We start from the raw sequence: 140,283 nt of genomic DNA, 5'->3' as shown, positions 1-140,283 counted from the left end.
ATTAAATGTGCATCTCAGAGAAGTGTCCAGTCTAGAATTATTCCAGTGCTCATCCACAAGTACTCCAGCTTGAAATACCCATCTATTTAAAACTGCCAGACTTGTTTTCCACAAAACTAGCTTCTACTTCCTTCCATCTTCACCATCAACACATCATCTACTGAATTTGAAATTCCAGCTTCAACTACTAGCACAAAGGAGGGATTTAAAAGGGACATCATCGTCACACTACGGTCTAGAAAGCCAACAGACTCTGAATTATTTAAAGAAATGTTTGAACAGATACCAAGCAAGAAAAAATTTCAGCTTTAAAGAACTAAAACAAGCTATCAGTTACTGAAACACTGAAAGACATTAAACCAATCATTCTTTTATATTGACTCCTGAAAGATCATTCATGTATTAAACCAAGAAATAATGGCTTTTTCTTGGAAAGTCACATTACTATAACACACATGGGCTTCAGAAGTGTGAGAGATTTCTGTAGGTGTGTTTTTGTAGAAGGGATTAACTAAAGATCAGCTTCTGGTTCAAACCTCTATTTTGCTTGTGTTGCACTGAGCACAGCCACATCTGAATGATTTGTGTTCTTTAGTCTGAGCCAAACCCTGGGACTGCAGAGGGGGAGGTGGCTCAGCTCCAGCAGCCACGGTCACCCTGCCATCCCCTGTCACCCTGCCATCCCCCAGCAAAGCCTGGGAAAGAGCCGATGCCCAGGGCACTGCCAGCAGGAGTGGGTCACTGCCTGGGATTTAATACACGAGTCTTGCAGAAACACCTCCAGGTGCCTCTGTCCCAGCTGGGGTGGACACACATCACTTCGGGCTTAAGGCTGAAAATAACATGGGGGATATGGAGTATTTCCACCCAAATGGCTTCTGAAAGACCATAAGGGAAGGTGTAAGTAAAAGGAAACGTCTGTCACTCATCCCAGACTTCAATCAAATGAGAAGGATAAACCATGTTTCGACAACCCTGCATGCAGTACACAATGCACTATGCTACCAGAAAGGTCTCCACACACAATGAGAACCTGTTTTCTGAAGTTGAGAAGGAGCCACTTGCAGTTATCCTTTTAGCTTACTCATGGATTATGGGCTCAATAGGTTAGTCTTTGGTTTTAGTACGTTATTGTCAATTAGATATGGCACGGCCAGAGGGAGAGACCAAAGCTCCAACCTCAACATACCCCAGTCCACAGCTCTCTGCCCAGTGCCCGGAGCTTCGCTGCCCTTGGTGGCCCACAAGATGCTTTTGGTCTCTGTTTCTCCTGTATCACCTGCACTGGAGTCCACACGCCAATGATACAGGCACGACGGGGAGAGGAGCAGGGGGGACCTCCCTCCACCAGCCTCCCTCCGCTCTGGTGGACAGCTCCATGCCCAACTGGCCACGCAGCCCCCGAGCTACCTGCGCCGGGCTGGCCACAACACACAGCACCGGGCGGTTTTCGCCCACTTCTACAAATCTCAAACATGAAATATATCTGATTTCTAACTAAATCTGAGTATTTTGCAGTTAGGATAAACAATTTGGGCAATTGTGTTTTGCCTCATTAGTGGGACATACAGATGACACGCTAATTTTCTTAAGATCTTCCAAAGACCAAGGATTTACTGATGAGAGCTTGATGTAGAGGTTGAAATATTAACATAATTCAGTTTTATTTCCCTAAAAATCACATTTACTCCTGCAATAGAACGTACTTACAATTGTAATTTTAAATCAAATGCAATTTGAACTAATTGAAGCCTGTTTACATATAATACTTAAGTTTACAAGTAGCCAGCAGCTTTCTCAAAGGTCACTGTTGGAAGGCAAACCCATCCCACGTAACTCACCTGCTTGATGAAGCTCTTCAAAGCTCTCCCTGTGAGCTGCTGGCAGGGTGACAAAGTGCCTGAGCTGAGACGGTCCGAGGGCTGTCAGGTACCACCAACAGCACAGTGGCAAAATAAAACATCCCTGTTTGCTACTGGAAATGTCTACTGGCATTTAATTGTGTTCTTGCAAAAATACCTATCTGAATAAGCACCCCAATGTGTTCTGAAAAGGCATTTGCATAAAACTTACTCCTGGGTGAAAAGGACTCTTGTCTCTCACCATACAGAGATGCTCTTCAGTGCTACCCTAAGGCAGATTTTAGTCTTAAAACGAGATAAAACTGTAACAATGCCAAACAAACAAGAAAACTTAAACACCTATAAACTATGAAAAATTAAATGCTTTAAAAAAGTACAAAGATTGTGCAAACCTTGGGCCAGAACCTCGGTGGCTGTAATGTCAGTGTGATCAATCTCTCTGCTCGGAAGGGACCTGTGACAACGGCTGCAGCCTCCATCCTTCCGCAGCGGCAGTTTTCACCTGCGCATCCAAACCCTTGTACAGGTGACGGGCGGGCTGCCAGCTATCTCATCTCACAGGGTCAGGGCACAAGCTGGGATAACCTTTAAACATTCAAAAATGGGGAAAATAAGTAAATAGTAAAGAACCAACACAGGCTCTTCTCTCCCTGGCTCCAGCACAGCTGGGCATGAGCAGCATCCCAGCCCCGATGTGCAGTGTGAGTGATGCTCAGCCACAGCCCGTGTTTGGGGCAGGAATGTGCCTGGGTTTGCAGCCTGCTGCTCCCCCAGGCAGAGAAGAGCCATCCCCAGGCTCTGGACATCCCACCTGTGGCCAGTGCTGGGAGGGATCACAGTACAAGCAGTAAGCATTGACATGCCATGATCACCATCCTGAGACCCTAAGCTGCTTTTAGTGGTTGGGTGGTTCCCAGCCAGACTGCTGTGTTGAGGACCAGCAGACAAAGCTTTCAGCTTCACAGGCAAGAGAAAAGCTACACAAATAACTGCAATACACTTCTTCAAGCACGTTCTGAATTATCAGAGCATCGATTTATAATCCTATCTAAAACACATGATATCAGGCTGCTGAGGGAAGCTTTTGTCAGCACGTTACAAAACCAGTTGCACAGGAGAGGCTTCCCCATGGGCGATGGCCAGGCACACAGCACCCCGCTTTGGTGCAGCCCTGTGCCCACCAGCCCATCATGGGGCACACCGGGTACCAGCACAGGACATCACAGGGGTGATGCCAGTGGCAGCCAGTCCCTCCATGGCATGGCACAGCCCACAGCACACCAACCCACCTGGCACAGCAATGGCAGCATCCTCCTTAGCACTCTGCAATCAGCTTGAGTCAGCTGAAAGGGCACTTTTGCTCAGCCATCCTACATCTGTGTTTGCCCTGAAGTCTTGACTTCCTGGTTTACTGCTCAAACGCTGAGATTCAGCTCTCCTCCCATAAAGTATTTTAATCTAAAAGTAATATGAAACATGTTTATTTTTAAAAACGTTTACCCTCCCAAAAATAATGTTTTAAAGAAAGGAACCTTAAGCATTAATATAGAGCAAGTAATTGCTGTTGCTTTCGTTGCAGATAAATCACTTTTAATCTATTAAAAAAAAAAAGATCAAAAGTAATATTAATCACACTGGCCAGGGAGCAAAAGGACATTCCCAGACATTAACCGCTTTCCAAATATGAAAAACATATTAAATATCTCTCCTAAAACAAGATGTTTTCCTCATGTTTCCTTCGGGGGAAATCTGCATTCCTCCCAAGGCAAGGCTGGGGTTTCACCAGCAGGTTCTGCTGGGAGGAGCACCCGCAGCATGTCGGTACCCCTGGCACACCAGCACCCTGGTGACATCCCTCACCACCAGCTGAGGCGCTGGGTGGGATCCAGCATTGGGACATCCCTGTCCAGAACAGGACAGGACAGGATGATGATGCCCCAGAGGCACAGCCACATGGGCCTGTGCCACCTCGCCTGCCCCTCCCCATTACCAGCCCTGCACCCACTAACTGCAGCACCAGGCCTGGTTCACACGTCAGTTCTGCACCAGGAGTCATCCCAATCCTGCAAACTGATTCTTCCCAAACATCTTTAACAGCAGCCCACACAGCCTCAGTCTTCTTCACTCCCCAAACACACACGGGGAGTAGAAAAACGTGAATGGAAAGGTGCTGCCTTGGCACATAACTTACAGCAGCAAAGCAGCATTACAGCCACAATCTGACTTTGTTACTGGGACAAAAAGCAGGGGGAATGATGCCTGGTGCTGTGCACTGGCCATGAAGAAGAGGCCATCAGAAGCATCACTCCTCCCAGAGGTCGGGGGATTTTTCCCCTTTCCCCTCCAAAGACTTTTTAATGATTTAAAGACACATCAAGAAAACACAGATGCTTCCCTCTGTTCAGGGAACTGGGGAATGGTGCTGCCAGCTCGGCCTCCTCCAGCCCATCACAGGGCACACCAAGTACCAGCACAGGACATGACACAGGTGATGCCAGTGGCAGCCAGTCTGGCACCCAGCCACCCGCTGCCAGCGGTGTTCAGCACCTCAGTGCCCAGTTACCTTGATGCCCCCTCCATGGCAAGGCTGCTTGCATCCCTGGCTCCTGAAACACAGAGCTCTGGCTAAAGAGAGGGATGCTTCCGCTTTCCCAGCAACCATGGCTTCTCATCCCCACCGGGAGCTCCTCCTGCCCCACATTTACCCCATGCTGCCCAGCAGCAGGACAGACCCACAGCTGGGGAAAGGCTGCTGAGCAAAACCCAAACCTATGGTTGGATCTGGTTTATGTATTCATTTCTCACTGAAGCCAGCCACCCTGATCACTTTTAAAGCACGTGAATTCTGGTCACGTGAACTGGAGTTTTCTGTCAATGTAATTTTCCTGAGAGCTGTTACTCTGGAATAAGCTTCTCATCTGCTAACCCGCCAGAGCCACAGCCATCAGCCTTCTCAGGACAAAAGAATATGGGTTTTTTCTCTCAGATACACAAGGAAGAATTCTATTAGGCTTTAGTAGACATGTATGAGTAGAATAGCTTGTTTGTGAAAGAATAACATAAAACCAATACCAAAGACCCCGCAGGAGAGGGTAGATGCTGTTTAGCAAGGAGCATTAAAAAGCCCCACACACATAGGTCCCTCATTTTTTTATTCTAGTTCCTTCTCCCTACCACACTAGTAGTTGGTTTGGGTTTTTTAAACAGGACAGCAACAGCATTGAAACTGTTACTGATTCCTAACGAATCAGGATTTTGCATGTTTATCATCCCTCCAGAGAAAAAAACTCCCACATACCCCAGAGCTAAACAGCACATAAAGCACAACACAGAGGGATACAACTTGTTGGAAAGATCCCAAAGACAGATCTTTACAATGTTTTAGTGGGAAATAGATGATAACACGGGGTCTGTAGCACAGCTCCTCAGCAGCACATGGTCTGCTCCCAGTGCTGCAGGGCCAGCTGAAGCAGCCTGAGCCATCCCTGACTTACCTCCCAGCGCCCACCTGCACAGCTCCCTGCTTTGGGATCCGCTGCTGGCACTGTGTCACCCACAGAAAAGCAGGATGCAGAGCCCGTGTCTGCAGAGGGGCTTCATGGCTCACTCTGCATCCTTTGCAGGTCCCATCTGGTACCAATGGGACCAGTAAAACGGGTGAGACTTTGGGAGGGCAGTGGTACCACCCACCACCGCCTGTCCCTGGCTGCCATCACAGAGCAGAGCCTTGAGGGCACCGGGCAGCAGTGCCCACTCTGGGAATGCACAGCCTCTGCTGAGCTACAGCACCAAAAAAGGAGCACACGTAAATTGTTTTCCGATCCACTGCTGGATGAATACTCCAACAGAAGATATACAGGCTCCAGTTATTTTCAAAACATCAGGAGAAGAAGAAACAAATCTTTCACATATTGATTTAAGTTTCTGATGGGCAAAAGTACTTCAGACCATACCCTCGGCTTACAGCTTGTAGGTGTGCCTGTGCCACTGCTGCCACCAACAACAGAGCTCTCACACTCAAGACACCATGCATAGTCAGCACAGGATAAAACAAACTACCAGAGAGCATAAGTAAGGGAGCTTCTCCCCATCCTTTTACCCCCGCACAGAGTGGGTTCTCCTCTATGAAAGCGGCTGTTAGCGCTGCTCCGGCAGCACTGCGATAAGCACACGCAGAATGCCCACAGGCTACAGTTTTTCATTTTCCTCTTGGCCGATCTACAGCTAAGCTGCCAAAACAAACAAACTTCCCCTTCCAGTCAGGCTCAAAATGAACCAGCAAACTGAATTTTTATGTCATAAAAGGAAGCAAGAAAATAAGCAGGAACAGTTAAAATGCTTAAAATATTGACACTTTTTTTCCAGAAAGGAAAATAAATTTATGAAGACAAGCTATTAAGCGATGACTTCAGATGCTAATTACACAGTCCTCAACACATCCCATACAGTATCACAATTACCATCGCCTTTCTGAAGTCAGTGAGGAGAGAAAGTTTGGCCCCCTGACATCAGGGAGTGAAAAATAGACTTTTTAGGTCAGAAGAGGAACAAGCACATATTTTGAAAGCTACCTCATCTAACTCATTCTTTGCAGAGCAACAACTTCATTAAACTGCAGAGGGTTTGAGTGCTGGTTTTTGCTGCCCTGTGAGAGCTCCAGAAACAACCTGGTGAGGAATCCAAAGTGCTCCCACTGATGGCTCCAGCAGGAACCTGCAGCCCCTGGAACCCAATAGCTCCTGCAGCTTCACCGTGCAATGGGCAGAGCACTGAAGATTAGTCCAGCATCCACTGCACCAGCCCAAAGTCTCACACTAGATGGGAAACAGCTTTCCATTCATCCTCACTGCAAAGAAATGTCATCCCTTCCCTTGGAAACAGAATATGCAAACCTCACAAAAGGTACTGCTGTCTCATGCTCTGAGGATTGCTACTGCAGGGGAAACATTCATAGGGAACACCACAAAGGATGCTGCTGGTGTACACTCAAACTGCTCTGGTTTTCTGCACAGTTATAATGTCAATTCCCAAAGACCAGGGATATGACAAGGAAGTTGTACAAGTAGCAGGTACCCGTGCATGGGACAGCAGATCTGGAGACTGAAATCCCTTAGCTTCACTTCCCTGTAAACAGTTACACCTCTGCACTGCCCCTCTGGAAAAAAACATCGAAAATTCACGTATTTCCAGGGTCATGACCAGTCTTGCAGCTCACGGTGCAATGAAAGACAAGCATGAGTGTGCACAACTTCTGTGTCTGTGCTCCTAAGATTCATTTCACTTCAATTTGTAACAGCTCTCTTCCTCCAAGATAAACCTGTACAGCCGGCTTTGTAGAGGAGCTGGAGCTGCGTCCCTGTCCTTCAGCATGCAGTTTGCATTCCAGCTATAACCAAGCACACACATGCTGCTTCATTTATCTCTGCTCTGCTCATTAAACTAATTACTCTGCAAAGCACTTCAAGTACTTTAGAATACCAGCCTACGCTTTCAGCTTGGCTCAGAAAGGCCTAGATAGGACACAGTATCTTGGAACAGGACTGGAAACAGTAATCTTGGAGCAGTCTGGAACTATTTTGACTTTACTGACACCCAAAGCACCAGAGAAGTTGCACACAGCTGAGGGAACCCTCTGGCAGCAGAGGACACTGAGCACTTTGCATCAGGACACCTCGGAAAAAGATCCTGAGCAGCAGCCTTCCTTCAGCAGACTTCCAGCCACCCTGCCCCTGTTCTTGGGGCTGCAACACCCGTGTGTGCCCAGCATCCCTTGGACCAGGTTTTGTCATGCTGCTCACGTATGAACAGGGACCTGCTGGATTTTTAAATTCTCATTAGGAACAGGGGCGTAGCAATACAAAAGCAGGTCCTGCTCCTTCTCTGCATATCAATTTTGCTATTAGTAATTAAAAGAAGTTTCTGTTCCTGTTCTCTGCAGTGGCAGCACATACAGTAGTACGAACTGGAGCCCATCCTGCCTCATACACCATGAACAGAAGCATTCACTCAGCTCTGACTGCAGAGCCCTTATTGCTGGTGATAATGTGGGAGACAGAAAGAAAACAGATGGGTTTTCAGAGGCCAGAGGCTGCTGCAGTTAAGGGAAGCAGTGGGGGGGGACACGCACACAACAGATTTTAGCTTGTAAACTGTAATTTTGCTGGAATCATTGAAAAAGAGCAAGGACTCCATGATGTCACTTCCACAGTCGATGTTCTGGCTACAGCCATGCTTTACCAACCTGCCAGTATGAAGCACTAGTACACCAATTCACCACTTTGCTGCAAAAAACAGGGAAAAAAAGCCAATTTTAAATAAAGAGCCCATTTTGTGATTCACATATACAAAAGCACAAATCCCAAGTACCTGCTGTGTCAAGTGAAATGCATAAAGTGTTATCAGAAAAACACTGGAAAAATGTGAGTGCCACAGAAAGCAGTCGTGAAGAGTAAGTAGCTTAAGATGACTGATGTGGTGCTTGGTTGTCGGCTGTTTAGGGGGTTTTTTAATGTGCTTTCACCCTGCTTCCACTTACTGCACTCATTTCCCTTTTAATAAAGATATTCCCCTTTATACACTGCCTTTGTTCGACCCTTTCAGAGGGTCACACAGCATTAATACAACAGGTAGGCAAATAGAGAGACTGAAACAGCGCATGACATATATTAACACTCCGTTCCACCTGAAGGACAAGCTTTTCACTGGGAACTCATGTGGATGGCAAGAGCAAATTATCAGATTAATTAGTATTTTTTGTGTTGCTCCTTGTTATTCTCAGAGGAAAAGATACAGAAAAAAAGAGGAATTATTTCTACATCTATCTTAAGACAAGACGACTGCAGGGCCAACGGAGAACCAGAACAGAGTAAATCCCTGGAACACACATTTCCAACATCTCACTGAAAGAGCTGGGAATTTGGACACAAACAAAATGAGCAATGACTGCAGAGATATTTTTTTTCTATCCAATCCCTGAACAAACTCAGCATATCAAATAATAGAGCCTTCCAAGTGTTTCATAGTACACTTACAGCCAGCTCTGCTTTGGGTCCTGCAGAAGCCCAGGGCAAAACCCTGCCTGCGATGCCTGATGTTGATGCAGAGGGATGGAGAGCACCCACAGCAAGTCTGTGACCGACCTCAGGACCACCACAAGACTAGTTCTCCCTTAGTCTGAAATTCAAATAATCAAGCTGAAAATGGGTGGGAAGACACGTCAAGTATGCAGTCTCATACACCTGAAACACCCAATGGCAGAACAGCCCACACCACTGACACACAAACTCCTTGTCCCTACCCCAGCTGTAACACTGCTGCTGCATTCCCCAAGATCAAGGGGACATTCAGCTCATGTTTTTGGCAAGGACAGTACCAATCTCTGAGACATCACCCTCCAAACAGCCTGGAGCCTCCACTCTTGTTAGTGTGCTACTGAAGGTTTGGGTCCCTATCTGACAGCAGGCACCCATCAAAGCCACTGAGCTCTGTGGTGGGCCTGTGGCCACAGCTCATGGTTTCTACAACAGGGGTCAGGCTGGTCTGGGGGCTCCAAGGAGGAAAACTCTGATTGTTACAGACAACTAAGTGCTTCCCCAAGAACCAAATTCCATCCTGCCCCCAGCGAGATTCCAGCCACTCGGTTAAATCAGACTTGCCAGTCGGTAATTGCGTGTTCCCCAGATGCTGACCCCCCCGCCTGCAACGGGGGTGTCACTGGCTGCACTGTGTATTTGCAGACACTAACTTAATGGGATTTGTTTTTACACACAGAGCGCTCCACAGCGCTCGATGCTTTGAGTCACAAAGTCTAGATAATTTTCAATTTAATCTCGTGGAGATTCTGACTGAACCCCACTCCTGACATTTCCATAATTAGAAGCGTTTGACATTACATTTTAGCAGCATTCTTTTTATTTAGCATTTTTGTGTGCAATTAATAACCTGGAGTAAAAATATTTATGTATATATACACTACACTGAAAACCAAGATATTTTTAAGTGTTTCATTTGAATGCTTTACTGAGGTCATGTGGAGTATCTATCTCTTTATATGGATAACTTGAAGCAAGGAGGAATCCATCGTGATAACATGCAAATAAGTATGGTGCATTCATATGAGACCAAACACTGTAGTAATAAAAAGGAAGGAAAACTACCCAGCAGGACAGATATTTCCAGCATTAATGTAGCATTTTCACCTGCTGTGCAGACACAAATTCTGTGTACATGAATTAACACTTGTTCTTATTTGTTTTCTCACCTTCTCTACAGAGCCGGAGTCCTGCGCGCATCTCTACTTTCAACTAATATTAAGAAGCATCCATAGCTGCATATTATTTCCACTTCTACCCACACGTGGAAAATGTGGTTGTTATGTACAGTTCCTGGGGGACACATTTTTAAGAAGTTATGCCAAAAAATAAGAAGAAATGTCTGTCTGTGCCTCAGCCTTTTATTGCTCAAATACCTCTAAAAAAATCTTACATCCTCTGAATGCTCATCCAAACACCAATGATAAGGTCTAAATCAACCCAATAATGTAACTTCTACACCTGCTGGTTGAGCATAGCTCAGCAGGGAGTTCCTGGACTTCAGGTAGGTGGAGACTGCTCTCTGATTTCTTATCTCAATGTTTTGTATCAACGTTCTTTTAAGATGATACTAGCTTGAAAACAGTTCTACATGTGCAATTGGGTCATGCATTTATTTTCATCACCATTCCTCTCGCATGGTTTAACAAGTTTCTTGCAGATAAGATTGCTAAAATATATTTATATTTGCATGGTAGCGAGATGTTTTAATGTCAAAGCAAATACCACAAAAGGAGATGGTTGGGGGGGGATGAATCCCTATCTAAACAAAACAACGAAAGGCAGAGTATTGCCAAACTCCCGATTATCCCAGCAAACCTAGAACAGATGACTGCAACAGAACAGTCTACAAGGATGATTCATTGCCCTACTCCACTTGATTGACACCTCTCAAGCAACAGGAAGGAGGCAAACCCCGTTCTGTTGTCTCAACCCTGGGAGAGCAAACGCAGGCGTCTGTGCCCAGACAGCAGAGGAAAGCCATGGCCCAGACGGCTGCACCCTGCCCTGGGCTGGTGCAACACAGCATCAGAGCACTGTGGCCACGTCGGTGACACTTGTTGATGCCCTGGCTGTATGGATGTGGGACGCAGCTGAGAGCCTGCCAACGTTCAAGCAAGCTGCAATGGTTCAGCCATACACTCTCTCCTTCAGCAAATTCACTCCAGTACGATTTTGCTGTTATGTTCAGGCCAACACCTCTCTCCCATCTCTTTCCTCCTCTCCCCAGTAAAAGAACAAAACCATGAGTTTAGTTTCAACACGTGTGTCCAAACATAAAGCTAAGGATTTTTACCAAAGCATATCTTTCTACTTTCGCCCTTAGGCATTCCTTGTGTCTTCTGACTCATCTCCACCAGTGGTGAACACCATCCCCTACTGTACAAACTTAATTTGACCATTAACCAAGTCTCATTTTCAATATTTTTTCCATGAAATATAACATAACACTCTTCCTAACTGATATTATGACATCACTTTTCCTTCCCATCCAACTAATCTTTTTCATCACAACATCCTTATCTCCTACAACCTTCTCTACAGCCTTGATGAACAGTCTTGTTCAAATTCTGCCCGTTTTAAAAGTTCTCAAGAATCATTTTCTATTTTTTAAGTGACAAGCCCATGTTTGCAGTTCTGCCTATTGTTCACCCTCTGTACTATATAAAAAACAAAACTCTGCATTTTTAAGGTACTTCCTCACTTACAGAGCTGCGAGTTTATAACAGCCATTGCCTTTACTTTTTTGTTCACCAATGGTAATAAAGATTTCAAAAGCTTTTGTCAATTCATTTTGAAGTAGGCTTGTTCACCTTCTCCTAGAGTGCAGTTGTAGCACAGCAGCATCACCAGGATCAGGTTTACCTCATCCTGCCTCTTCAGACCAAAGCCTCCTCTGGCATAATGCTCACAATAAACCCACAGCAGAGAGGCGAGGGGTGCACAGCCACCGCTCACAGCCCTGTTGGCACCGACCCCTCTCTGGTCTCCATCGTTCAGGGGAACGACTTTGGTTTATACCCCAACAGCAGCAGGGTCCTGATCCTCACTAGGGCATCTGCATAACAGCATAGCACAGAAGCAAAGCGTAACAACCAAAACCACCCCCTCCACTTTGAGCTGCCACTCAACACCTCGTATGACAGAACATGCAGCCTGCAACACACGGAAGGCCCAACCTGGCATATTGCTGCTACGGGTGATTTTTAGAGTTCATAAGAGGCTCCAGCACATGGAATTCAATCCATTATGCTGCATGGTTTTCTATCAGAACATCCACGCATCAAACTTCACTCAGCTCAGCAAGTAAAATCAAAGCATTTCCAAATCTCTGCTATTCTTCTGAGGAGCAAGGATAGAACAGTCCTGTTTGCCTCTGTACTGCTAATTAGGAGAAAAAAAAACCTTGGTGGAAGTTTTAGCCAGCGAGTGCATTAGTGAACACAGAGTACAGCCATACAGAACCATGAGAAACTTCTGCAACAGATAATTGTGTCTTTCTGCTTTCTTCAGTCTGACACAAAGCTGGAATAATTAGGATGATAAAGTCTAAGCAGCCCCAGTAAATTCAACTAAATCTGGTATCACCACAGTTGGGATACTTATTTGCATGTTTAAATTACTCAAGTGACTAATTTTATAATTTCCTTTTCAATTGCAGAATGCCTTACTTCTAAAATCAGTCCCCTGAGAAGCAGAGGCGCAGCACATGGTGCTGTTAAAAACTTGCTGCAGTTTAGAATATTATCATAGCATTGCATACATTATTTCTTATTTAATAAAAATTTAATTGTGCATATAATTTGATAGTTTAATATCAATAATTTCTTATACAAATCCAGAATGCATTCATTTGGTTTTTTCTTGGAAAAAAGTTACTTTCGAGGTCTCTGTGAATAAACATTCTTATCGTTAGAGCTCCCAATTTTGCGGTACTTTGCTTGCAGCTTTCCCAAACGGGACAAAACTCAGAGCCAGGGAAATCATACCCTTTTGCTGCTACTCAGATGTCCCACAATGTAGCCTCCCACTCCTGCTGCGGAAGACACTGAACACTCCGTGAATGAAGCTGTGCCGCAGCTCCTCGGGCACATCTTCAGCACAAAGCCAGGGAGGACCACTGAACCACCACAGGAACAAAGAGGAGCATTCTGTCGCCATTAGAGGCAAAATCCTCCCCTACTCCTTTTCCACTGGTGTGCAACTTTTAGGAGAAAGCCAAGGCTCTGGAAGCCACTAAGAACACTAATCACAGTAACAAATGACCTGCTTTGTGCAGAAGCTGCCTCCTTATGACCTTCCAAAATGCCAGATTCCACACACCACGCCAAAAAGGCCCATTATCTGTTCCTTTCCTCCCACAGGGACAACAAAGGCAGCAATAGGAAGCGCTCAATACATTGCAGGGGCAATGGTGATTTGCTTGGCTTAGAAAACAGATAAAGGCGAGTCCCACCGCTGAGGACACTGTCACTATAAACCCCATGTCTCCGAGGCATGCACACTGCATTTCACAAACAGGAACTCGGGCAGGTTTTACTGGCAACCCGGATGGGCCCTTGTGTGGCTGTGGGTTGCAAACATCCACCTCCTTGCATCCACAGCCAGTTCGTCGTGCCCTCAGTGTGCAACAGGCCACTGAGAACATCTTTAAAAGCATTTGGAAAATCCCGGTTTATTCCGTCATTGCCAATTACTGTCTCTGGCAAACCAGCCTCTGGACCAGTTTGTCGGTGTGCAATCTGGTTTTCCATATCCTGGGGGAAACAGTGATCTCAGGAACCTCCTAATGAGCGCAAAGCTCCACAGGATCACAGCAATGACAAATTAGTTATCTGCTGGAGAAATTATGAGAAGATATTTTCCTTGTGTGTTTCACTGACACGTTATTTCTTCCCTGTTTTCTAACTTGGGAGATTTTGATGAGGCCCACAGACAGCCAAGACAAGGAGGACCACTATTAACAGTTCTACATCCTCCTTCTTGCATCCCCCAGAGCAGCCCTTGGGATTTAACACCCATCTGCTTTCCACAGGGCGTTGGTGGACACAGCGCTCCTGCTGCTTCACACCTGCACGATGCATCCCCAGCCCCTCACCTGAAATCACGGCTTCTCTGCACCAGCAGCAGTTAACGCTGCTCACAGAAATCCTGCTCTGGATAGATAAACCAGCCGGCACACCCAGAGTTAGGACTGGTCTCCCGTAACTCCTGCCTCACTCTACTCTTGTTGTATTTCTTTTTCACTTTTATACTCCTAGTTTCCGTAGCAAAACGTAACGGCAAGGTTTTCAGAAAGTCTGTTGCTAGTAAATTCATCTCCGCCCTATTCTTCTGGAGCTCAGGAAGGCATTACCTGGACACAGCAGTGACAGCACCAGAAGCCCAGATATTTTAGTGCTAACATTCTTTCTGCAAAACGACAACAAGAGAGACACCCGCTCCTTCCCCAAGCCGAGCGGCATCACCCCTGCACCCGCGTCCCATCAGCAAGCCCTGTTCAATGCATTTTATCAAAACGTTTAACGAGAGTAACTGCTTCACTAGAGGAATACCAGAGGGTGCATTTTTCCGTTGCAAATACAAAAGAAACCCTGCAAGTCCTAACAACTTCCCGCCTTCGTAAGGCATTACACCACCTGCACCATGAGCCTCCTGTACCGGCAGAGTAAAGGGCTCTTTCCAGGGGCGCAGCTGCCACTGACCGACACTCGCTTCCCCGTGCAGTAAAGATCAGAGCAGCCCCCTAAGCCAGCTCCCAGCAAAAGCGACTTCCCAACCCAGTACACCTACACGCAACCGATGTAAAATACAGGTGACCTTACCAAGCTTCTCTATCTTCTATAAATTTAAATTAATTGTATCATTTTATTTAAGTTCTGAACTTGCTGCGGAGCATTAGCATATTAAAATTAACTCTGCAGGCTGTAATCACTTTACCTTAATAAAACAACTTACCAAGGCGAATTTGATAAAATTATAGTACCCCCTTGTGGTGTTACCTTCATACCCCAACAGAACATTTCTTAATATTATATTCTAAAAAAAATCTTCTATGAAGCTCAGTGGATAACTAATTAACCTTTTCTAGAATCCAGTATGAGCAAAGGGAAATTAAAAGGACTATCACCAGGATCTGAGAAGGGATGAGCTAGAACGGCGGTTTTCCAAGCTGAAAAAAAGTTTTAGTAAAACCTTACGCACCTTTAACTCCACAAACGCGGCCCAGATCGCTGCAGGAGGAACACAGCCCAGGGGCGCAGTCTCTGTGACACAACACCAGCCCAGAACACTTCCCGTTACAAATAAAAGAGCACGCAAGCCCACCCAAAACACCAGCAGCTCATCGGTTACACAGGGACGTAAGAGGTCACGGTCCAAGGACTGTGTCCCACCCTGTAGGACGTACCCTCCGTAAATTTAAATGACACTGGCCGCCTGAGCACCGAGCCCCTATGCAGGACTTCCCCCCCTTACCTTGCTGGGCTCTTTGGAAACCAGGAAACAAACAGTCACATCACATTTTCAAAGCAAGACAAAACAAAAGCTCGTTTTGCATTCACTGTGATTCCAAAGAGGTCTGGGGGATTTCCTGAGGCCAAAGCATCCATCTCTCCTAGGAGCATCACACAGCCTATACAAGTCTGTCCCATGTAGGTGTTATCACCTGCTAAAAAGCCACAGACACACAACCTTTTAGAGAGCAGCAGTCCCTGCACCTCACTGTCCCCAACACCCCCCCAGCACCAGTTACAGCCCAGCAATACCAAAGACCCAACGCATAAAGTTCTTTACATGCTTTTGATGTTTTGGATTTTTTATATATACACATTTGCACAAACCAGATATGCTTTTAAAAGACATTATAATGATAATTAAGGCTTAAAAAAATCCCCAGGTATGATTAACTCATTTTCTTCATGATATGGTAATAGTTTCAACCAGTATTTGGCCAGACAAGCGAAAAAGCACTTCCACTCCAGTGACAGGGTTTCAGCACCCTTTTACCCATAAGCCACATCACTACTACCAACATTTCTAAGCCACGTCCCCTACAAGAATTCCAAAACGCAGATAACTCATCTGCCACTTTCTAATGAGACAACTGCCCCAAGGCAGAATGTCTTTGGTGGGCCTGTACATCATGTTTAGGGCAAAGAGCTGCTGGCACAGAACCAGGCTAAACCTGGGCAGCCCCTTGGCTATCCAGGCCAGGAAGGCTCCCACCAGCACCCACCTTCTGTCAGCTGCTGCCTCATTGCTCTGGAGCCCCAGCCCAGTGCCCTCTGACACCAAGTGTGTAAGGGGCTGGTGCAGCCCCCACAGCCCCAGGCTCAGGTTTCCCAGGACTGGATTTTCTGGAAGACATTCCCCAGGAGTTGGTAGTAAGCGCTTGGGGGTGTCCTGGTTTCCAGAGCTGTGCCCATGAGCACATGACACCATCTACTCTCCACAATAACTCTGCGCCCTTGCAATGATTATTGTGACACTTGACAGACCTTTCCTCCACCTCTTAAATTCAGTGTCCAAAGGAGACAGCTCAGCTCAGCTCCCAAGCAGCACACACAAACCTCAGAAGCGTCTCCTCAGACGCAGGGAGGGATGCTGGGACAGTTTTTGCACCATCCTGCAGAACACCTGGACACAGCTGCTCACTCCCAGCTATTTTAATCCCATCAGCCACCAAGTACAACACGTTCTCTTCCATCACAACAGACATATGCAAAAAAATTAACCTCTGCATAGCAAAGCTCCACAAAGCCACATACATTCCTGCTATCCGACTGCAGGTTAAGGCTGGAGAAAAGAGAAGGTCTCAAAGAAATATACTTAAGTAGATCTTACTCAGGCAGGAGAGGACCTCCCATTTAACATGCACAAGCCATTAAGAATTTTTCAACCAAGTCATATGGACCTGCATATACAGTACGTGTTAATTCTTCTTTGTCATCTTCCTTACAGAAGTAATGATGAAAGTATCTTGGCTTCAGGACAGACTAGTTTAATTCTGCTTCAGCACTCAATTCTGCCTTTCATTTTCCTCCTGCCTCTCTGAAATTCCATGGAAAGCCATCACTGTTAAACAGCAGTGAGTGTTATTCTCCCAGCAGTGTACACTAATAATAATTCAGCGTGGTGTCATGGAAGGCTGTGAGCTCTTACTGAATTTATTTGAAAAATAAAGTTTGGGGTTTTTTCTCAGAGATCTTTACTTAAGTCAGCATGGAACTCTTGTAAAAGATAACTACCAATAAGTCACAACTACCCAAGGAACAGCCTTTTTATTTTATTTTTTTATTCCTTGCTCACCATGACAACATAATAAATGAGCCCTGAGAGACTAGAAGTGCAGAACTATTTAAAATTTTGTATTTTATCTTTCATTGTATGCTTCCAGACATAACATCCAGGATCTATTTTTTAAACTCTCTCCAGCATCTCCAAGTGAAATGCTCCCATTTTCAACTGCAATATACAATAATCACAAACACATCTTAGCTGCGATCCTAGGTAACAGTTTACAAAAGTAGTCTTATAGTGTTTTTGTCATCCATTAATAATTACTTGCTCCCGTAAAAGAAAAGCAACAAGCCAACAGTTTCAACATCTGCTTTTTCAATTTTTGTTTTGAGTTCTGTTGGATGTCTCTGTATTCTTTCATACATGACTAATAGGAAAGATACAAGACTAATAGGAAACATAACTGCAACTTCACTTACGGTTGGTTTCAGTTAACAGATGGTCTTTAAACTATCCAACATAAAAGCCTTCATTTCAGAAAAACTGACCCCAAAACTGCTTCATAAAATAAAGTATTTCGATTTTTTTCCCCCTCAAAGCTGCAGGATCTTTCAAGACACTACAGTGTAAGAGGCCCCAGGGCTTAAAACAGAAAAAAAACAAACACAGACAAAACTTACAATTTTTAACCTTAAATATCAGCGACTAAAGGTTTTGCAATCTAAGTATCAGCAACAGACACAGCCATACAAAGAGGCAGGCCTCCTAGACTACAGCTTTTCTCTCTCAATTTCAAGTGCCAACATAAAACTACAGCAGAGAGATCTGCAAAGTCCCTGTGCTACACATGACTGCCATGAGAGGTCAAGCGAAGCCTTGGCATCCCAGAAGCTCGGGTGGCAGTTGCAGCAGGGTCTTCCAGCTGTCAGCATAGCTGCTTCCCTCTCAATAAATCACTACTAAGTCACTCACTGAGAAATATTTAATTTCTCAGTAATATACCTAATAGTACTTAATATTGCCTCAGTAATAGAGTGATAATAGCACAAGTCCTACTTCTGAACTATTTCACGTAGAACACAGTCAATGAACAACTGTTGGTCCCACTCACACCTTGTACAGTTTGGGTGTTTACTCAGGATCAACAAAAAGGTTTGGCAAGACCTGCATTGTTCCACATTTCTCACTGACAGTGCCCCTGCACGTGTGTCCCATTCTAAGGCTTATCTCCAAGCCTGCTGCTGACCACCGTCAAAGACAGCCTAGCAGCCCAGGTACACACCCACACCCCCCTCTGGTCCTTCTGTTCTGTGTTTCTGTGCATAAAACACCTCGTTCCAGAGCTATGCGACAGCTTGGCTACGAGCACAATCTGCTTACAGCATGGCTTTCCTTCAAGCTCTGCCTTCAACACAGCCCAAGAACCAACCACCTCCCAAGCCCATCCATCACGCCGCACAGCCCGGGGGCAGCGGGCACTGCCGCAGCACCCTTCAGCTGTCCCAGCACCATCTCCTGGAGCCGGTGTAAATCCCAACAAGGTTTACTGCCCCTGACCTTCGTCAGCCTCACTCCTCCCTGTGTGATGGCAGCAGCCCAGCTGAAGGCAAAGCATCAAGAGCAGCTTCACACAGAGTTTCAGGCTGAGAAGACTTTTGTCAGGGTTCTGTGGGGCAGTACTGTCTGCAAGCCTGTTCTCCTGCTCCTATGCGGAAGGCGCCTGAGCAGCAGCTCGGGCCAGCTGAGCTTCACTGGGCTGGGAGGCCTGTGGGCCGCTGGCTGCTGACGGCAGCCACGCGTCGCTCTCCCAGGAAGCGACTGTAGGTGGCAGCAGTTTTATACGGAAAAACCACAACTCGCCGTGTCTAATACTCAATGTAGCGTCAGATGCCGAGCCCCTGGCTCACACCGGAGGGTATTTGCGCTTGCGACCGGTCCCTCCCACACAGCGACGCCTGTTAATGAAGCGCCCGTTCGACCCGTCAATAGCTTGGTCCAGACGAGCTAAATGTTCCTATCTGCTAAATTAAAGAACAGCACTCAAAGAAGTCACATATCAAGGGCAAGTTTAGAAACAGATGCAGCATCTGAAGGTTGAAAAATAGCATTATACCCTAGGAATGTGGCTGTGTTTTAAACAGAGTAGTTTTATTCCTCGCCAGAACTCTTTCAGCTTTGTGCAGAGGTATGTAACAACTTTGCTTTTTTAAAGGGGAAAAAACCCCACCCCAACCTGTCCAGTTTTAAAAGTGATTATTTAAAGAAATCATACCAGAATTAGCACTGGAGAAGAAGTTAGAAAATAAACCAAAGTTGAAAGTAAGCTTCTTTCTTCCAGTCTGATTTTCCAGATGCATCATCAGCATCTGCATGTTAGCCATTTTTCATCATTTATAAATGCATTACAGGAACACAGCCAAGCTACAAGCCAAGAAGTCCAAGACACACATTCTTAAAAAACAGGGAATGTGTCTTGGTTATAGAACAAAAGAATTCATTTTATCACTTGGCTTTACCGCTTGAGAAAATGGCTCCTGGTGTGCTGAACTCCATGATAAATGTGCCCCCTCTAGATCTTTATTGCCCTTGTAAATCACAGGACTGACAGCAGTTAATAAGAAAGCTTTTGAGTGGTTTTGAAGTTTTGCTTTGTACAAATAAAATCTCATATTAAAGAATTTGCTAGTCCTCAAGGTGTGGAAAAATGAGTGTGACTAGAACCTGTTGTGCTTGCTTTTTTTAACTGTTTGTTTCCAGCACTTCCCCCCAAAAAAATCACATTGCAACAAAGGTACCAGAATAAAAAGGAAATCACTCTGTATGGAAATATAAAAATTAAACTTAAGCATTAAAAAATGACATCTTTCTGGCCTGTACCTGGTGATGCCTGAACAGGGGAACAAAATCTGAAGAGTTCAACATAAAGCACAAGAGATTTTTCCATCCTTTCACATCAGACATAAACAATACTTCCACAGAGGGGTTTTAACTGAAGAAAGTGACAAACCTGCACCCAAAAGTTACCAGCCAAAATCCCCCCATTCCACTGCTGTAGGCAGGATCACCCAAGTCACCAGCCAACCCAGAAATCAACGTTTTCCTCCCACAGCTTCCATTACCCCTGTTCACATCCAGGCACCATCCTTCCTTCTAAACCAGTTTATGGCACACCCTGGCTGAGGAAATCTTAACAGGAAGCTGAGTTACTTGGACAAAGCTAAACATATTTATAGGGAAATAAATACATTTCCTGTTCAAACTGGTAGTGCAAAGGTATTATGTGACAAACTATCAACAGGTCTATAGAAAGCCGAGCTTCTCTCCAGTGGATTTTAAGCATATTTGAGAAGGCATCTCAATGAAAATCCATTAGCAGACATTGTCCCTTTGGGTGTTCACTGCCCCAACCTAGGAAAAACAAAGTGTTTTTTTATTAAAAAAGAAAACAAAGACAAGTATTAAAGGAGCACATTAACCAGTGCCATTTAGGATTAGGATCCAACATATCAGGCACCAACATCCTCAGCTTTTCCAGAGCTGGAACGAGGTCAGAACGTGACAAAAGACATAGAAACTACACAGAAGAACAGTTTTCTCCCCACTGCTTCACAGCAGCTGGCAGTGGCAGATCTTGGTTTAGAAAGGCCCACAGAGATGTCCTGTGCCACCAGGAAGTACAGCCTGGCACTTGAGGAGAGTTTACCACACCTGACAAACCAAAAGGAGACAAATAATGGCATTTGGAATGAAATCACTGGTGTCACCATTCACTGTCTGTACCAAACTCTCTTTTAAATGCAGTCCTAGGCCACGCTCCCTGAGCAGGACAGCTAGCAAAACACAGCTGGCACCCACCTCCAGAGTGCATCGTGTCTCTGCTGCTGCTTGGGCTTCTCATGGTCACTACTGAAGGAGCACCAGAAGTCAGTTTAACATTGACAACCATGAGTTTTAAACTATTTTATGATGATTTAAACTATTTTTCAATCCAGAAATTATTATTAAATCTCTCAAAACAGGTATGTGTAAGCTTTGTGAGACTTTCTGGGGCTTGTTCTGTAAAAAAACCTACAAATCAAAAGCCCAATTAGTGCTGGAGTCACTTATCTCATTTAAAGACCGAGGTGCAGCTCCTTCCCCACTTCAGGTCAGCTGCCAGAGCCTCTACAAACTTTGAGCTTCAGCCCAGCAATCACCAGCCAAATCATAGAGGAGTATTGATGTTTGCCACTCTACTGTTAAATTACATCAAGCATCAATGCAATCAACTCATTAGCTGTTTTTTATTGAGCACCAACATTCATTACTTACTTTTCAATTCTTTGATTAAGCAACATATTGCCTGTATTCCCAGTCTACATCCACCAGCTGATTAGCTCAATAATACTGATAATCTTCTCAAGTCAAAAGAGCTGGGAAGGGAAGTAACTGAAATCCCTATGAGCAGACTCAATTTACTCCTTTTGTGTACAACATCAATACACTAAACTACCAGCAATACAATCCAGCAAATGAAACTTCAAATGTGCTAAGTTAGAGCGTAATTTTAACAAAAAGTCACAGCAGGTCATTAAAATGCCCCCTAATTGTCTCTAGATCACACTCCCTTATCCTTCCCCGACCTTCCAGGCACACTGAGATTTTAAATCTCTTCTGACTGATGTAAGACCCAAGAACAGAATTGAAGTGCGATTGTCACATACGGAGTCTGACTGCCAAAGGTCACAGCAGCTTACTGGTGTGCTGGCCCACTGCTCCAAATTTTATATCTTTTCTGTCCCTCGGTTATTGCCTGACATGATTTAACAACTGTAATTCCTTATTTAACGATGTCAAAGGTTTTTAGGAAATTGACTGTATTTCACCAACGATATATTTCTTCTTGATTACAGAGTGGTTAAAATGATTTTAAACCAAGACAGCAAAATAAAGCAGTAATAAAATCAATAAAAGGTGCTTAAAACATTCCTTCTATTAGGTAATGGCATTTAAAATATCCGTAGCTTGTAATGGCACTTAGGATATGCCCAAAAATCAATGAGCTAAATTACTTATTGAACTAGTTAATTTGAACATTGAGTTTTATATGTATATTGATAAAACAAGCTACAGGAATACCGGCTACGTTTGAATTTCACGGTCAGATGTCTCCCTCTGCCGGAAAATGAACTCTAAAAACTCGACCAGATTTTGGTTTGTTTTTTTTTTTTAAAAAAAAGGATCAAGTCCCCGGGATGCAGCGTCTGGAAACCCCACCAGGGGTCCCCGGGCCCCGCCGAGCCCGGGAAGCAGCGGTGCTGCCAGCCCGGCAGAGATGCTCCGCGGCAGCCCCCAGAGTACCACCGTTCGGTCAGACCTGCTGTAAAGACCGGCCTCAGCACTCGGCCGACTTCAGAGCCTATTTTCTCCTTTACCTCAAGGAAAATGGTAATTACGAGGGGAAAAAACCCCACGTTTGAAAAAAACAGGAGAGACCGCTGGAATGGGAAGGCCCACACAGCACAACAAACCGGCTTAATGCAGCCCCCGCGGAAGAAACACTACCGGTTATAAAGATTTCTGCTCATTTATGTCGTTTTACCACCGCAGCACTGGGGAACTCAGGTTCCCCGAGGCTCCAGAACGAGAGGCAGCGCGATGGAGCCGGGCGCGGATCCCGCCCTGCCCGCGCGCTCCCTCAGGGCGGGAGGGGAGCGGCCCTGCGCTCCGAACCGCGCTCCAGCGCTCGGGAGACGAGAGCGGCCTCCCCCTGAGGCGGCTTTCCCGCTTCCCCACGGGCCGCGGGGACCAGCAGACGTTGCCGACTGGAAAAAGGCAACCGCCGCGCTCATCGTCCCGAGGAGCCTTAGCGGGAAGCGGGGCGGACCCCTGCAACCGCCGTCCCTGGAAGAGCAGCGAGGCACACGCTGCTGGAGCCCGCTTAGTCGGCGGGCCCACGAACGGGCCCCAGCAGACCGCGCCCCGCCTGAGGGGCCGCCCGAGCCCGGCGGGGCCGCTCTCCCCCGCCCGCGGTGCCTCCTCCGGCCCCCGCTGGCAGGAATCACAGCCGCCCCCTCCCCTCAGGCGGGGAACGCCGAGGCGCAGCTGCAGGGAAGGGGGACCGGCACCCTCCGAGCCCTCCCGAGCGGGAGCCGTTCGCCCGCCTCCCTGCTCCGCCAGCCCGGCCCGCCCCTCACCTCCGGGCGGAGCGACCCGACTCTCCCAAGATGGTGCCGCGCCGCAGACACGGGCATTTACCTCCCCAAGATGGCGGCGGCCGCGCACGCAGCTCCCGCGCCCTCTCCAACAGGGCGCCCTGCCGGCGACGACCTCTTAAAGATGGCGGCGGCGGCCCCGCCCCGGAGCGGGGCAGGCTGGGAGCGGGGCCGCGCGGCGGGGAGCGGGCCGGGAGCGGGCCTGGTGCGGGCGGGCGGGCGGTTGGGCCGGGCTGGCGGCGGAGCGGAGCCGGGCAGGCACCATGCCGGAGCTGGCGGTGGACCGGGTGGTGGTGCACCCGCTGGTGCTGCTCAGCGTCGTCGATCACTTCAACAGGTGGGGCCGGGCGGGCGCGGCGCCAACCGCGGCGCTGAGTCACGGTCACGGGCCGCGCCGGGCCGGGCCCGTGAGGGGCGCGGGGCCGCGAGGGGCGCGGGGCGGGCGGAGCGGGGCGGGGGGCACCCCGCGCCGGGCGGGGAGCGGCGCGCCCGGGCCTGGGTCGGCCGCTCGGTGCCGAGCGCCGCGATCGCCGTGAGGCAGCGGCAGCGCGGCCTGCGGGAGCCGCCGCAGCCCCCGGCCCGCCGCCGCTGTGGCCTCCAGGAGGAGAGGGGCGGGAGGGCGGGCAGCGCCCGTCAGAGGGCTCGGCGCGGCGGGGGACTGTGCCGGGCGCCGCGGCTGCCGAGGGGGCGAAGCCCCGGCCCTCAGACCCCCCCCGGCCCGGCTCCGTTGCGCCATCGGCGCTGGGTGAGAAACCGGCCGGACGGCTGGCGGTGCCTGGAGCCGGATCCAGCTGGAGGCCCGGCACAAGCCGAGTTGTCCCGCGGCCGGCCCTGCTCGGTGGCTGGAGCCGTGGCCGGGGTGAGGGGAGATGTTCCCTCAGTCAGTTTGGGGGCTACACCGAGGGTCGATCTGCCCGGGGGTGGGGGGGATCTTCAGAGGGGTCTGGGCAGGCTGGAGCCAGGGGCTGAGCACAACGGGATGGGGTTCAACAAGGCCAAGGGCAGAGTCCTGCCCGTGGGACACCCCGACCCCGAGCAGAGCGACAGGCTGGGGCAGAGCGGCTGGAGTGCTGCTGGGGGAGAGGGACCTGGGGGTGTTTGGTGACTGCAACTGACCATGAGCCAGCAGTGTGCCCGGGTGCCCAGGAAGGCCAACGGCATCCTGGCTTGTGTCAGAAATAGTGTGGTCAGCAGGTCTGGGGAGGGGATTGTGCCCCTGGACTGGGCACTGGGGAGGCTGCACCTCGAGTGCTCCTCTGAGGAGCAGCTGAGGGAGCTGGGGGTGTTGAGCCTGGAAAAGAGGAGGCTGAGGGAGACCTTCTCCCCACCTCCCCTGCCCTGCCAGGAAGGTGCAGAGAGGTGGGCGCTGGTCTCTTTGCCCAAGTGATAGGTGATGGGATGAGGGGCAATGGGCTCAAGCTGCCAGGGCAGGGTCAGAGCAGACATCAGGAAAAAGTTCTTCCCCAAAAGGGTCATTGGGCACTGAAACAGGCTGCCCAGGGAAGGGGCTGAGTCACCAACCCAGGATGTGTTTATAAGATGGGCAGAGGAGGTGCTCAAGGGGATGGGTTAGCAGAGGATGGGTATGGTTGGACTTGATGATCTCAGAGGTCTTTTCCAAGCTAAGGATTTTGTGATGAGTAGCTGTAGTGCTCAAAAGCCCTGAACCCCACAGGGCCAGAGTCTCCCAGCCCACTGCCCCGTGGAGAGGCTGCAGCCCCTGGCCCTGTGCACAGCGGGGCTGTTTCCCCACTAGCTGCATGGAGCGGGGCCCTGCACCACTGCCTGTGAGTTGGGTTCCCCAGGCACTGAAATGCCTTTGTCCAGGTGAAAATTCACAGTCAGTAATAAAGCAATCATAACACCCTCCCTGCTGTTCCAGCACACACACGTTTCCCTTGCAGGAATTGGGTGGAACAACCTGTCTGCTGTCACCTTTCTGTCGTAGGGACTGACGGTCTTTTCCATTTAGAATAGGAAAAGTTGGGAACCAGAAGCGGGTGGTTGGTGTGCTGCTGGGCTCCTGGCAGAAAAAAATCCTCGATGTGTCCAACAGCTTTGCAGGTGAGTGTGGGTGTTCAACCCAACTGGATTGTTTAATAGGTGAATTGTGTCTGGTGGGGGGTTTTAAGCCACCCCATGAGCACAGACAGTTCCCTCTGTGCACAAATCAGCCCACATCTAACAAAAAATGCTGAGTACTGTCAAAAATACACCTCCTGTGGCTGGTCATGTGCTGCACCTTCCCTGTGCTGCAGTGTGGAGTCTTTGGGGAGCAGACACAAACCTCTCCTAAATCGCTGCTGAGCGATCGGGTCTCAGCATGTCATGCAGAAAGCACAGCACCCCGTGCTGGTGTAGCTCTTACTGCTTGTGTAAAGATTTAACACACATTTTAGCTGCTTTTCCCCAATTAGATTCACTGTTGGTAGTATTGAAATAGTTTAATGAGAGTAACAGCACTTCCTGACCGCACGGCTTTAGCTGACCTGTTTGGGTTAGACCGTCTCCTTCCCTTTGGGGCTGCTCAGTATCTGGTCATTTATGGGATGTCACAGGTTCCAGGAGTTCCTCTCCGAAGTATGGACTTATTTTTTTAACCAGTTCTTGGAGGAACTGTTTTCTGGCAGAGCTGAAGAGAGTTGTGCTGTTGTTCTGGCAGCCTTTGGGCTCTGAGGCTCTTCCTGCTCCTGTGAATTCAAAGGCTGAGACCCCTCTTTGTTCTCACTACTGTGCCTGTGTACACATAGGTAACTGATAAAGCAACTAGCCCTTTACTCAAGGGTCAGCAGGCCTTATGTAAGTGTCTCACGATGTTCTGTAGTCTGTAAAGGAGCCAGTGACAGTGTGTTCTGCACCTAAAGCTCATTTTTCTCAGAGCAGACCTGCTGTTGGTCTGCCAGCCCTGAAGTCTGCTGGACCCACAGTCTGTGCACACAGCTGAGTTGCCCGAGGGGGATTTCTCCCTGGTGTTTGATGATGTTGTCCTGGGAGGATAACCCTCAGAATGCTTTGGGGTTCATTCCTTGGCTCTAAACTGTTAGTAACAATGAGGCAGCCACTGACAGGCACTGCAGGACAGTGTCTAAACTCCTTTTAGCAGCTAAAGGTGTCCGAACCTCTGCTGACATCTTCTGCCTGGAAGGTGCCTCCTCAATACTGCTGTTCTGTTTGCTTCCCAGTACCCTTTGATGAGGATGACAAGGACGATACCGTGTGGTTTCTAGACCATGACTACCTGGAGAACATGTATGGGATGTTTAAGAAGGTCAATGGTGAGTGCTGCAGATGGGCCCTGACATCAGTTTTTTACAGCTGCAGACATCACTAACTCAGGCTTTGCAGGTCCATGAGTCTTGCTGCTCTTCACTGCTTTCCTGCAGAGTGCCTTTCCCTCAGCTGGGGGTTCAGTCCACACTTGGGTCCTGTGAATTTGTGTGGCCCTGGGGTGGATCATGACACACTTGGTGTTTCTAGAAGCTTTGCATCTCCAGCTGTTGGAGTTCCAAGCTGTCAGACCCTGGTGTCTGCAGCATTAATAAATGATACCAAGTAGTCCTGTTCCACTTAGAGCCCAGGGGTGGGTAGAGGTGAGAAGCACATACACTCAATAAGTGTCACCATGAGCCACGTCCCTGTCCTGCCCTCCCTGATTCATTGCCCCCTGCTCCTCAGCTCCCACCCCTGGTGTGCAGGCCCCGGCTCTGCCTCTCACTGACTCAGGACCCTTTCTGGTTTTGTGCAGCTAGAGAAAGAATCGTGGGTTGGTACCACACGGGCCCCAAACTGCACAAGAACGACATCGCCATCAACGAGCTGATGAAAAGATACTGCCCGAACTCCGTAAGTGCTGCGCCTCCGGGTTCCGCTCGCCCCCCACACACACACACAGGCCCCTCTCTTCCTAAACAGCGGGGCTGGGCTCCCGTGGCCCCACCAGGTTCCTGGTGAGACAGCACAGTGAAGACCTGGTAGCTGTAAAGTGATGAAGGAACTCTGATCAGAGCCTTTTGAAACAGGCGTCGCTGTCCTTCCCGAGTGCCCTGGGCTGGCACTGTCCCGTGGCTGTGGAGCACAGAGCTGACCTGTGTTTTTCCCTCTAGTTTTTGAACAAAATCCAGTTTTCTGAAACATTTGCTTTTTCTTTCCATAAGGTGCTGGTGATTATTGATGTGAAGCCAAAGGACCTGGGGCTGCCCACGGAAGCTTACATTTCGGTTGAAGAAGTTCATGATGTGAGTATTTAACGTGTCTCTGCTGTTTCCTGGGACAGGGGTTCCTGTGGAAGGTGGCTGTTGGGTTTGCCTTGTTCTCTGCACTGTCTTCTGCTTGTGGGATGTTGCATTCTCTAGTGAGGGCCTGTGACTTGCAGCCTAAACCTGCTGGAACCAGAGGTTGAACCCCAGTCCCAGTGTAAGCATTTGGGAGCAAAGCATTCATCCACCAGTGCTCTTGGAGGGACAGCTGAGTGTTACTGTAACACTGATTAAACCAAGAAAAGCCCCACTGGAGCATTGCTCCTTCCTTATACACTGTGTAACTGCCTTGCTGGTCTGTGCAGTTTCTCAAAGCCATTGCAGGGCACTCGCACCCCTCTCCCTTCAGTCCCCTTACACTGCCAGAACGTGCCATGGTGCCTCTTCCCAATCCTGGCAGCGGGCACGGGGCGATCCAAGGCCGTGGCACCGCAGGAACTGCCCCACTGCTGGCATGTGAGACGCCTGTCCTGGCCCCTCGGCTCAGTCTGACCGTGTCTCTTGTGTCCTTGCACCTCCAAGGATGGCACTCCCACCTCCAAGACGTTTGAACACGTGACCAGTGAGATCGGAGCGGAGGAGGCGGAGGAAGTCGGTGTGGAACACTTGCTACGGTAAGTACAGCCCTGCCAGGCAGCGAGCGCGGCCCGGCTGGCATCCCACTGTAATGCCCATACGTGTTGCCAGAGCTGCAGAGCCCTGTGGTGTGTGACACGGCCCTGTGGTGTGTGACACCGTGTGCAGGGCTGGGCAGGAGTGTTGCCACCAGGGCTGGAGCACCTCAGAAATGAGCTGTCGCCTTTTCACCTGTCTGAAATCCTGTTGCTTGTTTCCCTCTAACTGCTGCTACAAACAGTATTCCAAAGAGACCTGACACAACCTGTGGGATGCAGCACTCTGGGTTGGACAGACTTTTTAACTGCCTCTGTTTGCTCTCAGGCTTTGCCTTGACGTGGTTGTTCGGTTGCACATCATCCAGCTGGTCCTCTGCAGCTGGAAAGGCTGCACACAGTCACCTAATGCTGATCTCTCTGTTGGGGTGTTCCAGGGACATCAAGGATACCACGGTGGGCACGCTGTCCCAGCGGATCACAAACCAGGTCCATGGCTTGAAGGGACTGAACTCCAAGCTTCTGGACATCAGGAGCTACCTAGAGAAAGTAGCCATGGGCAAACTGCCCATCAACCACCAGATCATCTACCACCTCCAGGACGTCTTCAACCTGCTCCCCGATGTCAACCTGCAGGAGTTTGTCAAGGCCTTTTACCTGAAGACCAACGACCAGATGGTGGTGGTTTATCTGGCCTCCCTCATCCGGTCCGTGGTGGCCCTGCACAACCTCATTAACAACAAGATCGCCAACAGGGATGCAGAGAAGAAAGAAGGACAGGAAAAAGAGGAGAGTAAAAAGGAGCGAAAAGATGAGAAGGAGAAAGACAAGGAGAAGAGTGACGGCAAGAAAGAGGAGAAGAAGGAGAAAAAGTAAAAGGTAGTTTTTTTATTTGTAAATTAAAAATCTTGTAAACTAAATCACTCTGCTGGGTCCCTTTCTGTCACTGGTGTGGTCAGAGCGCTGCTCTCCTCTGCTCCGGTGTCTGCGCTTTGTGTTCCTGGATCCATCTACTCACAGGGGCAGCGGTCACCCCGCAGGCGCAGCTTGGGGCAAAGGGGCATCTTTAATTGATGGCAGTGGGGCAGCTCCTTGGGGCAGCTCCTTGGGGGAGCGATGGGGCAGCAGCTGAGGATTTTACCACGTGCTGCATTCACCCCCTTGCTCTGTCCTTCTGCTGGTGATGAGGTTCTGCTCCTGACACCCAGTTAACACCCGTCCATCACGGAAGCTGAGGGCCTGAGCAGAGGACAGGCAGAGGTGGCTGTGGGCAGCATTCCTGCCCTGTGCTAGGGGCACGGCAGCTGTTTGGTACCAAAGCAGATAAAAAATACTGCTGGCTCCTGCTCTGCTGGGGTGGAAACATGGCAGGGCTGCACACAGGGAGGTTGTGTCCCTCCCCTGACATGGTGGGGGGGGCTGCATGCAGGGTTCAGGCCTAAGTCACGACATCCAGCCCTTTTCATGCAGCAGAGGGCTGAGGGTACATAACCCAGCTCCAACTGTGCTGTCCCACAGCGCTGGGCAGTGCAGGTGACACCATGCTGTGGGTGCAGCCTCCATGGAAGAACCAGCAGAGACACCAACCACCATGGGTGGAACATGACCAAAAGGGCAGGGGGCGAGTGCCAGAAGCTGGAACCCACCCATCACTGTACCAGCCAGGGCCATGGGGACAGCTCCACGCTGCTGCAGCGGGGCTGGGCCATGGGGACGTCCCCAGGCAGGGCGGGAGCAGTGCTGGGGCCGAGCCCCAGCAGCCCGCCCACAGCCCCTGGCGCGTTTCTCGGGGCTGGGGCTGGCAGTGGCTGTGCTGCGCTTGGCACTGTCAGTCCCCAGCGTGGCGCAGGGACAGGCTGGTAAAACACAAACCCCCAACCACACAATGTGCCAACCAGCTGCTGCGCAGCAGCCATGCAAAACGGGCGAGAACAGGGGCTTGTTGAGCTCTGCTTGGCTCAGGCTTCTCCCTGAGCCCGGCCAGCCTATGGCTGCTGGCTGCATTCACCTGATTCGCTTCCACCAATGCCCTGGGTCTCGCTCACGGCACAGTGCGGCTGCGCCGGCCCTGGCAAAGGGCTGCAGAGCCGTTCTGAGCCAAGTGTGACTCGAGGTTGGGCAGAGTCGGAGCATGTGCCCAGCCTGCCCCTCCCACGCAGCATGTGCGTGCAAAGAGCACGTCTTCCTGGCCACGCTGCGGGCGCCCAGCACAGCCCTTCGGCAGTATCCCCACACCCACTGCCCAGGGGCTGCACCGGGCTGCAACCCCCTCCCCGCGACACGGCCAGGGACACACCTCGGCCAGGGACACACCTCGGCCAGGGACACACCTCGGCAGCTGCTTATCGTTTATTGCACAAGAAGTCGGCGTCGCTGAGGCAGGATGGTGCCGAATGGAACGATCTGTGGCCAGTGAGGAGCTCTCGCAGTCTCATATCCACACACCCCCTGCCTGTACAGCTCTGCACACCAATGCCCCACGGGTCTGTCCCGTCCCCCCCACCCTCCTGTGCACACCAGGGAGCAGAGGTGGCATCAAGGCGAGAGGCAGGGGCCTGATCCTGCTCCCTGCCCCCCAGCACCAGGAGCTCCTGCCACCAGCCCGGCTGGTGGCAGAGGAAACACAGGGGAGTTTGGGCCAAACCTCCCCCCTCAGCAGAGGCCAGACGTGTCCCGAACGCGACCAGAGCCCCCAAGGAGCATCCGCTCCCAGCAACAAACCACGTAAATAACAACTGTAGAGGGGCCACACGCTGGCAAATCGAAACGCACAACGGATGTGGGGGGCCTGGGAAGGGGCCGACGACTGGGGCTGCCCCAGGACCTCAGCTGGCTGCAGGACAGGGCCTGAATGCGACCTGAGACTTGGTTCACAAGACTCATTTCCCCTCCTCACCTACAGGTATTTAAATGCCACGAGGAGGCAGAGAACACCAGGGGGGAAAGAGGAACCTGTGCCACAACCAGATCTCATTTAACTGTGTCTGGGAGGGGGGATCGGGGAGCCTGGGCGCTCTGTGTGCTGCCTGCCAAGGTGCAGGGCTTCGCTCCAGCCCCCTGTGCCCCTCAGGAGCTGAGCTGGACGGAGCCGGGCTCCTGCATCCGCCTCCCCACCACACCTCGAGTTTCTCTGGGGAGGGAAACGTGGCTCCATTTCCCTGGGGCTGCGTCAGTGCAGGTCACACACGGGAACAAGAGCAACAGTGTCCGCAGGTGCCAGCGCTCAGCCCAGGGCTCCATGGGCGCCGGCAGCAGGACCTGGGGGCCGGCAGCACTCCAGGGAAAGCACCAAAGCTCCGTCACTCCTGTCCAAACCCTTCTGTCTCCTCGATGGCATAAAGCAGCTTCTCCTTCAGCTGTTCGTAGCTCTTGTATGGTGGGAGATCCAGGCGGTTAAAGCTGGAGAGGTGGCAGAGGGTGTGGCTGGTGCTGCAGCCCCGTTCCCCTCCCCACAGCACAGTGTGTGTCCCCAGCCCCAGCTGCAGTAAGGTGCACAGCCAGGGATGGCAGCTACATCCCCCAGGAAGGCGGGTGGAGGGGCCGGAGCCTGCCTGGCACCCCACGCAGCCCCGCAGACGCCACCAGCCCTCGTCCCCGAGCGCTCCCCCAGGGCCCAGCAGAAATGACTTACCATGTATGGCTCCGAGGCAGCCACGTCTCTTTGCCAACTTTATCGATGCAGAATTTCTGGGGCCCGTTGCTGCCTGTTAATTATGAGCACAGCAAATCTCATTACACAGCCAGGAGCTGAAGGAGAAAGCCCTCTGCCACCAGCGACTGCAGCACCACACAGCTCTGTTATCTGAGACTGGGGGGGGGGGGGGGGGACAGACAGAAACCCGTAGCAGCATTTGCTGCCCTTCGTGACCCCCTGGCAGAGCAGATGCACAGAGAGGGAGGAAGCTGGAAGGTGCAGTCCCAGCACCAGGAGCAGCTCCCACGCAGGACAGGTAAACAGCCAGTACTAAACCATGTTTATCCACAGCCCTGCAGGGCTGAGCAGGTCCATCCAAGAGCTGTCAGGACCTGGGCTCAGGAAGCTCAAGTCACTGAGGTCAGTTTAAAAGATTGCGGAAGCTGGAGAGGTCCAGGGGGCTGGAAAACAGCTGATGCACCAGCAAGAACAGGAGTGGGCCAAGTTCATTGGGCAGCTCGGCACCGGTTCCAGGAAAGTTGGGGAAGGGCTGGTACGGGCGTCAGAGGAGCAAGTGAAAGCATGGGTCAGAGCAAGGCTGCACTGTGGGGTTCTGGAAAAGGGGGTTTGTTGCACAAAAAGATATAATCTCACTCAAAATGAGATTACAAACTAGATCCAGTGCCTGCCCATGGCAACACGGGTCACAGCCAAGGAATCTGTCTGGGTACCACCAGATTAATCACAGCACTCGCACACCGCAGCCGCTTCACTGCTGATGTGCTGCTGGCTGCCTTGGGCTCTGATGGGGACAGGGACAGCCAGGTCCCACCCCCCACTGCCCCCCATCGCCTGCCCAGACCCTCTGAGCAGAGCACCCAGGAACACCCACCGATGAGCTCTGCGAAGCCCCCGACGGGCAGGCGGCAGGTCCCCGTCACGAACTGCAACAGCCGGATCCTCTTCTCATTGTCCATCTCTTTAACCACCTGCGACAAGAACACAGCAGGAGAGTGGGAACCGTGTCACCCGAGCTCCTGCCAGGCACCCCACGCCCTCCAGCCAGGCTCAGATGCAGCCCGGGGCAGTGCAGCATGTCAGGCACAAGCTCCAGCCCTCGTCTTGTCCTGCATTTGGGACAAGTGCATCCCAAGAGGGAGTAAGGAGCACTCCCAGCCCTGCCCTCCCGCAGAGCCCGTTTTGCCCCTTCCCTCCCAGCCAGCAGCTCTATTTCACAGCAGCCCCTCCCATCACCCTGCCCTAGAGCAGCAGCTATTGCTAGAAACAGGCTGACCACAAAGTGCTGCCGCTGGCCCCAGCCAGCCCCAGCCACACACCTCCTGTGCTCCCGGGGAGGCTGCCCGGCCCCAGGACGATCCAGCGTGGGGAGCAGGACAGAGGTGCTGCTGGTGCTGGGACTCACCTGCCAGAACCACTGGATCTGTTTGCTGTTCTTGGTGTAGTGCCTGTAGATGGTATTCTTCTGCCAGTCATTCATGTCAATCTCCTGCATGCCGCAGAGCATCAGCTGGGGACAGGGGACAGGAGACAGTCAAGAGGGGCACAGAAACGGGGCCCTGGGCCTGCGCATTGGAGCACAGACTCCTTCGGTGCCTGGCTGCACCAGGCTCCAGTCCCGGCCCACAGAGAAGCCCAGGAGCAATTCCACATCCCTGAGCAGGCAGCTCCTTGCTGACATCCCTGCAGCCCCCACAACCTGGTGATGGCACCTCCCTCAGCAGGGTGCGTCACCGCGTCCCACCGCCTGCAGCCTGCGGCCCCTCTGTGTCCCCAGGGCCGCACAGGCACCAGCTCACCTCCAGCTCCTTCTCGTCGAAGTAGCGCAGCCACTCCAGCGGCACCACCTCGTTGAAGCCGTCCAGGAAAGCCTTGGTCTGCTCCTCCACGCCCCGCGTGAACCTCCAGTCCGTCAGCAGCCTGGCAAGGCAGACAGCAGTCAGTGCCGCTGGCCCGGCATGGGGAACCCCCACCATCCCTCCCACCAGTAAGGGGGGGAGCCTGGGAGCCTCAGGGGTGCATGGGGCAAGGGAGAGGGGCTCCCCTCAATTCCCACAAGCAGGTTCCCCTCTCTGCCCCTGAACCCAAGCACAGCAGCCAGCCTGAGCACAGAGCAGTGGCTGGCAGGGGGTGGAAGGGTGCAAGCCCCATCCCCTGCCAGAGTCAGTGGGAGTCGTTGGCCCTGGCAGCCCCCAGGCAGTGGGCAGGCAGGATGAGCAGCCCTGGGACAGCAGGAGAAGTTTTACCCTCTCTCCCCTCTCCTCTTTCCTGAAAGTACTGGCAACTGCCCAGGCAGCAGCAAGCCAGACCGCAGCGCAGCTCGGCCGACCGCGCCAGCCCATACTTGTCGCAGGCCACGTAGCCCAGGGAGGCGGCGGCCACGTCCCAAGCCCCACGTTCCCAGCCCAGGACTGCCTGGGACGGGCAGGATGGCCACTCACATGATGTACTCCTCCTTGTTCTCCTCCGTCACCCGGATGCTTTCGCCACCCTCCTTCAGCTCGTGGGTGGTCACCTTGCCCAGGATCTCCATGTCCTGGATGAAGTACAGCTCCAGGCCACACTCCTCCAGGCTGTTCTCCCTGCGGGGGACACGGGGGTGTGAGCGCCGAGGGGCTGGCGGGAGCAAGGGGCCCTGGGGAGCAGCGCTGCCTCCCCTGCAGCGGGACGGGCCCGCAGCACAGAGCACTCACTTGATCCAGACGATGGAGTTGTAGAACTCGGGGTCGATGGATTCCAGGTCCTTCAGCGTGGGCCGCTTGTTCAGCATCCGCTTGTAGAAGGGCAGCGTGAAGCCGGTGTCGATGAACTTCCCGTGATACAGAGCCTGTGGTGGGGAGGGGGGGGATATGCCAGGTCACAGGGACCCCAGGAGAGACCTGTGGGGTGAGACGGTGCCTCCATCCTGGGGCACCGATCCGGAGGTCCCAGAGCTGAGATGCTCACTCCTGGCTGGCAAAAAGAGCAGGTTCCCCCCCGAGAGCGCTGCCTGGGGGCGGCTGGCCTGGTGTGGGTGTGCTTGCAGCCCCCCTCCCCTCCCCACCCCAAATTCCACCGTGTCTCCTTCTCCCCTCGAAGCTCTATTAAGAGCACTTGTTTAAACAGAACTGTGCTGTGGCTTCCCTGAATCCCTGGCTTCCAGGAGCCCCAGGGCAGCGGCAGCCAAAAATAATGCAGACGCTTGTCTAGAACGGCCCAGCGGTGAGTAATAGTCTGGGGTTTTATGGGTGTCCTGCACGGCGGAGGGCAGGGCAGGACAGAGCGGGACCCCAGCAGCTGCCTCCCGCACACACCGCACAGCGCCGTGGGCCAGGGACCTGGCCCCGAGCTTGGGGAGCCCCTGGCAGCCCCCCCCTGCCAGCACTGGGCTGGGCAACCCCAGCACGCCGGCCTTGGGAGTGTGAGTGGGACGGGAGGAGCCGCGCTGGGGCTCGGGCAGCTGGAAAATCTCACACTGCTGGGGCTAAAAATAGTGCCTGGAGCTGCAGAGCCGACAGCACCTGGGGTGGCAGCCAAAGACCTGGAGCCATCCCCGCACACAGCCACAGGGAAACCAGGTCCCCTCCGGCCCCACGGCCACTCCCCAGGTTTAAACACGTCCCCTGTAGCTCCCCCCTGACAGCCCGTCCTCTGCAGACCCACACCTGAGCGAGAGGCCTGAAGGAGGGCAACAGCATGGAGCCCAGCACCACCACAGCACGGCACATAGAGCTGCCCCACCAACCACCCCGTGAGCCCCACACGGCCCCGCTCTGGGGGGGCACACCCCAACAGCACATCGGCTCCCCCATCCCTCCCGACCCCGCTGCCCGGGCTCTCACCATGGCGATGAAGCGGCCGATGAAGCGGAAGTAGGTGAGGTGGTCGGGGTTGATGGAGGAGGCCGGGTTGATCTGCAGGCAGTAGTTGTTCTTGCCAGCATACTCGAAGAGGCAGTACATGGGGTTGAGCACCTCATGGGACAGGAGGAAGAACCACTCCCTGGGCAAGAGGAAGGGGCAGTGCGGTGAGGAGCAGCCCCAGGCACCCAGGGGCTGCGCGGGGAGGCTGAGCCCCAGCAAGGGGGGGGACAGCACACCCCACACAAACCAGACACCCATCCCCTCAGGTGCTGGTGTGGGCATTGGGCCCTGATGCGACGCAGGGCAGGTATCCTCCAGCCCAGGGGCACAGTACGAGTGTGGTTTGTGAAGAGCTTCTGGAGACACCGGCCACAAACATCCCAGTCTGCCCGAGGTCCCGCTCAGAGCATCAGGGATCCCAGCAACACCACCAGCCTGTCATACAGGGACACGCAAAGCCCCTGCCCCAAGCATCCCACATGGACCCCCCCAGGAGCCCCTCCCCAAGCTCAAAGCAGCATGGGACGGGCACCCTCCTGGCTCTGCTCCCCCAGCTGGGCAGGGAGTCGGGAGTCCTCTGGCGCGGAGGCGGCCCCGGCATCCCGTCCGTGGTTCTACCCTGTGGTAGAACAGCATGACGTAACCTACCATAGGGTAAAACCACTGGCAGGACGCAGGGAGAGGCGCACGGCGGGAGCCTGGAGCTGGGGGCAGCAGCACCCCAAAGGAGGAGCGGGGCGAGAGCGCAGCAGCACCAGGGCAGCAGCTGGCAGGGGAAGCGTTAGCCCAGCACCAAGGCAGACACCCTGAGCGGGGGCTCACAGGGACATGGCACCCCCAACTCCCACTGAGACACAGCCCACACTCTGGTCACACCATCCTTGGGGCCGGCAGCAACCGCATCACACCACATCTGCCCTGGCACACACCGGGGTCCTGGGAAACACCCAGGGCTGGGGGGCTGTGAAGGTGGGGGGGAGGGCTGTGGGAGATGGGCATCTACTCGACCCATCCCCCCATGCCCTGGGGGTGTCAGAGGGGCCCAGCCAGGTCCCTCCAGCTCTCTGGGGGGTGGCATGATGCTTTCCCAGTGTTCCACCGTTCCTAAAACTCCCACCATTTCCAAGGCAGTGCCAGAGAAAGGCTGGGAGCCTGAGCACACAGACAGCCCCCTGCCCACACTGCCCTTGAGGGAGCCATGCTGCAGGTGGGCACAGCCCGGGCCAGCAGCAGCACGGCTCCGGCACGCCAGCGCTCACCTGGCGATGCCGCCGTAGTCCAGGCCCTCCTCCCCTCGCATGATGATGTACAGGCGGCGCCGCAGGTCGTAGGGCTTCATGTTCATGATCTGGGCAGGGGGAAAGGGAAGGGGAAGTGTCACCACGGGCAGGGGTCAACTCTGCACCTCCCTGGGCAACGCGGCCCCCGCCCCGCCTCACCTGCTGGAAGGAGTCCTCGAAGAGCGTCTGGCGGGACACGCTGATCTTCACGTGGCTGGGCAAGGCGTTCGACTAGGAGCAGAGACATGAGGCTTTGTGGGTGCTGGCCCCGCAGCTCTCCTCTCCTCCTGGGGTCAGGCTGCCCACGCACCCACCCAGCCCAGCACCCCCGAGCTGCCAGGGTCCCCGGGTGCTCTACTCACGTGGCAGAGGAAGCGGAACTGGTGGTACTTCCAGCGAAAGCTCCGGTCGTACGCCCCTGGGGAGCCACCCTGCTTGGTCCTGCAAAGCAGCACAGGCCTCGGGTCAGCATCCCCACCTGTGAGCTGCACGGCCCCAGCAGCCTCATCACCAGCCAGGAGGGAGGAAAGTCTCCAGGGTGCAGCTGACCTCCATCAGAGCCAGACCCAAGGCCCTAAACCCACTATGGGTGTCTCTGCCTGAAAGCTGGCCTGCTTGCCCCTCTCAGTGTCACAGCCACGGGAGGACAGGAGCTGTGTGCAGGGTCAGGGGCCCGGCCTGAAAACGCTCACCCAGACTCGAATCCGGGGCGGGGGTCCTTGAAGGTGGTGGTGCGGGTGTTGTGGTCCACGAAGTAGCGCACACCCTCGTTGGTGTACTTCATCTCCCAGCCGGGCGGCAGCGGCGGCTCCTGGATCATCCTGCACACAAGGAAGGGTCACCGGGCAGGAACCTCCGGCATCTCCACCCTCAGCCACAGCCCCCCAGATGGCCACCCCTGGGACCACCTTCAGCTCGCAGCTCTGTGCCAGGGAGCAGGAAGCACCCATGGCAGGGGACTAGCAAGCAGCCACACCCGAGACAAGAGCCCTGCCTGGGACACGCTCTGGGGACTGGCCACAGTCACAGCTTCGCTGTCTATGGGAGAGGTGGAGCCCAGGCTGGGTCCTCAACTGGGACAGATCTCTGCAGAACCCCAAGCAGAGTTCTCAGGGGTCTAAGCAGAGCCCTGTGGGAGGTCACAGGGCAAGAAGAAAGCCCCCCACTCCTGCTCAGAGCACCCCAGAGTCTTCCCCATCACCTCCTTGTCTCCACAAGCTGGAGCTGCCCCTCAATGCCAAGGGTTCATGTCCAGTCCTCCTGGGCTCTGGTGCTGCCTGCTCACTGCCTGCAGCTTTCAGGGCTTTCTGCCCCCCAGCGCTGCACCCGCTGTGTCCCCCAGCACAGAGCGTCCCAACCCCGAGTGTCCTCCCACAGGCCACCTACCCCTGCGTGCGAGGGTCTTCCCACTGCGTGGTCCGTGTGTTGTGGTTCACGTAATACACTCGCCCATTGTCCTGTCTCTTCTCTAGGAGAAAAGGGAGAGATGTCAGCCTGAGCACCCCGGCCACGCTGACCCCAGCCCGGGAGCAGCCCTCCGGTTCAGCCGTGAGGAGGTGGCTGGTTCACATCTCACACCCCCCAGCACTGCCCCGGCCCGTTTGGGGAGGGGAGAGGACAAACCTCCATCTCCCCCTGCACCCAGCCTGGCTTTCTCCATGGGATGCAGCACAGGCAAGCTGGGCCCTGCCAACCCACTGCCAGGCTGGCACAAGGGGGGTGCTCAGCCACACGCCCTCTGGGGGGGCTTCTCAAACACACCGCAAGTCCCCGCTCTGCCCTGCTGCCCTGCACAGCTCCCACCCCCTGTGTGCACACACAGACTCCCCCCCACACCTCCAAACCAAATGCACTGCCCACACCAGCACCGCTGCTCAACCCCCTGTGCACCCACAGCCTTTCACACTTGTTGAGTAACACATCCCCACCCACCCTGCACCCTCTGCCTGCACCCCCTTCCCAATGCTGCCTGTGCACCCACAACAGCCAGAGCCCCCCACACGTCCCAGCCCGGTGCCAACCCTGCACCCGCTCCCCCCTCGCCAGCCCCGCGGTGCCCACACCACCCCATGCACCCCCTCACACCCCACCACCCCCTGTGCACACCCACAGCCCCCCCAACACGTGTGTCACACACGCCACACACCGCCTCCTGCACGCGCCTGCGTCACGCCCGGCCCTGCTGCTCCATGGCGGCCGGGATGCCCCGCACGCGCTCCCGTCACCTCACGGCCCCCTCACTCCATCTTCCCCCCCATGGGGTGACCAGGACTCCATCCATCCCAGGGACCCCATCCATCCCGGGGCTGCCCTCCCCATGTCCCAGAGCCGTGCATCCCCCAGCTGACCCTGGACAGAGCCCCCCTCCTCCTGGCACAGCAGCGAAGACACCAGCACCGTCCCCACCAAGACCCTGCCCTCGGAGACCCCGTGAGCAGCCTGGGCCCCTCTGTCCCACTCCAACCCCCCAGCAGTTTTAACCCCCCCATTGCCCCCCCCAGCACTGCCTGGCTGCACCCACAGCACCCAAGCCTGCCCTCTCCAGGGATGCTGGGGTCCCTGACAGAGAAGGGGGGGGATGTCTCTCAGCCCTGGGAACAGCACAGGGACCTTTCAAAGCATCCTGACATGTAATGCAGGGGACAGAGGGGTAGGACAGCCAACCCCCTCCTGCCAGCCCCCAGCCCCGCTGTGCACCAGGGCACAGCATCCCAGGCAGCAGGATGGATCCCTGCTCAGCAGAGGAATGGTCTGGAGACGAGTGAGGAGTTGGATCCCCAACCTCTCCCCCAGTCCAAAGAACAACCACAAGCACTTCTGCATTCGGTAGCTGAGGGAGACTGGGAACTCCTCCAGGAAAAGAGGGGAAAAAAGGAAAAAAAGCTGGATTTCAAATCAGAGATGGTGCTAAGCACAGGCAGACAGCCCCACACAGCGCAGCACAGGGAACGCTGGCTCCCCAGCTCGCTCCTCTTAGTGCCAGGGATGGGAGCAGAGGAGCTGGTCCCAGCACCCATCCTCTCCGCTGGGTGGGCAGGGTCCTGCTCTGGGCGAGGGTCCCGGCAGGCTGTTTGGAGAGCGACAGGTGATGCTGCTCAGTACTTACCCCAGCCAGGAGGAAGAGGACCGAGAGGATCATTGTCGGACGGGGCTCCGGATGGCTACAGACAACAGAGGGTGAAAACACAACGTCAAGACAGGGCAGGGCCGCCTGTGCAGAGCGGCACAGAGGTGAGCTGTGCAGCCCCCGCTCGCCTCCCTCGGCCCCAAGATCCCAGAGAACTTAGAAAAAAAAAACCCTGGAGTGTTCAAGGGGGGGTTAAAGAGGAAAAAAAAGGGAGGGGGGAAAAAAAAAAGCCCAAACTAAACAGAGGCTGGGGCAGCCAAGGGGGCGGCGGGCAGGGGCCGTGCCGCTCGGAGGGGAGCGGGCCGGCGGCGGCCAGATGTGCGCGGCTGCTCGGCTGCCGCCGCCTGTCCCCACCAGATACACCTCCAGCCTCCTCCAAGAACCACACACAAGAGGGGAAAAAATATCGCAGGCCTTTCCAATGAAATCATTCCCACAAGCCCTGTCCACGCCCAGCGCTTCCTGGCGGGCCGGGGCCCCCTCCTCCGCGGGCAGGGCGCGGGGCGCGGGATGCGCTCGCACTGAGCGCACATTCATCGGCGCAGACGGGCGGCTCCGCACCCCACAGCCCCCCCAGCAGGTTGGGGGGCGACGCACAAAGCACCTTTCTTCTTCCCCGGGGCGGGCAGAGCCGGCAGCCGTCACCCAGCCTGAACCGGGGGGATGCCCTGGGACGGGGGGGAGCGGGCTGGAGCGGGGCCCCGCTGCCCCTGTGTGCGTGAGCCCCCCACCCCCCGGCTCCGGCTCCACCGGCAGTCCCTGGGGATGGAGACGCAGCCCCAGTTGGGGCTTCAGGGCAGGAGGAGCCCTGTGAGTGCTTTTAATGATGAAATAAGCAGCATATTGTTACTGAAACGGCATTTCCAGGGCCCCCCCTGTCAGGCGGCTGCTGGAGAAGGGCTGGCAGCACAGCCCAGCCGGCATCCTAGCCCTCCACCCTGGGCCCAGGACATGCCACCACAGCCAGGCCCAGCCCTCCTGCCCCAGGCTCAGCTGCTGCCCGGGGTGCCAGGACCCCCACCCTGAGCCAGGCACCAGCACTCGGGACGCCCTGCAGTAGCCTGTGCCTCTCTGAGCCTCGTCTCTTCTGCCCAACCCCAGGTGCCAGGACGGGGTGCAAAGGCTCTGCCCACTCAGCGGCCAGCCCAGCACAGCGTGCCCCAGGCTCGGGGCAGTGCCTGCTCCCTCCCTGCCTGGAGACACATCCAAGTCACATCCAGAGGTATCACCTCCCCGTGACTTAAAGAGTAACTAATGGAAACTAACAGAGCAGAGAGACGAGCCCCCGCAGCAGAGCTGGGGGGAGCCAGCCCTCCGGCAGCTCACCACAGCCCCTGGGAACAACCCAGCCCCCTGTGCCCCCAGGACCCCTTGGTGCAGGGGATGGTGTGTGGGGCAGAGCCTGGGAAGCACCACTGGCCCCCCAGCCACGGCTTCCCCCAGGGGCTGCAGGGAGGGCTCGCGTTGTGCCACCCTCCTCCTCTGGCACAGGGGACGCTGGAGCCGAGCAGAACGCCCAGGCAGGGAAGGAGGCAGAGCAGGAGCCATTGCTGCTGGCAGCAGGGAGCTTGAAGCAAAAAGCACAATCATTTCATCAGGCTAAATTTGGAGCACGAGTCCCTCCCTCCCTGCACACGCCGCGGAGCCCGGCCAGGGCGAGTCGCACAGCGCTGGAGCCGCTCCAAGGCTGGTGCTGGCGGGGACACGAGCGAGCGACAGGCCCGGAGCCCCGTTCAGCCTGTTGGAAGCCCCCTCCCACACACCCCTCGGCAGCAGTCCTGCCAACGGAGAGCCAAGGAGCACAAGGGGGGACCCAGACCTGCCCCAGGGGCAGGAAAGGGGCAGAGCAGCTTCCCGCACCCCTGGAGCACCCCAGCTGCATCTCATGTAGATGGACACTGGAGGACAGACCCTGCGACCCCACCCCAGAGCACCCGAGCTCCTCACTGGGGCACAGAGCTCACAGCAGTGCTGCTGGCACATTCAGCCTCCAGCCTTTCTCTGAGAGGAACTAAACATGGATGGGGAGCTGGTCACCCCACTCTGCCCACCTTCACCCCACGCCTGCCCCACTGGAGCTCTCTGCCTTCTGACAAGGGCTGTGGTTTACACCGTGGCACAGCCTCTGAGGGGCACAGGGATGACTGGGGGCAGAGCACTGGGACATCACCTGGCTCTCTTCCTTTCAGCCTGCGGCACAGCGGCCACCAGCATGGCCCTGGGCATCAGAGGGTCCTGGCTCCAGCAGCAAAAGCAAGGCCAGGACAAAGCGGTCTCTGGTCGGGAGCTGCTGCTCTGTGGGGCTGCTGAGACACCTCAACCTGAGTGAGGAAAGGCAGCATCTCAGCCCAACCCAGGAGCAAAGGACAGAAGCAGAGAGAGCCAGGGGAGATCACCAAGCCCAGCAGCACTCACTTGCTGCGAGCCTGGGTCAGCAGCAAGGCTTGGCTGCAGGGAGCCAAGGGAGAAAGGGTGTGCTGAGCTGAAGGGACGCTGAGGACATCTCCCACCACCCTCCAGGGCCACTCAAGCCCTTTTATAAAAAGCAAGTTACTCCCACAGGGTTCTCTGCAGGCAGCAGGAGCTGTGGGGCTGCACTGCCTGGACACTGTTCTGCTGAGCAGCCAGACCCCACACGGCCCAGCGTCACCTCCAGCACTCAGGGGGTCTCCCAGCCCAGCCCAAGTGGGACTGGCAGGAGAGCTGGGCGAGACCTGCAGCACTGCAGCCCCGGCTCTCACCTGGTAGAGGAATCTTTGGCTGAAGTGCTGCATGGCTCCTTGGAGCTGGCTGCGCTGGGACTGCCACTGCTCATAGTTGCGGACGTACTCGGCGGTGGGGCGCTGCCAGGTGGTGGTGCGGGTGTTGTGGTCCACGTAGTAGTAGCGGCCCCGAGGGTCCACACGCTTCTCCCACCTGCCAACGCCAGAGGAAGATGACGTCACCCTCCGTCCTCAGCGGGTGCTGCGGGCAGGGGCCCCCAGCTGCCGTGCAGCAGCTCAGCCTCAGCGCTGGTGTGAGGGTGGGGGAAGCCCCGGAGAAGCAGAGAGCACACACACCACAGCCCTACGCTGAGGGACCTCCCACGCCCTCACCGGACAGGCAGCGACGCCTTGAGAACACCCAGCTGCTGCCCCAGAAGGTGCTGATACACGACTGAGGGGAGCACTGGGTTGTGAGCCCCCTCCCAAGCTGCCAAGGTCCCTGGGGGTCAACTGGTGCCGCAGGAGAGAAGCAGCTCAGAGCTCTCCAAGAGGGACACAGCCGGGAGCTGCCGGGCCAAGCGCCCAGCTGGGGAGACCGTGATCTGTCAGGTCACCACAGGCTGACTCCAGCCACTTGCTCTCTGCCCCCCTGCACACAAGAGCTCCCTTTCCAGCCCCAGCACACCCCCCATCCTGAGTGCTGGAGGGGCTGCTTTGGCCAACAGCCACCACAAGGAATCACAAGAGACTGGGGAGACCTGGAGCAGCTCCCCCAAGGGCACACAGAGGCAGGACGGGATGCCCAGGCACCAGCAGAGTTCACACCAGGATGCTGTAAGCATCTGACCTCTGACAGAGCTAAGGCACAGGCTGGAGACCTGTGCAGGAGGGCAGGAGCACACCTGGGGTTCTCCAAGCCTTCCTTGCCAGGTAATACACTCCCACTTTCACACTGATGGCAAGCTCTCTCCCTCTTCCCAAGCTGCTGTAGGACCAGAAAGTGGATTAATTGAAGGTAACGTGTGCCCAGAGGTACCTGGAGGACCAGGGGACAGGCTTGTGTTTCCCTTCCACACGTGACACTGGTGGTTAAACCACACTTCAGTCACTCCAGCCCTAAACAGCCTCAGCCCAGAGAACAGCATGAGTTTGGCTGTATGGAGTTCTCTGCTTTTGGGAGCACAAAGAGGTGAGAGTTCAACCAGCTTCTGGACAGCGTGTGGCCCCAGGGAGGACCTGGAGGCTCTTTGCTCCTGCAAGCAGGGAGCTTCCTGCAGGTCTCCCAGGGCCCATCAGCATCATCTGCTACAAAACACGCAGCCCCCAACGTGCCTGAGACCCTCTGAGAGCCCCAGGGTCCAGCTGCAGGCTCGGGGCATGCCAAGCATGCCTCTTTCTGTTCAGTTCCCAACCAGAAGCACAGCTCTTCCCAGGTGGCACGAGGCCCATCCCCACCCTTCTCCCAGCCCTTGGGGGGATGCTGCTGGCATCCCATCCCAAAGGCCCAGCCTGCTCTGCCCGCAAGAGGCTGCTCGAGCGATCTGCGACTGCCAAGGGCGGCGTGGAAAAGCTCTCCCTCTCACAGAGGGCAAAACACCACAGGCTGGGAAGCTCTTCCCTCTGACAAACGATGAGAAGACCTTTCTGAGGACACAGGCTGTGCTGTCAGGCCAGCAAACACCTGGCCATCTCATCCCATTTCTTTTCAGGAATGAGAAGACCTTCCTGCCACCAGCTGCCTCCTCCCCTTCCCTACAGAGTCCCACACAGCCAGTGCAGCTGCCCAGGGCCCCTTACCCTGGAGGAAGAGGTCTTTCCCACGTGGTGGTCTTGCTGTTATGGTCTACATAGTAGACTCTACCATTAGGCAGCTCTCGCTGCTCCCACCTGCAAGAAGAAAAGAAGAAATAAATCCTGAGAGAGGTGACTTGGCAGCCCAGAGCCTGCCCAAGGTGCAGCTCCCAAAACAAACTGCCCTCCCTGACGCCCAGCCCCACTGCTCTGGGGCCAGCCAGGGGGAGCAGCACCCCTTGGGAGGGATGTGGAGGGAACCTGAGGCTGAGGAGAGGGCACCCATCCTTCCCCCAAACGCAGGGGTGAAGTGGAGGGGCTCAGCTGGGACAGGGCATGTGGGACCAGCAGCCAGAGCCGTCGGACTCACAGGCACCTCTGTCTGCTTTACACCATGCCCACACAGCCTCCCTGGGAACACGGCTCCTGGGCGTGCCCCGGGGTTCAGAGCCCAGCCTCCCCCTCCAATCAGCCAGTGTGAATAATTCATCACCACCTTATTACCAAGGGCACCAGCGAGCTGCATCTGGGGGATGAGCCAGCCCACCTCCTCACAGGGCTGAGAGCAGCTCCCACCCTGGGAACAGGCAGGGTTTGCAGCCTGAATCCCTAGTTTTTCCCCCCAGAAAGCAGGATGGTCAGCATAAGCTTTCACACAGGGTCAGTTTTACATCCCCTGAGTTTCTGATGTTGTTTTAGTTTGGTTTCTGCTAATACATCTCTGAGTTTGGGCTGGGCTGACTTCTCCCCTTGGCCGTCCCCCTGCTCACTGCCAGCAGCAACGGCTTAAAAACGTGGCACAGGCAGAAGGGACGGGGCTGGGAGCTGGGCCCTACAGGGAGCAGGGGTGACAGGAGGGCCTGGCCTCGCCCCACTGCACCAAAACCAGCTCTTTGCCTTTGTTTATTCACAGGAGTTTAGGCCTGTAGCAGCTCCAGAGCACCCCGTGTTCCCAGCAGCTTTGGGTCTGCAGCAGAGAGGGGGTAACAGGGGGCTGCTGGCAGGGAGAGCGAGCCCCTGCCCCACTCCCTCAGCTCTCCCTCCTGATCCCATCCTCAGCCTCTATGAACCATCACAAACAGCCTCCAGGAGCGAACACACCAGCTTCTGCTGTGACAGCGAGGGAACAAACCTGAGCTTGCAGAGAGCAAGAAGCCCTCTGCGGGGGAGCAGCCCATGGCCTGGGCTCACAGGGTCCCTGCTCACCCCAAAACCTCCCCGGGGGGTGGCCTCAGCCACAGGTCCACGTGCACCACAGCTGGACACCGCTCCATGGGGGGGAAGGCAGGAACGGGGAGAGCTGCAGCCACCTCTCCACCCCCGGGCAGAAGCAATCCCGGCCCGTGAGATACATCAGTTCCCCAACAGCAGGAGAGGAACAGGAATGCCAGGCTCAGGACTTCTCCAGGAGGTTGTCTAACCCAAATCAGATCTGCTGGCTTCACTTCTGAAGGCTTCTCAAAAGCACTGCCAGCTTCAGGCATGCACAGGGACCAGGGGACATCTGCAGATAAAAGCTACCAGGCAGCAGCACTGGGTCCTCCCCATCCCTGGGGCAGACCTGGGGACACCAGTGCTTATCCCAATGGGATGTCCAAGCCAGGACCTTTGTACCTCCACACCCTTAACAGCGAGGCCAAGCTGCTGGTGCTGACTGATGCCCTCTGTCCCCATTTCACACCCTGTGCAAGCAGGTGACAAGCTCACAGGCTCCTCAGGACATTTATTGAGGGCTGCCTCTCCCTACGAAGGGCAAGTCACCTCCAGTAAGCAGCAAGCCCTGACGAGCTGTCATTACCACTAATGACCAGCGCTGGGACAGCCCATCCTTGCTCACACCACCCTGCCCAACCCTTCGAGCATCCCTGTGCCCTGCCTGCTGTCCCGCAGGACAACAGGCTCTGCCCTGGGGACCCTAACCCCAGCCAGCATCCCTCCCCCTTGCCCTATCCCCCCTGACAAGGACGAGGAGCAGCGTGGATGGCGAGAGCTCTACCCCACGCGCATCGCTGCCCCGCGCATGGGCCGGCGCTGGCTGCGCTCTGCCTGCCGGCAAGGCCAGGGGCACAGGCAGCCCCGGACGGCTGTGGCAGTGCAGAGGCAACCCTGGAGTCCAAACAAAACGCCCTCCTTATGTAAGAAACCACAGCCCCGCGCCGCCTGCCAGCAGCATAATGCACCTCTTTGTGCGGGCGAGACAGCGCCGAGCACACACCGCGCGCTACCGGCCGCCTGTCCCCGCGCAGGACCATCGCTGATCGGAACCAGATGCAGGAGCCAGCGGCTCTCGGGCCCCTCCCCCCGCCAGCTATCGGCTCGCCCAGGAACCCCGAGGTGGGAACCGGCACCCTGCGCCAGGGGCCTGGGCGACCGGCGGCTCCCGCGCCACACGCGCTCCCCGGCTGCGCGAGGAAACCGTCCAGGAGGATGTGAAGGAGGCTCTGGGCACTGCCAGGGCTGGAATTATTCAGAACACCTTCCAGCACCCTCCAGCCCCGAGAACAGACTCCCAGTTGTGTGAGAGATGCCTCTGTGCCCACCGCAGCTGGTGCAGATGTTTGGAGGCGGCTGTGGGAGCAGACAGCCCCGGATCCCCGCATGACCCCAGGCGCTGCCGCTCCAGCCGCTCGCAGCTCGCCCGAGCAGGGAGCCCGGGGCTGCTCCCAGCACCCTCCAGGCAGGACAGCTCTCCCTGCTCCCACGGATGAGACACGCTCAGAGAAGGAGGCAGGGCCCAGGTGGAAAGCAGGAGGGACACGATTCCCTTCCGGCTCTGGGGGTGTTCAAGGCCAGGTTGGATGGGGCCCTGGGCAGCCTTGTGTAGCTCCAGGCCTGGAGGTTGGTGTCCCTGCCTGTGGCAGGGGGGTTGGAGCTCTATGATCCTTGGGGTCCCTTCCAACCCAGCCCAGGCTGGGATTCTATGATTTAGGGAGCGACCGGCAGCTCCCGCAAGCGGCAACAGGACAGGGATCGCTCACGGGCTCCGCAGCAGGATCCACACAGCCATCCCTGCAGGAGCCAGGCCAGCGAGGGGCTATCCCTGCAGAGCAGGCTGCTGCCAGAGCTGCAGCAGCCTGGTTCTGTCTGCATCCTTCTGCCTGACACATCGCTGCCTCCACCAGCCCAGCCAGCACACCCCCACCTCCCCGGCTGGGCCCCAAACCACCACTCAGAGCAATACCCTGGCATGGTGACTCAGCCAAACATCCCCTGCCCTACATCAGGTCTCAGGAGGTCCCCAGCAGCCCCTTTATGCCACCCCAGGGCTGCTGTGTTTTGTGCAACCCCTCTCTGTGCAAATCCACCCTGGCCAGGACCTGGTCTGGCAGCTCTGGGGTTGGGCTCACACCACAGGGACTTGGGGGGACTCAGCCCTCTGCTCCCCTTCCCCTGGGCAGACCTCAACACTCCTGGCTGCTCCCCAAACCAGCCCAGAGTGTAACTCAGCACGTGCAGGAGGGTTTCTGCCCTGTTCCCCTACGTCAGGCCAGGGAGGGATGGTTACACAAGGTGCTACTCAAAAGGCATCTCCAGAGGCCCAGACAGCCCAGCCAGGAGGATGGCTCATCACCCCTCCACGGCTCCTCTCCAGCCGTCTCCCAAAGCACAACAGCTTTTCCTCCTCCCCACTCTGACGTGGGTGATTTTCTGGGGTGTGAGCGCTGCAGGGAGACAGGCGTGGGCAGGACACACAGTCCTTCCACCCAGCTGGACCAGGTCAGCACAGCTCCAGCGTGTCTTAAAGCCAGGCTCACAGCACCCCCGAGGCTCCGGAAACCCCGACTGCGAGGTACCTGTGGGCTCCCCTCTGCCCTCAGAAAGAAACACCATCCTGTCTCCACCTCGGGCCGTGCAGGGGTGGGGAAAAGGAGACCTTCAGTCTACCTGGTAGAGCAGGAAGGGGCATAAGCTCTGCCTGGAATAAAGACCTTTTTCAGAGTGCTGGACTTTTCCAGCTGCCTGGAAACAGGAAGCGCCCAGGCCGGGGAACAGAAAGCCTCACACACAGGCATAAAGGCACACTGAGCTGTTAACCCTAATTACCTGTGACTGACACACCAGCCAGGCCCTGACCTTCCAGGCATCGCCTCAGCCAAAGGAAAATAAACAGCTCCCTTCATACCAAACACAAGCCATGCGCACCCCCCTCCTCGTGCTTTGCCTTCTCAGCCCAGAGTTAAAGGTGTCTGAAGTACAAGGGAGACTGACCCACCCCAGCACAGAGCAGGCTGAGCCCCCCCAGCCTTCCCACTGCCCCCACCAGCATGGCTCAGCCAGTTCAAGTTCCCCTCCCAGCCCCTTCCCACATCCCCTGGAGGAGGAGGATGCAGGATGCGGAGCATCCGCAGCAGGGAGTGGAAGGGGCACAACTATAGGAGGGTCCTGCCCACCTCCCCCAGCAGTAGCCAGGGCCCCCGTGGTGTCTCTGGAGGGCATGTTGGTGCCCTCCTGCCAGGAGGGAGCTCCCTGCACATCCACGCTCACTCTCTCATGTGCTTTCCTCTGATGGATCCCTTCAGCAGTCCCAGGCCAGCAGAGGAGTAGCTGCTGCTCCCCTGGGTGCAGACGCTGAGCCCGCTTGCTGCAGAGATGCGATTCGCTCTCGGCCACCCCAGCGTGGGCACAGACCAGAGCCCGAACCAGAGGAGGGAACAGCTGGGGAGGACATGCTGCACCCCTCACAGGCACCCCCAGACTCCCACCAACATTCCCACTGACTCCCAGCACGGCCCCCTCCCCCCAACACCCTCCCCTTCCAGCACACCACAGTGCCCCAGTTCGCTCATGTTGCCCCAGTCGCCCTGCCAGGGCCGTGTCTCGCCCCACACCGAGGGCTGGGAGCACCACGCCGTGCTGGCCCTGCTGGGGAAGGAAAGCCTGGAGCAGGAGGCAGAGCTTACCCGGGGGGCAGAGCATCCAGGGCCAGCACTGCCGCCCGAGCCGCTGGGGCGCCGGAGGCCGCCTCCTCCGCCTCTCCGGAGCTGGGCAGGGCAGGAGCACCGGAGCCCTCAGCCGGGCTCGGTGCCGCCGGGGTCGGTCCGGTCGCCGCCGTCGCCGGCCTCTCCTCGTCAGTGTCCACAGCTCCTGCTGCATCCCCGTTCACTGCAAAGGCAGAGGGCAGGGCTGTCAGCACCCAGGAAGGGCGACGGGATCCCAGCTGACCTATGGCACCCACGGGGTCCTGGAGCAGAGTACGAGGCGGGTGCAGCTCCCATCCTGCAGCACCTCCTCTGCCCAGTACTCAGACCCCTCTGGGAACTGGTGCCTTTGTCCCAAGACAAAACCAGAGCCCAAGTATTCAGAAGTACTGCAGGGAAAAGCCTCATGCCAGCAGAGAGCCCCCCAGATGGGAGGACTGAAGGACTATGGACACTGCAGCAGAGGCAGGCTGCCCAGGACAGCATCCTCATCCTCCAGCCCCGAGGAACCCTGGCACACAGCAGCTTCAGCAACCAAAGGAGCCCCTCAGGCAGATCGAGGGGCGATTTGGACTGCCAGGGCAGCAGCTCACAGCAGCTTCCCTGGGGGTCCCGTGGGACCCTGACTGCTGCTCACTTCCAGCCAGCCTTGGAAAGGGTGGTTCTAGAAGCTTCAGTCACCTTGTGCCAGCTCTGAGAGGGACCCATGGAATGGTTTGATCTCAGCCTGGGAGAAAGCCAGGGAAAAGCTGATCCGAAGCTTCCTGATAAGGAAGGTTCTGAGGGGAGCACAGCCAGGGCTGAGCAGCAAGGCTCAGAGGGAAACACACCACAAAATACAACTCCTGTTCCTGTCAGATGAAGTGACAGCTGAGTGACAAATGTCACGGGGATGCTCTCCCAGCAGTGTGCTCACAAACCCTGATACTGTCACCAGCACGCACAAGGTGAGGAGGAAGAGGACAGAAGAGGAGGAAGAGGATGGTTGCTAGAGGTACTCCCGAGTGCCAGGCAGGCTGGCCAGCGCTGACCCAGCCCCCCAAGCACTCCTGTCCCCATCCCCAAGGGTAACGGCATCACTGAAGGCATCTGTGGGGGACACAGAGGTTGCGAGCGGTACACAGGGCAGCACAGTCATAAAGCCACTGGGGAGGCTGGGCCTGGGCCAAGAACATCTGCCTCAGACCGACCAAACCAGGGAGGCAAAACATTTCAGGACAGGCTGACCAGACCCTACGAGTGCCCAGCTCAAAGGTAACACCAATAGAAATCCATCAATCCTCAGGGAGAAGATTCCCAGGCACTACCAGAGCCATCATCCTCCCAGAACCCCGTGTTCTCCCTCAAAGCCCAGCCCCATCCCTGTCACCCCAAGCCCCCGGCTCACCCGTGCCGTTGGCCGTGCCGTTGGCCATGCCGGCGTGCTGCGAGCCCTTGGGCTGCTGCCGGTGCCGGCTCCTGGCACTGGGACTTTGCTCCCCACTCCCCATGTTCTGCCTGGCTGCTCCAGCCGCATGTCGGTGAGTCCTGCAAGGGAGAGAAGGACGAGGGGTGAGACACAGTGCTGGCCTCCCAGAGAAAACCCTGCTCCTGCTGCCTCAGCTCAGTCTCGTGCTGCTTCTCCCCCAGCACAGCCTTTGCTGTCCCCGGAGAGTGGCCAGGACGCAGCCACGTGCCTCTCCAACTCATGCTGCTTCCTCAGACCCATCAGTCCAGCCCCACGTGCTGGTACCTGCCTGCTGGCACCAGAGTCCTACTGAGGAGTAACCTGGGTGCCAAAGACCTTGGGTGTGTCTGTGGGTGCTCACCCCTGCCACCCCATGTACTTAGGAACATCCCCGGGCACTGGCAGCCAGAAACCCACTCAGAGCCCCAAGCCACCCACAGCAGTTTGCTCCATCCACCTCTGCCAGGAAGCTCCCAGCAGAGAGCGTGCACCAGCACCAGCTCCAGCACCGCAGTGCCACGGTGTTGGGAGCCAGTGGGATCCCTCTCTGTGCCTCCCGCCCGGCTGGGAGCCCTGACAAAAGCAGGTGAGGAAGGTGTGAGTGCCAGGAGAGCTGCAGCCTCCAGCAACGGAGGGAACAAGCAGCCAGGAGCTTAATTCATGGCACAGCTTGCAACCAGCTCAGATGCAGCTGTTCCATCTCTCCAGGGAGCCCCCTCTTTGTGCCATGCCAGAGATCCTTTGCCACCCTGTCCCCTTGGGCAACTCTCCCCCTCCAACCCCCCTGTGCCAACCCAGGAGCCCAGGGCCTTGGGGCTGATGAGGAAGCCGGGTGGTTACTGCCAGCAGGGAGGGGACAGGGCAGGGTGAGAGGGGGGACGCTGCATTCCCACATCTGGCAGGGCACCTCTGCCCAGGGTCCCAGGCCGGGGCGGTGACCGCAGAGGGTGAGGACCACGGGGATTAGGAAGTCGGTTTGGCCCAGCCAAGTTCTCCCCTTAAAAGGGCAAAGCCCACAAACTGTCCCCAGGGCGCAGGGCTGGAGCTGGGAGGGGACAGCAGCTTGGCAGCGACAGGGCACATCAATCATGCCACCCTCACCAGCTCTGCATGCACCCTGTCCCTCCCGCTCTCCCTGAGGAGAGCAGCTCACAGCATCAGGCAGAGGAAGGGCTGGGATCAAGAGGAGATATGGGAAAGCAGGAGATGGTTGTAGAAAATAGAGCAGATAAGAGCCACGGGCCAAAGGGCCTGCAAGTAGGAGCTACTGAGGCCTCTACGGCCAGCCACAGACCTTCCCAGGAGGGCAGCCCTGTGCAGGGGCTCCCTGAGGCACCCCTCAGACAGTGAGCTCACCCCAAAACCCCAGCTATGCCCAGGACACCACTGTGCACTGGGGGTTTGCTTTGGCCACCAGTGCCTGGGAACCCAGAGCAGCCATGGGCACAGAGCAGGCTCCTCCTTCCCCGGTCAGGGGGTGAAGGTTGCCCCCCACTGCCTGTCCCTGGGGCTCAGTGGGGCACACAGGCACCATACACCTCCCCATATGCACCCCACAGCGGGGCTGGGAGGTCCCAGAGCTCCGGCTGGAGGGGAGCAGGCGGGTGGGAGCACCAGCAGGAGCTGGTCCTGCTGGGAGCAGGTCTCGAGGGGCATGGCATGGATCTGGTGCCTGCCCTTCTCAGCAGAGATGAGCTCAGAGCTGCCCAGAGCGTTTTTAGAAACCAAAACAGGATGTTTCCAGGCTGCCAGCCGGCCGCACAAGGTTACCAGCCCTGAATTAGCCGGCCCGCCGCCCAGCCCAGCCCTCCTACGAGTGCTCCCATCTGGGCATTGTCTTTTAATAGCCGCCTGGAAACAAACCCAGCGAGGCCACGGGAGCGCGCGGGGCTGGGAACACGCTCTTAAAATAGGAGCGGGAGAAAACAAGCCACAGCACGGAGGGGAACGGCCTCCCACGGCCGTGCCGGTGGGACGGAGAGGGATGTGCGGGGGGCAGCCCACCTCCCAGACCCCCCCCCGTGCCCCCCACCCATCGCAGCCCGCGGGTGGCTGCCCCATCGCAGACACTGAGGAAGAGGAAAGCGGTGTCAGCCAGGGTGACGTCAACCCCTCAGCCCCCTGCCTGCCAAAGCTGAGCCCCCCACGATGCAGAGGCTGACGCGGGTCCCGGGTACAAGACCCAAAGACAGCTCCCTCCTCCTGCTGTGGTGCCCAGGAGGTCCCAGAGGAGATGCCAGCAGAGGTGGCAGCACTGGCCTGGTCTCCCCTGGCACCCCAGATCACAAACTGCACCCAAGGGAGCACAGAGGACACAACCAGGATCCGGCGCTGGCTGTGGGTGCCATGACCATCAGAAACATAACCGGGACAGCCCCAGCACCACGTGGGTGGCAGGGGCTCAGCTCCCAAACCCTGGGGCTGAGTGATTCCCCCTGCCCCTGCAAAGCAGGGAGGAGGCAGCTCCATTCCCCCCCACAACAGACAGTCCTCACAGGGACAGCACCTGTACACCAGCACCCTGAAGCTGGGGCAGGATGAACACCCGCTCACCCCGTGCAGTCAGCAGCTCTGGCACCCGCTTCCGAAATCCGGAACCCACCTCATTCCCACTCCCCAGCTCCTTCCAGCTGGCCCAACACCCATCTCACATCCCCAAGGCCCTGAGCACCCCCTGCCCCAACACAGCAGCAGGCAGCACACCCGCCTGCCCACAGGGACACTCCTGCCTGCCACCAGCTGAGCAGCGAGGTTTGGGCATCACATGAGCTGAGAAAGCAGAACACTCTGCACTGGGGGAACCACACGAGTTGGGGACCACAACAGCCGCTCCTCATGGCCACACTCAGACCAGGACACTCAACACAGCTCACCAGCCACAGCCACCCCGCAGGGAGCAGCCCAGGCTGCTTCAGTCCCCCCTGTCAGAGGACATGGCCACCACGAGAGGAACAGGGACTGTGGCAGCTCCGGCACCCACAGCACCAGCTCTCCTCTGGGCTCTGTTTTCTCTGGGCCGTGGAATTTCACACCCCGTCACCAAGATTAGCAGCAACTCCCGAGATGACATTTGTTCAGGAGAAGAAAGAGAAGCCCTGAGCAAGCAGTTTCCCTTGAGGGGACAGTGTAGAAATAGCCCAGGAGCAAAGAATGACCCTTTTCTTTCCATCCAGGGAGCAGGTTTGCCAGCATCCATCACCAAGCCCACAAAAATAAACGGGGCTCTGCGTATAAACAGAGCAAACACCAGCCAGCATTCCCATGTGCAGAGGGGCTGTGCCCCGTGCTCCAGAGAAGGCAGCTGCTTCCACAGAGGGTATGGACAGCAGAGTCAGACATCGAATTGTGGGGCTCTGTCCAGAACACCCCTGAATGTGAGCGATGGGTTCAACACTAGCCTAGGGAATGTCCCACACCAGAGCAGCCAGGAGGTTTGTAGCAGTTGCACACACATGGAAGTGTCTCTAAAGGTACCAGCCAGGCCCTGCCACATGTATCTGGCAGGTGAGGTCAAGCAGACACTACAGACAGACACTGGGAAAGCAGATGGGGTCAGCAGACAGGCAGCCCAGCTGCCAGGCTGAGCCTCCCACTGCAGAGCTTCACTGCTCTGAAGTCCGACTCCCAGGTCACCAAGCACCTCTCAGCCCTGCAAAGGCTTTAACACCCGGTCAGGAGGGATGGAGAGGAGCAGCCACAACAAGAGGGCACAAACCGCCCAGCATCCTGCTCCAAAGCTCCTGCCCTGCTCCCTCCTTGGGTGGGAGACAAATACGAGATACAGGGGGCAGAGCACTTTCTAGAGCCAAACCCGTGTAACCCCTTAGCTCGTCCCTCGTGTGTGCCTGCAGGGGAAGGAGCAGAAGGGCTCGAGGTCGGGGCTCACTGCTGCGAGCCAGGGCCACGCAGAGCCTCTTATCGGGCAGGCTGCGGGCGCCCTCTCACCAGGCACACTTCTACCAGAACATCTGCACAGGCTGCTGGGCCGCTGCCACGCTCTGGAAACATAAATAGGTGTTAAATTCAACTCCATGTTGACAGTGTGACACGTCTCTCAATAACCACAGCTCCAAAAGGAGCAGCGCTGAGCTGCTCCAGCCCAGCGAGAAGGCAAGGGAGGGCAGCGTGCCAGGCACAGGATGGCCTGGTGCCCAAGCAGCTCATTTCCTCTGGAAGCAGCTGTTATTTCCCTGCAGCTCTGCTTCTCCTGCTCTCCCTGGACCTTCGGAAGCATCCCCCTGTGGCTATCACCCAGAGGGACAACGTGCTTCCCAGTCCAGCCCGGTGCTGGCCCAGGGCTGGGTCCCCACAACCCCCATTTGAAGGGGTCCCCACAGAGCAGCGTTTGCCCAGTTTGCTGGTCTCAGCCTGCCCCACACCTCCCTGGTAGGCTGTTGGTACAGTAACTGGAGGAAACTGGGCCATCGCAGGCCCAATACACCTCAAGAAGCAAACATTTCGGAAGAGCGGCCGGGCTGAGCTGCACTTCAGCTGCACAGTCAGCCCTCAGCTCCTCCCAGCTCTCAAGCCCTGAGGAGGTCAAATAGCCCACCCCTTCTCCACTCCCCCTCTGGCTGCCATACTGGGGCTCACTGGGAGATCTGGAATGGGGTCCACCACACAAGAACGACCTAGATGCTTCTGAGCTGCCTCGCGACCACCCCACAGCAGGTGCTGCCAGCGCGGGACCCTTACCTGGGTCTGCTCCCAAAGCAGTTGGTGCTGGGAGGCTGGTGTCTGCCCTCTGCGGCTGTGGCTGTGCCGCCAGCGTCCCGTCCAGGCACCTGGGACCCTGGAGGGGTGAAGAAAGACAAGGTGAAGACAATGACTGAGGCACCTACTGCTTCTTTGCTCCTTCAGACACCCCGTTCCACAGCACCCTGGCTGCGAGCGCGGCGCTAGGGATGGTGATGGCAGCGCAGGACTGGGGGAGCAGCTGTGTTTGAGGTGCCTGTGTTTCACAGCCTTCATGTCCCAGCCAGGAGGGGAAGGGGCTGGGGAAAAGCAGTGGCCAGCCCCCATCCAGCAAGAGCTCTCCAGGTCAGACATCAGTCCATGTCCCTCTCCACTGTGGGAAGCCCTTTTCCAGGCCGTGCAGTAACTGCAGCAGCCACCTCCCCAGGCCAGACAGGACAGGGGGGGAAGGTGGGCAGCTGATGGAGGGCTGCTCCTCTTGTGCCAGCGGGGAGGCAAGGCGTGAGTCTGTCCCACCATCGCTCAACTCCCACGGGAGCCCATGCACAGGCCCCGAGTCGGGGTGAACAGAGACCAGAGCCCCTCCTGGGAGAGGAGGCAGCTGGGGGACGCTCGCCCAGAGGTGCCAGGGGCTGCAGCCTCAGCCCCACTGCCCTCGCCGGCGCCGCTCAGCGCCCCGTGCGCAGAGCCCCCGCGCGCAGGCGGGCCGGGCGGCACTCACTCACCCTCTGTGCCGGCGCTGCCATTGGGCAGGCTGCCCACATCAACAGCGGGCCCGTCCAGGAAAATCGTCAGCTCCCCGCCCGAGACAACGCTGCCTTTGTTCTCCGTCTGCAGGTCCAGGGTCAGCTGCCTGTTCTCCACTGTGGGAGACGAGGGGGACAGGGAGAGAAAGACCAGTCACCACTCAGGATGCCAGGCGTGACGGAGGGCGGCTCCACCGCCCCGGCTGCCCCACGGGACGGGACGGGACGTCAGCCTCCCCACGCCCCCAAAGGACGTGTCCGCTCCCTCGGGGCTGGCTGGCCCAGTGAGCACCACCAGCACCAGCCCCACACCAGTACATACCCACCAGCATCGCCAGAGGACACACAGCCACCCCCACCACCGGCTCCCAGGGAAGACCCTCCTCCACCCGCCACTGCTCCCAAAGCGGGGACCCTCCGCAGGGGTGGAGCTGCCCCCCAAGGCCACCATCGCTCACAGAGCAGAAGCTGGGGCTGTGGGGAAGGTCGTGGCAGGAACGCAGAGGGATCTGTCTGGTTTGGGCAACAAGGGTCTGGAGTGAGGGTGCCCACCAGCAGGTGCCTGGGACACAAAGCAGGCTGACAGCTATGTGCCCAGCAGCACTCAGAGCCCTGGCCTGCTGCAGAGGAGCAAGCAGAACCGGGGGACCCCCACACCAAGCAGCAAAGGAAAGCCCCAGGCACATCCCTCTGCTCCCATCCCTGAGCATCAGTTGCTCTGAATGCCAGCAGCACAAAGGGCTGTCCCCAGACACACAGGAACACGCTGCTGCAGCATCAGGCTGCCCGTGCAGAAGCATCTGGAGTGGGTGGCGTGGGCTGGGAGGCTGCTGGAGACAGCTGCCAGCTCCACTCCCCTCCCTTGTGAGCCAGCTTGGCTCCAGCAGGTTAGTGACAGCTCCCAGCACGGCTGGACACCAGGGTTTGCTCAGGGGTAACAGCCCCAAACACTGCTCACCATTCTCCCCATGGACACAGGGCCGCAGCAGGAGGGACAGGGAGCTGGGGACACGCATGGTGCCACGTGCCAGGGCGCCCAACAACTGCTCCCAGCACTGGCACCTGCCCAGTCTCACTGACACGTAGCTGGCAGCCACAGCCATCTGCTGCCCTGCGCCCCAGGACAGGCACTCACCACCCCACCAGCTCCTCAAGGCCTCTGGCAGCTCCTCACCACACACATACAGCCACAAGAGCATGTTGGTGTGTGAAGGGGCTGCCCACACGCCTCCCATGACCTCCTCCAGCCAAGCACACAAGCCTGCCTCCTGCAGAGCCACATCCCACAAGCACCAGGAGAGCAGCCCGGCCCTGGGTGTCCGTGAGCAGGCAGGGCCCTCGCACCATCGGCACAGAACCGCCCCGCTGCGCCGGGGAAGGCCAGAGGAGCGCGGCTGTGCCAGCCTGGGACACCGGCCCAGACGCTTCCTGACTCACTTGCTCACATAATATTTTTATTAGAGGCAGATCTCTCAGGATACAATGCCACCATTTGTGAGCACCCTGCTTTGTCCCGCTGCGCCGCGGGGACAGGGTGTGGTCCCTGCCAGCAGCAGCAGGAGGAAGATGGGAACGCGCTCGGGGACCTCTCAGCCCATCTCTGGCCCCAGGGTGAGGTCCTGGATGGGCCCTGGGGTCTGCAGCCACCACCCAGACAACACCTACAGCTGCCACCCCAGCCAGGGTGAAGGCACAGAGACCACGGTGCCGCTGCACCAGCCTGGCCACCACGGAGTCCACAGCACAAGGCGGGTCACAGCCCTGGCACCGGCCCACAGCTGGTAGCCATCCTCACGCAGAGCTGGGCAGCCCTGCCAGGGGATCTCCAGCTGCAGGGCAGATGGCTCTGTGCTGGGAGCCACCACTCCCTACTCCAAGCGGGCTCTGCCCCGCAGGCTGCTCAATGGGCACCCCAAAGCTCAGCACCATGGGGGCTGTGGGACAGGCTGCACTCACAGACCTCATGGGAGCCTCTTGGGAGCCCCATAGGGTGCTCAGTGGGCACCCCAAAGCTCAGCACCACGGGGCTGTGGGACAGACTGCGCTCACTGATCTCATGAAAGCCTCTCAGGTTTTAGTGCCCAGGGCACAGCAGGAGCACGTGCTCACACAGGCTCAGTACTCACCCATCACCACCAAGGGATTCTGCTACTCCTGACCTTACCCATCTGCTCACAGCCTGCTCCAGGACAGAGCGACCCCACAGCCTGTTTTAAGAGCCTGAGATAGAAGATGTGACAGAGCACAGCCACAGACCCAACCAAACCCAGACCCCGCGCTGCCCCAAGCCATAGGGACGTGCATCTTCCCCCAGCCACACAGAAGCCGTGCCCACACACCCCAGGGGTCCCCTCCGTCCCCTCCGTCCCCCTCCGCGCCGCCCCGCAGCCCCGCTCTCCCCGCCGGAGCTGCACAAGCCCTCATTGTGTGGGCACCCGGGCGAGGGGGCGGCAGCGAAGACGAGGTGTCTCCAAGCAGAGGATGTGAACATGAACCTCCCAGCCGGCTTCCTTCTCCCCCTCTCCACCCCTCCAGCTTTTTTAAAGAAAATAAACACCAGCAGAACCTTCCATTCACTGTCCCCGTCCAGCGCGCGGGACGCACAAAGGGACATTGCTGTTGCCCCAACAGAGGGTCCCCTGAGCGGCTGAGCACAAAGCTGCCTGTGTCCCGCCGGCAGCCAGAATGTCAGAGGGATTATTATTATTTTGGGAGGGGGTCGGGGGGTGATTTGGGTCTGAATAAGGTCTCAGTTCAGCTCCTTCCAGCGCCCCGCACGCAGCATCAGAGCTCCCATTTAGCAGAGGTGAGCTGGAATTCCCACCCAGCCCATTAAGCGGATTTACGGTTCCACGAAGCCAGGCTGGGCGCAGCCAGCGCGATAACGGCCCCGGGCTGAGCCCCAGCCCCCCGGGACCGCCAGGAGCCACACGCTGCTGACAGCCACGGGCACAAGCGCCTGAGAGCGGCCGTGCAGGATGGGGCAGCCCCTCTGCCTGGCTTGGGTGGCTCTGTCTTCACACACGCAGCCAGGAAGGTTTCCAGACAGGCAGATGGACGGTGCTTCCCACCCTCCCAGCGCCCCAAACCCACTTCCCACAGTTCCACTGGACACAGAGGCTGGTCCCTGCTCCAAATGGCTCTGCACAATCAAAGCTGTATCCACCAGCACCCCTTGAGAGCACCCCACACTGCAGCCAGGAGAAGCAGATCCTCTGGGCTACCCCAAGAGCCACAGGCTCCAGCCAGGAACCGACCTGTCCCCATCGTGCCGCAGGAGAATCAGCTCCCAGAGCCACAGCCCTGCCCTGAAAGCACCTTGCCACCAGGCACAGAGAATGCCAGCGGAGCCGCTCCCACCTCGACGGCAGCACCGAGCCGTGCCACATTCCCACAGGTCTCAGGGTCCCTGAGCTGCCCCAGAGCCCAGGGCTGGTGCAGGGACCACCACTTGCAGCACCCACCACCCAGCAAGTTACACTGAGCTTAACCTTCAGGTGTACCTGCAGCCACAGGAACAGCTCCGTGCTGCAGCTGCAGTCACAGAGGAAGCACGAGGGAGTCAGCCCTTCCACAGCCACCCCGAATCCAAGGGGGAACCCAGAGTTTAGGGGAAGGAAGGAGCTTCCCCTGGGCAGTGGGAAGCTTTGTTCTTGTCCCTGCTGCTGACAGCTCAGAGACAACCATGCCCCACTACTTCATCTGCCAGGTACAACAAGGAGAACCTGGGCCTCCTGCTTCCTGCCTCTGAACAGCCACAGCCCCAGGAAGGACGGCAAGATGGGAGGAGAGAGTCAGAGAGCCTGCTGCCCCTGCCTGCAAGCAGCCCTGCCAGGCACAGGGACAGCACCAGCAGCCCCCCAGCTCCCTGGACTGGGCACAGAGAGCAGCCTCCACCAGAGAGAGCCTGGGAGGGACAGGGACAGCGCTGGGGGCCACAGCCCCACAGGACACAACACCCAAAAGGTGAGGCAGGGTGGGCACGGTCTGAGCAGGGCTCTTGCCCAGCTGCACAGAGCCAGCTCATGGGGCAGCTCACGATGGCAGGGGGGCAGCTGTGACTCCCAGAGGTTTGGGGGTCGCTGCTGCCTTCCTGGAGGGTCCTGTGAGGCAGTGGCTCAGGGCTGGGGCTGTGCCATCCAAGCAAGCTGGTTTACAGCTCCTGGAAGGCTGCAGCTGGGTTCTGTGACTGGGCCCATTTCACCCACCTCTCCCTGCAGAAAGCAGGAGGGTGCTGCCTGCCAGAGAGGCCCCACAGGCACCTGCCAGGGCGGTGGGAAGCACAGCGAGCCCGAAAGCAAGGCTGGACCCGCCAGGCTGTGAGCTCCATCAGGCTCTGCCCATCTTCCCAAGAGCTCAGGCTCATCGCTGAGCTCTGGTTCCAGGCTCTGGAGCCAGACTCCCACCTGAAGCGAGCCGTGCTTGGCAGCAGAGCTGACAGAAAGAACAGGGGGGGAGCTCCAGTGTCTTCCTGGCAGGCAGGAGCCCAGCACACACTGCCAGGGACGTCACTGGCGCGGGGACGCCAGCCCTGCCCAACAGAGCAATCCTGCCACACCAAGCTGCACAGCTACAGGATCCCAAGCCGAAGGCTGTTGCTACACTCACACAGCCCCAACTTACAGCAAACCCCACCAAAGCCCCAGCAAACACCACTGAGCTAGAGAGCGGGTCTGCTGCCTGCAGGAGAGGCCTTGGGGAGGGTGTGCACTGCCAAGCACTGCTCTGGATGGGGAGAGGGCAGCCAGGACGTGGCAGAGGGCACCTGCTCCCAGGCAGAGGGTCGTGGGCTCAATCAGACATCCCATGTCTGACCTGGGAGGGCCTGAAATCCCAAATGCCCTCTGTGCACCCTGGCACAACCTGGCCGTTCGGGCTGGCAGGCAGAGGGAACAGCCTCCCCCCACCTCGGTGGGCAAGGAGCCTCCTTGGGGAGGGGTCTGCTGGGAACCCAGGCTCCCCCGGGGGGAGCTGCAGCAAAGCCCAAGCAGGGAGTGTGCAAAGCAGAGGAGGGAGCAGCTGCCAGGCGAGAAGAGACGGGCAGACAAGAGCATGAGGCTCCCCAGGCAGCACCCCCAGCCCCTGGCAGCACCTTCCCGGCAGGGCAGGGCAGGCTCTGCAGCTTTAAGAGTCCTCCCTCCCAGCCCACAGTGTCAAGGAAAAATCTGACACGTTTTTTCTGGTGGATGTTAAGGGACAAGCTCCAACAGCCAGTTGCCTTTTCCATTCATTTTCCACACAGCCCCCTGGGACGCCTGCTAATGAAAGAGCCGATTGTGCCCCGCCGAGGAGCAGCAGGTAGGGCGGGAGCAGCAGCGGCTCCAGGAGCCCGGCACGGCACTGCACTCACACCTCGGGGAGAAAAAGCCTCAGAGGAGGGTGCCCTGGGGGCAGAGACCCCCACTGCGGGCTGCCTGACAGTCCAAGCAGCAACCCAGCCCTGCAGCTCCCCGGGATGGACATCCAGGGGCTCTGAGAGGGGACAGCAGCAGCGGTGGCGGCAGCAGCACGGCTCCCTGCACAGCCCTTGCTGCCCTGGCAGGACCAGATGCCACCCTGGGCACAGCAGCCTGCCCACCGCAGGGAGCACAGCAGGGACACAGCTGTGGTTTTGTAGCCAGCAGTGCCAGGGGAAGGAGCTCACCCCAACCCCTGGCACAGGGGAGATCCTGAGCGAGCCCCGTATCCCCCCTCGGGGCACCGGAGGCCCCTCTCCCTGCTCAATACCAAGCCTGTCTCTTGCGAGCAGTGGAGCTGTGCTCAGGAAAGACAAAGCCAGCCTTCTCCAGCCTCCTGCAGCCCAGGCCCTGAATGGCTGCCTTTATACAGGAGCTGCTGTCACGAGCCACACTCTGGCGACCACAAACGGCAGCAAATAGCTGAGGGGTTTGTGTTTCCACGCAGGCTGCAGCACCCTGGCTAAGGGAGGTATGGCTTCCGTCACGGCCCGGCCCTGACAGGCGGCCCAGGGCGCACAATGGTGCCTTGTTCCCTCCCTCCCAGGGCCAGGGGCTGCACGGGAGCGGCGGGGCTGCCGCCCTTCCTCCCCACACACCTATGGGCAGCCTGTGGAACGCGGGGGCCCAGCCGGGGCAGAGGCCAAGGGTCCCCCGCCGAGCCCGGCTCGTACGTACGTTTCGTGCCGCTCTTGAGCAGGTTGCCCAGGCTGACGGAGGTGGTGCCCAGCAGCTCGTTCCTCAGGGTATGGCAGCTCCACACCTTCAGGTCCAGGTGGCTCTGAGCAGTGACGTTCCTGCAGAGACCAGACAAGGGGGCCATCACCACGGCCTCGTCCCTGCTCCACAGGCAGGGTGCAGGCACTGCCAGTCCTGCCACAGCCAGGGAGCAGAGGCAAGGCCAGGGAGCAATGGGAGACACCCCCTCCCTTCCCAGCCTGGCTGTCCCCAGGTGACACCTCAGCAGCCCCATGGTGGGGTACGTGGGGGAGCATGGGGCTGGCCCTCTGCCGGGGCAGCGGGGAGACTTACAGGGTGAGGATCTCGTTCCACTGCAGCTCGGAGCTCCCCATCTGCTTCCCCGTCTTCTTGGTCTCGCCGGGCAGCCCGTCACCCACCACCTCCACGTAGCAGCTCATGCGCGAGGGGCGGCTGTGCGCCTTGGGCTTCACCGACACCACTGCCCGGGCAGGGGGGACACGGGCGCAGGGTCAGGGGGCCGTCGGGGACATCCAGGCCCCGCCGCGACTCCTGCCCTGGGGAGAGGGGCCGCGGACGGGCTGCCGGGCCCGCAGCCGGAGAGGGGCCCCCCGGCCGGCCCCGGGCAACGGGAGCCATCTCGCGGCCGCGGGAGCGCCGAGCCGGCCCGGCAGCGCCGCGGCGCTCCCCCGGGCACCCGCGGGCCGAGGGCAGCGCCGGCCCCAGCCCCGGCCTCGGCCCCCCAGGCCCAGACGCCGGTCCCGGCCCTCCCGAGGTGTCCCAGGCCCCGGTCCCGGTCCCCCCGAGGCAGCCCAGGCCCTCCAGGCGCCGGTCCCCCCAGGGTGGCCCAGGCCCAGACCCCGGCCCCGGTCCCCCCGAGGCGGCCCAGGCCCAGACCCTGGTCCCGGCCCTCCCGAGGCGGCCCAGGCCCCGGTCCCGGCCCTCCCGAGGCGGCCCAGGCCCCCCAGGCCCCGGTCCCGGTCCCAGTCCCGGTCCCCCCGAGGCAGCCCAGGCCCCCCAGGCCCCGGTCCCGGTCCCCCCGAGGCAGCCCAGGCCCCCCAGGCGCCGGCAGGACCCACCTTTCACGGAGAGCTGGGACTTCTCGCAGGGCGGCCCGGCCCGGGCCCTGCCGGAGCCCGCAGCGGCCATGGCATCACCCCCGGCTGGAAGCAGAGAGGGGACAGGTCTCAGCACGGCTCCCGCCGAGGGTGCTGGGGTCCCACTCAGCTCCCTGCCCAGAGCCCGTGACCACCGGGAGACACAGCACCCCATAAGCACGTGCCAGGGAAACTCAGGGTCCCATCGCTCCTGCCCAACCAGCCCCACACCCTGGGGAAAGCCCTTCAGCCGAACTGGGCAGCACCCAGGCTCCTGGAGCCCCGTCTGGGCAGCCACAGCTCACCCTGACCCCAGGGCTGCTGCTGGCACAAGGGCAGCCCGGCCTCCTCCGAAGCCTCATGTGGAGATGCCACCCCACATCCCACTCCGTGCCACGGGGCAGCAGCGCCGGCTCACGGCACAGGGGACCCTGGGAAAGGCCGGCAGAGCACGGGGAAGCAGCCACATCCCCCAAGGACAGCCCGGGCCTCTTCCTGGCAGCCACATCCCACCTATTCTAACCCCGTGGAGAACAGGACCACGGCTGCTCCGGACACAGAGCAGGGCTGAGGCCGCAGAGCGGGCTACGAGCCCAGACCTCGGGTTCCCCGAGCGCTCACCACTTCCTCGCTCTCGGGCGCCACGTCACTGCGCCCGCAGGCACGGCGCTTCCCCCTGCCCCCCGCGCTGCAGCCCCCTCCCCCGAGCCACACACCCACCCACCCCGGACAGGAGGGAAGGACACGGGAAGGCTGCGGCACCCGGGGACGCCGGCAGAGCACGTGGCTGGGCGCCCAAAGGCCTGAGAGTGAAGGAGGAGGATGAGGTCACACGTCTCACCCAGGAGCACGAGGTGCTCAGTCAGCGGCCACAGGCAGCTACCGGCTCACACGGTCCTGCTGAGTCCGGGGCAGCGTTTCTCCTGCCCGGGCTGCCCAGGCAGGGGGGCTGCAGAGGACCAGCGTGGGCATCAAGGTCAGGGATCAGAGGGTCGCTGCCCGGGCAGGGGCTGCAGAGCACCTGGGGCAGCAGTGGGGGCTCAGATGGGGTCACACCCGATCCCTCTCCCAAGCCAGGAGCACCCTTCCTGCCCAGCCCTGGCCTGGAGCACCTGCCAGCCCACCCTGATCAGGGCTGGGGGAGGGTATGAAAAGGGGAGAAGAGCAGTCCCAGCCCCCACCAGCTCCCCACACTTGCAGGATCTCTCTTTGCCCCCCGTCTCCACACACCCTCATGACACCTTACTGAGCCCCATCCCAAAGCCAGGTCCCTTCACAAAACCCCTCTCACAAGCTGGGGTCTGTGCTCTCTGCCCTCCTCCACGCCAGCCCCGTGCCCAGCCGACACCTCAGCCAGGAGAGCTCCTTTGGCACCAGCCTCACCACTGCCACAGCTCTGAGACAGTGGCCAGAGGCTCACTGACATGTGCTGACCCCCTCTTGCTCACGAGAAGGGGAGAGCTGACCTACGGAGGGGGGTCCCTCACGAGACTGACCGCACTGCCCCTCTGACCGCCCTGCCACAGCCCAGCCCCCTGCCTCAGGACACGGCCATTCCTCACACTGTTATCGCTGCCCAGCGTTCCGCCAACGCCACTGCACAGGCCCACACGGGACGGCTGGGGCGTGTGCCCCTCCCCAACAGCAGCCCCTGCTCCACCAGCCAGCCAGCTCGCCCTGGGGCCGCTCACGGGGACATCAGTGCCCCAGAGCCGTGGGAAGACCCCAGGCTCGTCCCCTCACTGCAGGGACACTGGATCCCTGGTCCTCCCCTGCAGACACAGGCACTGCTTTTGCTCACTTCAGCCACCCCCAGGGCCCTTCCTGGGGTGACACCAGCTTTGCCAGCCCCCCAGCCCTCTGCCAGCCCCTCAGCACCGGCGATCAGGGGTGTGCCAAGCACCGGTACCAGTGATGGGGACACCCCAGCTCCCCAGCCCGGGCGCTGCAGGGACGGGCCCTCCCAGCGCTGCCACTCGCCCCCGTGGCCGCCGGGACACACGGCCCAGCCCCCGCAGGGTGCCAGCCCTGCGCTCCCAGGCTCGCCTGGGACACAGCCCAGCACACCCGCTGGTCCCCACAGCGCAGACCCGTCCTGCCCGGGACCCGGACCCAGCCGCTCCGCCCCCGACCCTCTCCCCCCGCCGCTTCTCTTCCCGACCCCGCACGGTTTCACCTCAAACACCTCTCGGCGAGCGGTGCCCGGCCCGGCGGGCAGAGATTCCCTCGCCCTTCGCTCCCGCTCACTGCCGGCACCCCGTGGCCAGAGGGGCCCGGGCGCTCCCGCTGGGCTCCCTCTCTCCGGGGCCTCAGCTCCCGGCTTCCCGCGGGGCTCCCGCCGCCGCCAGGCCGGTCTCCCGGCGTCCCTCCCACCGCAGGGACCGGGACGGATCCCGGTCCTCACGGGACCGGGACGGGCGGCGGCGGGGAAAGGGCGGGCGGAGCGCCCGCAGCCCAGGCGCGGCGCCAGGAGGAAGCCGGCGGCCGGGCCGGGCCGGTCCAGCCCCGCGCCACGGCCCCGCCGGCCCGGGCCGGGCCTCGCCTCACCTCGCCGGTGCCACCTCGCAGCGCGCAGAGCGGTTCCCGGGGCCCGAGCGGCTGCCGGGGCCCGGCGGCAGCTGTCCGGAGCCCGGGGCCGGCCGGGAGCCCGCAGCCCGCCCCGGCCCGTCCCGAGTTACCGGCGGCCGCTCCGCTGCCGCTTCCGGCTCCGGCGGCCGCCGTCATGTGACCGCCGCGTCACCTGACCGCGCCGCCCGGAAGCGGTCACGCGCCGCCTTCCCGGCACCCGCCGCGCGGACATGGCGCGCGTGCCGCACGTCGTGGCCGACACCGGCGCCTTCGTCAGCGCCGCCCCGCTGCAGGTACCGGCACCGGCACCGGGGTGGGGGCAGCGGGCCGGGGGGACCGGGGTGGGGTTGGGGCCGGAGGGACCGGGCTGGGTCTGGGGCCAGCGGGACAGGGACGGGGGAGCGGGCTGGGGCCGGGAGATCGGGGCGGGGGGACTGGGGCGGGGCCGGGGCTGGGGGCACCGGGCTGGATCCGGGAGGCCAGGGCCGGGGCTGGGAGATCGGGGTAGGGGGACTGGGGTAGGGTTGGGGCCGGAGGGACCGGCTGGGGCTGGGGCCAGCGGGACAGGGACAAGGGACCGGGCTGGGGCCGGGACATCAGGGCGGGGGAACTGGGGTAGGCACCGGGCTGGGGAATTGGGGTGGGAGACTGGGACAAGGGACGGGCTGGGGCCGGGAGATCGGGGCAGGGGGACTGGGGTAGACACCGGGCTGGGGCCTGGGAGTCTGGGACAAGGGACGGGCTGGGGCTGGGAGACCAGGCTGGAGGGACGGGGACCAGGCTGGGAATGGGGGGACCGGGCTGTGGCTGAGGCAGGGGAGACTGGGATAGGGCTGGGGGCCCCAGGCCAGGGATGAGGGGCTGAGCTGGGCTGGGCTGACGACGCTGCCCGCAGGACATCGCCCAGCACCTCTACACCGTGCCCGAGGTGCTGGCTGAGATCCGGGACAGAGCGACGCGCCGGCGCCTGGCCGCCCTGCCCTGCGAGCTGCGGCTCCGCCGCCCGCGCCCCGACCTCCTGCGGCTGGGTGAGTACCGGCGGCGCGGCCCCCGCGGCTCGGGGAGGCCCCGCCTGACAGCCCCTTCCCCACCCCTCCCCCGCAGTGACCGACTTCACCAAGAAGACCGGGGACTACCCCAGCCTCTCGGCCGCCGACCTGCAGGTGCTCGCCCTCACCTGCCAGCTGCAGGCCGAGATCGACGGCTCCAGCTGCCTGCGCTGGGAGCCCCAGGACAAGGTAGGGCCTGTGCCCGGGGCTGGCGGGGGGGGTCCGGTCTCTGGGCCGCCCCGCTGACCCCAGCGCTGCCTCCCCAGGTGCGGCTCAGCTCCACCCCGCGGCACCCCGAGGCTCCCCTGCACCTCGCCGGCTTCCACCTGCCCACCAAGGTAAGGGATGGGACGGGGCCCTCCAGGCCCCGCAGAGCCCACGGGTGGCAGCAGGTGAGGAACCCCCTGTCCTGTCATCCTCCCCCCAGCACAAGCGCCCAGGGAAGGACCAGCATCAGCCCAGCCCCGAGAGGAGCAGCGACCAGTCTGAGAGCGACGAGTTCAGCTCCTTCCACTACTGGCGAGTGCCCCTGCCCAGCATCGAGGAGGAGCTGCAGGAGCTTCTGGTGAGACCCGGAGCCGCCTCCTCTCTGATGCCCGGCCCAGTGAGGTGGGTGCTGTAGCCAACTGTCTCCTGCCCCCAGAGAGCCGAAGGCATCTCCATTAGCCCAGAGTGTGCTGAGGAGCACCGGAGCTCTGAGGATGGCACCAGCGCTGAGGAAGAGGATGACGATGAGGGGGAGAGCGATGACGAGGGTTGGATAACGCCCAGCAACCTCAAGCAGGTGCAGCAGGACACGGGGCACTGTGACACTGCTCCTGTCAGCATCCAGGTCGGCTGCGTCACCACTGACTTTGCCATGCAGGTGGGTGCTGGCTGCTGCCCTGCCTGGGGACTGCTGGGGTGGGCTGAGGGCAGGTCACAGCCTGCTCTGATCTTAGGGACAGTCACACCAGCACACCATGACAGAGAAGCACCTTGCTGACAGGATGAGAGCACAACAGCTCCTTTTGTCTCAGAAGCAGCCGGTTCTCTCTGGTGCAGAGGCTTCTGCAAAGCCCGTTGGCATCGCTGCCCCTCAGCCTCTCGCTGCCCGGGCTGGCAGTGAAGCCCCAGCAGTCCCAGCTCATTGGGTTCTCTCTCCTCCTTGCAGAACGTGCTGCTGCAGATGGGCCTCCACGTGCTGGCAGTGAACGGGATGCTGATCCGCCAGGCCAGGAGCTACATCCTGCGCTGCCACGGCTGCTTCAGGTGAGGGTGCGTGCGCAGGGCGCTGCTGCCGCGGTGCTGCCGGGCTGATCCCACGTTCCATCACCCTCCCTGGGCCTGTCTCACAGAACCACCTCAGACATGACCAAGGTCTTCTGCCCGCACTGCGGTAACAAGACGCTGAAGAAGGTCGCGGTGAGCGTCAGCGACGACGGGAGCCTCCACATGCACTTCTCCCGCAACCCCAAGGTGCTGAACCCCCGCGGGCTCAGGGTGAGTAGCATCCCCTGTCCTGCAGCGCTGCTGGGCAAGGGCCTGGCTGCGGGGAGGATCGGGGAGGGGATCGAAGCGACGCTGTGCTCACCCTCCAGCTGTTCCTCTTAAGCCCAGAGCTCTTGGGCTGCATCCCTCGGGGCGGGTGTTGCCCCCAGAGCACATTAACCAGCTGCTTTCTCCCGGCAGTACCCGCTGCCGGCCCCCAAGGGGGGGAAACACGCCAACAACCCTCAGCTGGTGGAAGACCAGCCCTTCCCGCAGCAGCGGCTCTCGCGCAAGGCCCGGCAGAAGACCAACGTCTTCGACCCCGACTACATCGCCGGGGTCTCGCCCTTCGCCGAGAACGACGTCTACAGCCGCGCCGCCAACCTGCAGATCCGGGACGCGGCGCTGGGCGCGGGCAGGAGGCGCATGAACCCCAACGCCGTCACGAAGAAGTTTGTGAAGAGGAGGTGAAGGGCAGGACGGGGCTGGCTGGGGCTGGGGCTGCGAGGGACTGGCTGGCTGGGGCTTGTGTGTTGCTCCCTGACAGCTCGGGGTGGGGGGGGGAGGCCTCTCCCAGCCCCTCCGAAAGCAGCCGCCCACTTTCCTGCCCCAGCGCCTGGGGAGCGGTCAGTGACTGGGGGTGCTGGGTGTGAACGGGGGCAGCTGGGTGAGGTCCCAGCTCAACCCCAGGCCGGGGCTGCTGTGCCAATAAACACAGGAACCCGCAGCACTGTGCCTCCGTCTGGTTTCTGCGCCTGCCTGGGCCGGGCTCTGCCTTCCTCGAGAGGAAGAGGAGGCTGAGGAGGGTTTCTGAATCCCAAACTCGCTGATCTGGTTGCTGGTGCCGTGGCCCTGTGGGTGAGTGGGAAGGGAAGGGGAACACAGGGAGCCCCAGCTACCCCTGGGGCATGTTTGGCAGGAGTGCCCTGAAGCAGCAGAGGACGTGGGACAGTGCCAGTGCCCAGGGAACCTCTGCTAGCCAGGCCCTGTGTGGCTGAGGACCTCTGGCATCACCTCCCCAGGGCAGCACAGCCCCCTGAGAGCTCTCCATCTCCTCCTGAGAGCTCTCTGGTCTCCCCCAGGCAGGGTCTACTTTGGGATGGCAACAGAAACATTGTCCCTGAACACTGACTTGCAGGCTGGGGCCTGAAGCTGGTGGCACAGGTGGTCACCCAGCTCGGTGCCTCTTACGCAGCAGCTCCAGCCAGATACTCAGTCCCTACTCCTCCCTCCCCAGCATCCCCTGACCTGCAGCTCCCAGGTGGGTTGGTTCCTGGCACATTCCACCCGCTGAGTGAGATGCTCTTGGCAAAGACCCACACCAAGCACTTCACACTGCAAAATGAAAACTTTCATTGTTTTATTCTTGGCTGCAGCTGTTACAGAAATAGAGTCGCGAGTATACAAATGTCCCGAGAGAAGCAAAATATCTGTATCTCTTAATATCCAACAAGTTATCACAGGAGAGCTAAAAACATAGATGCAACTGAAATAATATCCCCTCGTAGAACAAACTGAAAACACCGGGTATCAGTGCTCTGAAAATCCCAACTAGGAAAGCCGATACACACAGAGATGCACAGGGAACACCTGGGGCTACTGTCACGGCGCAGGCTGGAAGAGGCGGCTCAGCGGTCGATCGGGGCGCGAGGAGAACACGGCAGGAAGGTGGGTAAAGCTGCCCCGGGGTGCAGCTGGCAGCAGAGGTAGAGAGCTCTGAAGGGTTTGGAGTTTACTCGTTGGTAAGGAGCTCAGGAGTGAGTACTGCACTGGGGTTTGCTCAAGGAGGGGACCAGAGTGGTCCCTGCTCTGCGACTCCTTTCCTAAGGCTGCTTCCCACCCTCTCCAGCACCTCCTGGGTCACTGCAGACCCGGGATCCCAGCACGGGACCCTGTGCTGCTCCGAGTGCGGGAGGGAGAAGCAGGTGCCTGTGGAGCGGGTGGAACAGCCTCCTGCAGCACCAGGAAACCCTCAGCTTCCTCACCCGAGTCCCAGAGGCGACAGCAACACCCGGGAACCGAATGCCACGGTGGGACGCGCCTGCTTGGGCCCAAGAGCCACTGCCAGACAGGGATTTGTGAGCTCAGGGTCCCTCACAAGCTCCAGGGCAGCGCAGGGCAGGGGGCTCCACCAGCCTTCAAGGGGAGCAGCTTCTGGCTACCGACCATGTGGCACAAGAAAAGGAGGTCACAGTGCCCACTTGAGTCAGACATGGGAGGAGTGACACCGCGGGCTTCACCCGCCCCAGCCAAACCAGCCCCACCGAGCGGCATCTGCTGCGGCAAGAGCAACCCGGTGACCCCCAGCTCCTGGCATCAGCCCGGCTCCTCCGGAGCAGCACAGCCACCACCAGCCCCACCACCGTCCCACAGGCACCAGCTGTGGGAAGCTGGGAACGGAAAAGGTCCTGGAGACACCTGAGGAAGGTGGCAGGGGACAGGATGCACAAAGGCACCGCGCTCCCCGAACCCATCCGGCTGTCGGCTCTGCTGCTCCACTAACAGCCCATCCACAACCACTAATGAACAGCTGTAACAGACCCAAAGGTGTGGGGCTGCTCCAAGCCAGGGACAGGCAGGATGGGCACAAGCAGAGCGAGTCTGGGGGGCAGCGCTGTCCCCGGCGCCACGCGCACAGGACAAGGGGTTGGCACAGCTACAGCTGCTCCACTGCGACACCTGGGCAAATGCCATGGGAAAGGAGCATTTCCAGCTTATCAAAATGTAAATATGAGGGTGTTCTAATTGTGAGCCCACTAATTGCTTCTGTATAATAGATATATGGTGCCTCTATACACACAGCTATAACCCAGGATATACAGCATCACCTATGTGCATCCCCACAGGAGGGGAATGCTGCTCTGCTCCTCCCGTGCCGCCCCAGAACGGCTCCTACAGCAGTTCCCTGCCACCACCAGTCCTGTCCCCAACCCCTGTCCTGTGCCATCCCTGCCTGCAGTGGCACAGGCTGTTTGCCAGCTCTGGTGACCATTCCCACAGGCAACTGGTGTCACTGGTCCAACACAACCCGGCGCAGAGGACTACTCCCCATTCAAACACAAACCCCAGAAGCATCTCAGTACCTGTTTTCTTTTAGCTTCCCAGGTAACAGAGCTGCCACCAGTCCCTCAGGACCACAAACCCCAGGGCTATTCCTTGAGAAGAAGTTCTGTGCTGCCAGGAAGCCAACAGTGATCAGATTCCCCTCACCATCCACCTGCTGCTCTCAGCTCAGAGCACAAAGTGACTCCGACTCCTCCTTCCTTCCACCACTGGCCCAGGTCTGTAAACCCTCATGTCCTCTCCCACCACAGCCCAGTGACAGCAGCTCCCATCTGCCAGACACGATCCAAGTGCTGAGGGCACAACCCCTTCCCCCCTCACACTGCACCGAGTCCTATAACAGCTTCTCTGCGTTTTGCTGCTCGATCCATCCCCCTTCCCACTGCCCAAGAAGCCATGGAGCTGCGCCCAAGCTTCCACCTGCTTTGGGATTCTCTGGAGACTCGGGGAAGGTAACAGGAGGAGAAAGGTCTGTTCAGCCAAGTTTGCTTTTAGAAACCATATCCCAAACCCAATGGGCAGCGGGTGCTTGGGAGAACAGCTCCAACTCCTCTAAATGAGGGAACACCCACTGCTCCAGCTGCAGCCCCCCTGCAAACCCTGCCACAGCTCCCAACTGCTCCTGTGTCACATCTGTGTTAACACCAAGTGGGAAGTGACCACCCTGTCAGGACCTGCTCCTCACCCACGTCCCTGGGAACTGGCATGGCTCCTCCAGCCCCTTTTCTGGTGCAATGCTGCCCGGTGGAGAGGGAGCTGCTAACGAACCTGGGCCTGCTAGTTACACACAGAGCTTGCAGTGTCCTGCCAGAGACCTTTACTGGCCCCTTCATGTGTTACATGTTACCCACAGGAACGTTTCATCCTGTAGCACTCTCACCTACGGAGCAGGGATGCTGCCCCTGTCCCGGCCACACTGCACAGGGACAAGATCTCCCTGCACCCTCACCCACAGTCCTGGGCATCACCACAGCCGCTGTGCAGAGGCACATCCCACCAGAGAACACAGCACAGAACACCAGACTGAACAACTCCTCCAAGAACGAGCTCCAAGAGACCCAACGGGGGCACAACCCGCCCCAGCGGCGCAGCCTGGCGGCTGCTCCCACCAAGCAGCACCCTCTGCATGTCACAGCTCTGCGGGCACGAGGGGCCCGGCAGCCTGAGGGACAGTCCTGCACCAGAAGCTTTGCATTCCCTGCACTCAGGTCTCTCTCTACCTTCTCCTGGCTCAACCAAACAGCCCCAGAGCCGGTACCACCCCGCGGGCAAGCGCGGCGCCAGCTCACAGCCACGGGCAGCGCGCGGCGGGGCAAACGCAGCCATTGAAAGACCAGAACAAAGGCAGAGCCCTCTCCAGGTACCTTCTGCTCACATTGCAGAGGGTTGGGACTGACCAACTCTGGATGTGGCACACACTGCTCCTGGGCCTTCCTGCCGTGCTCCCTGCGGTGTGCCCGCACGGCTGGCTCCGGAGAGCCAGCCAGGAGCAGCCCTCCTCACACAGCCCTCCTCACACAGCCCTCCTCACACGCATCGACCGCTGAGCCGCCTCTTCTTCCAGAAGACAAACACTCTTTGTAACCAGATCACCACAGGTCCGACGCGCTGCACACGGAAACACTGACCTAGAACGAACGAGAGAGCTTTGAGCACGAGGTGGCACCCAGCAGTGAAGAATGGGATAGCACAGCCCTTGTGGTTTTAGTTCTTTTATTATTTTTTTTTACATCTTTTTTTCTCTTCTCTTGGTAAGCGACCCCAAACCAGCACAGGAGCCAGTGGATCCCCTCCCCCGGAGCTGCCATGGGCTGGGGGTACGAAGCTCTTTTGGGCACCCACCTCGGTCAATGGAGAATTGGTCCCTGGTGACTTGGCACTGACTGAGGGTACACCCTTGGGCACAACGCCACAGGTCCCACACGAGCGGACTGATGGTTCCTACTACTTCTCCTGGCCCCAGGTGACGCTCGACAGCTCGTCCTGGGACCGCGATCTCGTCTGGACACCACCAGTTCCTTCCTGAACAACTGGCTATCGGCTTCCACCACCATCCAGAAAGTTCTTTGGGTCCATAATTCTCAAGTCTTCCACATCACCTCACACAGCATCCAGCCAGCGCTGCGGGATGGCTGTTTGCACGTCTCGAACCATGACGGGGGTTGGTTAATATTTCATCTTAGCAAGGAGAGAAGGAAATCAAAATAGTAATAAAAAAAAAACACAAATCAGGGAAAGAAACCGTCTGGTTCCGGGTTAAAAGCAGCTCTGGACATCGTGAAGCAGGGGATTCTGTTTCTCCTGATTAAAGGTTTTAAACATTTGAGCGTAATCATAAATTAAAAGAGTTAAAACACAGAGGAGAGCTAGTAATAAAATATTAAATAGACAAGGAGAGTGGATCCAAGCTGAATGGCTCATCCCGAGTGAAACCCCGGGGCGCCTGAACGCCCACGGGTTTCCTGACCTGGTAACTGCTGGGTGACAGACACCGAACGGCGCGGCGGCCGCTTCGCACAGCCAGTGGGAACAGCCGCTGCCTGATGGAATGGCTGAGAGATGAACGAGTTCTTTCATGTTGCAAAAAAAGGTACTTAAATACTCCATAAAGACATAACAAACCCCACCCCACCCCCACTGTTATCAGACGCCACGTTGTGGTAGAACATCAGACAAACTCACAAATTTACCACAAAAATGTGTGGCAAAAAAGAATATTTTATATATATGTATATATATAAATTCTTATATTTATGCCAATGTACTCACTCAGTACAAATAGCAAAATAGTTATACCATTTTCCTAAATACAAAATATAGCTTTCCAAAAAAATGAAACACACATTAGATATAAACCATCCAAAACTTGAACGATTGAAAACTGTATTCAAAATTAAATGACCCGGAGCAGGTCTCTTTCTGAAAAGTTCCCTTCATATCGGCAAGAAGCCTTACTACTGAAAACGTAATTCAATGCCTCTCAAAGAGAGGGAGAAAGAGGAGACAGAAAGAGAGAGTGAACGGCGACAGACGGACAGACAGACAGGAAGAAACCATCCAACGAAGAGAAACTCTACACGGCTCAACGAAGCACACGAGGGAAAGGGGGAGAAACACGTGGGGAAGGGGCTGTGGGAAGGGAAAAGCCACGGCCAGGCTGCCCTGTCTCACTGGGAACAACACCTGGAGGTGACCTGATGCCAACTACACTCTACCAGGGCGCACGAGCTCCCTACGGGCAGCAGGAGGAGGAGGAAGGAGGAGGAAGGAGGATCTGAATGAGGCCGTGGTGAGATATCACTGAACTGTCCCGAGAGTTGGAGCACCCAAACACTTCACAAGCCTCACGACACAACTGCGTGGTCTGGAGTGGGTTGGTTTATGTTGTGGAACATCCGTCACTGGGTGGGTTGGGGCTTTTGTTTTTTACAGGTTTTATAGGAGAATCAAGGAACTAGACTGGGGGGTTGTTGGGGGGAACAAAAGAAATCACGTCAGAGCTGCCGTGAGCTCGATGTGCTACAAAGATGCAGCAGCTCAGGAGGCAGCAGAGCTTCCCAGAACACTTCCAAACTCCATCACCTGCCCCCTACGTGGAGTAAAGTCGAGCTGAAGCTTTGCATCCCTACGAGCTGGAGACGGGCTGGTTGAGGGGGATTCCTGCACCCAGAAGGCGGTGGAGAAATTGCTTCCTCTTCTCTTAATCCTTGGTTATCTGTCAAAGCCTCTACTGACTACACAATTTAATGCCACAGAGCCCTAAAAGCCGCTTCGGGCCCTTGGATGCCAGCAGGATTTACAGCTTTTGGTAAAAACCCAATAGGAACTGGGGGGAGAGAGGAGGGGAACTGGGGGGAGAGTACAAGAGAGGCGGCTGGCTCGGGAGCGCAGCTCTGCCGGGCTCTGCCCCACAGCCAGACACAGAAAGCTCCTTCCCCTGCTCCTTCCCCTGCTCCTGTCAGCCCAGCCTGCTGGAGAGGGTAAGATTTTAAGAGCAGAATGGAACTGGGAGCTCCCCCTCGTTTCTTCCTTCAGCTGGAGCCACCAGAGCCCTGCCCTGTGTCCAGCCACAGGTGAGACTCAGGGCAAACCGTTAAGCAGTTCCTGGGTGGGAAGCACCCACCCCTCTGGCTGGCTGCAGGGTGGGCCAGCCCCCCTCCTCATTCCTTCCTCAGAGACCCCCTTGCTCAGGGCATCGCAGCACCACCTCTCCCATGGGATGCCCCACCTCCTGAGCGCTCTGAGCCCTGACTCGTGGGCATCCCAGGTTGCTGCTTCACAAGTTTGTCTACTCAGAAGTGGGGCTGGGAAAGAGGAAAGGGGGGGGGGGGAAGTAAACGTGGTAACAGGGATTACCTCCTAACAATAATAACTGACCAGATATGCTTTAAATTGCTGAGCACCCCACTGCTAACGAGGCTCAGGCATCTCCTGAGGGTACAATCCCATGCCCTAGTAAGACAAAGCATAGCTCTCCAGCATTATTGGCACTAGGAATCCCAAACACTACGGTCACAGCCCTGCTAGACACCGCGAGCGGCCCCGTGTGTGCTCTTTAGAGAGGAGGGCCACTTTCTGACAGAAGCAATCGGTTCCACACAGCCTAATCCAGAGCCAGAAGGTCTGAGAGGATCTGGGAAATCATCATGTTTTTCTTCACAGAATTTCTGGAGGGAAAAGAAACAAGCACAAGAGTTAGGTGTAACTGGGGTGATCCTCTCACTGGCGTGCAGAGCCTTCCTCTTGGGAGAGTCACAGAGTCACAAGGTTGGAAAAGACCTTTGAAGATCATCAAGTCCAACCAATCCCATCCTGTGCTGCCCCAGATCCTTGAGCACCTCATCTCCCCTCTGTTAAACACACCCAGGGGGTTGACTCAGCCCCTTCCTGGGCAGCCTGTGCCACAGCCCCACAACTCTGCCAGGGAAGAACTTTGCCCTCCCAGCTGAGCTGACCCTGCCCTGAGGCAGCTTGAGCCCATTGCCCCTTGTCCCATCTCCTGTCCCCTGGCTGCAGAGACCATCGCCCACCTCTCTGCACCCTCCTGGCAGGGCAGGGGAGGTGGGGAGAAGGTCTCCCCTCAGCCTCCTCCAGGCTCAACACCCCCAGCTCCCTCAGCCCCTCCTCAGAGGATTTGCCCTCCAGCCCCTTCCCCAGCCTGGTTGCCCTTCTCTGGACACACTCCAGGACCTCAATGTCCTTCTGATGGTGAGGAGCCCAGAACTGGACCCAGCACTCGAGGTGCAGCCTCACCAGTGCCCAGTACAAGGGCACAATCCCCTCCCCAGACCTACTAGCCACACTATTCTGACACAAGCCAGGATGATGTTGGCTTTCCTGGCCACCTGGCCACACTGCTGGCTCGTGTTCAGCCTGCAGTCACCAACACCCCCAGGTCCTTCTCTGCCTGACAGCTCTCCAGCCAGTCTCCCCCAGCCTGTAGCACTGCAGGGGGTTGTTATGTCCTACGTGCAGCACTCTGCCCTTGGCCTTGTTAAACCTCATCCCGTTGGTCCTTCCCAAGCAGACACCAGACCAGGAGCAGCAGCACGCTGCACTCACACAGAGCAGGGGGACTCTGGAGCTTCACAAACAAACCAGATCAGATGGGAATGTGAAGCGTTACCCTGTACGTGGGGGTGAGGGAGGCTGAGGACAGCCAGCTGCCCAAGGCCTGACTCGAGTGCTCCTGGGACTTGGAGCAGTCTGTGGGCAGAGCCTGTTGCCCCTCAGCAAAAGGCACCTCCTGGGGGGGTTGGCAGGAGGTGTCCAGCACCCGTTGTCTAACAAGGCTCAGCGTGTGGCACACTCAGCAGCTGCTGTGTTCTACCCAGCTTGTTCACAGGTTACATTGCTGCAGCCCAGGGGCAGCTCCCAACAGCACAGCCTGGGGGGCCCTGTCTGAGCCTGGAGTTCTTAACCCCAGCCACGTTCCGTGCTGCTTTCAATCCAGGGGGTGATCCACTCCCCTTCCCCATCGCCCACCAGACTGTTACAGGAGGTGAGAGAACAAACAGCATCCAGACACGAACAGCCACCCTCAGCCACCCATCTCAGATGAGGGCAGACCTCTGGCTGCTTTGACCAACAGCTCCCCACTCTGGCCACTGCTGCTACACGCAGAATGAGGCATAACTGGAATTTTAGTGAGAGCATGGGTGACACACTCCAAGGGAGGGAGGGATGGCAGGAAGGAGCCCCAAACCCTGACACGTTACTTACCTGACCAATTAAAAGGAGCCAGACATATTGTTCCCCTGGTTTTGCAAGGACACGAGCAGATCATCTATTTTCTCCATATTCTGGTTGGTTGCCATGGCTGAAGGCAGTGGAGGAGTCTCAGTGATCTGCTGGGAGAGCAGCGCTGGCACGGCCGCCTGGGCCTCGCTCGGCGCCTGGCCTGGCTGGCTTATGGCCATCAGCTCCTCCGGCAGCGCGGCTGGGCCAGACGTCAGCAGCTGCCCACAGTCTGTCACGGGGGAAGAACAAAGCACCACGTAAATGTAAGATGCAGAGTGTATCAGCCAACTTCTGGGTGTCCACACCGAGCACACGCAGCAGGAAGCTCCCTGTGGTTCTGTCCTCACCAGCCCCCCTGCTCCCTGCTCCCCCAGGACACACACAGAGGGACTGTGCCTTAGAGCAAACCCCATAACACCCCGAGGGGCAGCTGAAGGGCTCTGTGTCCCAGAGAGCTGCTCAGAGCGGCCAGGTTCAGGGGGCAGGTGGGGAAAGTGGGGGTTTATACAGGTAAAGGGGGGGTCACATGCTGCCACAGAGGCTGCTCTGGACTAGGGAGCACCAAAGAGCTTCGCTGTTCTTCACCACTGTGTGGAGAAAGCTGCTGCATGAACTGTGGCAGCCAAATGCAGCCAGGGAAGGGTGAGGGGAGCTGTCTTAAGAGGGAACAACCCTTTGGGTGTGTTTTTTAAACACATGTGTACACATTATGGGTTATCTGTGTGCTGTTCATCATACCACACATTGCATGGATCAGTTTTTACAGACAGACCCACAATCCCAGGGGCTTTGCCATGGGCTAACCCCAAATGTGAGCCCACCAACAGGTGTTTACAGGCTTCCAATGGAAAACCAGCAACACTGGGAGCAGCATGACAACCACGTAGGTTCTCACCTGCACAGCCACCCTCCTCACTCCAGAACGACTGGAGTTGTTTAACTATCTATCAGTTGAACACTCCTTGCCTTGTAGGCTCCACTTCTAAATCCTAAACTCAGAATCAGGCATCTGCCACTTACTGTTCTGGATGCCAAACAGGAATATTCCCGACGTCTGCTGAGAGGAAGCAGGAGAATTCTGCAGCTGGTTGATAGCACCTCCTGCCGTGTTGTGAAACAGAGCAGCCGGCTGCTGCGGCGGCGAAGCCGTTCCCTGCATCCCCGCCATGCTGCTCTGGGAAGAGTACATGGGGGACTGCTGCAGCTCCTGCTGGCTCATGCTGTTCTGCAGGGCAGACATGGAAGCTGAAGAGATGAAGAGGGTGACTTGTTGCTCTTGAGAACTCGGGGAGCCTTGGACCAACTGAATCTGGGGGGAGTTATGGAAGATGGCCGGCTGCTGGGCTTCAGGCTGGCTGGATCCAGGGTTCTGAAGAGAAGGCACAGCAGTCTGGCTCTGGAATTGCATGGGCTGCTGCTCCTGGCTCATCGACGCCATGTTCGTCTGCGGATGGAAAATGGACTGGCCCTGCTGCTCCTGATTTGGAACTGGGTTCTGACTGGGATTGAAAATCATGTTCTGCTTCTGAGAAGCAATTGTACTCATCGCACTCTGGTTGCTGAACATCATGTTCTGCTGTTGCTGCTGCTGCTGCTCTTGAGACGGGGAACTGCTCTGAATAGCGACGATCGAGTGCTGAGGCTGGAAGATAGAGCCTTGCTGGTTCTGGGGGATTGAACTGGACTGGATGGAGCCCAGCGACACTTGAGACTGGAACAAACCTTGCTGGGCAGGCTGAGCCTGGGGCTGCTCTTGGGGAAGCATGGAGCTCTGGATGTGGGATATCTGTGGCTGCTGTTGGAAAGAAGCCTGCTGTTCGGTGTTCGTTGCAGTCTGAAGAGGAGAAATGGAATTTGGGCTTGTAAAGAACGACATCTGCTCTTCCTGAGTCGCTGGGTTGCTCATTGAACTCTGGGAAAGGAACATGTTGGCAGACTGCTGGTCTTGGGACACTGAAGAGCTCTGCAGCACCCCCATGGCGTTCTGCGAGTGGAACATCGGGGGCTGCAGCTGGTCTGAGGAATTGGTACTGGTCTGGTTGTGGACAATGGAATTTGGGCTGTGAAAGAGAGAGCCTTGTGTTTCCTGGGAGATGTTCTGAGTATCACCGATGGGATTCTGAGAGTGAAAAAGCTGAGCTTGTGAATGGGGAGACTGCTGCATGAAGCTTCCCGACTGGATGGACATCATCTCCCCTCCCTGCTGGAACAGACCTCCTCCCTGCTGCTGAGTTCCACTGGCCTGGACACTCATCATGTTCTTGGTGGATGAAAAGAGGTTAACTTGAGACTGACCTTCTCCACCGTGCTGCATTTGGACCATGGTCTGAAACACGGTGCTCTGCATCTGCTTGCTCTGTCCTGAAGCTTCTTCTCCATCCGCAGAGTTCGATGCCTGGAACATAGCGGGCCCGTTGCTGGAGACCTGCTGCTGAGTGGCAGGAGCAGCCTCACTCCCTGAGACACCGGGAGATGAGGAGAATAACTCACACTGCATCTGCATGTCCTCGTTTGCAGACAGCCCGCTCATCATGTGGGAAGCCTGCTGGTACACAGGGGACTGCTGGAGGGCCCCGTTCCCCGACGTGGTGGAGGAGAACAAATCCGGCTGCATCTGCGTCGCAGCTTGGCAGATGTTCTGCTGGATTCCGATCACCATCGCAGCAGAGGTCTCCATTGCCTGCTGCTGCTGCTGCTGCTGTTGCTGCTGTTGGTTGGACAAAGCATTGTCAGGCTGAGAGTGAACGTTTTCAGCCCGTCCAGGCAAGAGGCTCTCGGGTCTGGAATGGACAGCGGTGTCTGATGAGGAGAACATCCCAGGACTGACACTGCTCTGGATCTGGCTGACTTGCTGAAAGATATCTGCATTTAGCTGATCCTGGACATCCTCACTGCTGTCTGAACCAGAAAATAAGACAGAAGATAACTGCTGCTGAGCCTCCAACACCTGCTGCACCAAGTCGACGTTCCTGTTGCTGCCAGTGGCAGTGTTGGTGGGGAAGTTCCCAGCTTGCAGCTGCTGGATCGTGTTCTGCAGCTGACTCACACCGCTCGCTGACGAGAAGATGCTGGATGAGATCTGCTGCTGCAAGGCCTGCGCTGGCTCCGGGAGCGCCGGCGGCTGCTGCTGCGCCGCGTCGGTGAGCTGGGACAGTGTGACCACCGTGCCATCCGACTGCAGGACGTCCCTGGGCTGGGAGTCCCTTGTTTGGAACTGTGCAGCTTGCTGCAACAAGGCATCGCTGTTCTGCAGCTGGCCCGGAGTGGAGACTGCTGAAAAGCTCCCAGGCTGGGAAATGTCCTGTGTCTGGATAGTAGTTAGTGTCTCTGGGGTATACACCTTCGGCTGGATTTGTTGCTGGTTTTCATTCTCAGAAGGTAGATGGGAAGCAGAAGTTGATATGCCAGACATGCTGTTTTCCAAGGTCTGCTGAGTTGGTCCAACCACATTTGAAGCCTGCAAAGAACAATACATCACACAATTCATAAGCTTGCTCAGGTCACACTTTGAGAGTTCCCTCCAATCCAGGAAAGATCAGAGAAGATGTGACACCCACCTACCTCCCCACACAGAACCACACAGGCCGACGACCAGCTCTGAAATGCTACTTCAAGGAAGGTGTCATGGTACAATTCCATGAGAGCAATGCTACAAAGGGATCTCAGCAATGTCCTTACAGTAATTTACTAGTTCTGTGTCACAGGACAAACACTTCACCACAGGATCAGTAACCAACCGATCTGTGTGACCACAGGAAGAGGCAAAATCACCTCGTTTGACCCTGTTCTGTGATGGTCAGTTTTGCCCAGACTGATCTCAGCCCTGGCATTTCCCTTGTGCTGCCCTTCTCCATTCTCAGAACCTGTGGGTAGATGTAACCAGGACAGAACTCAGAGCTGCTGCCCTCAGCCCCTGACCCAACTTACCTTGAAGACGGGGGGAGATCTCTTCTCTGCGCTTACTTCCATGGGAGCCACATCCTCATTCTTGATCATACTGCTTGGCATGAGCGGAGTTATCAAGGCACTAGGAAGAATGTTCACCTTCTCCAGGTTGCAGCCAGTGGCCTTCGCTGCTGCCAGCACAAAGACAAACAAAAGAAGGATGATGAAACATGAGCATTCACCATCCTGAGTGGAGATTGACTGGTGCTCTGCTTCCCACCTCGCTCCACAGCCCTACCGAAGAGCTCTTACCCCCATGGGAGGTGTTAGTATGCACAGAGATCACTGCAAACACCTGGATCCTTCAAATAACCCTAGGCAGCCACTGAAAGGTTATTTTTAAGACTAACAGCACTGTCATGGCTTTCTTTTTCTTCCATCCTTCTTTCTTCCCTTTTCTCCCAAAGCTGGGAACAGAAACCACCATTAACAGCTTCAAACCAGCGCTCCTGCACCACCTGAGAAGGGCAAAGACCAGAACTACACAGCCTCTGTACACCCCCCCACAAGCCTTACAGCATCACCAGGGTGGATAAAACCTTTAAGCTCATCAAGTCCAACCATTCCCATCCCAAGCTAAACCAGATCCCTGAGCACCTCATCTCCCCTCTGTTAAACACACCCAGGGGGGTGACTCAGCCCCTCCCTGGGCAGCCTGTGCCATAGCCCCACAACTCTGCCAGGGAAGAACTTTGCCCTCCCAGCTGAGCTGACCCTGCCCTGGGGCAGCTTGAGCCCATTGCCCCTTGTCCCATCTCCTGTCCACAGCACAGCTCAGAGCTCTGAACCTGCTGTCCTGACACCCTGTGTCCTGGGTGTCAGGACAGCCATCACGTCCCACCCGCAGTCCCGTGTGGCATCAGAGCTGGCCACCTGCAATGGCCCTGGGAAGAACCTTATGGGTTTTAACACAGGCAGATTATGTCATGGAAATTATCTGTATGGGATATTTACAGATTCTTCAGACGAACACCAAAACTGCCTGGGATAGGCAGGGAAAGGCCCTGCAGCCCTGTACAGAACACATCTCCAGCCACAACAGCTTCATCTGTCTGGCCACTGCTGCTGGAAATGATACCACCCAAGAAATGACCAACTCCAGGGCTCTGCTCTCAGGAAAGTGGTGGCAGCCCTTGGGATGCCCACAGGGTCATTGCTCCACAGTGAGGAAGGGCAGGCTGGCACACACATAGAGACACAGCACGTGCAGCAGATGAAACTATCTGGCCCATGGGTCACCACCAACTTCGAGCAGAACAGGTACAGGAAGGGAAGAGCTGCCTGGCACAAAACCCACACCAGAACAGGAATTAAGATGCACTGCATAAATTAAAGAGAGGACATGAAGAAACAGAAGAGCACATTGTGTTCTTAGGAACAGCAGATGTTTCTCCTGAAACAGTTGGTATCTTCCCTTGGTTAAGCTTCCATACTAAATCAGAGGATGACAGGCTTGCTCTGAGCCATCAGTTGTTATTTTCTTCATCTCTCTAATCCTGCTGCTCCAGGTCTCACCAGTCCTGTGCTCAGCTTGCTGCATTGTCCTAAATGGTTTTGCCTATTTCTCCCCCGAATACTCTCTGCAGGTCTGAACTCATCATATCTTGCATTCTCCTCTCTACAAGTTGTAAAACCAACTTGTAAACATGCCCCTTGCCAAGACCAAGCTATTAACTTCAAACACGAGCACCAGGAGTTTAACCTGCAGCTACGGATTCCTATCAAGCCTGTGATCACATCGCTCCTTCACTCACCCCTCAACCTGCCTTCTCCAGAGCTGGAAATTTCCATTCACCTCTGGACACCACCAAAGCTTCAAACAATCACAGGAGAAACATTTCCTTTCTCTACTTTACTGCGAGATCAGAAGGATCAATTCCCTTCAAACCCAGGCAAACCTGAACCTCGCTCCCTTGGAAGGCGACACGGAGCCTGGCGTGGACACTGAAGCTGGAGGAGGGAAGGGGGAGAGGAGAGACTGGGGGGAAGCTCTTTGCAGAGAGAGTGGTGAGGGGCTGGAAGGGGCTGCCCAGAGAGGGGGTGGGTGCCCCATCCCTGGGAATGTTCAAGGCCAGATTGGATGGGGCCCTGGGCAGCCTTGTGTAGCTCCAGGCCTGGAGGTTGGTGTCCCTGCCTGTGGCAGGGGGTTGGAGCTCTGTGATCCCTGGGGTCCCTTCCAACCCAGCCCAGGCTGGGATTCTGGGATTCTATGATGTGGCAGCAGGAAAAGCCCTCGCTGATGGGTGAGCTGAGATGGCCAGGATCAGGATCAGGACCAGGCCCAGACCCAGGGCAGTCTAGAACCCCAGGCAGCTTCCCCCAGGTACCAACCTGGCACATTCCCAGTCAGGATCAGCTCTTCCCCCCTCACCTTTATGTGGGTTTCTGCTTAAATTAACACTACAGTTTCTAAATCCTGGGCATTAAGTGCTGTCTTAGGCTTCCTTCTGTTTCTCCTTCCCTTGCAAGATACTAAATGAAGATCAGCCAGCAGGGCCTGAGGCATGAAAACTGCATTGTGCTTCTGTTTAGCATTACTGAAAGGCTTTTCCTCTATACTGGCCCATGTTAAAATACCCTTAAAGAAACGTAGTTATGAAGTAGACAGCAAACTTCTGATTACAGCCAGGTTTTGTTAAGCACAGACTTATCTTCACACTCATTCCTCCAAATCTGGGTAGGAGTTTATAGCTCAATTATTAACAATGATGATAAGAATCAATGCAGTACCTTTTATAGCCTCCTGAAAAGAACAATGTTGGGCTGGGCTGGAGATTTCCTTCTTCACGTTAACATTCAGAGTACCAGCTGCTGAGACAAAGCACAGTGACAGCTTCCTTATGTTAGAACAACAAACAAGGAGAGAAACAACCCACAGCGAACTGAGAGTGGCTTATACCTGAGAGAAATGGAGGTTCTCTGAAACCCAGAGCCATTCAGAGCTGGAGATAAAGGTTCAGCTCGTGGCTGTGAACACACCAACCATCACAGTGCCCAGAAGGTTGTTTTCACTCCCAAACCCAAAGAGCTGGTTGGCAACTGCACCGTGTGTGGTAACGGAGAGAAGTCAAACCTCATGGTACAGTCAGACTTCAGCCCTCCTCAGGATACAGCTGGTTTTCAGCCCCAGACTACAAATGAACACTACTTTAGAAGACAGGCTGTCTCCCTGCAGCTGGAAGGTGGGCTACCTGCCACAGAAATGGGCAAAGCCTTTAGGTTTAGTACTTCACAACTGCAAACCTCCCCAGGAAGAGGACCTGGAAAAGATCCCTGTTCCTCAGTGCTCCTGTTGTATGGACCAGAGACTATGACACCAGCAATGGGATGCTGAGCAGGTGAAGCTACCCATTCCTCCCCCCAGCTTTTGGGTTTACATACATGTGTCTGGAGTGTAGGTAAATGGTTGCACGTCGTGTGATCTTCCAGCGTTGGTCACCACATATATTCCCACAGAAACAGCTGAGGTTATTTGCTGGTCATGATATGGTGGCACCTTCACAATAAGGTGATTCTGCAACGCAAAGATGATTTGAGAAGTCTCATTAGGACCCTTACTTCATTACTGAACCTTAATTGCATTTACACCCATCAAAACAAAGGGACAGACTGACAGAACAGCCCAGAAAGCAAAGGAGAAACGTGCTCAGGTTACACTGAGAGCAGCTCCCCTGCGCTACAACCGCGAACCATCTGCCTGTGTGATGCTCGGGGCAACTTCCAGCTCCACCAGAAGGCGAAGGAGGGGAAGTCACACCAAGCCCAGAGACAGGAGCTCGCGCCCAGCCAGGGCTGTGTCACCGCCGCCACGCCCGGCACACGTGCAGTGTGACGTCACCGCCACCACACCCAGCACACGTGCAGTGTGATGTCACCGCCACCACGCCCGGCACACGTGCAGTGTGACGTCACCGCCACCACGCCCAGCACACGTGCAGCGTGACGTCACCGCCACCACGCCCGGCACACGTGCAGTGTGACGTCACCGCCACCACACCCGGCACACGTGCAGTATGAGGTCACCGCCACCACGCCCGGCACACGTGCAACGTGACGTCACCGCCACCACGCCTGGCACATGTGCAGCGTGACGTCACCGCCGCCACGCCCGCCGTGTGACATCATGCCCATCACGCCCATCACACGTGCCGTGTGACATCACGCCCATCACAGGAGCAGTGTGACGTCACTGCCATCACGCCCATCACACGTCCAGTGTGACGTCACTGCCATCACGCCCGTCACACGAGCAGTGTGACCTCACACCCGTCACACGAGCAGTGTGACCTCACGCCCGTCACACGTGCAGGGCTCTGACACTCCAGCTCCAGAGTCTTTTTTGGGTGGTAACAACAACAACACAAGTACCTGATGAAATAACTCCATGTCGATTTCAGCTTCTGCCTTCCAAGAAGTCTCATCTAAAGGAAAGTTAAAAAGCAGAATTTATTGCACAGCCACAGACAGCAGTTCCCTTTAGTGCCTGTGACTGTGCTTCTCTCTTTCTCTCCACCTAAACCTGATCAACCTACAGAACCCAACCGCCCCACACCACCACGGCTGCCACACTAACCAGAAACGTTCTCCTGGAAAATCACTTTTGTTCCCTTTAGAAAGTTCTTGCCAATCAAAAACACTTCCTCCTCGCCCTTCACCGAGCAGCTGTGCAGACTTTTCTTGAGGATCTCTGGGACGCCGGCGGGTTGAGCTGCAATTGAAAGAACACAGGGTTTGAAACCAAGAGAACATCAAACTAAAACCTTTTCCTGATGGGATTAGAAAGGAAAGAACAAAGTAACACCTGAGCTTCTTCCTTGAGCGTCTTTCTTTGCTACATCAGTCATGACAAAGCTCTTCAGCAGGTAATCACACCCCCCCCCCGTTATTTCCTCACCAAATGCAACGACCTCATAAAAAGCACACTCAGGTCAATGACCCACTAATCACAGAACCCCAGCCTGGGCTGGGTTGGGAGGGACCCCAAGGGTCACAGAGCTCCAACCCCCTGCCACAGGCAGGGACACCAACCTCCAGCCCTGGAGCTACACAAGGCTGCCCAGGGCCCCAGCCAACCTGGCCTGGAACACCCCCAGGGATGGGGCACCCACCCCCTCTCTGGGCAGCCCCTTCCAGCCCCTCACCACTCTCTCTGGAAAGAGCCTCCCCCCAGTCTCTCCTCTCCCCCTTCCCTCCTCCAGCTTCACTCCAGCCCCCTTGTCCTGCCAGTCTCTGCCCTTTAACAAGCCCATTCCCCTCCTGTTCCTCTGCTCCCTTCAGGGACTGGGAGGCTGCAGTGAGGTCCCCCCACAGCCTTCTCTCTTCTCCAGGCTGACCCAGCCCAGTTCCCTCAGCCTCTGCTCATAATCATCCCTTCCCTTTTCTCCTGCCTTTATTAAACCTGTCGTGGTTCATATGTCGCTCACTCACTCCGGTTCCCAAAGGTCTCTCAACCACCTCTTCCAGACAGCAAAAAATCCCAGTGGGGTAAGCTTGTGCTTTGCACTTAGGTGGCATTTAGTGACAGTATTCTCAGGGACCTTTCAGAAAGGATTTTCCTACAACTGTTGCAGCAGGTTCCTAAGCAACCATTACACAGCTACTAAGTATGCTGGAGGCACATGAACTTCTGAAGAGTAACTGGGTTTAGGTTTGCTAACGAGTTAACAAAGCCTATTTTAAGCCCAGACCTTAAATAAAGAGCCTGCATCTACTTCGTGGCTTTCCTAGGGTCTCAGGAACACTGCTGAGCCTCTGAGAACATCCACAGCTCTGAGGAGTGACAGCAGAGGGGACAGCACGTGGCCATAACGAGCTGGATGTGGCTAACGAGCTGGATGCAACGTGCTACATGCACAAAGAACCACATCTGATGCCCTATCCATGAGCCACTTCGTGTGTACCAGCCCTGCCTGGTCACTGAGGTGCACTGCAAGTTGCTGTAACCTCAGAGTAGGTTACTCTGAGCAGAGGCACATGGGGAGCCTGGCAAGAGCCTCAGGAATTCCCCTCCTGACCCTGAGTTACATCAGGACCAGGTGTCCCCACGTCATTCCCCACAGACACCAGTCTAACCAGAGCTGTGGTTCCTTTCTTTCCCCTCCAGCAACAGAGATGCTCTGAAACCCCTGGGAGACCTCTTCAATCAGGAAGGTTTTCTTATCAACTGCCCAACCCCCAGCATGCTGAAAAGCAAACCAGTTCACTCCTGACTGGGGCTCTCGGGTGGGGGTTGGTTTGTTGAGGGTTTTTAAGAAAAACTTTATTTATGGAAAGAAAACTGTTCTTTCCTTCTCTCCTCCTTCCTTTACCTCTCACACCCCTCAGCATGCCACCACTCCCATACCCTGCTTTCTCCTCCCTGCCCCATCACAACACAGCCCATAATGACACAGGTATGAGCAGGGGTGCTCACCAAACAGCACGGAGGCTGCGAGGGGCCCTCACAAGCCCATCCTGGGGTGCCCTTGCCAGCAAGCTAAGCACAAGGTGCATCAAAACCAGCGTGTTTGGCCCAAAAGCCTGTTTTAAAGTTGGTCTCTAAAACACCTCAGGCCCTCAGCTCCTGCTCAGAGCAGCAAGTTTTGGACTGTTAGGTGTTTCAGAAAACAGGAGATGATTTCCACTGCTGTTCCTGTGTGATTTGTATCAGTTTATCTTTCACCAGTAAGGTGGTGATACAAATGAAACACATACAGAAATACTTTTGGTGGATTTTACAAAAAATGGGTGGGGTTTTTGGTAAGTCTTAATATTAACTGACAGCAGATACTACAGCACTGCACTGAGCTGAGTGGAGCTGCAGACACAACTGTGTTTCTAGAGAATGTACTTATGTGTTTTCCAACCATATCAATGCATCAGTTGGAAAGCTCCATCCATTTAAAAAACCCTGGGAAAGGAATAACCTGGGTTCCCCTCCCAAAGGCATTTCATGGCAATCCCACCAAACCCCAGCATCCCACAATACCAGCTCCTCAGCTTGGTACTTACTGCACAGAATCGGGGAAGAGGGTGTCTGAAGAGTCAGGGTGGAACCGTCCTTGCGGGTGATGTTGACACGAAACACCAGCCTGGCACGTGTGCTTTTCTTCTTGGAGCCAGCAATCCCTATCCTGGCTTCCACATCAGCATTCCTCAGCTTCAGGATTCCCACACAATCCACCCTACGACACAAACCAGCCCAGAGTTTATTCAGGAACTTCAGAGTCTTTAATAATCTCTCCACCAGTTCCCAAGCCACCGAGTCCAAACTCTTGCAGTAATTACTGGAATGTTATGTGGATGGTTTTATTTACATGGAACTTCTACCTGGCCTTTCCCATCACATTGCCTGGCTGTCCACCATCCCCATACACTGCAAAGAACACAGGGACCAGCTGACACCCAACCTGAGCAGCACAAATGGTTGTGCTGCAGGAGGGCCTAGGAGCTAGGAGCAGAGAGGACAGTGTGGTGCTGGAGGGGACATGGCAGAGGTGCCACAGCACCACTGAAGCACCAGGAAGATTTCTTCTGGATCAGGAGCTCTTTAGGGAAAACAGCCTGGGCCAAACTTTGCTTCCTCCCTGTTTCTCCTGTCTCTCTCCTTGGATGGTTTTACATTAACACTTCCAGGCTCATGAAGAGGCAGTCTCCAAAGCTGTCATCAGGATGTATTTTATATTCAAAAGATCAAATCAATTCAGTCTGGTAGCAAACTGCCTTCTCCTGCTTAAGGAGTGGACACTGTACACTGAAGAAACGTGTCTCCCCTTGAAACACACCCAGCTTCTATGTAAAGAGGGGCAGCTTTCAACCACATGACCCTAAAAAAAGACATCCCACCGACAAGCACAGTCTGAGGCAGGTTGCTCCCTGTCTGGCTGTTCAGGCACGTGCAGAAAGCTTGTCAGGGAATCACCTGTATCTCAAGTTTCCTGGGGGATCTAAGCCAGAGGAGGTGCTGCTGGCTCAGAACCCCACTGCAGGGAACTGGAACCTGCACCCAAAACGCTGCCCACCCTGGGCAAAGCAGGAGCATCCGTGGTGGGAACGGCAGAGGTGCAGCAAGGCAGAGAGGAGAAGAGCCAGAGTGTGGCCTCACTACCCAGCCACAGCTCGCAGCCTTTCGGGCCCAGCAGGCTCTGAAGATGCCCATATCCCCCTCCCCTTCACAAGGCTGTGCTTGCTAGACAAGGCAGCTAAGGGAAGGAGTGGCACTTTGGAGTTCATGTCATGCTTGAAGATGCTCATCACTGTTCCAACAGAATGGGAAACCAATGGAGCAAAGTGACCTGATAAAGCTTTAGGAGACACCAGATTAGTCTGAGCAGTGTCCAGTTCTGGGCTCCTCACCATCAGAAGGACATTGGGGTCCCTGGAATGAGTCCAGAGAAGGGCAACCAGGCTGGGGAAGGGGCTGGAGGGCAAATCCTCTGAGGAGCAGCTGAGGGAGCTGGGGGTGTTCAGCCTGGAGAAGGCTGAGGGGAGACCTTCTCCCCACCTCCCTTGCCCTGCCAGGAGGGTGCAGAGAGGTGGGCGATGGTCTCTTCAGCCAGGGGACAGGAGATAGGACAAGGGACAATGGGCTCAAGCTGCCCCAGGGCAGGGTCAGCTCAGCTGGGAGGGCAAAGTTCTTCCCTGGCAGAGTTGTGGGGCTGTGGCACAGGCTGCCCAGGGAGGGGCTGAGTCACCCCCCTGTGTGTGTTTAACAGAGGGGAGATGAGGTGCTCAGGGAGCTGGTCAGCACAGGACAGGGACAGTTGGACTCGATGGGCTTAAAGGTCTTTTCCAACCTTGTGATTCTGTGATTAAGTGTAACAGACCCAAACTAAGAACACAACTTGAAGGCCTTTCATGCTCAGGTCACTTCACTAAGCGCCTGGGGTGTGCCAAGGTGTGCCATGGAGTGCCAAGGTGTGCCATGGAGTGCCAAGGTGTGCCATGGAGTGCCAAGGTGTGCCATGGAGTGCCAAGGTGTGCCAGGCTTCCTGCTGAGCAAAAGGGAGGGCCCGTTCCTGGCAAGAGGCTCGTGGATGTTAACAGCTACTCACGCAAGAGTCATGTTGTTGCTGGGGTCCAGTCCGACCTCGATGACAGTGGTGCCCTCGATGTCCACTTCCTTGCAGGGGGTGGTGTTCCTCCCCGTCACCCTGCACGCCTGGTAGAACCCGTGCGGCTTCACCCGCCCCGAGTCGTTGCCCACGAACACCTGCAGCACCACGGGCTCGTTGTGACCTTCCAGCTGGAACACAGCAACACAACCAGTTCAGAGGTGCCTCCCAGTTAAAAGAGGAGGCACTTTGCACAGCTAGATTTGAAGGGAATCTGCTCCCAGCGCTGCTGACCCTGGAACCCTCTGCCTTTTGAGCAGCAGAGTGAAAGACCTCTTTGTGGCCTTCGTCCTCCTGCTGCTTCTCCATTTGTAGCTCCTCCTTCCCCTCTGGGCTCTGGTCCCCATCCTCTGATGAGCTTACAGCAGAGCCTTCCTGCGCTGGCTGCCAGGCCTGACCACCAGCGACTTCTCCCCGCTTTGAGGAAGGTGAATTGCATCAGCTGCCCTTTTCTCTGCTCCAAATGAAGCAAGCAAACACTTGAGGAGACAGGAGCTCTGCAGCCCTGGACTCCTGACTGCATCTGCTCTATCCTGATCCTGCCCCTTGATCTGCAGGACTGAGGACACCAGCCAGTCCCGAGTGCTGCTCACCCCTGGCTCAGAGCAAGCCACTGCCATCTCATCTCACCCTTAAGGCATTGAACGAAGCAGGCTGCGTTTTTAAGTATCCATCCAGCTGCCTCCTCTCTTCCTCCCTCCTTCTCCAAATCCACAGCCCCCCGTGCTGCTCACCACACCGCACAGCACAGCCCATGACATGCACCCTGGGTTGATCTTTATGACAGACACTGGAGATGTGGGTTCAGACACTTCCTCCTAAAAACCAAAACACAGCCTCCTCCCCCCAAAACTTTTAAGTATTTTTTTCAGTGAAACCTAGTTTTGTGTCCCTACCAGTAAGGGCTAATGGGGACCCAGTGTCACCAGCAATCAGACAGCTTTTTGCTATCCTAGTTTTGCCTCAAGTGTCTGCCTGTTCCCAGTTCATGTATCTGCATCTCACAGGACACGTGTCACAGTGTGTGTCGCTGCCTTGGCATAAACCTTCCTTCCCCTGTAGCTCTGCAACACAAACACACCTCGTTACCTGCAAGAAGAGATGAGCTACAGTCTCTGCAGCAAAGAGACCACAAAGTCTCTCCCTTCCCTTAAAAACAGAGATCCCAGGCCTCTGGGATCAGAACCAGCTCCCATCCCTTGGGAAGGAACCCCTGTACCCCCCTGGCTCTCAGCCTACCTTCACAGTGGGAAAGCCTTGCTGTGTCCGGTCTTTCACCGAGCCTCGGCTGCCTTCGGTCAGATAACGAGCCCTGTGCTGGGTTTCTGGCTGTACCACGATCTTCAGCTCCTTCCCCTCACTCTTAGTCGGGTACTGACCGCACAACATTGGGGTCTTCTTCCCTCCAGCTCCCTTCTGGTTCTCTGATGCTCTGGGAAGTCAAAGCAGATCGTTACAAAGATGTTATAAGCAGCTCCCCAATAAAAACAGACTAAATCACTGCAAAGCTAGAAAGATAAAGAGGGTGTATTAACAGGTGGAGGGTTCAGAGTTGGGAGCAAACTGAATTCTCTTTCGGACAGAGAAGGAAACCTGCAGGGTGAGAGGAATGGTGCTTCCTGCCTCCTCCATCCAGTGCAGCCAGGAACGGCTTCTCAGAGAGCAAACATAAAGGAAGGGAAAAGCAGTTAGTGTTAAACCACGTTAACGGACAGGAGACAGCTCATCACTCGCTTCTGCATAGTGTGTGGTACAGCCTGGTGTTACCCAAACAAGCTGTGCTGCTTCTGTACCAAAGATCCACATGGACACCCCCCAAACTGGATTTAAGGTTCAGTGATACAATAGGAAAACAGCCTCGTGCCTGTCCCTGCCTCAACCTGCACATCCATGCAAACTCCAGGATTAACTTCTGGCAAAGCCGGTGGGTAAATCTGCATTAAACCCCAATCAGTTCCTGGGGAAAGCTCTGCTTTCCTGGGGAAAGCATCTGCAAGATGTGCTGTGTCCTGGGTCAGTTCCATAGTTAAAACCCCAAGGAAGAAGCCTCCAAAAGGAACATCACACGGTCCCTTCTGTGCTCCCTTTAACGTGAGTAACTCCTGACCTGACACTGAGTGGGTCTGTAGGAAGAGCCCGAGCTCTCACAAACATACTGGCTGCTAGTGAACATGAAGGTGCTGTGGCAGGTGCCAGAAGGGCTCAGTGAATTTAGGTAAATGCAATACTCCTTTTTTACTACCCAAGTCACCCCTAATGGCTCTGAAAGAGGCTGTTTATAATAACAGGTGTGAATCACTCAAGAACAAACCCTGTTTCAGTGTGTAACGTGGCAGTAACTGATCCAGGGGGTTCTTTTCTCAGGGAGAAGGGTGACAGAAAGGCTTTTTCTTCAAAATCCTCTGCTGCTGCCCCAAAGGCTGGGTGACCAGTGCTGTCCTCCCATCACCAGAGGAGTCACACTGGCAGCCCTCCCCTAAACTTGCTGCTGCGTAGCAAGCAGCATGAGGCAGGGTATGACGCCCCAAGTCGCTCTCCAGCCCCTGCACAGAGCCTCTTCCACCCAGGGACAGCCAAGCACCTTGTCCCTGGGTTCCACCACGTCTCACAGCCCACAAAGTCCCCTTTGCTGCGCTCTTTATTTCTACCAGGCCTTCCCAAACCTGTTACTGCCCGTGCCAGGGGGTTAAAACACACACAGCCAAGCTGTCACCAGGTCTGTGCTCCATAGGGATTGAATTCATGTTTTTTTCTGTTTGTAAAGTTAAGCACTTCACTGCAGACTGTCTGGCCAGGCTGTGGGTCCCCTGGCCAAGCCCAGGACAGACACTCCCAAGCATCCCAGGCTGCCTTGCAGGATTCTCTCTGAGCCAGCAGGAGCAGGGAGGCAGGATGTAGACAAAGCCTGGTACCCAGCACCCTGCGAGAGTACCGCCTCCCTGGCAAGGCATCCCCGTGCTCTGCCACAGCTGCTTCAACAATGACAATGTAAAAAGCACACCTCCTTCTAGGAAAAGGCCAGGGACAACACTGCTCTCCAATGCAGACAGACAAATGGTCTAGATCCTTTAGTCAGATGGGCTAAAACTGCAGTTACCACGGCCATGCCCCTCGCCCCTGCGGAAGTCAAGAGGAACCACTCATCGAGCTCGTTAGCTAATGACCTTACTGCTCCTGTCAGGACGTTACTCCAGTGGCCTTGTAATTAAAGGGAATACAGCCAGTAACGTTCAGTGAGTCCCTTCTCTCTCTTGCATGCTTTTCCACCACACAGCTACGATGCCCCAGCTTCCTGAGGAGGCAGGAAGGAACGCCGGGCAGCCTCAGCGATGGCATCGCGCAGCTCGGTGTGCCTGGGGCCCGTGCTGCTGCCATGGGACAACACTCCATGGAAAGACATCCCGTGGATGGCCTGGGCTGACCTGGCCATGCTCAGAAGCTCCAGCTCTGTAAATCCACACGGGATACTGAGAGGACATGGAATCCTGGAGGGAAGCATTGAAGGCAGCCATCAAAATTAAACTTGGAGGCTCGAAAAGCCGAGTTTTAGCAGCGTGACGTTAACACATCAGCCTCTCCAGTGCAACTCGCTTCTCCTGACAGTAAAAAACCCCTCTGAAAACCCAACTTACCTCAGTTGTCAACAACTGAGATTCCCTCCAGCGTCACATTTATGCTGCTTTTACCTGAACATTGTCCCTCTGGGAAGCAAAAGCAGCCACTGCTTTCAATGCCATCAGCTGGACATGAAAGCACCTGACAAGTGCTCTGTCTCCTCAGGCTGTGAGGAGAGGAGGCATCGCTTCCCCTTGTAATTTCGTTTACTTGCATACTAATAACCATGCCCATGCAACAGTAAATATTTTACATGCACACATGGATGTATTTACTAGCCTGTAACTGTTACCAGACAGTGTCTGCTCAGCGCCAGTGCTTCTAAAACACAGTGTACGTGGCAGGCCCCAGTTAGGGCTGGGCTGGTCCTGCACTGGGATGTGCTGGGGAGGACCTGGCAGTGAGACTAAGCAGGTTGGATATCCCAGGCTCTCTGCCCTCAATGCCCAGCAGTTCATCTGTTTCTAAAACAGCTCTCACAGGACTCAACAGTTGCCACAGGAACATATTCTCTCCCTTCCTCGCTCAAAGACAACACTGTGGGTCCCTTCTGAGGCACCTGCCCTAGTGAGGGTGCTTCCCCTGCCCTTTGCTGGAGGCCAAAAGTAACCCAACTCCCTTGGCTGGACTCCAGTGGGCTGGGAAGTTAAACAAGAGTCACTCCTGTGCCCTAGATTTGTGATGCCAACACTCTGTGCTCTGACAGCAAGTCAAGCTTCCTGCTACCTGGCCCCTCCTCACCCCAGAGCTCGGATCCAGGAGGACGGCTCTGCTCCCCAGGAGTTCTGGGTTCAGTCTCCCTGGCACAGGACACTCTGGGTTAAAAACCACATCTCCCTGCCCCATGGGCAGAGCGCTGCTGGCAGTGCCACCAAACACTTGCCCTCGCCAGCCAGCCCCTTGTATGTCAGGGAGCGTTCCAGTCTCGTGATGTCTGGGATGGAGATCACACGTCTTGTTCCAGAGCATCTCCCCTTTCCATCCTGGGGTCACCTTTACCCTCACCCAGCACAGCCTGTCACTAAAGCTTCCTCCCTGGTTCAGGGGGACCCTGAGCTCCTCTGTGCTCGCTGGAGGCACCTGCCCAGCTCGAGCAGCAGCTTTACACCCACCCACTCGTCTGCTGCTTCAGCCCACCATGTACTAACGTTTTACTCCATCACCAGTTTCCACTGGCAAAGAGAGATGCCAAAAGAACTGCAGTCACACTTAGAGTGGCTGTTGTACAGAGAGACCCAAAGACCCAGCAGTCCAAGGAGCCAGTGGTTCCCACACCAGCCAGCATGGCCTTCCCAGGGGCTGTCCCCAGGCCAGCACACTCTGGAGACTTTCTGATCCCCGGGGCTGTCCCCAGGCCAGCACACTCTGGAGACTTTCTGATCCCCGGGGCTGTCCCCAGGCCAGCACACTCTGGAGACTTTCTGATCCCTGTGGCTGTCCCCAGGCCAGCACACTCTGGAGACTTTCTGATCCCCAGGGCTGTCCCCAGGCCAGCACACTCTGGAGAGTTTCTCACAATCACCTTCTCAGAGTGAAATTTTAAGTATGGAACTGCGATGACCTTGGGAATGCAGACTCCAGGCTCTTTCCCTTTGGATTAGAGGTTTATAATCTTTCCCATCAATCAAATTTTCACATTCACCATTCCTCTGATGAACATTAGAACGTACTACAAGCACAGACACCAAAGGAAAACCAGAAACAAAATGCATCCCCTCAAAAAGAACCCATTGCAAGGCCTGATCTATCCACCTGACCATCACAAACGTCCCAAAGAAGCAGCGAGTTAACAAGTAAAACAAAGGTTTCAACACACTCCTGTGAACTGATGGACTCACTCCTCTCTAAGCAACCACTGAAATGCATTGGGGGAGCAGTGTGAAGTGGGAGAGATGGGAGGCCACCACCCGGGCGTGCCCACGCCCAGCCACACGCATGCACACAACCCAGAAGCACAGAGAGAAACCGCAGTAGAGATTTATTTCTGAAAAAATCAAATACAGAAGTGAATTCACAAGGGAAAAAAAAACCAAGATCTGGTTCACCACAGCGTCTTAACAGTCGATAAAAAAGGATGAGTTAATCTACACGATGAGAAATCGCCAGTAGCTTCTGTTCCCATCGCTCTCTCCATGGGATCAAGAGAGAGAGAGACAAACAGAAGCAGGTGAAGTGCACAGACTGAAATCCTCACATAAAATCCTGCACACAAGTTGCAATTTAAGGTGCGTCCAGTCCACTCCTGCCTGGGTTTTTTTTAAGCACAAGAAGGTTTTCCTTGCCATTTTAGAAATGGAATTGTGCAATCTTTTAGGAACTTCACTTAAAAGACCAGAGATGAGCTCATCACCCCTGCATCCAACTATGGCAGGGCAGTTTAGCTTTTATCTTCTCACTACAGATTAGCGAGCCTCATGAGAGCTTGTGGTGGGCTGGGACGCAAAAGGGAGCAGCAGAGAAGGGGGGGATTTATGTGAGAACCTGAGCAGAACACTTGCTGAGGGGTGGGGGGAGTTTTATTAGTCTGGCTTTACATATGGCGATAGGACTTTTTTTTTTGGGAAAAAAAAAAAAAAAAGCAGATACCAACCCATTTCCTGCTTTTGAGTTGCCTTTGCTGTCCGTGCTGAGCTGAGAAAGGACATAGTGAGGCGCTTTGGCACTGTCGGCATCAAAGATATCCATGTTGGACTCTTCACAATCGCGGCGTTTGATCCCTGGCCTCTGCTTTGGGTTTCGTTTGCGTGATTTACGTGGCACCTCAGTGTTATCATTGTAGGAACTGGTACTCATGTTACTGAAGTTGGAGGGTGAATCCTCCATCCACATACTGCAGCTCTGTTCTGACTCCAATCCACACCCCTCATCCTGGCAGGACATCCGACTGTTGTCCAGCAAGTCCTCAGGTGGTGGCGAGATGTACAGGACTGTGTGTCTCTTCGGCGTTGACTGCTGCTGCTGGACTGCGTTACTGGTTAACTGCTTGTCACTTACCCCTCTGGTACTTACCCCCACGGCTGAGGAGCAGCTCTCCACTTGCATAGCCTTGCTGTCGGTGACTGAGGTAGAGTAAATGGTAGGACTGGAAGAGGTGGTAAAGGAGCTGCAAGCACCGCCCATGGAGGAAGAGGAAGGAGCTGAAGAAGCATCTGCGGTGTATAATTCAGAAGTCAATACAAGATACATGGTTCTGTGTGTGCTGGCTATAGCAGTCCCATTGAAATGAAGTGATTTACAAACAGATTTCTTTCCCCCAACAAATATTTGGAATTTGGTTAAGTTTTAGAAGGTAAATGCTTAAAGCAGCACAGCCTAGCCAGGACGGGACTTTGGACATGCCCAAACGAGACTCAGTGTGATCCACTGGAATCAGCTTGGTTTTAGAACTTAACGTTAATTCGTGAGAATGGCTGGAGGTAAACAGAGCTTTCATTGCCTCAGCTGGACCAGGTACTCCTGTAGAAGCCATTTCATCTAAAATATTGGAAGCCCCAAATGCAAAATGCTTTATAAATCCACATTCAATGCCAATTGAAGCAGTTATGCTTGGAATTTTTTATTTTGGAAAAAGACGGGACTGTGCTTAGCCACAAAATATTAAAATAAGTTTCTAACCTATGAAGCAGAGAACTACAGGTCATTTTTAATGCAGACACTCCCTGCTTCAGAGGCAAATCCTGGAATAAAAATATGAGAAAATAAATGAGAAAAAGAGCTGCTGATTATTCCATCATCAATGAGAAATAAAATATAAAATCAACTGAGTTGGTAGGCAAAATGGAACTGGTATCAGTCTCTGTGACACAGCTGTTTGCTCCAGAGGATGGGAACAGGGATGGGATCTCTGCCCTGCTGACACGCTGAGACCAGGCGACGGGCAGTTCCTGCAATCTGATTCTGGGTCACTGGGACAGAATCGTCTTGGCCTTTCTCAGCCAAGTCCCCTGTGTGGACAGCCTGCCTGGGACAGACAGCCTGGGACAGACAGCCTGGGACAGCCTTCTGAGAGGCTCACGTGAAATGGGACACTTAACAGGGCTGGGACTCCCCCAGGGTCACACCGACCCATCTGCTGGAGAAGCACCCAGGGGCAGCTACACCATTCAACCCCTCAAGGCCTCTGGAGAGCAGCAGCATCGTTATTTCTATGGGGGAATTTTAACAGACACATCAGCTGCAAAGGTGGCCCAGACCAGCAGTAGGGACAGACACGGGCTGTCCCCGAGTTACTGAGGTATCAGCCCCAGCTCACTGAGGGGTTACTGACTTTTATATTCAGATTTAAACTGGGGGAGATGCTAGTTGCTGGATTTCTGCTCTGCTGGCCACCCCTTACACGATAAACCAGAACTCCAGAGATTATCTAACTTTGGAAACAAACTGCACATGATTTATATACACATAATTGTTCAGCTAGTTACCGGTGCTGGAGAGGTAACAGCTATTAAGAGGAAGGTGATGCTCTCCTTGTTGGGTAGGATTTTTTAAAAACCCCAAACATTCTGTTAATCTCTCAATCCTGAAGGCTTTAGAGAGAGCTGAACTCTTTAATCCAGTTTCAACTATTTAAAAGTACCAGAATGAAGATGTTCAGCCACCACACACGTACTTCACAGCAAACCTCCCTGCCCAACACTACTGGGTGACTGATGATAGATGATTTTTAAACCATCTAACTCATTTAGTGCTCTCCTGCACTAAATGAATTGCAGATTAATCCTATGCTACGTCAGATTGTAGAATCGTGTGGGCATTCTGGTTTGTCAGTAAGCTGCACTGCTCTTCTCTTCATGGGAAGTCCCTTCGCTGAACCTGCCAGCGAACCAGGAGCAGAGGAATGATACCAGTTCCATTTCCCAGTTTGTTCTTTGGCAAATACAGTGGCTGAAGTTGGGAGAATTCAGTCACTCGAACTGCATTCCAATTTAAAGGCAAATTTATCCTTTCCATATCATGCATTAATGCAATGCTTCTCTCAAAAACATTTATAGGATTGGCAAGAACTATTCAATCTAGGTATTTACTGCAGCGACAATATTTAGGAGCTGATTTGCAGCCACTTTGAGGTGAGAAAGTTCATTGCTCTTTGGGGTGTTTGGTTTGCTTTGTGGGAACACAATTCATCTCCAGTGCCACTTCTCCCGCAGCACAGGTCCTGCGCACACGCTGCGCCAGGCGGGACACTGGGGTGGACTGGGGGCTGGTGGCATTGCCCCCGTTTAGAAACCAATAACCCTTCTGTGGGGTGGAGGCGAGCGCCGTGCACGGCCCCACGCAGCACACACGCCGCTCGTGTTCCCCTGCGAAGGCCTAAAGGGAATGATGGACCTTGACCCGGGTAGCAGGGCTCTGGGGGTGGAAGGCTTTTCCTTCAGGACATTCACAGCAAAGATTTCTCTCCTTGCAACAGGAATGTTTTTGAAAGGTCTTTTAAAAGACCAGAGAGAAGAGACTTGAAGGGACAATCCAGCCTGCTGAAGACCGGGCAGACCCTGTCCCGAAATGCAGCGACTGTACTTTGTCCTCACTTTCTTGGGAGGGGCAAAAATCCATCACTAAAAATACTTCCCAGTATGAAGCTCAGAGAGCTGGGGACGGCAGCGGTGTTTTAGGGCACAGTGTTTAGCAGTAACACAGTTGCTATCATTATTGCTACCCAAAACCAACTCCCCTCCAGGTTTTTTCCTACAATTAACCTGTCCCTCAGAAATCGGTTGGTACCCTCCTCCACCTATCAGTCACCCCTGCCTAACAATGAGATTTGACTGCCCAAACAGCATCAAGCTGAACAGTAGCAGCAAGAAAAGCTCTTTAGCCTCCTACGCCCTGCACGGAATGCCACTGCCACCCATGGGCACAAAGCAGCACGGGCCAGGGGCTTCTCTGATGTCACCAATGAAAAGGGGTGAGGAACTGTGACACATGGCACAGCCAGGGAAAGGAACTGGCCACACTCAAGCAAATACACACATTTCAAGCCTGTTTTGGGGCTGAGTGAGGAATTGCGTTAGTAACGTTTTAAGTTATGCAAATCCTAAGGAATGTGGTGAAATCTCAGCTTCCTCGGGGTCTGCAGGCCCTCAGCCAGCGCCTCTCCCTCTGAGCTAATAATTAAATAAGAACTCACAGACCTACTCTAACACATAAACCACCCGTGTTTTACACCCACCCAAAGGCACTGAGAGCACCCTGTGCTGGCTGCCTGAAGAGCAGCGCCCGGCCGGACACGCTGCAGTTTGGGGTGTTTCAGGGTGCTAGCGGGGGGGTTTAATCCCAAGTTTCCAGTCTTTCCATCGTGGGTGGTGTTGCTTTGCTAGGTGGGAGGGTTCCATGCTGCCCGGTGCTGAGTAACGCTGCTCATACCATCACCCCCCATGCAGCCAGGGAGCAGAGCACCCCCGTGGGCAGGGGGTACATAGCCACACCACAGCATGGCAGAAGCTTGGACGAGCTCGCCCCAGTTGAAGCATGTCTTTAATTTGAGGTCTCTTTCTTTAGTCCTGGGATCTGTTCGAGGTGGCTCTTCCATGGACAGTGTACCAGTGCTCGCACTGACAGGGCCCAGTTCAAATGGGAGGGCACATGGTGCAACACAAGGCTACATGTACTGTACCCCAGGCTCAACACAAGAACTGCTTCCCAGAGCAAGCACGCTGAGGAGCAGCCAAGCACATGTTATGGCACATACACAGCCAGGGCACTGCAAGCAAAGCGTGTGCCAGCATGCCAAGGTGGGGCCTTTCCCTGCTTCTTAATTAAGGAAAAAGAGAGAGAAAGCTACTTCCACCTTAGAGCAACTTTGATCACTGCTGAAACGAAGCCTCCTGAATCCATTCACTGCCACCTCTGCAACACGTCAGGTCGCTGAAATGAGTAACTGAGGAGTTGTGGCCTGGGCTAAGCTTTCCCAGGCTCTGAGTGTCCCTGACTGTCCCTGCCCTCCCGGGCCCCAAGGCATCCTTGCTCTCCTGGGCCCAGAGGCATCCCCGTTCCCAGCCAGGCCTTGAGGCATCCCTGCTCCCAGCCAGGCCAGAAAGGTGTCCCTGCTCTCCTGGACCTTCAAGGCATCCCTGCTCCCAGCCAGGCCCAGAGGCGTCCCTGCTCCCAGCCAGGCCCCGAAGGTGTCCCTGCTCCCAGCCAGGCCCCGAAGGTGTCCCTGCTCCCAGCCAGGCCCGAAAGGTGTCCCTGCTCTCCTGGGCCTCCAAGGCATCCCTGCTCCCAGCCAGGCAGAACAGGATCCAAGGGTTCAGCATAAGGAAGCGCTGGCCCTGTTTCAGACACACCAACAAGGAGCCATTCCATCACGTGCAAATTAACGATGGGAAGTAAGCAAGTGCTAGCACACTCAGCATTCATGCTGGAGTCCAGCACAAAAGCAAAGTCACTAATTACTCCTCCTAGCAAGACCAGGCTTCAAAGCAATCCCAGCCGATGACGGCACCGGTCACTTGTAGAGTTGCTTCCCAGAAAGCCCTGAAAGGCACCTATGGCTCCCGAGCATTCCCTCCCGTTCAGGCAGGGACCAGCATTACAGTCACAGCCAGAGGCCGAGCAACTGGGGTTCCTTCTGAAAGCCAAAAGCAGGAGGGGTGCAGCCCGCCCACGGCACAAACACAGGCTGCTGACGTGAGATCAGAGACAGGGGAAGGCGCAGAGCATCCCCAGGAACACACCAGCGCCGTCCTTTTCCTTTCAACAGCACGAAGCCTTGGACAAAGAAGATTTATTACCTCCTGAATCAGCAACTAAGGCAATGACATATTTCTACAGCTTATTATCATCTTGTGAGGCCAAACAAGGCTGCAGCCTCTGGAAAAAAGGTCTGAAAGGCAGGAAAAATAATTTTTTTTTTAAATTCTCACTACTTGGTTTTGAGGAGGTCTTTAGGTAAGACTTATGTGGAGCCAGGCCCAAAATCCTTGTCTGTTCTTCCCAAAGGGATCCCTAACTACAAGGATTAGCATCTTCTCAAGAAACCACCAGCACCCTGATTTCTATTTACTCATTTAATTGCAGCTGGAGGGTAAAGCAAATCATCTCCCAGGCGTGAAAGCTTAACGTTGTGAGAGCAAGCACACTGGGGGTCCTTCTTCCAGCTCCCTGTGCACCAGGACCAGCAAAGCCTCTCCCCTCAGCCCCTGCCCTGCACCCACGCTGCCCTGTCCCTACCTTCCAAAAACACTGAAGTGTCAAAAATGAGAGCTCACCACACAGGGTGAGGTTTGGGTGGTGTGTCTGCTTCACATATGAACTACACCTGCTTATTTCATTTGTTACTGGGTTAATTTATCTAAGAGGTCAGGTTCTTGGTAGGACTTTTGTGCATTAACTGGTTTATTTGGAGGGAGAGGGACAATTTGAGAACAAAACTTGAAGGATACGATACGTGCAAAATTTCCACCATCAACCCTTGTGCTGCCAAAGGTTTTCCAGGTAAAAACCAGAACTTACAAAGTGGCTGCAAATCTGCTTTCAACACCTCACATGCCAAACTCGGGTTTCTACTTTGCTCCTTCTGGTATTACTGATGTCAAAAAACTTTTCCAAAAAGTTTAGTTTCAAATCAGTATCAATCCACTATTTAGAAATAAAAACAAAAAGAAATAAAACTGGAAAAAAATAAAAAAAAAAAAAGAAAGAAAGGAAAGAGACTTATGAAGAAGTCTGAAAACAAGACCGACCTATACCCTGGGTGAGATTGGATGGGTTAAGTGTCTCTGGCACTATTTGTCTTCACTATTGACAGACATTGTCACACAACCCACCACTCGATGCCTGTCTCTGAATGGCGAAGCTAGAATGCAAGTTAAGTGTATTAATAGAGAAAAAAACTAGCATCCCAGCAAATATAATAAAGCAATCCAATTCACCAGTTATTAAAAACACTCAGATTCAAGATAGGAAGGTTAATTTAATTTACATTAAGCCCAACAGTGTAAATTCCCCTTACATTCACATGCTGAACCAAGCAGTGCATTATACTTTGGGTAAATACATCAATCTGGGTTTGTTATAAACGACATCTGTTATTAAATTAACACTTGAGTTGAGGTATCTGAAGAGATCTTTTCTTGATGGCTCATGCACACAGATTTCGTGTGCCTTAGATCCTTCCCCACCGGGACTGGACAAGCAAGGTGGATCTCTAGGACCCTCAGCTGCTCTCTTCAAGCTCTACCCATCTTCTCCTCGGCTCCCCCCATAACCTGCTACCCCAAGAGCAACTGATGCTGATGTCAGGACTGATGGAACTGACTTGGATTGACAAAACAGACTCTTTGGTTCTTCAGAGACATGGGGTTTTCCCTAAGAACTCCTCCTCTTGGTCTTCATCACATCTTCAATGCTGCTACTGCAAAGAGGTGCCCAAACAGGATGAGATCATTGTCTTTTTGCCCTTCACTGGCTTGGGTTTTCATTGTTCATTAAGGAATGGGGAATTATCTGGTCATGAAGTGAAAAAGGCTTTTTTATATAAGAACAAGACTCATTTAATGCAGGAATTTGCCATTAAAAGTTCTCAGAATGATAAAAGAGTTTACATTTCATTAAGCTGTTCTGGAAAATTGGGTTTACTGACTGCAGGAGCTTCAGGAAGACTGAATTTAGGGGAAAAAATGAGGAGAGATGATCTAGAGTACACCTGGATAATCCTTTACAGGTAACCAAAGGGAGCTCTGCTCTGCACAGCACAGCACAGTCACACACAGCTACATTCTAGCTGACTGTGCAGAGGACACCTTGTCTGAAAAAGTTCCCTAAAATGGGAACAGTAAGAGAAATCTCTTGATTTCACATTGCCCAGCAGACAGCTCAGAGTGATGAAGGCAGCTCTGCAGCACCACCGAGCCGTGCCCAGCGACAGCCGGGCCTCTCCCACCCAGAGCCTGGCCTCTCCCACCCAGCACCACCACTAACGAGCTTGTTCCCATCTACATCAGCACTAACGAGCCCGAGCAGCACAGGCTGATGTGCAGCCTCAGCAAGATGCAGTTGTAAAGAGCATCAGGAGCTGGTTGAAGTTGAGGTGGGAAGCAAGGAGGACCTGACACACGACCCACACAAGCACTCTGCAGACAGCAATCCCGGGAAGACATCCTCCTAGGAAGCCACAGGAAGGCATTTCCAACTGGGAGGGGGGTGGGAAAGGGAAGGGAAAAGCCTACAAAGAAATGGAAGTTTTTACAGGCTTTGGAGAGCAACTACAAAGAAGAATCTTTTTTTTTTTCCCCTGATAATTTGTTTACAACTTCTACTCCTGAGCCTGGGATAACAGAATTAGTAGCAGCACTGATATCCCCTTTGAAATTTCTGGTCATTATTTCTGCATCAACAGGAAAAACTGACTAATGACACCAGGAAGGATGATAAATTGACAAAATATTTTCATTTAAAATCAAAATCAAGGAGCCTGACTGTAGCTACTCAACCAAAACAACCCCCTGCATCTCTATTTTGAAGCTTTAGTAAGAGTCTTTGGCTTGAGGAGGATGCCAAGCCTCATTCAGCAGTGGAAAACATGACCCACAGCCCTCAGCACCCAGGCTCTGCTCCATGGATGATTCAAATCTTTTAATCCATTTCTCTCCAGTAGCAATTGAGAAGCAAAGCCTCATTTTCTTAATTAGAATTACCCAAACTGCTTAGAGCAGGAACTTCAATGGCAACGCTGATCAAAAGGCCAATTACTCCTGTTTGGGACAAGCAGTTTGTCCCTCTGGAATTCCAGGGGCACAGAAATGACACCATCACAAAAGGTGTTTAGTGGTTTCCCAAATCTTTTCCCAGGATACACACACAGATGTTTGGGAGCCAGAAATGTTCAGCACTCACAGATCAACTGTATCCAAAGAGGAAGAAGGCAGAGTTGAGGAAATGCATTTCACTCTGTTCCCCTTCTGATGCAGCAAGAGCACCAGAGAATTCACTTGGAGACAAGAACTGGAAACTGCTGGGATGCACATGATGCAGAGAACACTAAACTGGGGAGCAACACAAAGCATGGAGATAGATATATAGATATATATTGGCCTCTGTGGGAAAGGGGGAGCAGGTCAGGAGATTATCAACAAGCTGAAGCAGCTCATCCCAAGATGTGCTGCTGAAAGAACCAAGAGATGATAAGCAGAGAGATGTTTCTCTGACAGCTTCATTCACTGGGCTCAGAAGGTCTGAGCATCCCTGTTACTGGAGATACAGGATGGAAAGGCAGCACTTGTTTAAAGCAGGTGGTCGAATGCACCCCTGAATCATCCCCAAAGGACAGGGTGTTGACCTACCCACCAGAACAGCACCTTTGTTACAGGATTTCAATTAGCAGTTTGAATTTTAAGCATCTGAAGCACTTGTTCAGTGTGTCTTCATCAATGTGAAAAATTTCTTCAACCTTTAAGAACCACCTGAAGAGAACTGAGCAACTCTCCCTGCAAGTGGAGCTCAAGAACACTGTGTAGAAGACATTATGAAAGCTTCAGGCACAATTATTCCTCCTAAGAAACCTCCAGACACGGCTCACAATGGCATTCCTCAGCACGACACCCTGGTGCATGGAGCCTACAAGATGATTCATATTTCATGTGTTTATGGTACCACACCAGGCAAAAGGCTCCTTTTCCTGTCCCCTAACAAAGACACTTGTAATTCAAACAGCAAGAACTGTTTCTAACAGTAAAACCTGATCCTTTTCCTGCCCTCTGCTTTCCAGAGGAGTAACAGTTAGAAGCTTGAGACAGCAGCTGAGGTTATGAATGTTGCAGCTCAAAATCCTAGAGTCCTATTCAATTCCACCTGCCTGCTTGGTATTCAGAGTGGGTGATACCTCTTTTGTCTGGGTTAATGAATAGGAGATACACAGTTCTTAACAAATTAATGAAAATCCAATCAGCAACATTCCATTTTCAAACTCTTACAACTCTTCTGTAAATCACAAACCAAATTTGCAACTGGAAGAACTAGAAGTCTGTCCCTGCGAGGTCATCACTGCTGAACAGCCCGTCCTGCTCCTCCAAAAAGCTCCCAAGGGAACTGCAGCAGTGCCTATTTCCCACCTAGAACGTGATTTGTGTGGAACAAAACCCCACAGCAAAGCGACTGACAGAAGAGCCTCAACTGAGCTGGATTTCAGGCAGGTACCACCTTACACTCGCGCTGTGGGAAGCAGAAAACGAACCATGTTCACTGTAGGAGGAGAAGTAAAAAGCTCCCACCCCCTTGGATCACTCCCTGTAACACAATCCTCTCATTACCCAGAGTAATCATAGCTGCAACTGACTGCTACCTACAGCGTGTGAGCAGCACTTCCCATCAGAGAATCCCAGCCTGGGCTGGGCTGGAAGGGACTCCAAGGGTCCCAGAGCCCCAACCCCCTGCCACAGGCAGGGACAACAACCTCCAGGCCTGGAGCTACACAAGGCTGCCCAGGGCCCCAGCCAACCTGGCCTGGAACACCCCCAGGGATGGGGCACCCACCCCCTCTCTGGGCAGCCCCTTCCAGCCCCTCACCACTCTCTCGGGAAAGAACTTCCCCCTAATATCTCACCTAACCCTTCCCTCCTCCAGCTTCACTCCAGCCCCCTTGTCCTGCCAGTCTCTGCCCTTGAACAAGCTGATTCCCTCCTGTTCCTCTGCTCCCTTCAGGGACTGGGAGGCTGCAGTGAGGTCCCCCCACAGCCTTCTCTTTTCTAGGCTTCTCAGCCCTTCCCTTTAAACCAGGAGTTGAGGAGATGACCTACAACGCTCCCCAAAGAGTAAATAAAAGTGACAGAGCCTTAAGCACAATGAGGGCAAGACTTCAGGCAGAGGACACCAGATTGGCAAGGCCATCCTTCCTCCCCACCCTGTCACCCAGGCAGTGTCAGCTCCTGGAGAAGGTGCCTATAATCTGCTCCCAAGGAATTAATATGTAAATGAATAGGCAGTCTTGGCCTTCTAAAACATAAATGGATGCAGCCCCAACACTTGGGTCCTATTCTCTTGAGAAAATGGGGAGGTTTGGGTGCCTCAGTGAAAAGCAAAGGCCTCCTGGATGCTGGAAGTCAGGGAAGAACCCTGGAGAAGGGCCCTGCTCCAAGGGAGGTGTGCTGTGGCTACCAGCTCCAGCTCACAGGTGCCAAGTTCGAGCTGGCTGAGAGGAGGAATCCTCATCAGCCTGCCCAGCAGGAACCTGGGGGGAACTACAGCTGTAAACCAATCCACTGAGAGCTACAGCAGGGTAAATCCACCTCACCTTGTACCCCCACCTACAACCTCTATAGGAACAGAGGAACATCAGTGTCTAAGAGTTTGCCCCAGCTTTAGAAAGCCCAGAAGCCTGGCCTCAGAAATACCCAGCCATGTGGGTGCCCTGGGTACACTGTATGTCTGACACAACTCTTACCTCCTGAGGGCAGAGGGAGGCTCTTCTCAGCTCTCTGCTCTGTCTCTGTTCAGGCCCACAGACCTGTTTGGCAGGTAACCCTGTACCTCAGACACCTGTATGTTCTTTCAAGGATGTGGTGGAGGGCAGGAGGAAACGAAACCGAACAGAAACCCCACTAACATGTTACACAACAGCTACCCGACACCATTCCTTGGCCCATGGGAGCTGGGTGAGAGCACCAGGACATGGCTGTGGGCTGGGGCTCCTCTCTCCTCACACGTGCCCACAGCACAACCCACCCATGAACTCTCCTGGTCACCCCAACTGTGTCTGCAGAACAGACCATGACCTGACTGTTCTTCCCTCCCAGCAGCGGACAGCGACACCAGCACTGGGAACTAAGCCAGGCTCTGCTCTGCTGGGGTTTTTTGCCAGGTTCCTCAGGGGGGTTAAACAGTTTTTAACAGCTTGGAGAACTGTAGCTGCTTGTGCTTCATACTTGTGACCCTGATTTTAACAGCACCCACAACCTTCGCTGCCTCGCCTAACGGAGCCGCTGATGGAAGGGCTCCAAAGCCACACTTGACTAAAAACAATTTAAACCAGCACAAGCTGATTGAAGCCAGCTCCACCCTTCCTGACTGCTCCTTCCTCCTCCTCCTCCTCTCCTGGTGCCACCAGAAGCGTGTCCAGACCTACACTGAGCTCCCCCAGGCTGGCTGTCCCAGCCCTGCATCCAGCAGGCTCTGCGGCTCACGTGGGAAGAGCTCTGGTACCACAGCTTTGCAGAACTACTCTCTGACACAAGAGAAGTGCCCAGCAGTAAGGAGGTCTCCTCCCAGTGTCAAAGAGTCCCCAACACTACTTCCCAGAGCTTTTCATTCACTAGAGTCGTGCTGCAGTTCAACCCCACCAGGACTAAGGTGTTCTCAGGGGTTTTTGAAGGACCCGGGCTGGCTGTTAGCAGACACTAAATACCTGGAGGTAACAGACATTTAGTTCCATTCAAGTTTTAAAGTCTTTTCTGTTAGCTAAGAATTAATTAGCAGTTCACAGCTGTCTGTGGATTTAGAGTGTAACAAGGTTTGTGGGATTTTTTGGTTCATTTAAGACCCATTTCTACAGGATTTGGTGGCTGCTACATCTTTGAACCAAACCCATCATTAAGTATCTTGATTTTAAAAATACATGCCCAAATTCTTTTTTGAACAAGAGAGATTAAAAAAAACATCCAATCCTTTCAATATACCCAATAAACCCATCAAATTCTTTCAATGGCTGCAGTCCCACTGTGCACAGTTAAATCCACAGGTTCTCTCAGAAGAGGTCTGGCAAAACATGAATGGTGAGCAGTGCTGGAAAGTTTCTCTGACCAGTCTACAATCACTCCAGTCTCTGATCAGGATTCCTGTACCATGCAAATCTGGGAAACATTCTCACACAAACATTTAATGCATTTGAACTCACAGAGAGAAAAAAGAATAATGCAGCTATTGGAATCCTCATCTGTCTTATACACATTTTTCTCAAGCAACAATTTCAGGCCAATTAGGGAAGTGGAACATGACCTTGTCTGAAATACGGGCATCAAATTATGCCAAAAAATACCCCTTTTGCAGTGCAGACTCATCTATGGTGCCTACAAGGATCGTTTTTCCCTCACTGCACAGATGTTTACTAACACGTGCAAGAGCTGGAGGTGAGAACCAGCCCTGAAGGCCAAGCTCAGGCAGAACTTTGCCCTTAAATCCTCACTTTTTTATGTTTAATAACGATCAATGACAGAGCCTTTAGACTAAAGTCTAAGACATGACTGGAAATAAGATAAAGCCAAAGATAAAAAGGTCATGCTTCGTTTTTATCTGCGGTCAATTAGAAAAATAACTAATTGCACCTTATCAGTGTGTAGAAGTCCTATCGCTGCAAGAGCGCGCTACGTGCGAATGGAGTTTCAGTTCTGGGCTTTCTCAGGCCTCCTAAGGAAAACGTGACCTTTCCTCCTCCTCCTCCTCCTCCTCCTCCTCCTCCTCCTCCTCCTCCTCCTCCTCCTCCTCCTCCTCCTCCTCCTCCTGCCTCTGGTAAAAGCTTCATGGCTCAAAAAGGGGATTTCCCGTTGTAGGTTCCACCCTGGCTGGAATCCACTGTCTGACAGATGGTCAGCGTTGTGCCCGAGCTCCAAACTGGGGTGTAGCACCCCTGAAGACAGAGTGCATTCTAGGAGGTGATGGGTCTGTGCTGTGTAACAACAGAATCACAAGCCAGATCACTTCTTTCATGAACACATGGAATACAGGAACCATCAACAGAGAATACCCAAGAACTTCCATCACCCAGTTCAGTCTAATTCACATTACCCACATTCTCCTAGAATGAACTCTGTCACTTCCCCACAAGCTCCTTGTTCCACTCAGAACTTTGCCAGCACTGTTCATGTTGGCCAGAACGTTACAAACCTTTGGAAAGCAACTGAAAAAACAGGAATGCTTACCAGCAGCAACTACAGCTGGAGGCGGCGAACCTGCCTCGCCACCGCTTGTTTGGCTCATGGATGCTACAGATGTTTCTCTGGAAGGTGGTAACTGCAGCTCCTTTGGGAGAAGGTCATAGACAGATTCTGTTGGGCAGAAAAGATTTAATTAAAAATGTGTTCATGTTCTGTAAGAGAAAATTAGTAACAGGAATGCTACTCCAACCTTTCCAGAACCTTCTGGAAAAGTCTCGCGAAGCGCCAGGAGATCTTATCATGGAATAACCTTGTTTCAGAAAACCAACCACAACACCTTGAAGATATGTGTTCTGAAGATGGGAACAAAAGGATGCAAGCCTGTTCAAATGAAGAAATCATCTGTGAAGTTCCACAGGAGCTGCACTCATTCAGGATGAAGGGGCAGAGTCACCTCACAAACTAAGACAAACCAGTTCTCAGACCTCCAACCATCCACCAGCTTCTGAAGAGACTGATTTAGTACCTCCATCCACGGGACTGCCCACAACATCTGCCCAAGAGCATCAATTCTTCAGATGCAAGATCCCCTCCTTCCATTTATCTGCAGCTTGTGGGGTGTTTCTCCCTCAGACTCTTCCATAACCTCAGGCAGATGCTCCAACGAAAGCGCCTGCGCTACCCAAGCCGCAGTGCCGGCGTGTTTGCCACCATCTCCTCCAGCTGTGGCTGAGCCCGTGCAGCAGGACAACCTCAAAGGCATTTCAGTGTGACTCTGCTGTGAAACAGCCACAGCCACTGCACAGCTCAGGGTCAACCTGCTCCCCCCGCGCTGGCTGATGTTCAGTCGCTGCCTACAGTCAGACGGTGACTGTACAGTTCAGGCAGCCTGAGCTCTCAATACACCCAACAGCTGAGAACCTACCACCAAGTTACTCAGTCCCACTTGGGCAGGAGCACTGAGCTGCAGATGCACCTCTGCCAAGGTGTATCACCTCCAACACCCAGGTTAGGGATGCCAACAACCTCAACGAACAGCTACCAACAGAACCGACAGCTCTACACCACAAACCCGTGTGAATTCCTTTACAGGAATTATTTAGATCCCCAAGACAGACACAGAACACTCAATGTGCATCTTTAAAGTCCTTTAAAGCAACAATTACACTCAGTTGACCCCAAAGTACAAAATATTTGTGCAGCAATTCTGTACACACAGCCCCAGCTACACCAAAGTGTATTAACAACAGACCACGTACCAAACACTGGCCGTGCCACCGAGCAGAACAGTGATGTGCTGGGTACAAATGCTCTCACTGCAAGACAGCCTCCCAGGAGCCCAAGGAAAGGGATGCTCTTTACAGGACACACAGACTCACAAACCAGCCACGGTGGTGAGGTCTAAGCAGGGTCACCTCCCCAGCCCAGCTCCTCCAACGCTTTAGTTTTACTTTGCCCCAGTTACACCCACTTCTCAAAGTGCTGATTTTCAGTACCATGACAAATAAACAGAATTTCTATCTGTATTTCTTTATTTTAAGCAGATGATCAAGCTGTTGGCAGCCAGAGGTTGCAATCCCAGCCCCAAGCAGAGATCTCTGCAGACTGGAAGTTATCCATAAAGCTGAAACAACATACAGTATTGAGACAGCTCGAGGTAGCTAAACACACATTCAGAACAATCTGGGGGGGAAATAGTTACTCATGCTTACTGAAGATCTGGAAAGGTGCAAAAGGAGGAGCCAGACGTTTGCTCATCCTTTTCCTCCTGTTTTACTACGAGGAACAGCTGCTGCAGTGGTTCCCTCCAAGAGGGGTTTCCCCTCACTTTTCCCTCAGCTACTGGGGCTCAGATTTCTCACTCCTCTGAACTCGTGATTTTTCACCACCATAAAACTGGCTTTCAAAGTAAAATAAATCAGACCAGTTTAAAATGTCGAGTTGAGATATGGTTACAGTGATGCTTCTCATTTTATACTCCATTCTCTCCTCCCCAAAGGAGGGCAGCTCTCTGTGTTACACTTCATTACTCAGGAATATCGTGTGTCTCTAATGTGTATGAGCACTTATGTACTTTAAACATACACTAAACTTTAGCCTTTATTAAAAATATGAATCGTGCCTCTATTCTTTATCTCACAATTTTTACCTACCTTGCACGTGCAGAGATTTGAATCCAAATCAAAACTTAAAGCCCAAACTAACCTGTCTGAAATACCAAGTCCTTCCACCTGCGGTGCCACCGAGGGGAGGCAGGGGGCTGCCAAGGCACAGGTCTGTTCTACCGTGGGAGTGGGAAAACCTCCACTGACTTCATAATCAGAGAGCAGCTTACTGATACCTGAGCAGGAATGTGTGAGCAAGGAGAAGGCAGCAGAGAAGTGTTAATTTTTTCATTGTACTGACGGTGTTCCTGCGGGTGAGCGATGAGTGAGAATCCCATGGGAAAGGGATGCAGGAGGCATTTGCTCCTGGAGCAGCAGGAACACACAGGGCACCAGGAGACCAACTGTTTCCTGCTCTGCCTTGGGTAGAAACACTTCAAACCTGCCCACTGAGCTCAGGCTGGGCTGTGCTCTGAGGAGGAGGCAGGCTGGGAGCTGCCTGCCTTGGGAAAGCAGCACGTGGGTCTCACAGCGTGGAAGTCTCTGCAGTTGGAGTCTCAGCTCCAGCAAGCAGAGGACGGCATAACGCCCGGAGGTGGGAAGCCAGACACCCAGTTACTATGAGAATACTCACTGCTGGGCGCTGCTGCTGTGAGGATGCTGCGACTCATCAAGGGGTTTCACTGCAAATGCCAATTGCTTTGACCCACGGAAGCATCGGACTCGCGCCGTCTGCTATGGGGGAGCTTTGGGCTCAGTGCCCCCTCTCTGCTCCCCAGAGCAGAGGGACCAGCCCTCATACACAGCCCAGGGAAGGTCTCTCAAAGATGCAGAGGGGACTTGGCCATGGCACTCCTGCTGCCAAGCAGCCCCACACCCTGCACGCACAGACACGCAGCCAGCGCCGCGCATCGCGTGGGGCTGGTTCATCACGCTGGGAAAGCTCCTGGGAGCCACAAATTCCCAAGCAGTTTCCAGAGCAAATGTTTACTTATTTCCACACAGAGCAGCTCTGATAAGCTCAGCCGATCCTGAGAGCAGAGCTATCAATAGCAGAGCTCTCAACAGCAGAGCTATCAATACACCAAAAACCTCTCCAAACAAAACACAGCAGTTGGAAACCACAAGATCCAAGGGGTCTGCTTTTAGCTGAACAATTATTCTTTAAGATGAGCATCTTCATTCAAGAAGCCAAAGGAAAAAAGGGTCAGATTTTGCCCCAGCAATGAAAAGCACAGATAGAAACAATGCATTTAGGATGTGAGTGGGTGCTTCCCCACCAGACAGCCCCATGCTTCCCAGCACCGGTGCCCAGCAGCTTGAGGCAGCGATCCCCAGTACCTGGCTGCCCAGCCAAGCTCGCCTCTCTCCAAACACCCAGCCATGGGCAGATGTTTGGTGGCCACCACACTCTAATTACCTCCCCTGGGTCTCTCCATCACCACCTCTTGGATGGAAAATTGTGCCCACTCAGCTTTGCTGACAAAAAGCCATCTCCCCCTGAAGCCAGGGGGGAACTCACCTGCCTGGCTGTGCCCGAGCCAGGGCTGCTGCCACCCTCAAAGCTGCTGCAGCCTCTTCACAGCCTCATCCCAACAGCTCTCCTACACCCACCAGACCGCAGGCAACTTGCTCAGTGCCCGTGCTGGGTGAGGGCCCCAGACAGAGGGATTATATCAGCACGTGTGTGTGTGCAGGTACATACAGCTGAACGTGCACATGCACACACCCCTCCTCATTCCTTTCGGCTGTCTCTCAGAGCTCCCCTTTGAGGAGAGAGCTGCTCCTCACCCGAACTCTGGGTGACACATGAGGCGCTTGGGGTTCATTACAAAGCCTCACTGCCCACAGCTCCCCATTAAAGAGCAGCCTTGGGGCTGGTTGGGGGGTTTTTCCTTGTTAAATTTATTTCGAACTCTCAAACATGACACAGGTCCTGTCCAGTCTGGTGCCATGAAGGGATGCTGGGATCCAAAACTCCCCCCACGTATTTTCTTCTGGGGACACACAATTCCAGCATTAATCCACTGCAGCACAACTACACCCTTTGTGAGTAATTCTGCCAATACAGTAAGGAGGGGGGGAAGAGCCAGCATGGGCACTGCAGCCCGTTCCCAAAGATCACAAGACCATTAAGAGCAGATCTTTAATTTCATGCTTCAGTGCTGAAACACCAAGCGACTCAGAGCAGGGTCAGCAATACCACGCTCTGGTTTTACCCCAGTACGCTTGGACACGACACCCAGGGGTGAAGATGAGCCCTGCACTTGGAAGAGCAGCTGGCACCGGCCTCAGAGGCTGTAAATCCGAGAGGGGAGCAGCTCTGGGAGGGAAGGAGACACTGCTATTCGGAAGTCGCGGTGAGGTGCAGCCAAGGGAAGACAGAGGAGAACAGGCAACACCACGAGGGTTCAAAACAGGCAGCAGAGTGCTGGCCACCACCAATGCCCCCCCTGCCCCCTCCCTTTTCCCAGGACCATCTCCCTCTCTGCTTTCCTGGCACCCCAAGACATCCCTCCCACCCAGCAGCAGAAGCACTGCAGAGTCCCAAACACGAGCGAGGGGAAACACAGGAGGTGTAGAGGGTGACACACCAGAGGAAAAGAGATCGAACCCAAGGGATTAACACAGCACAGGAAAGGCATGGAGCTGTGGGAGCCAGGCCCGAGGAGCCCCAGGGGTGGTGGGAAGGCTGGAGCCCCTCTGCTCCGCAGCCAGGCTGGGAGAGCTGGGCTGGCTCAGCCCAGGCTGCTGCTGGGGAGAGCTCTGAGCCCCTTCCCGTCCCTCGAGGGGCTCCAGGAGAGCTGGAGAGGGGCTGGTGCCCAGGGCAGGGAGGGCCAGGCCCAGGGGAACTGCCTTCAGCTGCAGGAGGGGGATGGAGAGGGGCTGGGGGGCAGAAATCCTTCCTGGGGAGGGGGGAGGCCCTGGCACAGGGTGCCTGGAGAAGCTGGGGCTGCCCCTGGATCCCTGGCAGGGCTCAAGTCCGGGTGGGATGGGGCTGGGGGCACCCTGGGCTGATGGGGTGTCCCTGTGTGTGCCAGGGGGGCACTGGGGGCCATGGGGGTCCTTCCCACCCACACCACTGTGGGGTTCTGTGAACACATGGCAGCAGTTTAAGGTCAAATCCAAACTTGAAGAAAAAAAAAAACAACACCCTTCCCAGCTTTTCTTCAGAACAGAGGCAGCTGTGTAGCCTGGAAGAGGTCTTCAGAGGGCTGGATCACCAGCAGCTCTCATCTCAGCACTTCCCTGAGGAACCTGAAGCTGCCTGGGTACCTTTAAGAAATCTTGCTGCAACAAACCTGCTCTTCACAAGTCAAGACTTCAAATGAAACTTTGTGTTTTCACCTAAACACAGGCCAATGTTTACATATGCCCTGCTATAAATAGCATTAAAGCAAAATCTGACAAATTCCAGAGAGATTAGAGCTGGGCAAGGAAACTGATGCTTCCCCAGAGGATGGACCTTCCCTCCCCTGCATTTAAAGCTAGTGCTGCCTCCCATCCAGCAGCTCACCTCCAGCACCATGTTTCACACACGTGCACACACAGTGTATGACACTTTCTGCTGCAGTTTTAGGTTTATTTGATGGTCTATTTGCAAGAAGCTTCCAAATCCCATGTCTGTCATCAAAACACCTCAGCCAGGCTTCACCACCTAACCCAGGCTTCCCAAATTCCACCACCAAAACCAAGGACCCATGGGGAAAGGCAGAGTTACACAAAGTATTTCCAGTGTCAAACTTCTCCAAGTGCCCTTTAGGGGATTATCCCACCCCTGTAATCTCCCTGCTGAGATCAGCTGCTGCTGACTTTGATCCCCCTGCCAGCTCAGGACACTGCTTCACGCGGCTGCCCGGCGCGGAGCAGCAGCCAACACCAGGTCAGTGTGCACTGACTGGCTGCACCTCCCCAGGAACTGCAGCTGCAGAGATCCAGACCTGAGATGTCAGTAGTTTGGTGCCTTATTTATTAACTCACACCATGCTAGGACCGATGTTAGAGGAGAACCTGTCCATCCTTCAACTCCTGTGAGCTTTCCTAGCCTGCCAGCAGCTCCCAGAGATCCTTCTGGTCTGTTGACCAAAGAGCATCTTCAGTTAACTCAGCACTTGGCAACGCTGGGAGCAGAGAGATACAGACACAGCAGAAAATACCTGTTACCCATGTTTAAAAGCAGCAGCAAGCTGACCCACGATGAGGAGACATCCTCCTTCTGCCAAAAGCCTTGAACACTGTGGAAGGCTCTTCAGATACACCAGCCACTCTCCTGTACCAGAAGCAAAGCCATGCCACACACAGCTTCCACACCTGGAAGAGAAGTTATGAACTCGATGGAACTTCCCCCTGACCCACAAATGAGGCTGCAACTGACACAGAGGGAGACTGGTGTCACCAGCTGAGAAGGTCATTACTCCAGACTGCTACAGCCCCACAGAATCCTGCAGCAGGACTGAGAGTGACAGCCAGTAGAACTGCCATTCCTGCTCTCTGGGGATGTAATTCCCCCAACACACCTTTTTTTTTTTCCGCTTTATTCAGTCAGTGTAAATGCAGGAGAAGAGCCAGTTAACCCACCAGTGCTTCCCCACTCTCTGAAGTTAAGAACCCAGAAGGAACCCAGGAAAGAAGTGCTGCTTCTGCCTGCAGCCACAGCCAGCCTTCCACTGCACCAAACAGCCTCCACGTCCACTTCTGGTCCTGATGTGGAAAATCCCTTTTCTTTGCTAGTTTTCCTCTGAGCAACACAGATGTCAGACATCCCCTAACCCAGCTGCACCTCCAGCACCAGTGCCACTTCTTTGGGTGGGTGGTCCCTCAGGCCCAGCCTTGAGGTCACTGGAACACCCTCAGCCCACCAGTCTGCTCCACCAGGGTGACCTGTTCCTCTGACTTCACCTCACCACTCACACTGGGGGCTTCTTTGGCAGCACCCCTTCCATCCCTGGGCTGCAAGGTAAGGGCAGCCACCCTGCCCAAACAGCAACGATGTGGGAGCGCTGGATCCAGAGATGGGAGGAGAACCAGAACCTGCCTGCAGCAGAGGCAGCAGGGGGGCATTTCCCCCTTGCAGCTGGCATTTTTTGCCTTGAAGGGTAGGAACATCCTGGAAATCCCTTCCCACTTCTACAACCTCAGGAACAGCAGCAAAGTTAATCCTTGTCTTTTAATAAGCCCCAGCCCTGAGCAGCTGCCCATCTGATCCCCACCGATACCACTCGCTCTCCTCCACATGTTTTAATACCCGTCCAGATTTGGCTGCTGCTTCCAAGGCCATTTCCTTGCTGCAGCACATGACAGTCACACCAGAGATTAGACAAAACCTTGGTGTACTCTTCTAATCAGCTGGCAGCATCCAAGCAGAAATCTCTGCTAATGATGTACTCTAAGCTGATCAAGAAAGAAACCCCCAAACCCAAGCAGACAGGCAGTGAGAGCTGTTTATATGGAGCTAAGATTAAAAACAATTAGAAATCCAGGAACCTGTGAGTAGTTCTGCTGCCCAGGAGGAGGTGAGAAACGTGGAGCAGACATCCTCAGCAAGTGGAAGAAACTCTACACAGAAAAGAATATGGGTGTCTGTATCCCACCACATCCCCAGCCAAGCACACAGCCTCAGCCTGTCCCCAAACACACGTGTGACAACTCACTGTGCTGGTCTGATCCTGTTCAGATACCACTTTGGGCTAAAGCTGTGTGACCCAGGTTCCAAGTGTCCAAGGGCTGGTCACTCCTCCCTGCAAAGGTAGCTGTGTGATTAAAACTGCCCGTGCAACTCAGTACCTTCCATATATATACATATATATATATATATATATATGTGAGGAAGAGACATCCTTTTGAGGGGATACACCTGGAAAAGCCAGGCCTTGCAATCTGCCAGAAGACCTTGTGGATGGTTTCACCTGAAGTTCTAATCAGTGTCTATGACAAACATCATTTAGGGGCTGGGTTAATTGTATGCCACCAGTTCCACCACGACAGCTTCACTCACAAAGAGTCTGTAGAGAATGATGGGGTAAAACAGGGTGTTACACTGGCTCTAAATACAAACCTAACCAAAGCCTTGCTCTGCTACAAGCTGCCAGCACCACGTGGATTTTTCTGCATGCAAAAGCCTGGGTGTGGGGCTTCTCTGAAGCCAGGAACACCCTCTAAGAGCCAGCTGATGAGCCCCTCAGTTGTTGGCCCTCCCCACAGCCCCCTCGCTCCCTCCACACCTCCTCCAGCCCCAAGCAGGTCCTCCTGCAGAAGCTGCCTTTGCTGGGTCACTGCAGCCCGGGGAACAGAGGACAGGTCTGAGGGGCCTCGGGACCGACACAGGAGCTCCCTGTGAGACGGCACAGGGGCTGCTCTGGCTCCAGCTGGGCTGAACTGGGAGAAGCAACTCCAGGACTCACCAGAGTTCATCCTGCAGTGAAAATACAGTCACTCTGCTGCTTTTTTGTCTCTGAGTTAGTGAGGTGAAGCATTACTAGAGCCTCACCCAGACCTCTGTGCAAAGAGGGGACCTGGCTGCAGCCAGCAGCGTGCTGGGAGCTGCTGCCCCACGAGCTGGCAGGGGACAGGGCCCGCAGGGACGGGAAGCTGCAGCGGTAACAGGGACTCAGCCAGCAGCTCCACACAGGAAGCTTGGAGAGTCAGAGAAAGGCAACTAGAAACAACAGCCCAGCACATGAAAAGAGAACAGAAACAGGCTGAGATAGGCACAGGCCAGCCGAACCGGTGACCACTGAAGTACTTTCTACTCCAGTGCGGTGGCTTTGTTTGGGTTTGTTGCTGTTGAGGTTTTGGGTTGGGTTTTTCCCTGTCTTTTAGTGGTCAGCTGGCTTTTCTGAATGCTCCATCTGAACTCCAAACTCACTTGCAGAAGTGAGAATCCCCCACAGCCTCAGGGAACCACAGCTCTGCTTAAGGCACAGCTGAGATTTTATATGACAGAGTTACAGAAAAGATTTGGGAGAAGGAAAGAACAGACAAAAATCAATCAGCTTTTGCTTTGTATCTGTCAAAAGAGGATTTATGGTGTGTTACAGACACAGTTTCTGTATTTCCCATGGTCTTTGCTACTTCAGTACCACGGGCTCGCTCAGCGATGGCTGAAAGGAGGCACAGAGCCCTGAACACAGGCTTAAGCATCACACAGAGCGAGGAGGGGAGACCCTACTCAAGCATGGATAAGAACTGATAAAATGCAGAGACTGTTCACAGGATGAAGAATATTTGATGTGTAACAGCTTGGCAAGAGCCAGGGAGCATCAAAGAGCCTACACACAGCGAGGCTGAGGAGGGGACACCACGCTGCTTCACTGCCTCGATGCAGACACCTTGGAACGCTTTACAAAGCTCCTGGTTTGAGCACTCCTGGTTGTGCAAACCCAGGAACTGAGCCATGGGAAGAACCCAGCTCCACAGCCAGCAGCAGGGCACGATCGAGCTCCTCACACCCAGGCTGCAGGCCTGTGCCCAACCCACTGGGTACACTTACTAAACCAGTGGGTTCACATCATGTCTGTGATGCCTCAGAACAAGGTGAACGCACACAGGAACGGGTCTAAGTCAACAGCATCACCCAAAACACATACAGACTACATCCTACTGTCCCTGCACACGTGAGCACACCCTGAGTAAGTCCCCCAACAAACACTGCCTGGGCAGAGTTCCTCACACCGCTCTCAAACGAGGGTATGTCAGCCACACAGTACAGCTCCTGCCACTGTCATCCTGCTGCCATCACTCCAGTAGCACTGCTGAAGAGGGGTCAGTGGCAGGGAACTGTATGGTCCTGCTCCAGCCACGCAGCATCCAGAGCATCTCTAGATGGAAAGCAGTAGAATCATGGAATCCCAGGCTGGTCTGGGTTGGAAGGGACCCCAAGGGTCCCAGAGCTCCAACCCCCTGCCACAGGCAGGACCACCAACCTCCAGGCCTGGAGCTACACAAGGCTGCCCAGGGCCCCAGCCAACCTGGCCTTGAACACCCCCAGGGATGGGGCACCCACCCCCTCTCTGGGCAACCCCTTCACCACTCTCTCTGGAAAGAGCTTCCCCCCAATCTCTCCTCTCACCCTTCCCTCCTTCAGCTTCACTCCATCCCTCTTGTCCTGCCAGTCTCTGCCCTTTAACAAGCTGATTCCCCTCCTGTTCCTCTGCTCCCTTCAGGGACGGGGAGGCTGCAGTGAGGTCCCCCCACAGCCTTCTCTTCTCTTCTCCAGGCTGACCCAGCCCAGCTCCCTCAGGCTCTCTCCATAGGGGAGCTGCTCCAGCACCAGTCATCTTCTCCCAGCAGCAGACTGGAAGCAAGCCTTCCTGCCAGCGCTCCTGTTATTGTCAACACTGGCAGAACCACGTTGCTGCTGCAGCAACAGTGGCAGGTTTTCAGAGAAGCTGCAGTGTACACAGGGATGTTTTACACAGCCAAACAGAAAATCTTCCTTCCAGTTCCCTCTGGCTTCAGACAAAAGCAGCAAACCCTAAATCAACACGGTTCCCGAGCGCGGGGAGCGGCAGATGCCGCTGCCCCTGGAAGCTCGGTGAGGACAGGGGCTGTGTCGGGGCAGATCCACTCGGAAGAGCCGGCACAGGACACGGCAAACCCAGCTCCTGCCTGCACAGGGAGACACTCCAACACCAAAACACACGTCACAGCATCTGGTGAAGAGGGGAGGGGAGTTTGCTGAGAGGCAGACACTCCTGCTTTAAAGGCAGATGACTGGGAACACACCAGTAACCATCAAACTGGCACAGCATCGTGGTTTCTGGAACTTCAGAATAAAAATGAAAGCCAAAACTTGGCTCTGCCATTTTTTAAAGCCCAAGTAGCACCAACACCACCAAAACCCATGGTGTTAAAAAGGGGATTGCACAAGCAACTTGTAACTTCACCAAAAAGCCCATTCCTGCAGTACTGCACCAACCTCCAGACACGCTGCTCATCCCAAAGGCCAGGGTTCTGCACAGCAGGGGAGGGCTGAGGAATTAATCCTTTTAAAGTTGGATTTCAACAACTGACAAAAGCATGTGTTAGCTGAATTCTATTTATGGCATTTATCCAAATATCAAATAAAGCTTTCCTGGCTGTGTTTCAGCCCTCCCCATTCACAGCCCAAAGAGTACTTTAATAAATGTAGACAGACAGTATAAATCCTGTGTCTTGTTCACATCCAATTTTACACATCTCAAAGAGAGAACAATGTTATTTAGTAAGTGTCACTTCGAGAAATGGACCAGTACTGACTTACTGAAAAGCCTCTCCAGTTGGGAACTCCAGACAGAGACCCAGGAACTCAGAAGACATCCCTGAATACCACAGGGGCCACGGCTGACAGCACGGCAAGCAGGTGAGCAGAACAGTGCACAGTGAAACCCTCCAGCAACGTATCTGAAAGGCTTTATGAAGACATGCATTGATCCCATAAACAACCCAAAATGGAAAGAGGGGGAAAAAAAAAAGAGACATTAAAGAAATCCTATTGCTCACAATACCTTAAGAATTAAAACAGAAATCAATCCAAGGCTGCTGTGTTTTAATCTTGCAGCATGCAGGAACTGAGCTAAGCTTACACCTGGAAAGAACCCAAATACAATAGGTATGAAAATTCCATGAAGGACTTCAGATCACCTCATTTTGCCACACAACACCTGCAGGTCCAGTTGCTGTGACAATGGCCTGCCTTTACGTGCCAGGACACTAAACTCCATTGTGAGGATAGCTGGTTTCCTCCCCACCTTCACAGCCTGTCACTGGGATGACTTGATGTCTCCAGCACTCAAAGAAACCCAAATGCAGCGTGAGCAAAGACCATCAGGAACAGCTACTGCTCAACCCCTTGAAAACACCACTGCTGGTGCCCACAGACCCGGAGGTACCGGGCGCTCCAGCCAGTTCTGCTGGTTGTGTAGGAGCTCCCCTGGCTGCCATTTCCTATTGTCTCCCAACAATGGTTCTCAGCCTCAGTAGGTTGCACAACTTTTTCCAGTGGGGTTGCTCTTCACCTCCTCTGACTCCTGCAACAAGAAACACACCACCAGCAGTGACAAATGGATGCTTTTTTCTTTTGAGGCTCTAGCACGGTACTTGACCTGGCAGAATTGAAGCACACAGGTGTCTGCACAGGCTTCTGATGCACTGCAGCCACCTCTCAGACTCATTCCACTCTAAGCCCGGGTGTACAGGCTGTGTTCAGGAGACTCAACACGTCCTAGTAACTCCTGGCATGATGTCTAGCACCTTGAGCCCACAACCCATCCTCACACCTCGCTCCCTTTACTCAGTTTAACCAGCTCCTGGCATCAGAAGGTATTTCCTTCCATCATTACCCAAAACTGAACAATATCTGTGCTCTCCACCATCATTTTGGTTTCTAGTTATCACAGGAGTACTATGTTTGATGATAAACATACTTCTTAAAGGCAAACTCAAGGTAATGTTTACCAAACACTACTCCTTGGCACAGTGAGAGGCGAGCTCTGCTGAACGCCTGACATCCATCCCTCACTGCTGGGGCACGTGAAAGGCGTGTGTGTGCAAGCGATGGAGCTGGGGCCTCTCACATCGCACCAGCTTCTCTCCCTGGCACGACAAGATCCCGGATCCTGAGCTTGAACTGCACCAGTGTGAGAAGCCACGGGCAGCAGTGAGACACAGCCTGGATGCGTCACACACACTTCCCACTCCCAAGGCCCCTCGGAGCCCGACACCCGAGGCCCAGGCCACCCGCTCAGCCGGCTGCCACTTTGGGCTCTCCCAGCAGCTACTGTGAACACGTTCTGCTGGGAACTGGGGAGAGAAGAGAAAAGGAAAGAGAAGATTATAAATAAAATCCTGTTCAGCCAGCCTGGATGATGCAGCAGAAACGTGTTATGGGGAGCATCTGTTCCACATCCACAGTCACCGAGCACAAGGCGCGACGGTTCCGTCCAGGCCGCTGCTGTAAGACGCGGTGCGGCCCACACCAAGGCTCCCTCCAGCAGAGATCCAGCTGATGAGGGGCACGCTCACCCACAGGCCACCCTGCATGTCCACACTGCACCAGGCAGGAGCTCCTCAAGCAAAGAGAGAGGGAAGTTGCTTGGAGAAGCAGGTTTGAAAGCATTAACCAAGTTCTTCTCCAAATATGTTCAGAGAGGACTCTCGGGAGATGAGTGGGAACTGAAGCCAACTATTTAACAGCAAAAACGTGGAGAAAAGATTCATTTCTGTGCTAAAAACTAAAACCCCACTGGAATGGAAGGGAGAGCAGCAACAAGGCACCGGTGGTGTAGCTGCTCCAGCGCTGCCACGGTACGTGAAACGCAGCGGAGGTTGTAACGAGTCAAACCAAATATTGATAAGCCCGTATCTGTTCTGATAGCAGCAAGCTATGGGGAGAGGTTTACAAGAACCAGCAAGTCTAGAAGTGTATTTTTATTAGAATACCATCCAAATTCTACAGACTAGCTCCCTGCTTCCCAGGCTTCCCCAGCTAGATACATCCTCTACAAACCTAACAGCTTCTCGCTGATCTTTTCGCACACACAGCTCCTGCCAGTTGTTTCCACAGTTAAATGGTGTGCAGAGGAAAAAAAGGATCTGTGCTTTGTTTTAAACTGCTGCCTGGCCACTGCACCAGGTGTCTCCTATCTCTGTATCCATGCTGTACCACTCCTGGGCTTCATATCCTACCCCCTTCATCCAAATCTCTTCAGTTAAAGTGTGCAACACCTTGTACCTGCCAAAGCTTGATGCTGAGTCAAGGAAAGACAATGGAACAGAAGGTAAGCCCATGAGAGCTGGAGTTCCTGGGGATAAGTGCAAGCATGCAGACAAAGATCACACCTGGGGGGAACACATTGTACCTTCAAAAGTTCTGGGGGATCCCAGCACCCCTCACCTAAGGCTATCCCACTCCCCAAAGACCTGGGCTGCTCTGACCAGCTCCTCACAAGCCATACTCTGTTATGCTTTGAAGTCTCTTCAGCCCAATTAGCTTGTCTTTCCTTACTGGTCTCCTATAGGGAGAAATAAACCCATCCCAGACAAGTTTCTTGAACAGATGACTAACATCCCATCAGGTGTGTGTTTCACACACCCAGAGTACTCAGTCCACCTTTCCTCTAGGTCTGAGGGCTGAATCCAGTAACAATAAAGCTTTATTGGCTCAGGAGCAGAAAGTTCATAATCTCCCTAAAGGAATTCCTGGGCTATTGTAGTGATGCACTGAAATACCTGCACGGCAAGTGCTTCACTGTAGTCTAAACAATATAATCCCTTCCTTGCCACCACACCTCCAGAAGCACCTTTTTTACTAAAGAGGCAGCAAATAACTGCACTGAACTACTGAAGCTTGAACTGAATCCTTTCAGGCCACAAAATGAGCAGCCAAACGATTGCCCGTGTGACTGAAGAGCAGCCCCAGCCCAGCTGGGGTTTGGGTCCCAAGGAGAACCAGGCAAAAAACAAGGTGTGCAGATGTCTTTTGGGAACAAATCCAAGTTTGTTTTTCTGCCAAAGCAGAGAAGAGTTGAAGTGGCTGAAGGGATGAGAGTGCCCAGCACACAGACCTCCAGGAGTGGCCAGGAAGTCACCACTGAAGAGGCTCTTGCTAAGCAGGCATCATCTCCTTTCAAAGGGAACACCACGGCCATCCCATCTCCCAGTCAGTGGGGAACCTGGCAGATCTATTCAGCAGACCCAAGAACAGAACATATCCCAGTGTACATTTCCTACAGGCTGCTGGGATATGAACAGCTACACTCAAAAGAAAAGTGACTCAGTGCCCCAGTAAGAAAGTGGCTGCAGCTTAACACTGGACATGACAGTTCCCATACAGGAACTCACACCCACCCCAGCAACAGCAAAACCAGGTCAGAGCTCTCACACCAACATCCACTTAGGGCCACGAAGACAAAGGGCCTGGAGCATCTTTCACACAAGGGGACACTGAGAGGGCTGGGACTGCTCAGCCTGGGGAAGAGCTGGCTCAGGGGGATCCTGCCCCTGTGTATGAAAGGGTCTTCTCTGGGACAGGGCAAGAGGGGGCAATGGGCACCAACTAAAACACATTCAATTCCATCCTAATTATCCCAGAATCACCGAACAGGCTGGGAGGGTGCTTGCAGCCCATCCAGCTCCATCCATGGAGGTAGTGCCCCCTGGACACAGTCCCAGGCACACACACCACTCTGACCCAGCCTGAGCTGGGCATTCGGGTACGATGGTCCCAAGAGGCCTCTGCCAACCTCAGCAGCTGTGACACAAAGCTGGGCTGGAAAGCTGCCTCCAGCAGTGCTCCCCCTGCTCCCCTCCACCCCCTGCACAACTGGGACATCCGAATCTTTTCAGACATTTAACCTAAATGGGGCTCCTGGGCTCTGATGCATCTACTTACGGCACAGAACCGAGAGCAGGAGATGTCCTCATACCACCCCAGTGAACCGGCTCCAGTGGGAACTCAGGTTCCAAGCCCAGCGACCCTTTTCCCACCTCAGAAACAAAAGCACACTGAAGTATTTTAAACCAGGAGCCCTCCTCATTCCCAGCAATAAACTGCAGACAGAGCAAACTTCCAGTGGAAAGCAAGGAGTGTTTCTTCACCACTGGACTGTGGAATTTCTTGCTGGAAACGAAGACTCGAATCTTTTCATTCCTCTCTTGACTCTCAGACCCTCCTGCTATAGCCTGAGTAGTGAAACAACCACACACAGACACACAGAGGAGCCTCACCACAAAGGTACTCATTCCTGACCTGGGAAACACGTGTTGTTAGCAGGATTTGTGTCACTCAGACACAGGGATGTGCACAGCACACAGCTCAGGAGGAGTCACGCCTGCCATCAACACCCCCAGTGCTCATCCTCCAGGAGGGAGAGTCATCTTAACTGAGGCACCCTCTCACTCCCCACACACAGAGCAGCTGCTGTGGCCACCACCAGCCAGCAGTCACTGGTAGGTCACAGTCCCCTACGTGTGGAGCCCAACCAGTGATGTTAACAGAGGCTACTGAACTCTGCAGCTTATTTCCCAACCCCCAAACCTGACACACAGTCCTGACAGATCAGGCCTGGAGAGGAGGAGAGCCTGAAGGGGCTGGCTTGTCACATCACCTTTCTAACTGCAACTCCAGCATTGGAAAACTTCAAATCATCTTCTCTCCAATGTATGTCATCCTGCTGGGAGCTGCTGCCCATCCTCCTGCTGTTCACCAAACCACCAGAACTTCAGCACAACTCAAACCAGCTTTGGCATCAGAACATCACTTTGGCACAAGGTGCCGTTACAGAAACTTTGTCAAGTGACCTGAAATTCTTCTTGATTATTCACAAAGCAGCTGTAGAACCTTCCCAAGCTCTGGGTGGACAATTGTTCACAGCATCTTTATGTAAATAGTGACATTCCTCTTAGCCTGGAGCAGGGATGCTCAGGTACAGTCGGCTCAGAACCACCCCAGTTAACACCATCAGCTAAGCTGAGCATTTCCATTTCAAACCCTGCTGAAGCACCAGGAGCTGTGGGTACCAGCAGTTACTTCAGATGTTACTCCCTCAGCATCCACTATCACAGGGCAGCTCAAGGCAGGAGCCCAGAGCTCATTTCAGTCTGTTCCCACAAGAAGTGGCTGATGAGAAAGCTGGAACTTATCTGCACATCCAACCCCATCACTTTACTCTTTCTGTAAACACAGGGGAGATAAGGATGTGATAAACCTCAGAGAGGTGATACAGACCTTACTGCACCCGCCCTTTGGCCGCTCCTGAGCCCTGCCAGGCTCTGCCACCATCCCCAACGGCCAAAGGAGCTCAGGCCAGCCAGGCTGGGGAGCACTGCCACCCTGCCCTCTCCTGCAGCTCAAAAGAGGAGCATTTCCACCTAAAACTAAAGGATTCTGTGTAGCAGGGCAAAAAGAAGACCAGGGCTCAAGGCTGATGATTGTTTTTACTCGACAGACCCCAGCAGGTAACTGTGATGTTGAAAATGTATTTAAAACCATCAGACTTGATTTAAAATATTTATATATATAAAAACCTTCACCTCCAAGCTGGGAAATACAAACCCTTCACTTCTTGATTATACCAGACATCCTATAGACTCCCCTTGTGAGGGGCTACAACGGCAGGTCCTGCAGCAGTTGAAGCATGAGCACTCTCACCTCCTGACATTGTCCTGTTCAAAAAGCTTCCAGATCTCAAAACAAGTGTCAGAACTGCACAAAGAACCTTCCAGAACAAAACAAAGCTTAAGGGATGCCGAGTGGCACAACCATGTATGAAAGAGACATGTGATGAGCTGAAAAAAAAGAGATGGAGGTGGGTGGAAAGTATTGGGAAAGAGCATCTTCCTCTGACACCCTCCTGCAAGCAGATCCCTGCACAGCAGCTCAGACCCAGGGTCCCCAGGACCCTCCAGCACTGCTGAATTAAGAGACAACGTCATAAAGCATACTCACTTGATTCTGGGAGCAGAAGTGTGAACCCCAGCCACCTGACCGCAGGGAAGGACACAGCCAGGGCCTGCAGGATCCAGCAGCACCCTCCTCTCCTCCTCAGGGCTGGTGCCCAGGGCAGGGAGAGCCAGGCCCAGGGGAATGGCCTTCAGCTGCAGGAGGGGGATGGAGAGGGGCTGGGAGGCAGAAATCCTTCCTGGGGAGGGGGGAGGCCCTGGCACAGGGTGCCCAGAGAAGCTGGGGCTGCCCCTGGATCCCTGGCAGGGTTCAAGGCCGGGTTGGATGGGGCTGGGGGCACCCTGCGCTGGGGGGGTGTCCCTGTGCGTGCCAGGGGGGCTCTGGGGGGTTCAGGAGTCCTTCCCACCCACACCATTCTATGACTCTGATTCATGCTGAGATCTCACTCCATCAAGTCCTGTTTAAGCTCCTCACTGCAATACTCACAGCCTTCCATGGGACTAACTATATCCTCTCCAATTAGAGTTTCTGTGACTGTCTAAATTAGAAGGGGTAACATATGGAGCTTCTCTAAAAGAAAAGTTCTCCAGCTTTCAGAAAGCTAAAGAAAGGATTCAAAGCCAGGAAAATTGACAAGGAAACAATCTCACTGGTCTTAGAACTGAAAAAAAAAGCTCCTAATTTCCTCTGCTCCTGGATCCACCCCACACATTCACACTGGGGTACAAGCAGGCAGCAGGGGAACCTAAGGCAGGAGCAGTGTCACAGCCTCCCACCTCCCTGGCAGCAGGAGAGGGGCTGCAGCACCCTGCCCAGCTTCCTGAGCTCCAGAAATTGATTCCCACACTGATCCCCAAGAAACCAGCCCAGGGTCTGGGCACAAGAGCACAGACCCAGCAAATGCAACAGCAGGCACAACAGGAGGAGCGTTTCTCCCCGGGGCAGAGCCAGTTTAGGGGTTCTACCTCACCTGCCTCCTCCTCCAGCAGTCAGCCTGAGCCTTCGACACCCCATCCTCATCCTGACAGCACCACGGGTGCAGCAAACCAGACGTGGGAGCAGCAGGGCGTTGGAAAACCCTCACCCCAGGACAATATCCCCATTCTCCAGCCGTTTCCTAATTCCATTCATCTTGCAGCCACAAAAAACAATCGTGCTGGCACCGTCCAGAGCTCAGCACAGGACCAGCCAGCCAGAGAAGGCTGTTGGAACAGCACCCTCACTGCAACAGCCACATCACAGCGCCAAGGGCCGCGGGCTGGGGATCCTGCCCCCAGCACCACACCAGTACCCATCCTGCAGCAAGAGATTCCAGGGTTCTGGCCTTAAAGCCAATGGGGCAGTGGGAGGCAAAGCAGCAGTGGCCATTCATGAGGCTGACAGGGACTTTGAGGAGCTCTGGTAGGATCCACCCCACTCACTGCAGCTGGAAGGGCTGCAGAGGGTGGACGTACACAGCCCATCCCCAACACAACACTGTTCCTCCAGCACCTTCCACGAGCTGCAACAGGCAGCTGAGCATTATTCCAACTCCTACACCCCACTATTGCTCATTCTGAAGTTCAAAACTAAAAGCAGGGCTCTTCCTTTTTGATAACACACCCCTTCCATCCCCCGTGGATAATCCAGGCACTAACCAGAACCATCCCTTGGCTCATGGAAAGAAAAACCTTCTGGTAGGAAAAAACCCCTCACCAAACCCCACGTGGTGTGTCAACAGCTCTCAGGGAACACACACACTCTCCCAGCACGGAGGGAACCTGAGTTGTGGCTGGGTGACGTTTTTAGGGCAAAAAGAGCTATTTGGGAGGCTACAAACATTCTTCTTGTTGCTTGCAAGTTCCAGAGAGGCTGAGTTTTCAGTCACTCAGCTGAGTAAAGCAAAACCAGGAGGGGGGAATGGAAGTTCTCACGGTCCCTGCTGCAGTACCACACCACAGCTCCACCAGCACACACACACACGTTACTCTAATTGCTCAAAATGAATGGATTAGCTCAATTAATCCCAGATGTCATCAGCACAGATGCAGCACCTGACACTTGAGGATCTGCTTTAACCACAGGTTCCCACCCCTGCCCGTTTCTGAGGGCGAGCTGTGCCCCAGTGCTGCAGATGATGCCCAGCCACACAACAACCAGCCTGGAGGTTTTAGGGTTTATGCTCCAGTGATTTTTCTACTCCATTACTAATTCGTGTGCACATTTGGGTTGTTTTATTTCAGAAAGGGCAGTTTGTTATGTAAAGATGGGAATGGAACCTATCACATTCTAAACATTCTCCACATGATTAGAAAAACCACCTACTTTTCCTCTCTCTCTCTCTCTCATGAGGAGATGCCTTCCTTCTGCAACAGTTACAGAGCTCAGACCTTTTCCTCCTTTTAAGTCAGTTCCTCAGGAGCTTGGGGATGAGCTTCAGCAACAGGCCTTGGAACCAACACTTTGGTTCTCCACAGGGATCTCCTGGAGAGAGTCCAAAGGACGCTACAAAGATGCTGAAGGGCCTGGAGCATCTCCCCTATGAGGAAAGGCTGAGTGAGCTGGGACTGTTCAGCCTGGAAAAGAGAAGCCTGAGAGGGGATCTGATCAATGGTTATTAATAGCTGAAGGGTGGGACACAGGGGGACATGGGCAGCCTCTTCTCAGTGTCTGTGGGGACAGGACAAGGGGTGATGGGCTCAAGTTGGAGCACAGGGAGTTCCACACCAACATGGGGAAGAACTTCTTCCCAATGAGGGTGAGGGAGCCCTGGGACAGGCTGCCCAGGGGGTGTGGAGTCTCCTTCTCTGGAGAGATCCCAGCCCCATCTGGACACCGACCTGTGTGACCTGTCCCAGGGACCCTGCTTTGGCAGGGGGTTGGACCCGATGGGCTCTGGAGGTCCCTTCCAGCCCCTGTGATTCTTTTCACCAGCTATAACCAGTGATATTCCAGAGGCCTCCATCTCCAGGCCAGTTTCACTATCGTTTCAGGCCAGGCGAGCTGGCACTGCTGCTCAAGGCACAGTCCCACCCTTCCCCACTGCTAGTTTCCACATGCCCTTTCCTTGAGTCAGCACCATCCACAAAGACCCACAGCAAACAGGGACACTCACCCAGTTAAACCCCTGTTCAGTGCAGGGTGAGAAGGAAGAAGGGCAAAGCTGAGTTAGTTTTAAGGTGACTGGTTCCCCAGGCCCGTTCACTGCCCGGTCACTAAGAGCTGGCACCAGCAGAGAGGTGAGGAGAAGACAGGGGATGAGGTGGGAATTCACCTGCACAGGTGAGAACTGGGAGGTGAAGTCTTTTTGGATGCTCAAACAAAACCACCACATTTATTGAGCAGAAATGAGAAGAAATAAGTTGAATTCTAAAAGGAGGACTCTCTCTTGGGCCACTCCACCTCAGGTCTGTGAACCTCCAGCAGCTCTGCTTAACATTCTGAAAGGAATGTGAACACACAAGCCAGAACTTTAACACACAGCCCAGGGAATGGGACAAACCACATCACAGGGGCTACACCAGCACGAGCTACACCTCGATCCCCAGAGTTCCCAAACAGAACTCCCCTTCTAGAGCCAGGTGAGCATATTCCAGCCAGCACACCAAGGCTCTTCCACCTCAGTTTCAATTCACTCAAGCTGGTAGAAGAACTCTGCTACTCCCAAGATCACTCCAACCTCAGAAGCTTCTCCCTCTGCTGTAACCTTCTCACTCCCACACCACCCCAAGCCATCATCACCAACAAACTCACAAGACCGGTACCGCTAACCCACAGCCACCCCGGGGCACACACAGGAATGCAGCCCAGAGGAGAAGTTACTGGCCCCAGTTCAACCCAGGCCTTGGATGCGGATCTGCAGGGTAGCTGTGCTTCCAGGAGGAGAGCAGCTATGAGCAGCTACAGGCTCCCCACACACCCTCATCTCAGATGCATATTTGTGGCTTTCTCGCTGCGCTCAGACCGTTCCCTTTATCTCCTCAGTTGGATTCCTGCTCTGATCCACAGCATTTGTCCACAGGATGTTTATCTGCAACTATCTAGGAAAAAAAAGCATCAACAAGCGTGCTGGAGTGTGTTGTGATGGAGGAGATACCACTAGTACCTCCTCCTAACTGCAGCTCAAGCCCATGCTAACACACCTCAGGGCACAGAGGATCCCTTCATTATTCACACTGAGAGTGCATCATTTGTTCTCAATTTTCATTGAAATTAAATTGCATTTCAACTCCCCAGCTCCTTGATCCTCTTCTTACAGCAACATGTGAAAGGCAAATCTCCCTCTAACCCCTTCACAGCCACTCACTGCTTTACACACCCCTGCCATACGCCCTCCTGTTTGGATCCTGGGCTCACAGGGTCACGCCCGAGCCTCAAACATCCCTCTCTGGACCTGTTCTAGCTCTGAACTCTTGATTAATCAGTTTGAGGGCCTTTTCCCTCCTGAAACAGACACCCAACCATTCCATTAATGATAAAATATTTGGATGATTCACGGTGAGATGGGCAGGTCCACAACTTCTGCTCAATTAAGCACAAATCCTCAAAGAAATTTTCCAACTTACAGGGAACCTTTTTCTTTTCAGTGCTTTACAGGCTACCTCAACAGCACAGGCTTTTCAAACTCCCAGTGCAACACAGGATAGCTGTGGTGGGGGGTCATCACCTGTGTTTTTCAAGGAGAACTGCCCCATTTCCCCTTGGTGGGGCTGAAGCCAGTTGGAGTCCTGTGTCCAGAGCTGGGGCCCCAGGACAAGGAAGATGTGGGGCTGTTGGAGAGGGGTCAGAGAAGCCAGAGAGATGCTCAGAGGGCTGGAGCAGCTCCCCTACGGAGAGAGGCTGGGGGAGCTGGGCTGGGTCAGCCTGGAGAAGAGAAGAGAAGGCTGTGGGGGGACCTCACTGCGGCCTTCCCATCCTTGAAGGGAGCAGAGAAACAGGAGGGGAACCAGCTTGTTAAAGGGCAGAGACTGGCAGGACAAGGGGATGGGGTGAAGCTGGAGGAGGGAAGGGGGAGAGGAGAGACTGGGGGTAAGTTCTTTGCAGAGAGAGTGGTGAGGGGCTGGAAGGGGCTGTCCAGAGAGGGGGTGGGTGCCCCATCCCTGGGGGTGTTCAAGGCCAGGTTGGCTGGGGCCCTGGGCAAACTTGTGTAGCTCCAGGGCTGGAGGTTGGTGTCCCTGCCTGTGGCAGGGGGTTGGAGCTCTGTCACCCTTGGGGTCCCTCCCAACCCAGCCCAGGCTGGGATTCTGTGATTACACACCAGGGAGAGGTTTCAGGTCTCCACACAGCGAGGTGGCGGCTCGGGGCAGTTGCAGAGCTCTGGAGATGTGCTAACATTCGTTCAGTCTTCTCTCTCCTTTTGGCTTCAGCACTAACACCCAGCTCAGCTACCGAGCACGTAACAATTAACCCCCGGAATCCTGGGGCTTACAGCCTTTCCTGTAACAGCACCGACCTCCCATTACCTGCCTGCACTTCAGGGGGGGGGGAGAAAAGGACTTCACACTGCCTGTGCCACGCACCCCCGAGATCCCACCCGCACCCCGGGCAGATCCACGTCCCGCAGCCCCGGGGCTCCGAGCCGCGGGTCCGCCCGCCCGGCGCGGGGAAGGCTCCCCGGGGCTCCCCCCCCCCTGCGCCCGCGGCGGGGACCCGGCGCGCACCAGGCGGCCTCGCTTCGTTTACTTTGAGCATTCCCCGCATTCTCGCTTGGTCGCGACTCCCCAGGTGGGAACGGGGCCTCCTCCCCCCGTCCCCGCCCCTGTCCCCCCGCCCCGCCAGGCCCGGGGCCGGCCCCACCTCCCGGTCCCGTAACCCGGTCCCGTAACCCGGTCCCGCCGGGCTCAGGGCCAGCTCTGCACGGCTCGGGCTCTTCGCACAGCCCCGCTCGGGACGTTCGCGCCCTCCCCAAGGCTGCTGCTCCCCCTCAGCCCCTTCGCCGAGAAACTTAAAGAGCGGCTTTGGGGCCACCGCCGGTGTCCCCAGCTCCCCGGGCAGCGCCGGGCTCCGGCGGGCTCCGGCCGCATCCCTGCGGATGCGCAGCCAGGCGCCGAGCGGGGCCGCGTCCCTCTCCCCCCGCCCCCTCCCCGCAGCCACCCCCCCGGCCCGGCCCGGCCCGGCCCTGCGGCGCGGCCGCACAGCTCCGCTCCCGCGGGGGCCGCCGCCGGGCCCCGAGCGCAGGAACCTGTCGGGACACATTCTTGAGGCGGCCGCGGCCGGGCCAGGAATGCGGCCGGGGGAGCCGGGCTCGGCCCCAGCGCGGACCGCGGGGCCCCTCGCGGCGGGGCGCCGCCGGACGAGCATCCCGGCCCGGCCCGCAGCCCGGCGGGGGAGGGGGAGGCTCGGGGCGGGCGCAGCTCCCCGCCGGGCCCGCGGTGCCGGGTGTGGGGGGGGTGGGAAGGAGGAGAAGCGGTGGCGGGGCGGGGGGGGGGAGCGCGGCCGAGGCGCGGGCCCGGCCGTTAGCGACGGTTAACGGCGCGGGCACGGCGGCCCCCTCCTGCCCTCCCTCCCTCCCCTCCCCCCGGCCCCGCCTCCCGGCCCGGTGCCACACTCACCCTTGGAGTAGAGGGACTTGGGGGACTCGAGGTCGAGGTCGGCGCTGAGCAGAGAGATGAAGTCCGAGGGCATCGCAGCTCCGCGGCCCGGCAGGGGCGAGGGGGGCGGCGGGAGGAGGGGGCCGGGCCGGGAGGGGGGCGCTGCTGCCTCCGCCGCCCCGGGGCGGGGAGGGGAGACACCGGCGGGCGCGAGCGCGGCGCTGGGCGCGTCGGGGCCGCGGATCGGGCCGGGTCGGGCCAGGCCGGGGGCTCCGTTCGCCGTGGGGACCGGGCGCCGCCGCCACCCGCCGCCGCTGACAGGAACCGGCCGCCGCCAACGGAACGCGCCCGACCGCCCCCTCCGTGTCCGCTCTGCGCCTGCGCGGGCGCCGGGGAGGGGGCGCAGACAAGGAACCCCAGCGCCGCCGGCCCGCGCATGCGCCCCGGCGGGCGGGGAGACGCGGCGACGGAACGGCGCCCCCGGCGGGGCCCCGCGCGCCTGCGCGCTCGGCCGCCGCCGCCGGGGCCGCACTGCGCACGCGGGAGGGGGCGGGGCGCGGAGGGGGGGGCGCCGCCGGCCGGAAGAGCCGCCGCGGTGGCGGGGGGCGAGGAAGCGTCTAGAACGGGGCGGGGGGGGGGACGAGCGGCGGCGGCACCGGGGGCGGCTGCTGATCCCGGCGGGCCCGCGGGGGAAGGTGTCCCCGGGGCGAACGGCCGGGCGCTGTCCCGCCGCGCCGGGCCGGGCCGGCGCCGTTCCCCGGCCCCGAGCCAGCCGGTGCTCGGGGGCCCAAGGGGAAGGCGAGAGGCCCGAGGGCTGCGCGGCTCCGGCAGCCGGGGCACGGAGGCTGCGGGGGCTCGGTGGGGCCCTGGGGAACAGGCCTCCTGCTGCCCCGGCCGCGGGGAGGGGTGACCCGCAGGTCGGAGCTACGTGAGAGAGTGGTGAGGGGCTGGAAGGGGCTGCCCAGAGAGGGGGTGGGTGCCCCGTCCCTGGGGGTGTTCAGGGCCAGGTTGGCTGGGGCCCTGGGCAACCTTGTGTAGCTCCAGGCCTGGAGGTTGGTGTCCCTGCCTGTGGCAGGGGGTTGGAGCTCTGGGACCCTTGGGGTCCCTCCCAACCCAGCCCAGACCAGTCTGGGACTCTGGGATTCTATGAAAGGCCGCCCTGGAAGCGGGGTGGGGAGCCGGGGGCTCGGGCAGGCGGTGGGTGGAGGTGCCAGGCCAATGCTTAAGCTGTGAAAAATGGAGGAGGAAGGAGCTGCGAACAGCTGGCACGCGCCTGGGGCTCGGCCGAGGGTCCGGTTTCCCCCTCCCGCCAGCCAGTTGGCTCCCAGCCCTCCCCCAGCTGGCTCCGGCTCTGCACCCCAGGGAGGTCGTTCCCCGGGACCACTGGGCACCTTCCAGAGACTCGCTGCACCTCGCCGGCTGCGGCCGCGGTGCTCGGGGGGTCTGGGGGACGCATCGGACACTCCCCCGCCCCCCCCCTGCCTGTCAGTCACCGTGGGACAGCCGCCTGCCCCACGGGCCCAGCGGGCGCCCAGCCCCGCTCTGTGCCCCTCGGGTGCACCTTGGCTCGGGGCTCCTTGTGCCCGGCGAGATGGGCTCCAGCTGGGAGACCCGTCCCGCTGCAGGAGGAGCTGGGCAGGCAGACTGCTCGGCTGCAGGCAGACGGCTCCCTGAGCGCCCGTCACCTGGGGGCTGGGGGAGTGCAGGGTGGGAGGTGAGGCTGGCTCAGCAGCCCGGTCAGCTGCAGGACCACAGCCCTCCCGAACTCTCCAGCAGCCCACTGGCCTCACCCCGAGACGTGGCACTCAGGGACGGTGGTGTCTTGGTGTGGGGTTAACAGATGGACTCCATGAGCTTAAAGGTCTTTCCCAGCCTGAGCAATTCCATGACCCCAAGGACACAGAAACCAGCAGGGCAGTTTCCTGAAGAGCGATGCTAAGGGCTTGAAGTAGGGGAGGGCACAAGCTGTAAATCCCAGGCAGAATGGGACTAGATGGTCTTCCCAGATTCCAAGAAAGAAACAATGATCTTTTCAGGTCTCTTCCAACTCCTGACATTGTGTGAATTGCCAAGCAGGAGGCTACAGGTGCCACCCAGCTGGACTGCAGGGTGTCCTTGTGCTGTCGGAGATGCAGGAGAGACCAGGAGAGCTGGATGTCCATGGCACTGTGCAAACTGTCAGGCTGGGATTAGATGACCCCAGAGTTGAAAGGATCAGCTGATACATTTACCAAACAAGGGGGTAACCTGGGGAGCAGCTGTATCCAGAAGAGCTGAAGGGAAAGATGGGAAGCTCCCCCCCCCCCCCTTGGCAGTTGTGTACCTGTCAGCCCAGGGAGAGAAGTGATCTGTGCCAGGCACGGGTTGTGCCCGGCCTGGGAGCAGCCCCTGCGCTGGCACCACAAAATCCAACCACCTGGGAAGCCTCCAGGGAAGAAAAGAAAGAAAGACTGTGCTACAATCACCTCCTGTCCAAGCACCAGGGAAACACAGGGGCTGGGGAGGTGCTGCTAGCAGATGGGCTGTGGCAGAGAAGCCAAAACCAGATCTTGCTCCTGAGCGGGGAGCGATGAGCTGGAGCACACAGGGACAGAGCAGGTGTCCCCACTGCTCTTGGGGAGCAAAGGGATTCCTCACTGGCCAGGCAGCACTGAAACCACGGCTGGGACAGGCTCACAGGGTGAGGAGTGCTGAGCAGCTGGTGCCCTTCGCTCCGGGTGAGCATCCAGCTTCCATGCCCGGTCCGGGCAGGATTTCTGAGCCACTCCTGAAGCCCCGTGGAACCTTCTCAGGTGGGAGTCTGGCTGATGGGCAAAACCTTCACTGTCCTGGAAGGGCAAACGCCGGGCAGTGCCTGTGGTGGCAGCAGCGAGCAGGAGCTGAACTGGGGCAGTGGAGTGGGAAAACCATGGGGAAGGAAACGTGGGTGCAGGAGGGACCTCAGCTGGGGTGGCACACGGCTGTCGGGGGGCTTTCCTCTCACTGCAGCAGGGACTTAGAAGGTGGGTGCCGTGGAGTCCAGGGATGGGGAACTGCTGATGGGCAGGCTCCTGGGGGTGGGGGGGGGGGAACCCATCTGTGTCTGCTCTTCTTCACGTGGCTCTACCAGAGCCTGTGCCAGTGGCTGCTGCTCAGCAGGCAGAGGGGGAACTTCAGCTCCAGTCAGGGATGTGAATGAACTGAGGGGCAGCATCGTGTGGCTGGGGACAGGGCTGAGATGGCAGCTCTGTGAGTCACTTCTCACACGTCTGTGTAACGTGGTAACACGTTCTGCACACATCTCCATCCTCCACTGTCCTCTCCGGACTCACTGTAACTACCCCACACCAAGCAGCTCTGTGTCATTAAAGGCATTTTCTCTTCTGATAACGAAGCTCCTCTCCCTGCCAAAGCAGCGGGGGTGAGGGGGAAGGAGGCTGAACCAGGATCCTGGGGTTGGATGAGCAGGTTCCTGTGTGAGATTCTCACCCCACTTGTGATTTGGAAGCCGACGTAGGTGGTTTATTTTCTATCTGTGGGAGAAAGGCTGTCAGAAAATAATTAGGCTCTGTCAACAGTTCCCCTGTTCCCAGATTGCTGCTTCCTGACTCATTAGAGCTGCTGAGGTTGGCAGGAAACTTGTTTTATAGTAATTTCTGTTAGTGGTGTCCCTGGAGAAGAGGCACCGCTGAGCATGTGATGCCGACCGGTGTTGGCTTCACCCTCGTGATGGACACGGGGGGTGGGGCTGTCAGGACGGACACACAGTGATGCTGTGGGGGGGAGATGCTGGTGTCGAGATCCCACGCTGGGGATGGGCTGGCTGGGGAGCCCAGGCTGCGTGGCTGACAGCTGGGGAAGGGTCCATGTGAGGTCTGGAAGCTGCTGTGTGCTGTTGGCTGGTTCCCTGAATGTTCCTGAAGGGGTTTGGAAGAGAAGGAGCCTTTCAAAGCACAGCCCTTCCCGTTCCATCCCAGGAATAAAGCCCCAGCAGCTCTGCCATCCCGGCCTCCGAGAGCAGCAGCGGGATCCTCCGTGCTCTGTGTGTGCCCCCTGGGTGCCTGTGGTGTAGGAAATACCTGGGTCATCTCCAGAGTGGTAACGTTGCTCCTCTCTAAAAATGGAACTGGGTCACATTTAGGTCAGGCTGAGGCTGCCTGGGGGGTTCTGCTGCCAGAAGAAGACGGGTGCAGCGGGGTTTCTCCTCGTGTTTCACACACTCCTCCTGCAGGGACTGCGCAGCAGGTGGGTTTGTGCCCTGCACTGGGCAGGGCCAGGGATTCCCAGCAGCAGGGGGTAACAGAGGTGTGCTGGTGAGACTCCATCCATGAAGGCTGTTTCCCAATGTCCACGGAGGTTACGATGTGTGTCAGAGGGTTTGTGTCCCCCTGCCCATCCCTGGCAGGCTGGGAGGACCACGCTGGATCCACATGGTGCTGGCACCTGCCTGCAGCACCAGCACATCCCTCCCGTCCAGAGAGACTCCAGTTGCTCAGCCACACAATCCAGCAGCTTGTCCCAGTGAAACATTTTGACCCTTCTCACTGCAGATTAATTCCCTCCAGACCAGTACCACTGCCAGGAAACCCTCTGTGTCCCCAGCTGGTGCTGGAGAAGGGCCCAGCAGTGCTGAGAGAGCAGCAGCGCTGGGGTCCTGCGTGTCCAGGGGAGCAGGGCTGGGTACCCCAGGCTGGCTGTGCCCAGGGCTGAGCAGCAGTGCTGTCCTTCCCAGGGCAGGAGCCGCAGGTTTTCCTCCTTCCCCAGAGGCAGCCAGCCTGTTCAGCCCTTGCCATGGTCAGAGAACCCCCAGCAATGGCACAGCTTTCCCTGGGTGCTGCTGGCTCTCCATGGCTGAGCATCCCCACAGAGCTGGGCCCCAGCCTGGGCGCTGCTGCACCCACACAGGGAGAAACAATCCTGTTCCTGCAAGAAGCTGCTGCAGCCCTGGCTGGAGGAACAGAGTGTGGCAGCCTCCTGCCCCTGCCAGCGACTTCTGCACCCACAGCATTTGGGCTCCCCTAATTCTTTATCCTCTCTGGGGTCCCAGAGATCCCTGTTACACAGGAGGGGACGTACAACAGGAGGAGGAGAATTGCATCGTGCTGAGTACCTGAGTGCTTAGTAACACCCCACAGGTGACTGGCTACAGGCTGAATTCTGTGGAACACCCCACATGCCCCCAGAAAGCGAGTGCCTTTGCCTGCACAGGGCTGACCCACGACCTGCTGCCCTCCCTATGTGCTGCAGGAGCAGTTGTACCCTTGGCTGCTCTGCAGATGGGCTGTCAGGGGCAAGAGATCTCAGCTCTGCTGACAGGAGGGCAAATCCCACGCCTGCCATGGCTCACCACTTCCTTACCTGTAACTAATTATTAGTTTTAAGCAAAACAACTGCCACAACCAAAGTTTTCCTGCTCCAGCTGCAAAACATTGCCCAGAATTTGAGCTGCTGGAGAGGTGGGACCCTCTGAACAACATGGAGTTCACCAAGGGAAGGGTCCTGCATGGCATTCAGGGCAGCCCCCAGCACAGCAAGGGGATGGAGGGAGGGCAACCCTGAGAAGAACTTGGGGTGTTGGGGGACAAGAAGCTCAACATGACCCAGCAGCACGTGGTGGCATCCAAATTCAGAGCCAGGGTCCGAGCTGCACTGCCTGGCACTGCTGTGGGACACCAGAACACGAGTTATTTAGCAGCTCCCAAAGCCACAGACCAAGAGATGAGGCAGGAGGTGCATGAAGCACCCCTTACAGTGGCCC

At 55.6% G+C, this 140,283-nt stretch overlaps 4 protein-coding genes across 8 annotated transcripts; 2 read left to right on the top strand and 2 right to left on the bottom strand.

Moving 5' to 3' along the window:
• Nucleotides 1-23,566: 23,566 nt before the first annotated feature.
• On the top strand, nt 23,567-29,175 carry PSMD7 (proteasome 26S subunit, non-ATPase 7). The gene is made up of 7 exons (XM_084270147.1): nt 23,567-23,725; nt 25,361-25,452; nt 26,571-26,663; nt 27,134-27,231; nt 27,543-27,623; nt 28,167-28,258; nt 28,693-29,175. Exons 1-7 carry the CDS (start codon nt 23,652-23,654, stop codon nt 29,129-29,131), a joined length of 969 nt encoding a protein of 322 aa, XP_084126273.1. The 5' UTR covers nt 23,567-23,651; the 3' UTR covers nt 29,132-29,175.
• A 1,419-nt stretch (nt 29,176-30,594) lies between these two features.
• On the bottom strand, nt 30,595-63,777 carry WWP2 (WW domain containing E3 ubiquitin protein ligase 2). 3 transcript variants are annotated; one of them, XM_084270272.1, is made up of 23 exons: nt 63,694-63,777; nt 62,948-63,095; nt 62,594-62,712; nt 56,435-56,576; nt 55,714-55,818; nt 50,927-51,098; nt 49,554-49,810; nt 44,659-44,748; nt 42,898-43,072; nt 40,136-40,190; nt 38,416-38,497; nt 37,722-37,850; nt 37,392-37,470; nt 37,189-37,260; nt 37,009-37,097; nt 35,729-35,888; nt 34,601-34,734; nt 34,349-34,489; nt 33,707-33,827; nt 33,313-33,417; nt 32,778-32,878; nt 31,887-31,955; nt 30,595-31,654 (listed from the first exon to the last, which is right to left on the bottom strand). In XM_084270272.1, the coding sequence occupies exons 1-23, from the start codon at nt 63,761-63,763 to the stop codon at nt 31,555-31,557; spliced, it is 2,715 nt and encodes a 904-aa protein (XP_084126398.1). In that variant the 5' UTR covers nt 63,764-63,777; the 3' UTR covers nt 30,595-31,554. The 3 variants fall into 3 exon arrangements, with proteins under 3 accessions (XP_084126398.1, XP_084126399.1, XP_084126400.1); XM_084270273.1 differs by having other exon boundaries at nt 31,887-31,959; nt 32,776-32,878; nt 49,554-49,755; ... (1 more) ...; nt 55,714-55,810; nt 56,439-56,576; XM_084270274.1 differs by having other exon boundaries at nt 49,554-49,755; nt 50,959-51,098; nt 55,714-55,810; nt 56,439-56,576.
• Nucleotides 63,778-66,501: 2,724 nt separating this feature from the next.
• Nucleotides 66,502-69,517, top strand: NOB1 (NIN1 (RPN12) binding protein 1 homolog). Its single transcript, XM_084270276.1, has 9 exons — nt 66,502-66,572; nt 67,175-67,307; nt 67,384-67,517; nt 67,595-67,666; nt 67,756-67,893; nt 67,972-68,193; nt 68,482-68,579; nt 68,666-68,810; nt 69,000-69,517. The coding sequence occupies exons 1-9, from the start codon at nt 66,510-66,512 to the stop codon at nt 69,267-69,269; spliced, it is 1,275 nt and encodes a 424-aa protein (XP_084126402.1). The 5' UTR covers nt 66,502-66,509; the 3' UTR covers nt 69,270-69,517.
• Nucleotides 69,518-78,091: 8,574 nt separating this feature from the next.
• On the bottom strand, nt 78,092-134,661 carry NFAT5 (nuclear factor of activated T cells 5; the record flags this gene model as incomplete). 3 transcript variants are annotated; one of them, XM_084270270.1, is made up of 13 exons in its annotated part: nt 78,092-78,330; nt 79,122-81,558; nt 82,029-82,177; nt 84,777-84,857; nt 85,428-85,560; nt 86,415-86,467; nt 86,620-86,754; nt 89,037-89,209; nt 91,079-91,269; nt 92,378-92,570; nt 97,344-97,902; nt 110,599-110,724; nt 134,568-134,661. In XM_084270270.1, the coding sequence occupies 13 exons, from the start codon at nt 134,638-134,640 to the stop codon at nt 78,092-78,094; spliced, it is 4,542 nt and encodes a 1,513-aa protein (XP_084126396.1). The 3 variants fall into 3 exon arrangements, with proteins under 3 accessions (XP_084126396.1, XP_084126395.1, XP_084126397.1); XM_084270269.1 differs by having other exon boundaries at nt 134,514-134,640; XM_084270271.1 differs by lacking the exons at nt 110,599-110,724; nt 134,568-134,661 and having other exon boundaries at nt 97,763-97,902.
• Between the last annotated feature and the right edge of the window lie 5,622 nt (nt 134,662-140,283).

Source organism: Gallinula chloropus, assembly GCF_964237585.1.
Source record: "Gallinula chloropus genome assembly, chromosome: 13".
In the NCBI taxonomy this organism is placed as follows: domain Eukaryota; kingdom Metazoa; phylum Chordata; class Aves; order Gruiformes; family Rallidae; genus Gallinula; species Gallinula chloropus.
The sequence above is the reverse complement of the archived record's forward strand: the minus strand, read 5'-3'. Positions and strand labels throughout refer to the sequence as shown.

Bases quoted from the DNA above. Each gene is read 5' to 3' on its own strand.
- PSMD7 (XM_084270147.1), top strand. From the start codon at position 23,652: ATGCCGGAGCTGGCGGTGGACCGGGTGGTGGTGCACCCGCTGGTGCTG. The intron at 27,232-27,542 runs GTAAGTGCTGCG...TCTTTCCATAAG, and splicing joins AAAGATACTGCCCGAACTCC to GTGCTGGTGATTATTGATGT. The intron at 28,259-28,692 runs GTAAGTACAGCC...GGGGTGTTCCAG, and splicing joins GGTGTGGAACACTTGCTACG to GGACATCAAGGATACCACGG.
- WWP2 (XM_084270272.1), bottom strand. From the start codon at position 63,763: ATGGCCGCTGCGGGCTCCGGCAGGGCCCGGGCCGGGCCGCCCTGCGAG. The intron at 56,577-62,593 runs GTACGTACGAGC...CGTCTCCCACAG, and splicing joins GCTCAAGAGCGGCACGAAAC to TGGAGAACAGGCAGCTGACC. The intron at 34,735-35,728 runs GTGAGAGCCCGG...TCCCCACCACAG, and splicing joins TCGGCCGCTTCATCGCCATG to GCTCTGTATCACGGGAAGTT.
- NOB1 (XM_084270276.1), top strand. From the start codon at position 66,510: ATGGCGCGCGTGCCGCACGTCGTGGCCGACACCGGCGCCTTCGTCAGC. The intron at 67,308-67,383 runs GTGAGTACCGGC...CCTCCCCCGCAG, and splicing joins CCCCGACCTCCTGCGGCTGG to TGACCGACTTCACCAAGAAG. The intron at 68,194-68,481 runs GTGGGTGCTGGC...TCCTCCTTGCAG, and splicing joins CCACTGACTTTGCCATGCAG to AACGTGCTGCTGCAGATGGG.